Below are 144,179 nucleotides of genomic sequence, written 5' to 3'. Positions count from 1 at the left end.
AAGTTGAAATGGAAACTCAGAATAAGGCTAATCTGATTAAGCAAAACACTGGCTCTTATACTTCCACCAGACGTGAATCTAGAATTGAATTTTGAGTCATTTACGGTGGGTAACTTCAAAGTCTGTTGATTGTAAGACTAAATTAAGAGCCCTTTTGCCCCTGGCTGTGCTGAAAGATTGTTTTGTTTATCAACTAAATCTTTCTGAGAGGGAGAATAGACTGAAGCTACTTTCCTACTCGTTGGTGATGAATTTTGCAGTAAGATCTTTCAACTAATTACAGACTCTTAATTCCTCCCCATCCTTGGGCATTTTCTCCTGCAATCTGTATCAGTCACCACCATCCAGGGATTCTCATGCAGGGTAAAGTTTCACATTCACCTCCTCCAATCATGTCCGTGCCCTCTGTGGAAGGAAACCCAATGCAGAGTAAATGACAGATTGGCTGAGCACCTGCACTTTGATCACAATGGCCATCTGGGTCATGGTCACAAGGAATTTTAAATTCCCCCCACTGACCTTTGTCTTCTGCCTCCTCCATTGTCAGGGTGAGGTCAAATCCAGAGGACCATCTCTTATTGCACTTGTGTATTCTATGACTCAATGGTATGAATATGGAATTTTCCAAGTTCATGGAACCTGCCGACCACCCACCGTCCCCTCCAAGTTTCACTCTCTCTCCTGCTGATTCACCCAGTTGCCCTCGTATTCTCCCTTCCAAACCAGATGACATAAATTTGGGCAGAGAAATGGCAGATGGATTTTAATCTGGACAAGTGTCTTGCACTTTGTGAAGAGTTATAGTAGTGTTGCAAAGAGGGATCTCGGGGTCCAAGCGCGAGCTGTTAAAGAAAGTATTCTTCATTGAGCAAGGCATGAAGTATAAATGTGGTCAGGCCACATTTCGAGTGTTTTCTGCAATTCTAGTTGCTCCAAGACAAAAGGAGTTTATCAGGGGGTTGCTTGGGTTAGAGTAATGGCTCTGAGGAGAGATTGGACAAATTTGGATAGTTTTCAATGGAGCATTTGAGGCTGAGAGATGACCTGGTTGAAATCTATCCAATTATTGTAGTCCTGGAGAGGGTAGATTTCTTCTTCCCCCACCCCCATGGGAAATGTAAAAAATATTGAACATGAGAGGGATAAAGGAGAGAATTGAGGCAGGTTTTTACACAGTGCAGTGGGGGTCTGGCCCACGCTGCCAGGATAGTGGTGAAATCGCCACGATTAAGAGGCATTTGGTTGGGTACATGAACAAGAGGGAATGGGTGATGTGTTTGGACCATGTGCTGACAGATGGGATTAATTTAAATGAGCATCATGGTCACCACAGACATTGTTCGCCAAATGGCCTATTCCTGGGCTGCTCTGTTAGGTGATGATTCATCTCTTTTCAAAGTTTGTTGCCAATGGGCAGTAAACTTTTCACAGAGGTCTATCTCCAATGAATGTATTTAGAACATTTCCATGAGTTAATTCCCTGTAGAAACAGCAGTTTATCATTCAAGCTGTGTAGCCACAGCAATAATGCAAAGTTAAAGGCCATCATTACTGAATCCATTTTAATCAGCCTTCAGCTTGTACAATGTTCAGTTGAGACAAGAAAAACAAAATGCAACTTTTAACCTCTAAGAAAAAAATCCTCTGTACCACAGAATTATTTCTGGAAAAAAATATTTGGAAAATTTTGTGAATTCAGCTTGCAAAGAGGTGATGAAGAGGAACCACAACATGATTTTTAAAAATTAAACCCAGAACATTTATTAGAAGATGTTTATCACAATAAACATGTTCAGGTTCAGTAATGATCAATTCTGGAATGGCATGTGGCTGTAATAAAAGGAATGCAGGATAGATATATTCCAAGGAAAAAGAACTTAATGATTTGGATTGTGGTTTAAATGGTTTTGTAGCCAAATTTGCAGAGGTCCCCAAGATTGGGGACAGAGTAGGAAGTGTAGAAACCGTAAAGTTGCAGAAGGATATAAACAGATTAGGAAACTCATTTCAAGAGGAATAGTGTACAAGAGTAAAGAGGTGTTGATGAGGCTCTATGGGGCACTGGTGAGACCTCATTTCAAGTACTGTGTGCAGTTTTGGGCCCCCTATCTGAGAAAGGATGTGATGTGGTTGAAGAGGGTGCAGAGGAGAATGACTAGGATGATTCCCAGAATGCAAAGGATAATGTACGAGGAGTGTTTGATTGATCTTGGGTTGTATTCATTGGAGTTCAGGAAATTAAAGAAGAAATCTCAAGGAGGCATTTTGTATTTTGAAAGGTTTAGATAGGGTGGATGCGGGTAAGATGGTTCCCTTGGTGGGTGAATCGAGGACAAGAAAATGAGAGGTTATCCATATAAAACAGAGATTAGGAAAAACTTCTTAAGCCAGAGGGTCGTGGATCTGTGGAACTCGCTGCCTCATACAGCAGTGGAAGGCAGATCACTGGGAGTATTTAAACAAGAAATAGACAAGGGTCTTGTTAGTGAGGGCATGAAGGGATATGGGGGAAAGGTCGGAAATTGGAAGGAGTGTAGAGTAGCTTAGTGTGTGTTTATGGAGCAGATTCGATGGGCCTGGTGGCCTGGTTTTGTCCTTTGTCTTGGGATCTTGTTCTCATTTGAGAGAGATTATTGAATGCAACTGAGAAAAATGGAGGTAAAGTTCTAGGCAGTTGATAGAATAGGTTATTAGTTTGGCATCTCTATGTAAAACTCCAAAACTATCTGTCACTTTGGAGTGGTGCCAGTCCCTCCAACCCCTGAGGAACATAGACTTTCTAATATGTCATGTATTCTTTCAGCGACAAATGATTCTCTTATTCAAACATGGCCAGAGGTCACTCACATTTCATTTCAGTCTCACAATCATTTTGGGTGGGGTTTCAGTTGTAGATGTGGCAGATTCCATTTTGGGAGTGGATTTCTGGTCACATTTTTCAGTGATGTATTTGAAAAAAATGTTGTTGTGTGGACTGCAGCTCTTGAATGCAAGTGAACTGCCTTTGTTGTCCTTCCAATGCCATCTGCTGCCTGACAAGCCTTCAACCTGATTCCTGCCCTTTCCAAGCCTTCCTCAAGTCTTTCCCTCGCTTCGTGACCCCATCATAATGGTGTGCAGACATGCAATAAGCCAACAGAACAAGGCAGGGTCTATGAGACGCAGGCTCATAATACCCCTGGATTATCTTAAAATTGCAAGATTGGATTGGCAAGAGTTGGGCGTCGTCCACAGATCTGACAGCTGCTGGGCTTCACAGTTGCATATGGTTCTGAAAAAAACTAGGGATTTGCGGCCTTGCAGAGATTATTGTCGCCTGAACAATTCCACCGTGCCTGACTGATACAATATTCCAAATTTACAAGAATTCTCAGCAAATCTCCACAGCAAATATCCATTTGCCAAAATAGATCTAGTACGTGCTTACTATTAGATTCCATATGAGTCTCTGGATGTCACGAAGACAGCAGTGATGCTCCCGTTCGACATTTTTGAGTTTCTGAGAATACCATTCTGTCTATTGAATGCAGCTCAGACATTCCAGTGGTTCATGGACCACGAACTCACTGGCCTTGGGTTTGTTTGGTGCTTGTGTTGATCGAGGAGATTCTGGTTGTAAGTGTGGATGAAGAGGAGCACAAGAGCCACCTTATCTCATTGTTTCCGAGGCTTGAGGAATGTGGCATCGTGATCAATCCCAGGAAAGTGTTTCTGGAGCTGTTGATCTTGTATTTTTGGGACCTAGATTTATGCAACATGGTATTTTGGCTGATGAATGAGAAGTGAGTGAAATTTGAGAATATCCTCCCCCTTCCCCGCCCCCCCCCAATTACGTTTGGCCACTTGTGATGGTTTTTAGGCTCAAGGTATTTTTATTGCTGTTCACTGATGAATGCCGCAGCATCTCTATTACCTCTTGCTGAAAGACTCAAAGGATCTGATGTCTGTTTCCAAAAAGACCTTAACTTTGGAAGACGATATTTTCCATGATGTGAACACTGTTCTTACAAATGCCACTCAGCTTGTGCATCAAATGTTCTCGGCCTTGCTCTCTTATCACAGATGCATCTGTCAGTGGTGTTGGAGCAGTGTTCGAACAACGAGTCTGTGGGTAATTGGAACCACTGGCGTTTATTTTTCCAGCCAAGCGGTCACCGGCTTAGGCAAAGTATTGTACATTTGGGCAAGAACTCTTAGATATTCCTCTTGCAGTGAAACATTTCAGCTTTAAAAAAATTATTTATACTTTTGTACACAGAACAATATAATAATTGAATCGTATCCAAATGATACTTACAATTGTCAAAATAGAATAAAAAATAAATGGTTGTACTGTACATAAAAGTGAGAAGAGATAAAAAGTATAAAAGAAAAAAAATACAGATCTAGGTGCAAAGCTCCTGTGATAACTATTCCCTCCCAAAACAAAAGGCAGAATATTAATAAAATATTCGAATTAAACCAACGTGATAAGGTTCAACCATTAAGATTAAAGAAAAGTGGTGGTGGGGTGGAGAATTGAATACATTAGATATCCAAACCCATATCTAAATATTGAATTATGTATTATACCCAGTTCTAATATTATAAGTCACCTTTGCTAAGGGAATACAATTTTGCATTTCCCCACAATCAATTTTAAGATGGGATTCAGATTTCCATGGAATTGCTATACATCTCCTGGTAACTGCCAATACGACTTTTAAAAATAATTAATTGTTTTTTGGAGAACTTGAATTAGTCTTCCAAATCATATACATTTCCCAAAAGTAAAAGCTCAGGTGTTAATGGTAAACATTCTTATAATTTGTTCCAAAAACTTGTCCACATCTTTCCAAAATGATGTCACCTTGAGACATGACCAGAGATAATCTTTCAAGGTACCAATTTCTGTGCCACTCCAAAAACATACATTTGAAAAATTTGGAATAAATTAATTGATGTAGCATTAAATATAATTGATGAATAAATTTGTAATTAAATAATCTATCGAAAACATTAATTACTGTCCAACAAATGTCAAAACAGCAAAAAGGGTCAATTTCAGTTCCCAAATCCAATTCCCATGTTTCTTTTGATATATTCAAGTCTGAGTTTGGTGATTCCTCTTGAAATAGAAGATTCAATTTTGAAAAAAGTTTCTTTGTAATTCCCTCATGAATCCCAATCTCCAATCCAATATTTCAGATTTTTATTGGAAGTTCATCCTTTGACCATTTATACAGATTATGCATACTGCAAGTCCAAGCACACATCTCTACTTGCCCAGAGAAATTCAGCACTTGGACTTCATCCTTCAAGTTTCATCGGATACACATCACATCTGAGAGAAAGCGAATGCTGTGGTTGGTGCCCTATCCAGGCACGACATTACATACAACTACTGCCATCGATTTCAGTGCCATGGCTCCTGCACAGCACACTGATCCTGATTTCATCCGGTGTAACCAGATCAACTCTGGTCTCCATCTTCAAGATGTGACCCTGGATGAATCGGGTGAAAAGTTGGCCTGTGATTTTTTTTCCCCAACAGGAAGGACTAGGCCGTTTGTGTGGGCAGCTATGAGGCAGGAGATTTTCTCTTCACAATCTATCTCTTCCTGGTAGAAGAGCATCAATCAAACTGGTTAAGGAACATTTTACCTGGCTTTGTGTTAAACAGAATGTTGGATTATGGGCAAGGACTCTCTTGCTGGTTCAATGCCCTAAAGTCTCCAAGCAAATGTCATTAGATTTGGGGATAGTGCCGGAGGATTGGCGCATTGCGCATGTGGTTCCGTTATTTAAAAAGGGTTCAAGGAGGAAGCCTGGCAACTATCGGCCTGTAAGTTTGACGTCTGTGGGAGGTAAATTAATGGAGAAAATTCTTAGAGATAGTACTTATAAACATCTGGATAAACAGGGTCTGATCAGGAGCACTCAACATGGATTTGTGGGAGGAAGGTCATGTTTGACCAATCTGATTGAATTTTTTGAAGAGGTGACTAGGGTAGCGCAGTGGATGTTGTCTATATGGACTTCAGTAAGGCCTTCGATAAGGTACCACATGGAAGGTTAGTTAAGAAGGTGCAGTCTTTAGGTATAAATTTTGAGATAGTCAAATGGATTGAACATTGGCTGAAAGGGAGAGGCCAGAGAGTGGTAGTGGATAATTGTCTGTCAGGTTGGAGGCCGGTGACCAGTGGTGTGCCTCAAGGATCTGTATTGGGCCCATTGTTGTTTGTTATATACATTAATGATCTAGATGATGGGGTGGTAAATTGGATTAGTAAATATGCAGACGATACTATGATAGGTGGAATAGTGGATAATGAAGAAGGTTTTCAAGGATTGTAGAGGGATTTGGGATGCTTAGAAAAGTGGGCTGAAAAATGGCAGATGGAATTTAATGCTGATAAGTGTGAGGTGCTTCATTTTGGTAAGAAGAATCAGAACAGGACATACGTGGTAAATGGGAGAGCATTGATGAATACAGAAGAGCAGAAAGATTTAGGAGTAACGGTACATCATTCCCTGAAGGTAGAAACTCACGTGAATAGAGTGGTGAAGAAGGCTTTTAGTATGCTGGCCTTTATCAATCATTGCATGGAATATAGGAGTTGGGAGGTGATGTTGAGATTGTATAAGACGTTGGTGCGGCCTAATTTGGAGTTCTGTGTGCAGTTCTGGTCGCCTAATTATAGGAAGGATATAAACAGAGTGGAGAGAGTGCAGAGAAGATTTACCAGAATGTTACCTGGGTTTAAACATCTAGAGTATAGGGAGAGATTGGACAAATTAGGTCTTTATTCTTTGGAGCGTAGAAGGTTGAGAGGGGATTTGATAGAAGTATTTAAGATTATGAAAGGGATAGACAGAGTGGATGTGGATAGACTATTTCCGTTAAGAGGAGGAAAGATTAAAACAAGAGGACATGAGTTAAGAATTAAGGAAAAAAAGGGATTAAAAGAATAGAAAATTGTTTTTCAGGAAGTAGATTCTTATCCTTTGAACAAATGAGAGATAAGTACAATATAACTGGAGATACAGCGCTGGCATATTACCAACTGAGATCCTACTTGAAAGATAAACTAGGAAGCAATTTGAGTTTACCAGAGGGAAGTAACCTTGAATATGTGATTACAGATACAATGTTAATCAAAAGATTTATAACAAATATGTATATTAAACTGCAAGAAAAGGAGAATGAGGAAACAAATGGTAAAACTAAACAAAAATGGGAACAAGATTTAAATATAAAGTTAAAAAAGGAAACATGGGAGAAATTATGTTCTGGAACGATGAGAAATACAATAAATACGAGGCTACGTATGATACAATATAATTGGTTACACAGACTATACATTACACCGCAAAAGTTAAATAAATGGGACCCAACAGTATCTGATAGATGTTTTCGATGTAAAAAAGAAATGGGAACAACAATTCATGCAATCTGGACATGTGAGAGAGTAGAAAAGTTTTGGGATGATCTCAATCAGATATTAAATAAAATAACAGAAAACAATATACCAAAGAATCCAGAGATCTTTCTCCTAAGTAACATAAAAAACAAAGAATTTGGAATTGATTTGGAGGATGCACAAAAAATATTTGTTAAGATAGCTCTAGCCGTAGCAAAAAAATGTATTATGTCAACCTGGAAATTGGAAGATAATCTGAAAATACAACAATGGTATATAGAAATGAATAAATGTATTCCATTAGAAAAAATAACATATAGTTTAAGAAATAATATTGAAATATTCGAACAAGTACATTAAATACAATAGTGAAAACCTACCGGGGACAAACATTACCTAAGTTGATGGAAGGAGAAGGAAAGAAAAGAATGGACTCAGTAGAATTTCTGGTGTATTTTTGTTGAATGACAACATTGTCTGACGGGTTTAATGCAACCTAGATTGTATACCTAAAATGGATGAGAGGGGGGGGTGGGGGGGTGGCTTGGGAGGAGGGAGTGGGGGGGGGGAGAAAAAGTCACTGTATATGTGTGAAAAAGAAAAAGTGTACATCATGGCTAATGTGATTTATGGTGTGAAAAAAAAAAAAAAGAATTAAGGGGCAGATGTTTAGAGGTAACATGAGGGGAACTTCTTTACTCAGAGAGTGGTAGACGTGTGGAATGAGCTTCCGGGAGAAATAGTGCCGGCGGAGTCAATTGTATTATTTAAGAAAAGGTTGGACAGGTATATGGATGAGAAGAAGATGGAGGGTTATGGGCATTGTGCAGGGAGATGGGACTAGAGAGAGGTGTTTGGTTCGGTGCGGACTAGAAGGGCCTAATGGCCTGTTTCCGTGCTGTAAATTGTTATGTTATGTTATGAATTTTAAGATGGGGGATTTTGTTGTTTTGGATTCCCATTTCCAGCACTTGCATCTTGTGGCTTGGAAGGTCCTCTTCTGCCATCTGGACAATGTACTTATCTGCTCATGTGTGAGGACTGGATGACCAGATGTGCAGAGGATGTGGACGTTTCTTCCAGCTGCTCCCGACTTCCATGTTGAGGCTTCAGATCCATCTCTAACTGTTCCCGAGGTTCCTTGTGGAAGGTCGTCCTTGCTTCTTCTGCACTTTTCACAGGTTGAAAACCTAGGTTTTTTAAAAGTTGTTGGTAATAAAATGGTATTCTTTGTACTGACCAGTACAGGCATGGGCTGGCCCATCCTCCTGATGACATCCTCTCCTAGACTCCTCCCTGGACTCCTCCCCTGTGATCCAGGCCATAAAGGTCGAGCCAACTCTTCCTTCATTTATCTTCCCTAGCTTGCACCCGGGCCTGCCGTCTTGTGTGTAATAAAGCCTATTGTTCCCCTCAGTCTTTGTCTCTGTGATTATTGGGCCAACTGGTCGTGCCCAACACTGCTTTTATTCCTTTCTTCATTTCCAGATTCCTACAGTAGTAAATTACTGTTCAAAACATTGATAAAATCAAAAATGTCACTACAGTTTGAGTATTGAATAGTTCAGTCAGGGAGAGGTGTCTTCTCACATCTTTTTCCAACACCATCTTGCCACGACCTCCCCCCCCCCACCCTCACATGACTCTTTGAACACCATTCAATCCACAGACTCGAGGCAGTCCTGCAGCTGTCTTCACTCCCATGACCACCTTCTGGTTGTCCTGATCTCGTAAGTCTTGTGAGCAATGTTAGGCCCCATTTCTAAGAGAGGATGTGATGGCCCAGAGGTGGTTTACAAGAAGGATCCTGTGGATTAGAGGAATAATGTTTGAGGAGCATTTGAAGGCTCTGGGCCTGTACTCACTTGAGTTTAGAAAGATGAGGCAGGACCTCATTGAAATCTGATGAATAGTGGAAGGGCTGGATAGAGAGGATTTTGCCAGAACCTCAGAATAAAAGGATGTCTGTTTAAAACGGAGAAGGAGAAACATTTTCATCAAGAACAGTGATTTTCAAACTCTTCCTCCACCCCACCCCCTGGCTCATATTCCACATAATCCTTGTGCAAGAAGTGCTCTGTTAGTAAGTGATTATTTAATGTGGTATATGATTGGAAAGAAAAAGTTTAATCGTTCGTCATTGACTTGTTCTGTGCGTGGTTTCATAACTCCAGAGGAAATGGGCCAATGACTATTTTTTTCAAGTAAAATTTTTCCTTCACAATTGGGTCTACAGCAGACTTTCTCAGCCTTTTTTCCCATTCATATTCCACTTTAAGCAATCTCTTACTCATTTATCGACACGCCAAGGAATAACGTCCCAACCTGTTCAACCTTTCCCTGCAGCTCAACTCCTGAAGACCTGGCAGCGTCTTAGTAAATCTTCTCTGCACTCTTTCAATCTTACTAATACCCTTCCTGTAGCTAGGTGACCAGAAGTGCACACACTACTCCAAATGTGGCCTCACCAACATCTTATACAACCTCACCATAACTTCCCAACTCTTATTTTCAATATGTTAATTAATGAAGACCAAGATGACAAAAGCTGTCTTTAGAACCCTGTCTTCCTGTGACACCACTTTCATGGAATTATGTAAGATCTCTTGCTGCCGATTTCTATAACTTGGCTGTTCAATTTCATAATGTTGGCTTCTGGACTATTTTATTGTGCCCCTTGATCTAGAGAGTTCTGGCAGATCAAAGCAATTTTGTTTTCTTTTCTCAGGTCAAATTTTGTCACATTGATCCAAAAACAAGTATTTTTACCATTCCTTCATTTCAGATTCTCTGCAGCTGTCGTATTGAACCTCACAGTGACGGCATCATGTTCGTCTTGTTTATCCTTTCCCCCTCCATCCAGACAGATGTGTTGATCAGCGAGTCGACTCCACTCATCCAGCACCACTGCCATTTCTGCTGCTCGGGCTTTTCATCCCACGTATTCAATTTGTTATTTCCCCTCTTCTTTTTCTCAGCAAAGAGAATCAGGTTTGTTTGATCATCTTTCTGAATCCCAGTGAAAGGTTTTCAACCTGAAGGATATAACTCCGATTATTTTTCCAGTAAATGACCTGCTGAGTACTTCCAGCATTGAGTTTTTATTTTATTGCCTTGGTGTATTACTGAGTGCTTTGAATGGGAGAAGAAATATGGGTTGGGTTAAGTGGAGATGTCTAGATTATGGAGTGGGATAAGCAAAATAGACGTAAAAGGGAAGGGTGCATGGAAATAGTTAATTCATCTTTTCAAATTGTTTTTTGAGCTATGAGTGTTTTCTGATGTACGCGCAGTGTTCAGAATAAAAAAAATTATTGTGATGAACATGTCACAAAATTTGACATTTTGTGGCAGCAATACAGGTGCAAATATTGTTCTAAATTACATTTTAAAAAAGAAATCTATTTGTTCAAATTGAAGAGTAAGTGAGGAGTGACTGTGGTTCCTTGTCCATTCAGAAATCGGATGGCAGAGGGGGAGAAGCTAAGTTTGTATCATTGGGTGTTCGTCTTCACACTCCTGGACATGTTTCCCTGGTGATAGCAGTGTGAAGAAGGCCTGGCCTGGGTGGGAAGCGGGAGGATAGAGGTTGTTTTCTTGAAACTCCGCCTCTTGCAGAAGTCCTTAATACATGGGCTAAGGATGAAAGTGGAAAAGTTTAGGGGAAACATGAGGGGGAACTTCTCCACACAAGGTGGTGGGAGAGTGGAACAAGCTGCCAGCTGCATGAGGAAATGTGAGCTCAATGTTAGTATTGAAGAACTTGGACAAGTTCAGGGATACAAGGGGGATGGAGGGCTATGGACTGGATGCTGGTCAGTGAGGTGAGGCAGAATAATACTTATTCAGTGAGTGCGTGAAACCATAAGACACAGCTGGGTACTCACCCATTTAATGGACCGTGCGTGGTGCAGCGTGCCGAGGAACAGCACGTTAATTTGTGGAGTCTCCTGCCGGAAATCACAGGATATTCACGGGTCTTAATTTAATCCTGCCGGCAGGATACTCTTAATGATGTCCCACCTTGTCCTGTGGAGCCCGCCACATATAACAGATTACAGCATGGAAATAGGCCATTTTGGGCCTTAGAGTCCGTGCTAGTTCACATGAACCACTCCACTAGTTTCCCCCTCCCACACTCTGCCTATATCCCTCCAACCCCCTCATATCAATGTACACATCCAACCTTCTCTTAAATGATAGAATCAATTCTGCCATCACTCTCTGAGTGAAGAAGCATCCTCTAACATTTCTCCTTAAGCTTTGCCCCCTTACCCTTAACTAATGCCCTCTTGTTCCAACCTCCCCTGCCCTCAGGGAAAGAGTCTACTCATGACTAGGCTATCTATTCCATTCATAATTTTAAATACCTCTATCATAACCCCCTTCAACTGTCTATGTTCTAATGAATAAAGACACAGTCTCCATAATCTTTCTCTGTACTCTAGATTTTGTAAGTCAGGGAACATTTTTGTAAATCTCTGCACCTTCTCCACCTTATCTATATCCTTCCTATAAGTGGAGATCAGATCTGAACACAATTCTCCAAACCTGGCCACACCAATGTGTTAAACAGCTCTACTCGTCGATGCTATGATTTATGAAGGGCAGCATGCCATATGCCTTCTTAACTACCCTGACTACATGGGAATCCACCTTCAGTGAAATCTGTACCATAACTCCAAGATCCCTCTGTTCCTCTCCATTCCTTGACGCCCTCCCCTTAACTGTATAGGTCCTATTTTGAATATTTTTTTCTGGAATGCAGCTCCTCACACTTGTCAACATTAAATTCCATCTGTCAACTTTCAATCCACTTTTCCAAAGAAACCAAATCCTGTAATGCAAGAAAATCTTCATCACCATCCACCACTCCCCCTATTTTCATATCGTCTGCATATTTGTTTACCCAGTTAACCACCCCCTCAACCAAATCATGAATATAAATGATAAACAACAGGGGACCCAGCACCGATCCCTGATGCACACCACTTGTCAAAAGCTTCCATCATGACAGACACTAGTGCAACATGACTCTCTGCTGTCTGTTTTACAGCCAACTCTGAACCCAACTCACTATCTATTTATCCCTAGTGACTGAACCTTCCCAAATAACCTTATCAAAAGCCTTACTAAAATTCAAATAGATCTCGTCAACCACCCAACCTTCATCCACTTTTCATGTCACCTCTTCAAAAAACTCAACAAGATTTGTCAAGCATGATTTTCCCTTCACAAACCCATGCTGGGTGTCACTGATCAATCCCTACCTATCCAGATATTTGTACATGCTATCTCGAAGAATGCCCTCCATAACCTTCCCCACCACTGAAATCAAACTTACTGGCCAATAATTACTTGGCCTATACCTACTGCCTTATTTGAACAACAGAACTACATTGCAACCCTCCAATCCGGTGGCACCATATCCTCCTCCAGTGATCTTTGAAAAATTACTGTCAATGCCCCCACTATATGTTCCCTGACCTCCCTTAAAGTCCTGGGAAAAATCGCATCATGACCAGGAGACTTATCCACCTTAATTGACCCTAGATGCTCCAAAACTCTCAATTTACTTATCCTGATCCTTTCCATAACTAAGCCCTTTGCCTCTCTTATCTTGTATTGCCCAATGTCCCTTTCCCTCGTGAATACAGACGAGAAAAAATTGTTCAATATTTCTCCATCTCATACAGTTCCTGACATAGTTCACTGGTCCCATCATCCAGTGGACCTATTCTATGTTTAAATTTCCTTTGACTGTTAACATATCTGTAAAAACCCTTTGGATTCACCTTCGCCTTATTAGCTATGGACACCTCATACCTTCTTTTTGCCTTTCCAATTTCCTTCTTAAGGTTCTTCCTGCAAACTAAGTAATGACCATACATCTCCTCAATCCCTTGTTTTTTATATTTGTTATAGGCCTCCCTCTTGTCCCAAACCAACTTCTTAATTTCACCAGAAAAGCACGGCTCCCTCGAAACTTTAGTCTTCCCCTTTGTCTTGATTGGAACATAAAGATCCTGTTCTCTCAAAATCTCACCCCTAAATGACCCCACAAATTTTCTCCACATCCTTTCCGGGAAAAAGTTCAGCCCACACAACTCTCTGCAAATCTCTTCTCATTTCTCCAAATCTGCCCTTCCCTCACTCGAAGACCTTCAACCTCGGACCCGATCTATCCCTTTCCATCATAAGCTAAAGCTAATGGACCCATGATCACAGAATCTGAAGTTCTCCCTAATGCTCACCTCTGTCACCTGCCCCATTGCATTCCCAAACAACAGATCGAACACTGCTCCCCCTCAAGTTGGTGTCTCAACATATTGCTGCAAAAAGCAATCCTGAACACAATGCATAAATTCTAAGCCATCCTGCCCTTTCACTGACTGTGTTTCCCAATCGATGTTTGGAAAATTGAAATCCCCAACCAAAACCACCCTATTTCACCTGCACAGCTCACCTTTTTCGTTGCACATTTGCTCTCCTCGTTCCCTTTCCCCATTTGGAGGCCTATAATATACCCCCATAATAGTAACCTCACCCTTCTTATTTTTCAGCTCTACCCACACTGCCTCTCTTGACGAGCCCTCCAGTCTATCTTGCCTCAGCACTGCTGTAATATCCTCCCTGACATGTAATGCCACACCTCCCCTCTTAATCCACCAACTCTGTCACATCTAAAGCAGCGAAATCCTGGAACATTCAACTACCAGTCACAACATTCTTTCAAGCACGTCTCGCTAAAGGCCACAACATCATAATGCCACATATCAATCCACACCTTTAGCTCATCCCGCTTCCTTACTACAGTCCTCACATTAAATAAGTACATCTCAGGGATCTCCTACATCCTACCTTCTGCATATCCTCCTCTCTACCATTCTCACAATTTTCACTGCAACATCTGTTTACTTCTTCTTGCTTTTCCTCCCTCAAATTATTTAAACTTGTCTCTTTCCCTCTCTGACTAACCCTCACCTTGCCAAACTTGAAACCCTGTCCCCAACCATATTAGTTTAAATCCCCCCTGACAGCCCTAGCAAATGCCCCCGCCAGGTGACTGGTCTCTCTGGGATTAAGATGTACCCCATCATTATGGTATAGATCCCAGCTTCCCCAAAAAAGGTCCCAGTTGTCCAAGAACTTGAAACCCAGTCTCTTACTCTACCCCTTGAGCCACATGTTTAACCTCCACCTCATGCTATTTCTGCCCACACTGTCACGTAGCACAGGAAGCAATCCAGAGATTACAACCTCAGTGGTCCTCCTTTCAAGCTCCCTACCCAACTCCCTATACTCATTCATTCCAACATTATTGGTACCAATATGTTCCATAACCTCACGCTCCTTACCCTCCCCTTTTAGGATGTTCCAAACATACATAGTCACATCCCGGACTCTGGCACCAGGGAGGCAACCACCATCTGGTTTTCCTTATCGCATCTGTCCTCCTAACCATTGAATCCCTTATGACTATCGCCGTTTTCCTTTTATCCCTACAGAGTTTGGCACCACACCTCTGCCCATCATAGTCTGACTATCCCCCTCCTCAGTATTCAAGGTGGAGTACTGATTTCTGAAGATTACAGACGGGTGCTTGCACATGAACCTGACCCCTCCCTTTCCTCCTCCTAACAGTAACTCACTGCCTCTCCTCCTGTGGGCCCCTGTGCGACCACCTGCCTGTAGCTCTTCTCTATGATAGCCTCATTCTCCCTAACCAGAGTAAGGTCATCGAGTTGCAGCTCAAGTTCCTTGACCCGGTCCTTCAGGCCACACTCCTTGTCCATGATGGCCTCACTCTCCCTAACCAGAGAGAGGTTATCGAGCTCCAGCTCAAGTTTCCTGACTCGATCCCTTAGATGCTGTGGCTCAGCACACTTTGTGCACACGTGGATATCCGGGAGACATGAAGACGCCATTACTTCCCACATATAATACTGAGAGCAGAAAACTGCCCTGATACTCATCCTGCCTCCTTCTCCTCACACCTTACAAAGTAAAAAAAATAACAGATATGTATTAAATTAACTGTGAATGTCTTACCTTTAGTGCAGCATGCTCGTCCTCAGCCTCTTGAGCCAAAGCCTCAAGAACCCACTCCTTCACTGTGCCACTCACTCACTGGGCTGCTCCACATTGGCCGCTCCCCTATACTTATCCTCCTTTTATTGGCCCCTTGACCAATTAACCCCCTCACTCTCTCCAAGCTCCTCCTCCTCCAGATCGTTGCCCAAACTCCAGTCCCCGTCTCCTCTGACTCACAGCCTGAAACAAGTAGGTCCAAGCCCTGGTAAGCCCTGAAATTAACAGCTTACCTGCCCGTCACTCTCTCCAAGCTCCTCCTTCTCCAGATCGTCGCCCGAGCTCCAGTCGCCACCTCCCCTAACTCACAGCCCGAACCAAGTAGCATGTTAGAAAAACATTGACTTCTGGTTGAGGAATCAGATCAGGAATGGTACATGGATATGGCGAATAAAAGTCCATTGACATCTTCCACATCACCCACTCCTCTTAGTTCATGGTTAATAATTATTAGCTAGAAAATCAAATAACTCTGGGAATAATACCAACTGTATAGATTGAGGTGTTTTTTCTCTTTCTCTTTCTTTGGGGAGAAGGAGGGAGGCGGTGTGCAGAAAATAGACCAAATATTTGGGATCATTTTGGATTCTGTTGTTGTAAGATATTCTCTTTATTGACTTAATGCTTGTATTGATGTAAATGATAAACAAAAAAAGATGTGGGACTGAGATAGGAACTTTTTGACGTGTCACATGGTCGTGGCTGAAGGTGAGGCCATTTTGGCAAGACATCACCGAAAAATTAACCGGGGATAACAGGAGTGGCTTTCACGGGCAGCCCAAAGTGCTATCTACTAGGTAATGTTATGGACGTCAGCAACAAATTGAACAAATATACAATCTCATTGATAAAAATAGCATTGACTGGAGCAAAAAAAGTGGCGCAATCACTTGGACGTCAGACTGATAGCAGAATAGACGGCAGAAATGCACAGCTGAAAACCCATGGAAAAAGTCACATCTAACTTAAAGAATAAATATGACACTTTTGTAAATATCTGGCAGCCGGTCCTGGACCACATTGGGGCCCAAATATAGTCATGAAAAAAGAAAAGGGACTATAAATGCAACTATTATATTTATTTAAGCATGGTTTCCCCAGTTGGATACTATATATTTAAAAGACATATAAACTCTAATGGTGAGTCGATTCATTTGTTAGGGAGGGACGGAGGGAGGGATTTGCTTTTGTTCATGGTAAGAAAAAGTTTCATCTTATGATATTGAAAAATTTATCAAGTATATTTTTGAAGAAAAAGTAAATAAAATATTCAAAAACCATTTCCATCCAAGCAAACCTTCCTTAAGATCTCCTAGTGAGGGTCACGTGATGTAGTGAAGTGAGACGGATGCTGACAACTAATTCACAGAGATGGCGTTTGAACCCCACCTATCTTCAAAAACCAGATTTTGGAAAGGATATTAGCAACCAGATAAAGTTATTCTGCGAGTCAAACTGTGCCTCTTCGCCCAATAGTTTTATATTATGGGGATAATATCACATACAAAAGGGATGAAGAAGAAATACATGGCAAAAATAGAAGAGCTGGAAACAAATTTGGAAATTGGAAAAGGAGTTCCAACAGTTTGGTTCCAAGGAATTTAAAAAAATTGCTTTTAAACAAAAAGCTCCAATACGTCACATCCTTCGAGAGCTGAAAATGACATGAAGGGAGAAAGCCAAATGGTCTTGAAAGTTGAAGGACAACTGATGCAATTCAAACTGGAGCAAGTTAACTCTCATATAATCCAATAGAAATTAATGACACAGATTTATACAAATTCATATCAATCAGAGGCACTCAAAAAGAAATTGAAAAGGACCAAGGCTAATTACAGTCGAATATGTCATCAAGGGAAGATGGTTGATCTCCTGAATTTTACAGAGAATTTAAGGATTTACTTAAATAATACAACCCTCTCATCATGGATATTATTAACTTCGCATCTAAATTTCAAACTCTGCATCGCGGTGGCTGAGTGGAATACCCTGAGTTTGCTAATGTCCAGATGAGCTGGCTTTTTTTTTTTATTTTTTATTTTTCACACCATAAATCACATTAACCATGGTACGCACTTTTTACTTTTCACACATATACAGTGCCATTTTCTCCCCCCCACCCCTCCCTCCTCCCAAGCCACCTCCCCCACCCCCCCCCCTCCTGTCCATTTAAGGTATACATTCTAGGATATATTAAACCAGTCAGATAATGTTGTCATTCAATAAAAATACACCAGAGATTCTACTGAGTCCATTCTTTTCATTTCCTTTTCCTTCCGTTAACTTAGGTAATGACTGTCCCCGGTAGGTTTTCGCTATTGTATTTAATGTAAGGCTCCCAAATTTGTTCGAATATTTCAATATTATTTCTTAAACTATATGTTATTTTTTCCAATGGAATAAATTTATTCATTTCTATATACCATTGTTGTATTTTCAAATTATCTTCCAATTTCCAGGTTGACATAATACATTTTTTGCTACAGCTAGAGCTATCTTAACAAATCTTTTTTGTGCATCCTCCAAATCAATTCCAAATTCTTTGTTTTTTATGTTACTTAGGAGGAAGATCTCTGGATTCTTTGGTATATTGTTTTCTGTTATTTTATTTAATATCTGATTTAGATCTTCCCAAAATTTTTTCATTTCTCACATGTCCAGATTGCATGAATTGTTGTTCCCATTTCTTTTTTACATCAAAAACATCCATCAAATTATATAAGAAATTGAAGGAATATGGAGAAGTGTCGGGTTACAAGATAAACGTAAATAAAAGTGAAGCAATGCCTATGAATAATGCGGATTTCTCAAAATTTAAGAAGGAATCTCCATTCAGATGGCAAATGCAGGCAATAAGATACCTAGGTGTACAAATAAACAAAAATCTAGGCCAATTATATAAACTCAATTATAATCCACTAATGAAAAAATTACAGGACGATTTAGAGCATTGGAAAGATCTACCACTAACACTGATAGGAAGAATAAACTGTATTAAAATGAACATTTTTCCAAGGATATTATACTTATTTCAGGCATTGCCAATACAACTGACAGAAAAATTCTTCAAAGAGTTAAAGAAAATAATAAGGAAATTTTTATGGAGAGGGGGGAAACCGAGGATAGCACTAAATAAATTAACAGAATGGTATAAACAAGGAGGCTTACAATTGCCAAACTTTAAAAATTATTATAGAGCCGCACAATTAAGATACCTATCAGATTTTTATCAAACAAGGGAAAAACCAGACTGGACGAGATTAGAATTAGATAAAATAGGGGAAAAGATACCTGAACACATATTATATAAATGGGATGAAAAATTGGTACAACATAGAACTTCTCCAGTATTACTTCATCTCCTCAATATTTGGAAGAAGATTCATGTAGAAAGAAATAAAACAAATTATCAATTACCAAAAATAATATTGACGCAAAATAAGCTACTCCCTTTTACAATAGATAACCTTTCCTTTAGAGAATGGGAAAAAAAGGGATTAAAAGAATAGAAAATTGTTTTTCAGGAAGTAGATTCTTATCCTTTGAACAAATGAGAGATAAGTACAATATAACTGGAGATACAGCGCTGGCATATTACCAACTGAGATCCTACTTGAAGGATAAATTAGGAAGCAATTTGAGTTTACCAGAGGGAAGTAACCTTGAATATGTGATTACAGATACAATGTTAATCAAAAGATTTATAACAAATATGTATATTAAACTGCAAGAAAAGGAGAATGAGGAAACAAATGGTAAAACTAAACAAAAATGGGAACAAGATTTAAATATAAAGATAAGAAAGGAAACTTGAGAGAAATTATGTTCTGGAACGATGAGAAATACAATAAATACGAGGCTACGTATGATACAATATAATTGGTTACACAGACTATACATTACACCGCAAAAGTTAAATAAATGGGACCCAACAGTATCTGATAGATGTTTTCGATGTAAAAAAGAAATGGGAACAACAATTCATGCAATCTGGACATGTGAGAGAGTAGAAAAGTTTTGGGATGATCTCAATCAGATATTAAATAAAATAACAGAAAACAATATACCAAAGAATCCAGAGATCTTTCTCCTAAGTAACATAAAAAACAAAGAATTTGGAATTGATTTGGAGGATGCACAAAAAAGATTTGATAAGATAGCCCTAGCCGTAGCAAAAAAATGTATTATGTCAACCTGGAAATTGGAAGATAATTTGAAAATACAACAATGGTATATAGAAATGAATAAATGTATTCCATTAGAAAAAATTACATATTGGTTAAGAAATAATATTGAAATATTCGAACAAATATGGGAGCCTTACATTAAATACAATAGCGAAAACCTACCGGGGACAAACATTACCTAAGTTGATGGAAGGAGAAGGAAAGAAAAGAATGGACTCAGTAGAATTTCTGGTATATTTTTGTTGAATGACAACATTGTCTGACTGGTTTAATTCAACCTAGATTGTATACCTAAAATGGATGAGGGGGGTGGTGGGGGGTGGCTTGGGAGGAGGGAGGGGGGGGAGAAAAAGTCACTGTATATGTGTGAAAAAGAAAAAGTGCATATCATGGCTAATGTGATTTATGGTGTGAAAAATAAAAATTAAAAAAAAAGAAAACATCCATCAGATTCTGTTGGGTCCCATTTATTTAACTTTTGAGGTGTAATGTATAGCCTGTGTATCCAGATGAGCTGGCTTGAGGTGGTCAATGGTGAAGATATCTTCCTTCGCTCCGATATACAGCACACATGTCGACGCGTTGTGTTCAACTACTTTCTATAGCCACACTCCGATCAAAAATGTACACACAGGTCCCTGAAATTTTGGATCCAAGGATTTGGCCTGGCTGTACAGAGGAGGCTTCAGAGGGGCTTGAGTTCCCATCTTTCCTTTTGTTTTGTCATTGAGGCCATCAGGTCCTGTGGATTCTTGGCAGTAGCCAAAACATTCCTGGTATCACCATTCCGGCTGCTGAGGTGTTGAATTCTTCTTTGAGGTTTACAAGAATGATCCTGTGGATTTGAGCATGATGGGGCGGGGTTTGCCACTGGAGATGTCGCAGAGCAGCGTCTACTTACCAGGGTCGATGGCGACATCCTCCAGACTGAGCCAGGAAACTGCTGTCCCATTTGCCGGGATCTCAGTATCTTGCGGCTGTGCCCTGCCTAGGACTGCAGAGTCTATTCCTTGGGACAGACTCGATCGTTGGGTGGGACAGTGCGTCAGCCACCATGTTGGTTTTATCTACGATGTTTTGAATGTCTGTAATGAACTCAGACTCATATGAGAGGTGTTGCTGCTGCCTGGCTGACCGTGGGTCCAACACTTTATGGAAGGCAAAGGTTAATGGCTTCTGGTTCATGGACCCTGAATTGTCTATCTTCCAAGAAAATATACGAAGTGTCTGACTTCCAGGTACAGCACCAATTGCTGTCGGTCAAAGGCACTGTAGTTGAGTTTGGGTGGCCAGAGGTGCGTGCTAAAGAAAGTCATGGACAGCCATTGCCCTTCGATGAATTGCTCCAGTGCGCCCCCTACTGCTGAACTGGAAGCTTCTACTGAGAGAGTGGTTGGCGCATCTGGCCTGGTGTGTACCAGAAGGGTGGTGTGGGCCAGTGCATCCTTGGGCCTCTGGAATACCTCCAAAGCCTCGTTGTCCCAGCTAATGTCTTTTCATTTCTCCGCCATAAGTGCAAAAAGTGGGTGCATGATGCGGGCCGCTGTCAGTGTGAATCAGTGATAAAAGTTAATCACCAGTGAATTCTTACAGACCCTTCACTGTGGTGGTGGTGGGGTGGTTTGGGGAAGCACCAAACTGCCTCTACCTTTTAAAGCAGGGGTTTAGCTCCGTGCCTATTGATTCAACCCTCCAGGAAATCGAACGTTTCCAGCTTAAACTGGCACTTAGCAAGGTTAATCCTAAATCCAATTTCTGCAGACTGGCGCACACTCGCTCTTAGATGGGCCGCATGCTCTGTGTGAATGCGACTGGTGACGAGAATATCATCCAAATAGATGAACGTGAAGCTGAACTACCAGCCCACTGCATCCAAGAGACTCTGAAAAGTCTGGGCTGCATTTTTAAGTCCAAAGGACATTTACATGAATACAAAAATTCTAAGAGGGGTAACGATGGCAGTTTAAAGGATGCAATTGTGCTGGACCAGGATCAGGAGATAGCCCCTGACGGGGTCAACTTTGGAAAATAACCCCGCCCCTTGTAAGTTTGTGCAAAGTCTTGGATATGAGGCACGAGATCACATTCCAGTGTGGTGGTCCCGTTGGGGCAGGGATAGTCACCACATGGCCTCCACCCTCCTGCCTGCTTCGGTACCATGTGCAGGGGGGAGGCGCAGGGGCAGCTGTTCCAGGAAAATCTGCTCAAAGAGCAGCAAGGCCTGTGTCCCTCAGCAAGGGCAAGCATTTGGCTCAGTAGGGTAGATGGGACTCTGTCCACGGGAACCCAAAGATAGGGGTTCATCGCTCCTTGAGGGTATCGTATTTGCCTTGCTCAGGAGGCTGCTACAGGGGGGGTCAAAGACCCTTGCTTCCGTGTCCTAGTCGAGCGAGCTCACCACATAGTAGTCACGCATGTCATTGGCGGTGATCTGGTAGAATTGGGCCTCGGTCTGTTTAAACCACATGTATGGTTGTGATGCCCAGAATGTTGACAGCTTAAACTAAAGTGCGTGAAGAACCACCTGATCTGTCATCTTCAGGCCCAACTGGCGGTTGGACCTGTCGGGGTCACCAATGAAGCATGCACGATACACCAAAGTGTGGAAAGAACGACACACACCCAAGAAGTCGAAGACCGGTTTGTTAAACTGGCAGCTCTGCTTGTATACTCTCTCACTGCTGACGACAGAACTTACGAGACAGTAGCACCGGCCTTGGATTGGTGGGTGTTCCCACCATTGCTCATTCCTTCCCGCCATGTGGGTTGTCACCTGGGACGAAGTTTGTCTGTCCCTGCGGAATCTGCGCAGTCACCACGTTCGTCAGCCATCTTGTGTACTGGGTTGCGTCCCTGTTAGCGGGCAGCAACAACCATATATTTTGTAAGAATATGGAGCCCATATTTACAAAGGGTGGGTATGAATATTTCAATGAAGCTTAGACATTCCCTTTCTCCTGAAGGCCTCAGTTTATGAAAAGGAACGTTAAAGTTTTCATCACTCCTGCTGGGGGTCCCTTGTCCTCATTTTTCTTTTTCTTTTATCAAGGGAATGGAGGGGGGATGGGGTGGTTTATGGTGGGGGGGGGAATTTCTTTATTCTTTCTTTTAACTCTGACTCGTGTATTTGTGTTATTATCAATTGTGTGAATTCTTTGTAGTGTTTAATTTATCAATAAAATATATTTGTAAATGATCGGAGTTCAATCCAAGGGACCATGAGTAGCCGAGAGAAACACTGGTGACTCCCTCTGCCCACCCTGATCACAAATATCAATGTGATCTACTAGGATCATTTACAAAATTATCAAAATGTGTGTTTCCATGTTTTCCCCAAGAACCTGTTTCATCAGGTTGTACTTGTGTTATCCAATGGTACTAAATTTAACCTTGTACTTTGGAGCAGGTGCAGAGGAGATTTCCTGGATCGGACAATGTCTGCCTGAAACCCAGATGTGAGTAGCAAACACATCTGTATAAAGCAAAGGGAGGAAGGTTGAGGGGAGACCTCAGGGGTATTTTCTTTTACCCAGAGTTGTGGGTGTCAGGAATGCCTCACCAGGGGTGGTGGTGAAGGCTGAAACCTTAGGGGCCTTTAAGAGGCTCTGAGTCACGTGGATGAATGGAGGGTTGTGAGGGAGGAAGGGGTTAGTTAGTTTTATTTTGGTAGGAATACATTGGTCGGCACAACATCGAGGGCCAAAGTGCTTGTACTGTGCATCTTATAGTCAATGTTAAACCTGTCAGTCTTTTAGCATGCAGACATGTCGGGGACATTCCAATTGGCACATTCCAGGCTGCAGGAGTACCCGCTGAGGGATGCACGGAGGCTTGGCGCAGCCAACACGAGATAGATCATAATCCTCCCATAATCGGGCACTGAGGAGCTAAGACCAAGGGGAACCCCTCCAACAGGAGAGGGGGGCAGTAACTACATGGTATCTCAGTGGTGGCAATGAAGCTAAACAGAGGTGTATCCAGCAATGTGCAGTGAAGGGAATATGTAGATGCAACACGAGGAGGTGAAAAGACGTGGAACGGTCTTCCTCTTTGGAAATAATTTGTGAATAAAGTCAATGTTGCTGGGTGTGGTGGGGGGGTGGGGTGGAAAGAGAAAAGCCCTAACTCAGTCAACTTTGCTTCATGAGGTACATTCACCGATCTTGGAAAACTCCTCTGCACCCGCTCCAAAGTACAAGGTCATATTTATTACCATTGGATAGCACAAGTACAAACCGATGAAACAGCGTTCTTGGGGTAAACACATGCAAACTCACAACCAAGTCCTCACAACAACAGACAAATGATACATGTGCAGCACGTCCAGAAAAATAACTCAATATTTTTTCATAAATACATGTGGTATAGTTAAAAGAAAGAATAAAGAAATCCCCCCCATAGACCACCCCCATCCACCCTCCATCCCCTTGCTAAAAGAAAAAGAAGAACAATGAGGACAAGGGACCCCCAGCAGGAGCACCGATTACTTTAACGTCCCTTTTCATAAACTGAGGCCTTAAAGAGAAAGGGAATGTCTGAGCTTCATTCAAATATGGGCTCCATATTCTTACAAAATATATGGCTGTAGCGGCCTGCTAACCGAGACGCGAACCAGTACACAAGATGGCTGACGAACGCGGTGACTGCGCAGGTTCTGCGGGAACCAACAAACATTGTCCCAGGCTGGTGCTACCGTCTCATAAGTCCTGTCGTCAACAGCAGGAGAGTAAATAAGCAGAGCTCCAGTTCAACAAACCAGTCTTCGACTTCGACTTCTTGGGTGTGTATCGTTCATTCCACATTTCACGGTAAGTGTGCTGGATATCAGTGTGGAAAAGACTTTCACTATCAACCACCTCAAGCCAGCACATCTGGACATTAGAAAACCAGTCACCACTCAGCCCCCACGATGCAGATACAGGTGATCAAAAGCAGCAACCAGCTCTCCAATCACTGATTCTGAGGAGGTGGGGACTCATGCTAACTGGGATGCCACCCTGTACACAAGATGGCTGACGAATGTGGCAACCGCGCAGAGTGAATGGGGACCAACAACTTTTGTCCCAGGGGTCAAAATGCACGGCACAAATCAAAAAGGACGGGAACACCGACCAATTGGAGGCCAGCACGGCTGTGACATCACTCCAGTTGACAGCAGCGGGGAGAGAATAGAAGCAGAGCTTCCAGTGTAATAAAGGAGTCTTTGACTTGGATTTCTTGAGTGTGTGTCATTCTTTCCACACTTCACAGTAGCGCGAAAACTCCAATTTCACATCGAATGGTCTTGCTCATATTATATCGGGAGTCATGTTTACAGTTTCATTACCTGAAGCGTGAGAAGTGCACAAAGATCATCAGACTTGTTTCTGGGGTGCTTTAAGCCGGAGAAAGGAGGAAAGTTTGAAAATGGATCTCTTTGTTGTTGGAAAAAAGGGAGATGACCTGACAACATTATGAGAGGACACGGCAGCACGGATCGAGAGAGGATAATGTAAAGGAGCCGAACACCAAGTGTCAGAATTTCCCAATAATCGATTGGCTGGTTGGACTTTAAGAAATGTCTGCAATAAAAATGTAATATCCTTGGAATTCTCTACCCTGTTGAAGGTTCATTTGAAATTGGGATCCATGGACTTGTGATGAGTTTATTGTCCTACACATAAGTAGAGGGATCGGATGCATCTAACTTAGATGCAGATACTTTAAAAAAAGTAGCACACATTAAATTGGAAACGGTAATAAATATGTAGCAAAGATTGATAATAAATAGTCTCCCTTGCAGTTGGGGTACAATGTATTTCTTGAGATCAGAGGAATCCTGGAGCCAGGACAAAGTGATCCTATGTTTCCCAAGGGTTTGATTGAGTTGTTGGGGTAGTTGAAAGTTGAAGGGCCGAATGGTCTCCTGCTCCTTCCACTGCCTCTGTTTTCTGTATTGCGATGTTGATTGGGTGCGCTGTGTGTTCGCTCGCTCGCTAATTGGTTGATTCGGTGAGGCCGCTATTGGATTGGATGCTGAAGTAGGGGTGGATTGATGAGCGGGTTTGCAGGCTGATTGGTTCTTGCTGTGAGGAGGTGGGACGTTGGTGGTGGCATCCTCTGCTCGGGGTCCGTCGCGTCGCCTAAGACTTCAGGGCTCCTCGCACGGGGGAAAAACTCTGACTTGCAACCAATTTGGGATCTGATTGATCCTTCGGCTCCATTACGGTCACACGTCGGGGAGGACCTGTCAGGGTCATTGGGTCACTTAGGAAGGGATGGAAAACCAATCCATTGTTCATTGCTTCCCAATGCTCATAGAATGTGTCTGATTCCATCCGTTTTTCCTGTTGTAGTATCACATTCTTCATAAAGTTAGATGTTATTTTTTAAAGTTGTGTCACTTGAACAATAATGCTCCAATCCTTCTGATCCTGACGTACCATGTGTTTAAAATGTAATGTTTCTCAGTTACTTGATCGAATGCCTTGAAAAATATAGGGACTTTGGTGTTAACAATACAGAGTAAAGATTTCACCAATTCTTTTGAATTTATGATCTCTGAGATTTCTGGTCATGTTTTCTATTTAGGTTGGTGTATCTTGCAGACCTGTTTGGTTGCAGCAAGTAAGAAGTTATCACTTTGTAGCATCCGCTGCGGCAGCGCTACCAAATAAACAGACATCCACCTAAGGTGAGTGTAAAACAAAGACTGGCTTTTCTGGTTTAAATTCCCCACGTGTTCTCGCTGGTCAGCCAAATTCTGGTGACGTACCCCCCGACTTGCAGCAGTGATGTCATTATGTCATGGCGTCACTCTCCGGCCGGCTGGCTGCTACGCGGAAGCTAGGCACTAGCTCCTTCTCAGCAGTGAAGCGGAGACCATGCCAACTTGGACTGTCTGAGTGTTGCAGCGATTTGGCCTTTTTTGCTCACCCAGTCGCTTGACGCACTACAATCTCAGCATTTATAAGGGGAAAATTCTTTCAATATTTCATTCACTTTTATTACAAAATTCTTCCTAGATTATCTGTGTAACATTGAAGGTTAAGGGTTTTCATGAACAGGGATCATGATTTTATTCATAATTTGGTGAGCCAACGTATGGGGCATTTTTTGCTAATGCTCCGTGGGATTCGAAATAAAAATGAAGTGACAAAAGTAGGAAGGTTTGTTGACTCTTGTTTTTAAGCAGGATGTCAGGATGATTTTCATCTTGCTTGCTGAATTAAAATGAGATTTGTCAGTTCTTAATGGCAGCTGCCATATTGGCATTGCAAGGAGAGATGGGAAATGGGTCAGGTCCTTGGTGGTCCCAGTAATGCAATGCAGAAAGCTGTCACGGGGCTGAATGTGGTTTAGGGAGGGAGAGGGTATTAATTTTTAGGAAAGGTATGTGGCCAGCCACCTATCAATATTTCGCTCAAATAGAAACTGCTGCTGGTAGAAGCCATTTCCTACTTTGAACAGGCTCAATGTAATTATCCAAGCAGATATTGTTATGAGCCCAAAGGATTCCAAAACCCAGCAGCAATAGACATTCACCAAGACAAGTGGTTTTTAAAACCAAAGTTATTTTTAATCAAATTTAAACATGAAAATAGAATGAAACTTTAACTTAACTCTATACTTAACTAACCCAAATTAACCCCTTCTAATTCTAAGCAAACATGTTTGTAATGTGTATAAATTTAAGAAAAGTTATTTGGTTCACAGTTCGATCTCACTTCTTCTTCCAAGTTCTCTGGAGGCAGGCAATTCTTCTGCTGTGCACAGAATTGAACATGTATAAATTTCACAAGGTTTTGGTGCTTGAAAGTTAAATGTTTATTGCTCAGGACGGTTCTTGTAGGTTTTTTTTAGAAAGAGATTTGTTGGTCCAGGATTTCCACAACTGAGGTACCACCATCAGTTACCTCAATGTCTCACTGATGAAACTTGGCCCATCAGGGTTTTTCAGAGGGCAATTTCTTTCTGCAAGCTACTACAGATTTCCATTCCTCTTAATCCAAACAACAGGAGTTCTTGCTTCTGCTCAAGCTGTTGTTAGATAAATAAAACCCAGGAGTGACTTTTCTGTAAGCACCCTGCACAAAAGTACTTGTAGCCATCCTGGCTCCATTTCCAAACAATGGTCATTCATTTTATGACATCAATTCGATTAACACCTACTTGTGAATGTGAATAACATTCTCCAGAGATCTTCAATATTTCTTCAGTCTTTCAAATAAGATCTGTTTTAAAATGTGTGTGTGTTTATGTATGTAACCTACTCTAAATCTTACCAAATACCGAAATATAACCAAATTCTCCAAGTATATTTATCGATTACAATGTCACGTAAAGAGCATTTAAGAGACTCTTAGACAGGCATGCATGGGTGAAAGAAAAACAGGGTTGGAGCGGGCGCACAGTGCGGTATTACGAACCTCCACCGTCAGTTCACAGACTTACCTGACACATCGCGGGATAACAGTGCTGGGCGCCAAAGTACAGCGAGTGGATCAGATGAAGGACCCTGCCGAAAGGCGTAGGGCACTCATGGCTCGTAGCTTTAACCTGCTGGTCCTGTGAACCAGCATCTGTTCACTAACGAGCTCATTAACAGGCAGGGAACAAAAGGTCCGTGTAGTTCTGCAATAAACCAATCTTGAGTTGACTCCCTTTGTGTTTGTTTGCCTTTATTTAGTAGCATCTACTGTAGAAGCTGCTACAAATTGCTGATCCCAAAGTTAAGATTTAACGAATTTGAATCATTATGGAAAAGGAGGAAATTACAACAGCTGCAACAACTACCGCCGCCACGGCATTTAGTGCAGTTGGGGTTCCTTTCCCTGTTTTCTGGACACATCAGCCTCAAATTTGGTTTCTTCAAGCTGAAACCCAGTTTCGTCTTCGGGGTCTAATGGTGGAAGAGACAAAATGTTGGCATGTCGTGAGTAAATTGGGCACGACCACTGCATCGCAAGTAAGCAAATTTATTGCTCATCCTCCGGCAGAAGACCAGTACACCAGGTTCCAGCAGTTTCTTCTTGACACATTGGAACTTACTAGGCATGAGTGTGGCATGCGTCATTTGAACATAGAAGGCCTAACTGACAAGAATCCATCAGACCTGATGAATGAGATTCTGGCATTGTCAGATGGTCATTCCCTTTGTCTGCTTTTTGAAACCTTATTTCTGTCAAAAATTCCAGCACACTCGGCCATACCCACTGGTATCATGGATTTTCACCATCCCTATAACGTGGCTCAAGAGGCTGACAGGCTCTATCGTACTCCTACACAAGAGTCTGCCCCAATACATCCTGTTTTTGCTGCAGAAGCATCTCCCGCATCCTACCAGCCTCCAGTATCTGCAGTCCAATTCAAGAAAGAGGAACGTGCTGATGTGCATCGAGAGTGGTGATTTTACCATCGCTGCAGGGGAAAATATGCCCATAAGTGCGTCCACCCATGTTTCTACTACAAAAAGAAGTCGGGAAACGAGAGTTGACCAGGCCTATTGTATCTTCAGGGCGCTATGGGTAAGCGCAAATTTCTTGTAGACACAGGTGTTGAACTTAGTTTGCTCCCGCTGACCTATTTTGAAAGAACACATCCAAAATAACACTTGACCCTGAGAGCGGTGAATGGAACTGCCATTCCAAGTTTCGGCACTAGACGAGTCGCAATTGGAATAGATGGAACCATGTTCTATTAGAATTGTGTCTTCGCTTGTGTCGCTCGTCCCATTTGGATGTGGATTTTTTACGTTCTCACGACTTATTGATAGACATAAAATGCTGAAAATTAGTTCATGCCACCATCTTTCAGACATATCCACTGGCGAGCATCAAGGGGAGAGTTTCACAGCTCAGAGTACATACGTTACACAAGGACGCATATACTGCTCTACTCACTGAATTTTCCCATCTTCTCACCCCTTACTTCAATGCCTCAAGAATAGTCCATGGTGGGTCTCATTACATCGACACATCAGGCCCACTGGCCCATGCCAGGACTTGACATCTGGCACCTGATAAATTGTGGCAGAAATTAAAGCAATGGAAGAATTGGGTATTATCCGATGCTCAAACAGCCCTTGGGCTTCACCTTTGCATATGGTACCCAAGGAGACAGGCGGATTGAGACCCTGCGGTGACTAGTGTAGGCTTAATGATGTCACAACACCTGACAGATACTCAATTCCACACATACAGCATTTCGCCGCCCATCTGCATCATTGCCGCATATTTTCAAAGATTGATTTGGTTAACGGATAGCATCAGACACCGATTCATGAGAATGATATTCCCAAGACAGCAATTATTATGTCGTTTGGTCTTTATGAATTCCTCAGAATGCCTTTTGGCTAAAAGAATGCCGCACAAACTTTTCAGCTGCTTATGGACGCTCCAGGAAGAGATTTAGTCTTTGCGTATATTTACTTGGATGGCATCATCCGAAAAACCCAAAATGAGCAAGGTCACCGCCTGCATTTGCGCCGCCTTTTCCAATGGATCCAAGACTTTGGTCTGACAGTTAAACTTGACAAGTGTCAATTTGGCAAGTGAACCATAGAATTCTTAGGGCATATAATTACAGCAGATGGCATATCTCCAATATCAGGCAAGGGAGACGTCATCAATACAATATCCAGACCTGTCACCGTCAAAGGGATACAGAAGTTTTTGGGAATGTTAATTTTTTTTTCGCACAGTTTTATTTCTGGGATTTCTGAAATCCCGCAACCCCTGTTTGACATCATCTCTGCTCCAAACTAAAACATTACCTGGACCGCAGAGACAGAGACCGCATTTATGTCGACCAAAGAGGCATTAGCCAAAGCAGCAATGATTGCGCATCCAAATCCTGAAACTGCTTTGACGCTTCACACAGATGCCTCAGGAATAGCTGTGGGTGCAGTTCTGGAACAATACGTCAATGGCCATGATCAGCCCCTTGCCTTCTTGAGTCGTCATTTAAGACCAGTGGAAATGATGTACAGCATCTTTGATCGTGAACTATTAGCACTTTATCTGGCAATAAGGCACTTTCGTTATATCTTATAACCTGCATCTGTTAACTAACGAGCTCATTAACAGGCAGGGAAGAAAAGGTCTGTGTAGTTCTGCAATAAACCAGTCTTGAGTTGACTCCCTTTGTGTGTATTTGCCTTTATTGAGTAGCATCTACCTTAGGAGCCACTACAGGGTATTATTTTAATTATTATTTTGGTTAGAAATATCTTGATCAGCACAGCGTCGTGGGCCAAAGGGCTTGTACCGTGCTGTAATATTCTGTTATTTCTGTTATTGCTTGACTTTGAATATCTCTTGTAAACACTGTGAGACTTCAGTAATGTAGCAAATGTGCACAGCAACATTGCAGTCAGGAGTTTGTATCTCCTGGTTGACTTGAGCTTTTCTCTTTTTTAAACTATGCTTTATAGTTCTGGTCAGTAAGAAAAGGAATATTGTGCATGTTAAATATGTCATTATGTCTGAAAGTAACACTGGAAAAGAGTCAGTAACACCAAGGTAAATAGCACCCTTTAGCGGCTGGTGCAGTTTCCTGATGGGCACAAGTTATCACTCAGTGGTTACAGTGATGTGAAAATGTGGGTAAATTATTTTGTATATGATTTATACATGGAAAAATTAGCTGTTGTTTGTTCTAATTTCAGGTCAGTGTGGTTGCAAAGTGGGTAAGGATAGAAAATACTTGGGGATCAACAACTGGGGCTTGCATTTGATGGTGTGAAAGTCAAAATGGAAACTCAGAATAAGGCTAATCTGATTAGGCAAGACACTGGCTCTTATACTTCCACCAGAAGTGAATCTAGAATTTCATTTTGAGTCATTTACGGTGGGTAATTTCAAAGTCTGTTGATTGTAAGACTAAATTAAGAGCCCTTTTGCCCCTGGCTGTGCTGAAAGATTGTTTTGTTTATTAACTAAATCTTTCTGAGAGGGAAAATAGACTGAATCTGTTTTCCTACTCGTTGGTGATGAATTTTGCAGTAAGATCTTACAACTAATTACAGACTCCTAATTCCTCCCCACCCTCGGGCATTTTCTCCTGCAATCTACATCAGTCACCACCATCCAGGGATTCTCATGCTGGGTAAAGTTTCACATGCACATGCTCCAATCATGTCCATGCCCTCTATGGCAGGAAACCCAATGCAGAGTAAATGACAGACTGGCTGAACACCTGTACTTTGATCACAATGGCCATCTTGGCTTATGGTCACAAGCCATTTTATGTTCCATTCCATTCCCACACTGACCTTTGTCTTCTGCCTCCTCCATTGTCAGGGTGACGTCAAATCCAGAGGAACCATCTCTTATTGCATTTGTCGCTCGATGGTATGAATATGCAATTTTCCAAGTTCATGTAACCTGCCCACACCCCCCCAAGTTTTTCTCTCTCTCCTATTGATTCACCCAGTTCCCCACGTATTTTCTCTTCCAAACCAGATGACTGATAAATGTGGGCAGAGAAATGGCAGATGGAGTTTAATCTGGACAAGTGTCTTGCACTTTGAGAGGACTTGTAGTAGTGTTGCAATGAGGGATCTTGGGGTCCAATCGTGAGCTCCTTGAAAGTGGCAACACAAATGTAGGGTGTAAAAGAAAGTATTCTTCATTGAGCAGGGCATGAAGTATAAATGTGGTTAGGCCACATTTTGAGTGTTTTCTGCAATTCTAGTTACTGCGTGATAAAAGGAGTTTATCAGGTGTTTGCTTGGGTTAGAGCATTGGCTCTGAGGAGAGTTTGGACAAATTTGAATAGTTTTCTCTGGAGCATTTGAGGCTGAGTGATGACCTGGTTGAAATTTATACAATTATTGTAGTCCTTGAGAGGGTAGATTAGTTCTTCCCCCGCCCCCGTGGGAAATGTAAAAAATATCGAACATGAGAGGGATAAAGGAGAGAAGTGAGTCAGGTATTTCCACAGTGCGGTGGGGGTCTGGCCCACGCTGCCAGGATAGTGGTGAAATCACTACGATTTAAGAGGCCTTTGGTTGGGCACATGAACAAGAGAGAATGGGTGATGTGTATGGACCATGTGCTGACAGATGGGATTAATTTAAATGAGCATCATGGTCACCACAGACATTGTTCACCAAATGGCCTATTCCTGGGCTGCTCTGTTGGGTGATGATTCATCTCTTTTCAAGGATTGTTGCCAATGGTCAGTCAACTTTTCACAGAGGTCTATCTCCAATGAATGTATTTAGAACATTTCCATGAGTTAATTCCCTGTAGAAACAGCAGTTTATCATTCAAGCTGTGTAGCCACAGCAGTAATGTAAAATTTGAAGGCCATCATTACTGAATCCATTTTAATCAGTCTTCATCCTGTACAATGTTCAGTTGAGACAAGAAAATCAAAATGCAACATTTAACCTCGAGGAAAGATGAGTAATCCTCTGTACCACAGAATTATTTCTGAAAAAAATATTTGGAAAATTTTGTGAATTCAACTTGCAAAGAGGTGATGAAGAGGAACCACAACAACATTTTTAAAAATTAAACCCAGAACATTTATTAAAATATGTTTATCACAATAAACATGTTCAGATTCAGTAATGATCGATTCTGGATTGGCATGTGGCCGTAATAAAAGGAATGCAGGATAGATATATTCCAAGGAAAAAAGGAATTAATGATTTGGATTGTGGTTTAAATGGTTTTGTGCCCAAATTTGCGGAGGTCACCAAGATAGGGGACAGAGTAGGAAGTGTAGAAACCGTAAAGTTGCAGAAGGATATAAACAGATTAGGAAACTGGGCAAAATGATGGCAGATGAGATTTAACACCAAGAAATGTACAGTTGTACATTTTGGCAGTGGAAATAAACAGGAAGCATACAATTTGGATGGGATGAAAATTCAGACCTTGGATGTGGAAAGGGACCTGGGTGTCCTTGTGCAAGGAAACCTAAATGTTATTGACCAGGTGAAATCGGTAATGAAGAAAGCGAATGCTATGTTGGCATTCATTTCAAGAGGAATGGTGTACAAAAGTAAGGAGGTGTTGATGATGCTCTATGGGGCACTGGTGAGACCTCATTTTGAGTACTGTGTGCAGTTTTGGGCGCCCTATCTGAGAAAGGATGTGATGTTGTTGGAGAGGGTGCAGAGGAGAATGACTAGGATGATTCCCAGAATGCAAAGGATAATGTACGAGGAGTGTGTGACAGCTCTTGTGTTGTATTCATTGGAGTACAGGAAATTAAAGAAGAAATCTCATGGAGGCATTTTGTATTTTGAAAGGTTTAGAGAGGGTGGATGCGGGTAAGATGTTTCCCTTGGTGGGTGAATCGAGGACAAGAAAATTGGAGGTTATCCATGTAAAACAGGGATTGGGAAGAACTTCTTTAGCCAGAGGGTTGTGGATCTGTGGAACTCTCTGCCTCATACAGCAGTGGAAGACAGATCACTGAGAGTATTTAAACAAGAAATAGACAAGTATCTTGTTAGTGAGGGCATGAAGGGATATGGGGAAATGTCCGGAAATTGGATGGAGTGTAGAGTAGCCTAGTGTCTATTTACGGAGCAGACTCGATGGGCCTGGTGGCCTGGTTCTGTCATTTGTCTTGTGATCTTGTTCTCATTTGAGAGAGATTATTGAAGACAACTGAGAAAAATGGAGGTAAAATTCTAGGCAGTTATTAGAGTAGGTTATTAGTTTGGCATCTCTATGTAAAACACCAAAACTGACTGTCACTTTGGATCGGTGCCAGTCCCTCCAACCCCTGAGGAACATAGACTTTCTAATATGTCATGTGTTCTTTCAGCTACAAATGATTCTCTTATTCAAACATGGCCAGAGATTTACACTTGCTGCATTTCAGATTTGCAATCTTTTTGGGTGGTTTTTCAGTTATATATGCAGCAAATTCCATTTTGGGAGTGGATTTCTTGTCACATTTTTCCGTGATGTATTTGAAAAAATGCTGTTGTGTGGACTGCAGCTCTTGAATGCAAGTGAGCTTCATTTGTTGTCCTTCCAATGCCATCTGCTGCCTGACAAGCCTTCAACCTGATTCCTGACCTTTCCAAGCCTTGCTCAAGTGTTTCCCTCGCCTCGTGACCCCATTGTAACGGTGTACAGACATGCAATAAGCCACCATATAAAGGCAGGGTCTGAGACGCAGGCTCGTAATACCCCTGGATTGGCAAGAGTTGGGCGTAGTCCACAGATCTGACAGCTGCTGGGCTTCACGGTTGCATATGGTTCTGAAAAGAAATTAGGGATTGGCGGCCTTGCAGAGATGATCGTCCCCTGAACAATTCCACCGTGCCTGACTGAAACAATATTCCAAATTTACAAGACTTCTCAGCAAACCTCCATGGCAAATATGCATTTGCTAAAATAGATCTAGAACGTGCTTACTATTAGAATCCATTTGAGTCTCTGGATGTCACGAAGACAGCAGTGATGCTCCCGTTCGGCATGTTTGAGTTTCTGAGAATACCATTCGGTCTATGCAACGCAGCTCAGACATTCCAGTGGTTCATGGACCACGAACTCACTTGTCTTGTGTTTGATTGGTGCTTGTGTTAATCGAGGACATTCTGGTTGTAAGTGTGGATGAAGAGGAGCACAAGAGCCACCTTATCTCATTGTTTCCGAGGCTTGAGGAATGTGGCTTCGTGATCAATCCCAGGAAAGTGTTTCTGGTGCTTTTGATCTTGTATTTATGGGACCTAGAGTTATGCAACATGGTATTTTTCCTGATGAATGGGAAGTGCGTGAATTTTGAGAATTTCCTCCTCCTATTAAGGTTGGCCAGTTGTGATGGTTTTTAGGTATGAGGAATTTTTATTGCTGTTCCCTGGTGAATGCCACAGCATCTCTATTAGGACCGAAATGAGGAGGAATTTCTTTACCCAGAGGGTGGTGAATCTGTGGAATTCATTGCCACAGAGGGCAGTAGAGGCAGGTTCATTAAATATATTTAAGCGGGAATTAGATCTATTTCTTCAGTATAAGGGTATTAAAGGTTACGGAGAGAAGGCGGGGATGGGGTACTGAACTTTAAGATCAGCCATGATCTCGTTGAATGCCGGAGCGGGCTCGAAGGGTCGAATGACCTACTCCTGCTCCTATCTTCTATTATTCTATGCCACTGTTTATTACCACACGTTGTGCCGTCCTGATCTCCGCAGTCGTGGGATTATCTTTACGTAACATTTTCCAATCATTTTGATCTATTTTTCTGCCTAAAACATTTTCCCACTTTCATCTTGATTTATACAATTGTGTGTGAGAGTCTGTGAGACCATGTGTGAGTGCATGTGCATGTGTACGTGTGTTTGTGCACATGTTCATGAGGATGGAGGCGTAGGTGCATGTGTGTGTGTGTGTGTCTGCACGCCTGTGTGTGTATCTGTTCATTTGTGTGTGTACATGAATGTGTGTGTGCATGTTTGTATGCGGGTATATGTGTGCATGCACTTGTGTGTGTGTGTGTACATAAGTCTGCATGCCTGTGTGTGAGCGTGTGCAGGAGTGGGTTAGTGTGTATGCGTGTATGCATGTGTACATCTGTATGATTGTGTGTGTGTTTGTGTGTGCGCATTTATGCATTCACGTGTGTGTGTTATGGAGAGGCAGCATCCAACACCAGGTGGCGCTGCTGCACTCATGTTCAGAGGACACACTACCTGCCAATCAAGGTCACCCCAAGCCATCAAGGTGACCCTTGCAATTGGCCTACCTAAATCACCAGGAGCTGCATTCCAGCCATCCCAGCCAGACGCAGCCCTGACCTTCACCCAATTGGCCCACCTAAATCACCAGGAGCTGCAGTGCAGGCAGTCCAGCCAGATTTAACCCTGACCTTCACCCAATTGGCCCACCTAAATCACCAGGAGCTTCAGTGCAGGCAGCCCGGCCAGACTCACGCCTCACCTTCACCCAATTGGCCCAACTAAATCACGAGGAGTTGCAGTCCAGGCAGCCCGCCCAGACTCAGACTCAACCCTGACCTTCACCCAAATGGCCCAGGTGAATCACCTCGACTGGCCCCTGTTGAGCCCCTGGACTTGGCTTCGAGCAATTGACCACAGCAGCCAATGGGGCCCAGCCTGCCCTGAGTTACTGGCCCTCCCAGTACTGCCCCCAGAATTAATAAGGACCATGTGCCCCTTTAGTCTGCCTCTTTCGAGTCCTCGTGGCTCATAAGTAGCACCTTCCACACTGGGTTGGGGTGAGACTCGAGGTCAGGTAGCAAGAGCCGTATCTGTACCGGTCAAGGGGTGGGGGCCCGTAGTATAACCTTGATCCTGTCTGTTGAATGTGTACGTTCATGTAATTTCATCCAGTCTCTGTCAGTTTTTCCCTTGTTATTGGAAGTGTATATTTACCCCCTGCGTAATGTGTATGTTGAGGTTTGTCCCGTTTCCATCCCCGAAATAAACGTGTGCTTTGTACCTTTGCTTTGGTCTGGTTCTTAACCTGTGGGACCCACACGAACCTGACAACAATGGAGGAGGGAAGCAAAGTATTTTATCAATAAATGGAGAATCAAATCACAAGAAAAAAAAGACAGATATATCCAATCAGAACATGGCAAGAAATTAATGTAGGGAAAAAAGGTAGGGATCTCAAGAAAAGTACCAGTGTGTCAAAATATGAACAAAGGCAATAAAATATTAAATTTGGGTTATGACAGGGGTATAAGATATTTTGAAGATTGCTACACGGAAGAAATTCTTCAAACAATTAAACACAAATTTGGAGTGGCCAATGGGACCTTCTTCTGTTTTCTCCCGCTTAGATTGTTCTTAATATAAAGATGGGGACCAACATTGACCCCACTTAAAATTAGTGAAATGGAACAAAGAGTCTGGATAGGGAATACACCCAAATTTATCAGTGAAATGTAAGATGCTCTCCTGAGAGAAAATTCAAAACCAGGATTGCAGAGTTCACAGGAAAAAGATGGAAGTCGGACTTGGATTTGACGATTTCAGAAAGAAGCTGGTCAGATTGGTGTAAGGACAGCACAACATCAATTAGAAAAGCAGGATATGGACTGGTTCAGTCTAATATTTTACACCAATTTTATCTTACCCCAGAGAAATGACCTAAATATCAGAAATGTGTTTCAGATGTGGGAAGGATGTTTTCTAGACATCAAATATAATATGGGGAAAAGGATTTATATAAATTGAAACAAAGGTGGAAAGAAGATTGAAATATACAAATTCAAGAATAGGGTCAAGATTGTGTCAAGAGTGTTACAAATATGATTAATGCCAGATATAAAAATAAAAATCTCCACATCAATTCTGCTATACTCCATATAAATTAAATGGACTTATCTCCAATTATTCCGAGAAATGTTTTCAATGTAATCAGGTGATTGGGACTTTTTTTTCCATTCGGTTAGGACCTGTGTAAAAGTGGAAGAATTTTGGAAGGATTTCAGTAAATTATAAGGACAAATTATGAAGATTAAAATACAAAAGAATGCGAGAATATTTGTGCTTGGTCATATATATGAAGCAGATACAAAACTGAAGTTGGATAAATATCAAACAAACTTTCTGAGTCCAGCCATAGCAGCAGTGAAGAAATGTGCAGCACTAACGTGGAGAGCAGAGAGGTTTGTAACGAGGGATGGGACATTGAAATGCAAAACGGTGTCACATTAGAAAAAAAATAACTTCTGGTTGAACGAATCAGATCAGGATCAGTACATGGATATGGAGAATAAAAGTCCATCCACATCCTCCACATCACCCACTCTTCTTAGTTCATGGTTAATAATTATTAGCTAGAAAATCAAATAACTCTGGGAATAATACCTACTGTATAGATTGAGGTGTTTTCTCTTTCTCTTTCTTTGGGGAGGAGGAGGGAGGGGGTGGGGAGAAAATAGACCAAAGGTTTTGGATCATTTTGTATTCTGTTGTTATAAGATATTCTCTTTATTGAGTTAATGCTTGTATTGATGTAAATGATAAACAAAAATAGATGTGGGACTGAGACAGGAACCTTTTGATGGGCCAAAAGGGTGAAGGTGAGGCCATTTTGGCAAGACATCACCGAATAATTAACCATGATAACAGGAGTGGCTTTCACGGGCAGTCCAGAGTGCTATCATCTAGGTAATGTTATGGACGTCAGCAACAAATTGAACAAATATACAATCTCATTGATAAAAATAGCATTGGCTGGAGCAAAAAAAAGTGGCGCGATCTCTTGGACGTCGGACTCCCCTCTACTTATAGCAGAACGGACGGTAGAAATGGATAGCTGGAAACCCATGGAAAAAATCATATCTAACTTAAAGAACAAATATGACACTTTTGTAAAGATCTGACAGCCAGACAGTCGATGGCGGACAGAGGCATGGAGAGCATCGGCAGAGCGGCCTGGTAATTACCTGTATTGACTACGTCATTCTCATCATTATCGGGAGTCCTCCGTGTCATCCACTGCCTGACCCAATCTGGCGTCAGCACGTGGGGACCCGCTGTGTGGCTGTCCTCCTTCGCCACTCATGTTCATTGTGCCGGGAGAAGTGACGTCATTGCAGATGGTGACATCGACATCATTACATCAGCCAGAAGTGACGTCACACCATGAGCTGGAAATGACGTCGCTGTAGTTGTCGCCAAGCGGCACTGTCAGGGGCGGGGGCTGGTCCAGGTGCTCAGGGCACACACGGCAATCGTCGCTGGCGGAGCCGGATGCTGCCCCTTTGTAGTCAGGGAAGGCAGAAGTTGTAGCAGGGAGGTCATAGAGGGCCGCTGAGCTGCCGGCTGGTTTTGAGAGACATCTGCTGCAGCGACATTCTCCTCCCCAGCTCAGTCTAGGGCTGCAGCTGCAGTGTGAGAAGGCCATGAGGGAGCCTGGGGGAACCTGGAATCGAAGGCTTCGATGTGCAGGGCTGAGGTTTGCTGGGTTCGGACCACTTCCACTGTTTTAGTTAGGGTGTAAATATTATCTTCCAGCAGCTTCTGCTGGATGGCCCTCGAGTGTAGCCCTCAGATGAAGGGGTCCCGGATCAGCCTTCCCCGGGTTCAGCCAGACACGGTCAGGCCAACTCTCGCATGTGTCCCAGGTAAGACTCAGCCATCTCCCCGGGTTGCTGGGCTTGGGAGCTGAGGAGGTATCTTGCACAGAGCACATTCATGGGGGGCTTGTACAAGTTCTTGAGAGTGTCGATTGTGCTCTTGTACGTGGAGCAGCCTTTCGTGCCTGGAAGTCATGGGGACCCAGCTTTGACCGGAGTAGGTCCAGCCTCTTCTGATCTGAGTCCAGGATGCCGCCTGCGTGTGCCTCAATGATTGCCTCGACCGTGTGCTGCCAGATCTCGAAGCATGTCTGGGCTTCCGGGACGACTTCAAGGCTCCCTGCACTCAGGAGTTTTTCCATGGCAGCCATGGGAAAATTTTGTGGATTAAATTGTGGTGCGCTGTTAGCCAGAATCAGACACACACAAGACTGTACAACAAGCTTTAAGTCACAAAGACTTCCACAGAGCCAGGCTGGCTGTAGCTGTAGTAACTTTGAGTGAGCTTTGGGAGGCTGGCGCAGGCTTATATCCCATAGGGTGATTGACACCCGATTGGGTGGGGCTTGATCCATTCAGGCCGACTGATTGACAGCCGGCCAGGTGTTGTCCAGTCCCCTTACCCTCCTGCAGGTACAGAGGTTTCCCCCTGCAGTAGGCCGGTGGTGTACCTCCACAAATTTCCATCCAAGCAAACCTTCATCAAAATCTCCTCGTCAGGGTCACATGATGTAGTGAAGTGAGATGGACGCTGGCCCAGGGGCTCTCCAAACACATACATTTTACATCTTTTAAACACCCTCAACCCCACTTTTGGTCAGACAGCTGCAGTATGGACCAGAGACCAAAGTCGAAGCAACTAGATTCAGCTATTGAGCAAATTCCAACATATGTGGAGAAAACTATTCCCGGGGCTGGCTGCCAAGAAAAAGGAGTCCAAATACTTACGAATAATGAGGGAAAGAACTTCGATCAGCAGAATGACATAAAAAGTAAATCTGCAAGCAAACACTGTAAGGAATTGAAATGGAAACCTCCAGAACAGATCGAGGTGTCTCATGGTGATGAAAATGGCGGGGTCACTTCGAGGCCTGCTGGTGAAGTCAGTGGCCAGTCCACCCGATAGGAAAAAAAACCTGCAAATTGATATTGCCTTTCTATAAGAAATCCATCTTCCCACACAGGAGCATAAGAAACTGAGGAAAGAATCGGTAGGACAGGCATCATCGTCATTCTTTCACTCCAAGGCCAGGGCGATCAATAACAACACTTGGAGAGATGATGATTGATCCACAAGGTTGAGATGTATTAGTTGATGGTCAGATTTACTCAGAATCCTGGATACTTTTAAATTTCCCTCCACCTAACAGTGATGATTCTTTATTCAGGATATTTTTCTCAGGGTATCGGGGGAACGACAAAATATACTTGGAGGGGTGGCTTTAGTTTTTGCTGGATCCTGTTCTGGCAAGTCAACCTCGACAATATCCCGAATAAAAGTAGCCAAAACTACCTTGGCTTTTCTGAAAGATTGAAATTTGATAGATGTGTGGAGGCCAATCCCCCCATTATTCCTCGACTCGGATTGGCCTTTCTTTGTTATCAACACAGCAAATTCAGAGAACATTCGTCCGAATAGTAGTCAAGAGAACTTGGAATGGACCTTCCCTCTGTGGCTGGAGTCTTTCGGTTTTCCAGGTCTTGATGAGGATCCAGTCTCCTGGTTCCACCTTGTGTAGAGAGAAGTCTAAGTGCGGTGTTTGTGTCAATAGTCCCCTCTTCCGTAAATCTGTAAGAGAGCGTGACAGTGCCTGTAAATAGTTCCTAACAAAAATATCCCCTTCCCCCAAGGTGGGACACCCCTCAACTTTACTCCAGAAGGGAAGCCCAAAAATCATTTCATAAGGGGACACCCCCACATCCCTGCGTGGGGCAGTACAAATTCTCAATAAGGCCAGGGGCAGACACTTTATCCAAGGCATTTTGGTCTCCACCATTAATTTTCAAATTGCTTTTTACAGGCTCGGTCCCAGTTGGCACAGTTATTACACTACTTCGTTCCGCTCTCGTGTCCACCATAAACACCACCTCTTCTCCCTGGGGACCAATTTTCAGTTTTACCAAGGGTTCCCTCTTATACTTGGTCCCCAACACCCGGAACCCCTGATTCATCACCTTCCCCCTCCAGATTCATCACCTTCCCCCCCTCCAGCAGCAAGTTTCCCTCGGGCGCCGTGGGCTCCTGGGGAACATAAGGAGGGGGGAGGTTGTCCAAAGTTTCCCACTTCTTTTCTCCCGCTACCCCCAATTTAAAACATTTTGTTAAGGATCCTGGCCAGGGAACCCAACAAAATGCATACGCTGACTCTTCTTGATTCACCTTTGGTCTCGAGTTTACATATATGTTTAATGCTTGTCTAACCCAATCCTCGTCGGATCCGAATTTCGGCCACCAGACCGAGGAACCTTTGATAGGCTGTTTCGACCAAAGGAGACAATATTGAACCATCTTTCTCTTGTCTTTGTCTCGATATCGTCTACTATCCCAATTTTCAAACATTCTCCCCAAAGGGCTGTCAGGAGAAACCCCCGGGAAAAGTCCCGATCCCTCAGACGAGCCCTTAGACTTTCTTCCTCCCATTTTTCCCGCCTTGATCTGTTTATCGTGGCTGAGGACCCCCTTCGTTTTCGGGACCCTACTCCCTTTCGTCTCGGTCGCCTCGTCAGAGGTACTATCACTCCGTCGGTTCCCGCCGAGGTTTCCCTGGGGTCTATCCTAAGGTCCCACGACGGGGTCCTCATGCCACCCTCTTTACACCTTATTTATATTTTTACTCCATCATGACCGTTACCTGGGTGGTCTCGTCCGTCAATCCCCACACCACAATCGTAAGTCGTCACTTACCGGTGTCTTCCTGGGGATTGAACCATCACCCCTCTCCTTTTCGTCTTGTCGTGTCACCTTGTCCGGATACCACTAGCTCAAGCCGCCCGAGGTGACGAGCAAGGGACTAGGAGCCGCTGAACTGAGCGGGGTGCACCACCTCCGACGTCCCCCTTTCTCGCCTCCCCCCACGGCCGAAGTGTAGATCCCGGACGATCCCCCAAATTGTCAGAAACACAAATTCTCACAAATGAGTCTCTTTAAGATCGGTGACACGACAAGCTTTATTCACAAGTCTGCAGAGTTGGACTCAACCGGCTTCTCGCCAAGTCAAGCCCCGATACATACAGTGCATTGTTTTTTATACAATTTGCTTGTCCTTCGGCATCTCCACTACACTGCTTTAATTGGTTAGTTTTTGCAGAATCATCCTGATTACTGTTAGTCACACACACCACGATCATTCATGACCTCTGCTCACACCAAATTCTGTTTTTCACTCTTTATCAATCTTTGGCTCCTGCATGTCTCTCTGTAGTTAAATCTGTTGCAAGTCTGTTGTAACATTTTCCAGCTAAACTCTAGTGGTTAGCCCCCTTTTATGACTAATCATCACATTTTAACTTAAACCCTTTTTAACCCAAATTCTCTATCTATAACAGCTGTGACATCACTCCAGTTGACAGCAGCGGGGAGAGAATAGAAGTAGAGCTGCCAGTGTAATAAAGGAGTCTTTGACTTTGATTTCTTGAGTGTGTGTCCTGCTTTCCACACTTCACAGTAGCGCGCATGCTCCAATTACACATCAAATGGTCTTCCTCATTTACATCGTGAGTCACTTGTATGGTTTCCTTACCTAAAGCGTGAGAAGTGCAGCAAAGATCGTCAGACTTGTTTCTGGTTTGTTTTAAGCAGGTGATAGGAGGAAACTTTGAATATGGATCTCTTTGTCGTTGGGAACGAGGGAGATGACCTGACAACATTATGAGAGGACACGGCAGCACGGATCGAGAGAGGATAATGTAAAGAAGCCGAACACCAAGTGTCACAATTTCCCAATAACCGATCGGCTGCTTGGACTTGAAGAAGTGTCTTCAATGAAAATGTAATATCCTTGGAATTCTCTCCCCAGTTGAAGGTTCATTTGAAATTGGGATCCATGGACTTGTGATGAGTTTATTGCCGTACCCATACGTAGCGGGATAATATGCAACAAACTTAGATGCAGATACTTTGAAAAAAGTAACAGGCATTAAATTGTAAGTGGTAATAAATGTGAAGGAAAGATTGATAATAAATAGTCTCCCTTGCAGTTGGGGTACAATGTATTGGTTGAGATCAGAGGAATCTTGGAGCCAGGACAAAGTGATCCTGTGTTTTCCAAGGATTTGATTGAGTTGTTGGGGTAGTTGTAAGTTGACGGGCCAAATGGTCTGCTGCTCCTACCACTGGCTCTGCTTTCTGTCTTGCGATGCTGATTGGGTGCGCCTGTGTGTTCGCTCGCTCGCTCGCTGATTGGTTGCATCAGTTGCACGAGCCAATGGGTTGATTCGGTGAGGCCGCTATTGGATTGGACGCTGTGTCGGGTTGGATTGATGGGCGGGTTCGCGGGCTGATTGGCTTTTGCTGTGAGGAGGCGGGACGTTGGCGGCGGCCTCGCCTGCTCGGAGTCCGTCGCGTCGCCGCGAGCGCAAATTGGAACAAGTTAGTGGCGGCGCCGGGACCTTCCTCAGCCGCGCGGTCCAGCAGCTCGCCGGGCCCCAGAGCCGAGGCGTCGGTGCAAGGCCTGATGGCGCCGACAGGAAAGAAGGAGATTGGCGCATGCGTGGTAGGTTCGCGACTTGGTGATCGGCTCGCGCATGTGCGGCTGATGCGCATGTGCGGCTGATGCGCATGTGCCAACGGACCGCCAATGAGCGAACCTTTTGCGCAAGGGCCAACCGATGACCCGCGCAAGCGCACTGAAATTAAGATGGCTGCCCCCAGCCTATGGACCCCCCAGACGCTGAGTCACAAAGTCAATCCGCACATTTTGGGTCTGACGTGTCCTGTGTCTCTGTTCTCGTTTGTAAAATCATTTGATTTTAAAAATAGGCACTAAGACTTCAGGACTCCTCACACTTGCGACCATGGTGGGATGTGACTAATCCATCGGCGTCCATTACGGTCGCAAGTCGGGAAGGACCTGTCGGGGTCATTGAGTCGCTTCGGAAGGGATGGAAAACCAATCAATTTTTCTTTGCTTCCCAATGCTCATAGAATGTGTCTGATTCCATCCGTTGTTCCTGTTGTATTATCACATTATTCATAAAGTCAGATGTTATTTTTTTAAAGTTGTGTCTCTTGAACAATAATGCTCCAATCCTTCTGATCCTGACGTACCATGTGTTTAAAATGTAATGTTTCTCAGTTACTTGATCGAATGCCTTGAAAAATATAGGGACTTTGGTGTTAACAATACAGAGTCAAGATTTCACCAATCCTTTTGAATTTATGATCTCTGGGATTTCTGGTCATGTTTTCTATTTAGGTTGGTGTATCTTGCAGGCCTGTTTGGTTGCAGCAAGTAAGAAGTTATCGATTGGTAGCGTCCACTGCGGCAGCGCTACCAAATAAAGAGACGTCCACACAAGGTAAGTGTAAAACAAAGACTGGCTTTACTGTTTTAAATTCCCCACGTCTGCTCGCTGGCCCGGCCACTTCTGGTGACGTACCCCTGACTTCCAGCAGTGACGTTGTTGCATCACTCGCTGGCCGGCTGGCAGCTACGCAGAAGTGTAGGGCTCCTAAGCCCATACATGGTGCTAGGCATGGGGTCCTTCTCGGTAGTGAAGGGGAGTCCGTGCCAGTCTTGGACTGTCCAAGTGTTGCAGTGATTTGGCTTTTTTTCCTCGCCCGGTCACTTGGTACGCTACAATCTCAATGTTTTTAAGGGGGAAATTCTTTCAATGTTTCATTCACCTTTATTACAGAATTCTTCCTAGATTATTAGTGTAACATTGAATGTTATGGATTTTCATGAACAGGGATCATGATTTTACTCATAATTTGGTGAGCAAATGGATGGGACATCTTTTACTAATGCCCCATGGGAATCAAAATAAAAATGAAGTGATGTAATTAGGAAGGTTTGTTGACTCTTTTTTTAAGCAAGATGTCAGGATGATTTTCATCTTGCTTGCTTAATTAAAATGTGATTCGTCAGTTCTTAATGGCAGCTGCCATATTGGCATTGCAAGGAGAGATGGGAAATGGATCAGGTCCTTGGTGGTCCCAGTAATGCAATGCAGAAAGATGTCACGGGGCTGAATGTGGTTTAGGGAGGGAGAGGGTATTAATTTTTAGGAAAAGTATGTGGCCAGCCACCTATCAATATTTTCCTCAAATAGAAACTCCTGCTGGTAGAAGCCATTTCCTACTTTGAATTGGCCCAATGTCATTATCCAAGAAGATATTGTTATGGGCCCAAAGGATCCCAAAACCTAGAAGCAATAGACATTCACCAAGACAAGTGGTTTTTAAAACAGAAATTTTTAATCAAATTTAGACATGAAAATAGAATGAAATTTTAATTTAACTCTATACTTAACTAACCCAAATTAACCCCCTTCTAATTCTTAGTGCACATGTTTGTAATGTGTATAAATTTAAGAAAAGTTCTTTGGTTCACTGTTCAACCTCACTTCTCCTTCTTCCAAGTTCTCTGGATGCATGCAATTCTTCTGCTGTGCACAGAATTTAAGATGTACAAACTTCACCAGTTTTTGGTGCTTGAAAGGTAAATGTTTACCACTCAGGATGGTTCTTGTAGGGGTTTTAGAGAGAGATTTGTTGTTCCAGGATTTCCACAACTGAGGTACCACCATTAGTCACCTCAATGTCTCGCTGATGAAACTTGCCCCGTCAGGGTTTTCCAGATGGTAACTTCTTTCTTCTCGCTACCACAGAGTTCATTGCTCACAACAGGACTTCTTTCTTCTGCTCATGCTGTTATATAAACAAAACCCAGGTGTGACTTTCCTCGAAGCACCCCGCAGAAAGGTACTTGAAGTCATCCTGGCTCCATTTCCAAACAATGGTCATTCATTTTATGACATCAGTTCTATAAACACCTACTTGTGAATGTGAATAATATTCTCCAGAGATCTTCAATATTTCTTCAGTCTTTCAAATAAGATCTGTTTTAAAATGTGTGTGTGTATTTTTGTAACCTACACTCAATCTTACCAAAATCCCAAATATTACCAACTTCTCCAAATATATTTATCAATTACAATAACGTAAAGAGCATTTAAGAGACTCTTCGACAGGCATACATGGGTGAAAGAAAAACAGGGTTGAAGCGGGCGCATAGCACGGTATTACAAACTTCCACCGTCAGTGCACAGACTTATCTGACACATCGTGGGCTAACAGTGCTGGGAGGAAAAGAACAGTGAGTGGATCAGATGAAGGCCCCTGCCTAAAAGCGTGGGGCACTCATGGCTCGTAGCCTTAACCTGCTGATCCTGTGGACCGGAAGGTATTCACTAACGAGCTAATTTACAGGCAGGGAACAAAAGGTCTGTGTATGTCTGCAATAAAGCAGTATTGCGTTGACTACCTTTGTATGTGTTTGCCTTTATTTAGTAGCTTCTACCATAGTAGCTGCTACAGTGTATTATTCTTTTGTTAGAAATATCTAGATCAGTACAACATCGTGGGCCAAAGGGCTTGTACCGTGCTGTAATATTCTGTTATTTCTGTTATTGCTTGACTTTGAATATCTGTTGTAAGCTCTGTGAGATTTCAATAATGTAGCAAATTTGCACAGCATCATTGCAGTCAGGAGTTTGTATCTCCTGGTTGACTTGAGTTTTTTACCTTTTTACACAATGCTTTATAGTTCTGGTCAGTAAGAAAAGAAATATTGTGCATGTTAAATATGTCATTATGATTGAAAGTAACACTGGAAAAGAGTCAGTAACACCAAGGTAAATAGCACCCTGTTGTGACTGGTGCAATTTCCTGATGGGCAGAAGTTATCACTCAGTGGCTACAGTGATGTGAAAATGTGGGTAAATTATTTTGTATATGATTTATACATGGAAAAATTAGCTGTTGTTTGTTCCAATTTCAGGTAGGTGTGGTCGCAAAGTGGGTAAGGATAGAAAATAGTTGGGGATCAACAATTGGGGCTTGCATTTGATGGCGTGAAAGTCGATATGGATATTCAGAATAAGGCTAATCTGATTAGGCAAGCCACTGGCTCTTATACTTCCACCAGTGAATCTCGAATTGAATTTTGAGTCATTTACGGTGGGTAACTTCAAAGTCTGTTGATTGTAAGACTAAATTAAGAGCCCTTTTGCCCCTGGCTGTGCTGAAAGATTGTTTTGTTTATTAACTAAATCTTACTGAGAGGGAGAATAGACAAGCTACTTTCCTACTCATTGTTGATATATTTTGCAGTAAGATCTTTCAACTAATTACAGACTCCTAATTACCACATGCAATCCCCAGTCACTTTATCATTTCTGCCACCTACGACACGATGGAGTCACATCTTCCCCTCCCCCCTTTCTGCTTTTACCAGGGACTGCTTTCATCCTGTCATTCTGGTTTGCTAATCTCTCTCCACACATTCCTCCCTATCCTAGGGCACTTTCTCCTGCAACCTGCATCAGTCACCAAAATCCATGGTCCTAAGCAACCATGCTCATGCAGGGTAAAGTTTCACATTCACCTCCTCCAACCATGTCCGTGCCCTTGATGTATCCTCTGTGGCAGGAAACCCAATGCAGAGTAAATGACAGATTGGCTGAGCAACTCCACTTTGATCACAATGGCCATCTTGGCTCATGGTCACAAGCCATTTTAAGTTCCATTCCATCCCCACACTGTCCTTTGTCTTCTGCCTCCTCCATTTTCAGGGTGAGGTCAAATCCAGAGGAACCATCTTTTATTGCATTTGTGACTCGAAGGTATGAATATGGAATTTTCCAACTTCATGTAACCTGCCCACCACCCCTCCCCTCCCCCTTAGGTTTCACTCTCTCTCCTGTTGATTCACCCAGTTCTCCTTGTATTCTCCCTTCCAAACCAGATGACTTATAAATGTGGGCAGAGAAATGGCAGATGGAGTTTAATCTGGACAAGTGTCTTGCACTTTGAGAGGATTTGTAGTGTTGTTGCAAAGAGGGATCTTGGGGTACAAGCATGAGCTCCTTGAAAGAGGCAATACAAGTGTAGGGTGTTAAATAAAGTATTCTTCATTGAGCAGGGCATGAAGTATAAATGTGGTTAGGCCACATTTCGAGTGTTTTCTGCAATTCTAGTTGCTGCATGACAAAAGGAGTTTATCAGGGGGTTGCTTGGTTTTGAGCATTGGGTCTGAGGAGAGGTTGGACAAATTTGGAGTATTTGAGGCTGAGAGATGATCTGGTTGGAATTTATCCAATTATTTTAGTCCTGGAGAAGGTAGATTTCTTCTTCCCCCACCCCCATGGGAGATGTAAAAATACTACGATGCCTATATTGAACATGAGAGGGGAAAAGAAGAGAAGTGAGGCAGGGTTTTGCACAGTGCAGTGGAGGTTTGGCACACGCTGCCAGGATAGTGGTGAAATCACCACGATTTAAGAGGCATTTGGTTGGGCACATGAACAAGAGGGAATGGGTGATGTGTATGGACCATGTGCTGACAGATGGGATTAATTTAAATGAGCATCATGGTCACCTCAGACATTGTTCGCCAAATGGCCTATTCCTGGGCTGCTCTGTTGGGTGATGATTCATCTCTTTTCAAGAATTGTTGCCGATGGGCAGTAAACTTTTCACAGAAGTCTATCTCCAATGAATGTATTTAGAACATTTCCATGAGTTAATTCCTGGTAAAAACACCAGTTTATCATTCAAGCTGTGTAGCCACAGCAATAATGCAAAATTTGAAGGCCATCATTACTGAATCCATTTTAATCAGCCTTCACCTTGTACAATGTTCAGTTGAGACAAGAAAATCAAAATGCAACTTTTAACCTCTAGGAAAGATGAGTAATCCTCTGTACCACAGAATTATTTCTGAAAAAATATTTGGAAAATTTTGTGAATTCAGCTTCCAAAGAGGTGATGAAGAGGAACCACAACAAGATTTTAAAAGATTAAACCCAGAACATTTATTAGAAGATGTTCATCACAATAAACATGTTCAGGTTCTGTAATGATCGATTCTGGAATGGCATGTGGCAGTAATAAAAGGAATGCAGGATAGATATATTCCAAGGATAAAGAAATTAATGATTTGGATTGTGGTTTAAATGGTTTTGTGCCCAAATTTGCAGAGGTCACCAAGATAGGGGACAGAGTAGGAAGTGTAGAAACCGTAAAGTTGCAGAAGGATTTAGACAGATTAGGAAACTGGGCAAAATGATGGCAGATGAGATTTAACACCAAGAAATGTTCAGTTGTACATTTTGGCAGTGGAAATAAACAGGAAGCATACTATTTGGATGGGATGAAAATTCAGACCTTGGATGTGCAAAGGGACCTGGGTGTCCTTGTGCAAGGAAACCTAAAAGTTAATGACCAGGTGAAATTGGTCATGAAGAAAGCGAATGTTATGTTGGCATTTATTTCAAGAGGAATGGTGTACAAGAGTAAAGAGGTGTTGATGAGGCTCTATGGGGCACTGGTGAGACCTCATTTTGAATACCGGGTGCAGTTTTGGGCCCCCAATCTGAGAAAGGACATGATATTGTTTGAGAGGGTGCCGAGGAAAGTGATGAGGATGATTCCCAGAATGCAAAGGATAAAGTACGAGGAATATTTGACAGCTCTTGTGTTGTATTGATTGGAGTACAGGAAATTAAAGAAGAAAGCTCATGAAGACATTTTGCATTTTGAAAGGTTTAGATACGGTGGATGCAGGTAAGATGTTTCCCTTGGTGGGTGTATCGAGGACAAGAAAATAAGAGGTTATCCGTATAAAATAGAGATTGGGAGTAACTTCTTAGCCAGAGGGTCATGGATCTGTGGAACTCGCTGCCTGTTAACAGCAGTGGAAGGCAGATCATTGGGAGTATTTAAACAAGAAATATACAAGTATCTCGTAGTGAGAGCATGAAGGGATATGGGGAAAAGGCTGGAAATTGGAAGGAGTGTCGAGTAGCTTAGGTTTACAGAGCAGACTCAATGGGCCTGGTGGCCTGGTTCTGTTCCTTTGTCTTGGGAGCTTGTTCTCATTTGAGAGAGATTATCGAAGGCAACTGAGAAAAATGGAAACATTCGAGGCAGTTGTTGGAGTAGGTTCTTAGTTTGGCATCTCTCTGTAAAATTCCAAACCTGTCTGTCACTTTGGATCAGTGCCGGTCCCACCAACCCCTGAAGAACATAGACTTTCTAATATGTCATGTGTTCTTTCAGCTACAAATGATTCTCTTAATCAAACGTGGCCAGAGGTCACTCACATTTCATATCAGTCTTGCAATCATTTTGGGTGCGTTTTCAGTTGTAAATGTGGCAAATTCCATTTTGGGAGTGGATTTCTTGTCACATCTTTCAGTGATGTATTTGAAAAAACATTGTGTGGACTGCAGCTCTTGAATGCAAGTGAGCTGCATTTGTTGTCCTTCCAATGCCATCTGCTGCCTGACAAGCCTTCAACCTGACTCCTGCCCTTTCCGAGCCTTGCTCAAGTGTTTCGTGACCCCATTGTAACAGTGTACAGACATGCAATAAGCCACCATATAAAGGCAGGGTCGACGAAACAGGCTTGTTATACTCCCAGATTATCTTAAAATTGAAAAATTGGATTGGCAAGAGTTGGGCGTAGTCCACAGATCTGACAGCTGCTGGGCTTCACGGTTGCATATGGTTCTGAAAAACTAGGGATTGGCGGCCTTGCAGAGATGATCGTTCCCTGAACAATTCCACCGTGCCTGACTGATACAATATTCCAAATTTACAAGACTTCTCAGCAAACCTCTATGGCAAATATGCATTTGCCAAAATAGATCTAATACGTGCTTACTATTAGATTCCATTTGAGTCTTCGGATGTCACGAAGACAGCAGTGATGGTCCCGTTCGGCATGTTTGAGTTTCTGAGAATACCATTCGGTCTATGGAATGCAGCTCAGACATTCCAGTGGTTCATGGACCACGAACTCACTGGCCTTGGGTTTGTTTGGTGCTTGTGTTGATCAAGGAGATTCTGGTTGTAAGTGTGGATGAAGAGAAGCACAAGAGCCACCTTATCTCATTGTTTCCGAGGCTTGAGGAATGTGGCATCGTGATCAATCCCAGGAAAGTGTTTCTGGTGCTTTTGATCTTGTATTTTTGGGACGTAGAGTTATGGAACATGGTATTTTGGCTGATGAATGAGAAGTGCGTGAATTTTGAGAATTTCATCCCCCCATTAAGGTTGGCCAATTGTGATGGTTTTTAGGTATGAGGAATTTTATTGTTGTTCCCTGGTGAATGCCACAGCATCTCTATTACCTCTTGCTGAACGACTCAAAGGATCTGATGTCTGCTTCAAAAAGACATTATCTTTGGGAGATGATTTTTTTCCAGCCAAGCGGTCACCGGCTCAGGCAAAGTATAGTACATTTGGGCAAGAACTCGTAGCTATCTATCTCGCAGTGAAACGTTTCTGTTTTAAAAAATATATATTTATAGTTTTATATACAGTTCAATATAATAATAGAATCGTATCCAAATGATACGTTCAATGATCAAAATAGAATAAAAATTAAATGTTGTACTGTACATAAAAGTGAGAAGAGAGAAATAGTATAAAGGAAAAAATACAGATCGAGGTGCAAAGCTCCTGTGATAACTATTCCCTCCCAAAAGGAAAGGCAGGATATTAATAAAATAGTAGAATTAAACCAACTTGATAAGGTTCAACCATTAAGATTAAAGAAAAGTGGTGGTGGGGTGGAGAAGTTAAAACATTAGATATCCAAACATATCTAAATATGGTTTGCATATTTTGATGTATGTATCATAACCATTTCTAAATGACATATTAGAAAATGTCAATTTTGCTAAGGGAATACAATTTTGCATTTCCTCACAATCAATTTTAAGATGGGATTCAGATTTCCATGGAATTGCTTTTCAACTCCTGGCCACTGCCAAAGTGACTTTAAAAAATACTTAATTGATTTTTTGAGAACTTGAATTAGGCTTCTAAATCTTTTACATTTCCTAAAAGTAAAAGCTCAGGTGTTGATGGGATACATGATTATAATTTGTTCCAAAAACTTGCACACATCTTCCCAAAATGATGTCACCTTGAGACATAACCAGAGAGAATCTATAAACGTACCAATTACTGTGCCACATCTAAAACATAAATTTGAAAAATTTGGAATAAATTAATTGATGTGGCATTAAGTATAATTGATGAATAAGTTTATAATTAACTTATCTATCAAAAACATTAATTACTGTCCCAACAAATGTCAGACCAGCAAAATGGGTCAATTTCAGTTGTCAAATCCAATTTCCATCTTTCTTTTGATTTATTCAAGTCTGGATTTGGAGATACCTCTTGAAGTAGAAGATATAATTTGGAAATAATTTTATTTGTAATTCCCTCATGAATCCCAATCTCCAATTCAATATTTCAACTTTTTATTGGAAGGTCATCCTTTGACCATTTGTACAGACCACCAGCCTCTTTTGTATACTGCAAGTACAAGCACACATCTCTACTTGCCCAGATAGATTTGGCACTTGGACTTCATCCTACAATTTTCATTGGACACACAACACATCTGAGGAAAGGCGAATGCTGTGGCTGGTGCCCTATCCAGGTGTGACATTACATACAACTACTGCCATTGATTTCACTGCCATGGTTCATGCATGGCACACTGATCCCGATTTCATCCGGTGAAACCAGATCAACTCTGGTCTCCATCTTCAAGATGTGACCCTGGATGAATTGGGTGAAGAGTTGGTCTGTGATTTTTTTCCCCAACAGGAAGGACTATGCCATTTGTGTGGGTGGCTATGAGGCAGGAGATTTCTCTTCACAATCTATCTCTTCCTGGTAGAAGAGCATCTATCAAACTGGTTAAGGAACATCTTACCTGGCTTTGTGTTAAACAGAATGTTGGATTATGGGCAAGGACTCACTTGCTGGGTCAACGACCGAAAGTCTCCAGGCACATGAAATTCAAGCTGGGCGAATTTGTTGTTTTGGATTCCAATTTCCAGCACGTGCACCTTGTGGCTTGGAAGGTCCACTTCTGCCATCTTTGCAATGTACTTCTCTGCTAATGGGTGAGGACAGGACAACCAGGTGGAAGGATGAAATTTCTATCATTGGCATCTCTGCAGAGACAATTGCTTGGGCTTTTGTGGATCATTGGATTCCATCTTTTGGTGTTCAGGGGACAATGACAACAGATTGAGGGTTTCAGTTCGAGTCAGCATTGGTTTGAGTTCTCACAGAGCCTCTGGGCACTACATGAATTACGGCTAAGTATTTCAGGCTAACAGCCTCTTTAAGCACTTCCATCGTGGGGTGGGGGAGGGGGCTCCGGCTTTTTCCCACTGTTCAAAAAGTATGGGGGTGTTGAAGGTAAATTGGGAGGCACAGGTTTGTGGGCCTAAAGGGTCTGTTACTGTGCTGTAACTAATCTTAAAGTATCGCATTGACTCTGATATGTCACTAATGTAAATCTTGGCAGTAATGGTGTGTATGATTCAGCTTTGTCTTGATCTCTGTGGCTATTGGCCTCGTCTCTCATGTGGAACCCTATAACTTGGGTGTTTTGGAATTACCTTGTTGTGAGCAATATATCTGAATGAATAGCTTCACTAATTACTCACCATGATCATGTTTAAAGTCCATCTATCCTTGTTTGCCAAGTCTGGACTGGAAAATTGTAAATGTTACTCCACTCTTTAAGAAGGAAGAGAGGCAAAAGACTGTAAATTTTAGACCACATAAAAAAAATTATTATGAAAATTATGTTATCTTTTCCAAACAAATACAAGCTTTCTTTATGCCAATGATTCATATTTAAATCCACATCATTTATCCACGTAATCGCAATACATTCCCCAACCAATGCTAATGTGAACCGAATAAATTCAATATGAGATTTATCCATTCTTAAACCCATTGTTAAAGTTGTAATATACACCATTTTAAAAAAGCAGTGGATCTAACATTAAAGTAGTCTCAAATAAATCCACCAGAAACTCATTAATTTTTTTCTCCTAAAAGACTTACTTTATCACACAACCAGACAGAATTGAAAAAGAAAAGTACCAATTTGAGTCCCACAATGAATACATAAATCCAAATGACTAAATCCATATCTTTTTAACTTTTCCGACGTTTAATACAACTGATGTTGAAAATTATAGTTCACCAAATGTAGTCACACTATCTTCACACATAGTAGTCCATTCTTCTTCGGATAATTTTAAGGATAAATCTTTGATTTATCTAAATCCAGTTTAGCCATTTTCTCTTGCAACAAAGAATACATTTCTGAAATAAATCCCTTTCTGCCCCATTTACAATTAATTTTTAAATTTAGTTAACTTAGGCATGTTCGATTCCCGCCCAAAATTCTTCACTACTGGAGCACGTACTTTAAAATATGCAAACAAAGAATTTAATGGTACCTCAAATTTTCCCCAAGCCTATCAAAAGAAATAAATATCCCATCTTCAAAACAATCTGCAAACACTTGAATACCTTTCAAATGGCACATCTTTAAATACTGAGATGATTCATCAAGAAGGGTATGAATTTATCCTGATATAATGGAATTTATAATGAAACCTTATCTCCAGTTCCTATTTCCTGATTTCTTTTATACCAAATATCACATAAATGTCATAATACTGGCACATTATAATAATGCAAAAGACGAGGAGTCCATCAAAATATACATTGATGTATAATAGAATGAGAAATCTGTGCAACTGCCTCTTTAGCCCAGCGAGGAGGTTGATTAACATCAAACATCATATTAATAAATTTTAACTGATAATTAACTAATAGTTTAATGAATAATTCTGAAAATGAGACCATTGTAGTCTCGAAAGCATATTTCCCTGTCAATGTTTGCAATAATACTCTAGTCAATATACTTTTCTATAAAAATATTCTGATTGCTGCATAACTCTTTAAAAAAATATGTTTGGAAGTGAACATGGAATTGATTGAAAAAGACATTGAATACAAAGAAAAATATTCATTTTAGCACAATTCACATGTGTCATTTATGTCAAAGGAAGACCTTTCCATTTAATTAAATCAGCTTTAATTTTTGTCTTTAGTAAAACATAGTTCAATGTACACAAATATTGATAAGCCGCATCAACCAATACCCATAAATATTTAATTTTCTTAGTCCATCTCAGCTGTATAATCTACAAGCAGGATAATCTTCCTCTGTAATTGGTAATATCTTCCTCTTATCCCAATTAACCTTATAAGCAGACATTTTTCCATATTGTACCAAACAGATTTGTAGATGTCATAATGATTGCTGAGGATTTGTTAAATATATTAGTACATCATCTGCAAACAAATGAATCTTATATCCTCTTCATTTATTTTAATCCCACTAATTTTATAATTTTGTCTTTTAGCCTGGGCTACCGGTTCTATCATCAATGGCGACAAAGGACAACATTGCCTTGTGGAGCGTGTTAAATTAAATGTATCTGAAATTTGTCCATTCGTCACCATACTCGCCAAAGGATTTTTATACAAGGCTTTAACCCAAAAAAGGTAAAAATTGTCCAAACTTATACCTTTCAAGTATTTTAAATAATAAAGTACCTTACAACTCGATCAAAGGCTTTTCCCACATCTAATGCCACTATTGATTCAAACAATGTCTTGACACATTAATCAACGTCAACAGTCAAACAATATTTTCAGAAGAAAATCTATTCTTAATGAAACCTGCTTGATCAACGTATTAAACGTGTCAAATACTTTGCAAGTCTATTAGCTCATGCTACCACTTTTCAAACATACCCACTGGTCTGCAGCAAAGGGAGAGTTTGCCATCTCGGGGTACATACCCTGCACAAAGATGCTCTGCTCAATGAATTTCCCGGTATTATCTCTCCGAATTTCAGTATCTCCAAAACAGTACATCGAGGGCCATTGCCAACATTTCACATTCTTTAGCCGTCCTTTATGGCCATTGGAGATGAAATAGCATGCATTGTTTCGAGCCACACGGCACTTCCAATTTGTTTTGGAGGGTCGGCATTTCACTGTGTTCACAGACCACCAGCCACTCATTTTTGCCTTCAGCAAAATAACGAATCCATAGTCAGCAAGACAGCGGGTGTTTTAGTTTCTGGTGACGGTTCTGGAGGGGGGGGGGGGTTATGTAGCAGTTGTCTTGTGGGCCGAGTGGGCAAGGTTCTTTGGCAGGCGCGTGAAGTCATAAGACAGACAGCTGGGAGCTCATTCATTTAATTGACTGCCCACGTGTGGTGCTGTGTGATGAGGAATGGCACATTGATCTGTGGATTCTCCTGCCGAAAGGCATGGGACACTCTCAGGGCTTAATTTAAACCTGTGGTCCTGTGGATTGGCAGCAAACTCATAATGATGTTCCACCTTGACCCATGGAGCCTGGGACATGCAGTAAATTAAAGAAGCCTGTAAAGTCTGAATAAAGCAGTCTTGTGTCGACTAGCCTGGTGTGTGTGTGTGTGTGTGTGTGTGTGTGTGTGTGTGTGTGTGTGTGTGTGTGTGTGTGTGTGTGTGTGTGTGTGCTGCTTTAGTAGCCCTATCGAAGTAGCCGCTACATACATGAATATTTGGGGTGATTATCACACTTAGGATACTTTTCATCCATCTCACAGCCTGTGGGAAGAAGCTATTCTCCAGCCTGTAAGTCCTGATTTTGATGATGGACGTGGTTAAAGATGCTGTTCACAAGATCAAAATGGTCTTTTTACAGTTCCTGGTGCCCTATTTGAACAACACTCCCAGTAAATGTCATCTACAGAAGAAAGAGAGACCCCAGTGATCCTCACAACTCTGCATCATTGCTGTCTGATGCTTTACAGCAACTAGACCATCCAATGATGCAGCCAGACTCAACTGCGCTCCTGTAAAATCTCAGGATGAGAGGCATTGGCCTTGACCTCCTCAGCCTCCTTGGGAAGTGTAGACCCTTCCTGACCGATATGGAGGAGTGATTGTTTTGTGATTTAATATGTGTGCGGTATGGATAAGAATTTTACGTGATTGTATTGTCTATTCTTGCTCTTTCACAATCTTTAGTGGATAGAAGTAGTCATTGTACTTTAGGATGTACAATCATGTACAGATGGTCCTTAAATAGCCATTTGGCCCAGATGTCTATTCAGTCCAAGAATACTTTCGACCACAGGCAGATTTTGAACAATAACCCCATTCATTCTGCAACAACTGCCACTTAATTTTGCCAGTTGTTCAAAGGTAAACTATATGGGGAAAACACCACTTTCAACTCTTCTACCTTAAAGGAGTAAATATATTCAAATGGGTAGTAGATCAAGAGGTGGAAACAGTGAAATCAGACAGAGGTGAGTGGCTGCTTAAAATTGGAAACATTCGTGTTCATGCTATAGAGTTTAAGGCTGCCCAGGAGGAATATAATGTGTTTTCTATAAGTTTGTTTGCCCTCACCCTGGCGAAGGATGGGGCTAACGGACATGTTGCAGGAAGGGTTCGAGAATTAACATAGTGGGTCACAGGAAGCTCAACTTTAGATCCACAGAGCCCAAGTGTTTAGCACAATGGCCACCCAGTCTGTATTTAGTCTTGCTGATATTGAGGTCAACTGAGTCATCCAAATGTAGGAGATTAGGATGGATGGGGTTCATGTGAAACTCTGCCTCAAATGGAAGGTCTGATTGTGGACTTGGATGGAGGTGAGAGGAGATGTAGGGACAAGTTTGGCAATTTCTGCAGTTCCAATGGGGAGTGCATCAGGTGGTGGTGGGTGGAGAGGGTAGTGCCGTCATGGGAGTCACAGAAAGATGTGCCCCTGTGAAAAGAGGATATGAGTGGAGCGGGTTAGATGTTGCAGGTTAGATGATGGTGCTGAAGTTGGAAGTTTCCAAGGATAACGTGTCAGATGTGGCAGCTGATGGGTGGTAAGTGAGAAACCTGTGGGATTCTGTCCTTGTTGTGCCGGAGAGGAGATGGGGTAAGGGCAGAAAGAGAATTGGAGATATGGGTGCAGGCTTTTTCAATGACAGTATGGGGGAATCTACATTTATTGAAGAAATAAGACATTTTGGGTGTCCTGGAGTAGAAGACCTCATCTTGGGACTGTTACAGGCCCAGAGGACCCCAAAACCTAGCAGCAATAGAAAATCACCAAGACAAATGCATACTTAAGCAAACGTAATTTTTAATTTTCTTTAAACAAAAAATAATCAACCTTTAACTTATCACTATTAATGTAACTCCTAATTCTAAACGCAGGTGTATTTAAAGTGTATAAAGTTCTTTGACACTCCTACAAGTTCACCGGTATCTATCAATTCTTATACTGTGTACAGAATTCAACATTTATGACTTTTCACCAAGATTTGGTGCTTAAAAGTAAATGGTTACCCTCCAGGAAGGCTCTTGTTGGTTTCAGAGATGGATTTCTTGCTCATTGCACACACAAAACTGATTCCCTCTGATCAGCCACTTTGGTGTCTTGCCAAAGAAACTTTCCCCATCAGGGTTTTCCAAATGATAACCTCTTCTGCAGGTCACCATTGAGTTCCTTTTGTTTCCCTTATTTCAAGTGAAACGCCATTTCTAGCCAGCCATTTCCTCTTGTATGGACAACAAGGTTTTTCAACAGGCTGAACTGAGAACTCACAATCCTTCTTCAAAATGGGGTTTCAACAACATGCCAGCTTGCCATCTCACTCTCTCTCTCTTTTAGAAAAAAACCTATTTGGTGTCTCCTCTCTGCTTGCAAAAGCACATGACCTTCTTAGAACAGAAAACTTCTGAGTCCATGTATTTGTTGCTTTAAAAACAATAATCCATTTACACCTGCTTTTTAAATTATTTAGCAAAACACACAGTCTCCTTGTTTTGTTTTTGCAAAGGCTCTCGGCGCCTGCATGACTCACTCTCAACAAAGCTCTTGCATTTTAAGTAAGAGATGTTTTGCGAATTGTTAGTGTTTGTTTGTGACCTACACGACTCCTACAATCTATCCATCAAAAACATATCTATATACAATATAAAATATATAATCTGTCACAGGACAGATGCAGTAGAAGAGTTGTGATAAAATCAATGGTGTCCTTGCAAAAACAAAAGTGGGAAGAGATATAATCCAGGTAGCTCTGGTGAGTGGAGTTTGTAATAGTTTGAAACTTGAACCTCTCTATTTCAGGAGACAATTTACTGTCATGTAATTAAAAAGTGTCATATCACACAAAATTGCTTTTTTTCTGCTGTAAGACAGACAGATTAGCCATTGGCAGAAGTTGCCTGAAATGCCTCTTGCACTCAGAGAAGGAAGCAAAACAGAGTCGTGCTCCCCGGCCCCCCCCACCACCACCCCAAACCCTGGGCCAAGTCACTGAGGGTCTGTGGATTCTCTTTCAATGCTCACAGACCAATCCAAGTCATTGGCAATGTGAGCTCCAGTTTTTAAACTCTGGCATGATTAGGAACCATTTAGCACCCACTTGTATCCCAAGTCTGATACCTGACACCCTTTTAGCCAGTTTTGAACCAGTCTCTAGAAGTCCACGACCTGGTGTTAGTTCCTTGACTGCTTTGTACAGAGGCCCACAGCCTGCGTGGGTTCCTCTCCTCAAGACACCAACAGCCTGCCACCTATGTGGGTCCTTCAGCTGCAGAACCCCTCATCGGTCTGCTTCCTTGGTCACTGACCTGTGGATTGAATTCTCTGCTCCTCAGATGTTGGTGGGGTGTGGTCTTTCTGTTTTCTGGTGCCCCGCACTAGTCCTCCGATTTCCCAGCGTTCGCGGTGGCGAAGAAATCTAACAAATCTAAATAACAAATTTTCAATGTAGAGGAGAATCTCACATGTATGGAGGGATGGAAAGGGCATTATTACACTCTTATCCCAGGTCTGATACCTGACACCCTTTTAGCCAATTTCCAACCAGTATTTAGCAATGCACGGTGTAGTGTAAGTTCCTTGATTTCTTTGTCCAGAAGCCCACAGCCTGCGTAGATTCTTTTCCTCAAGTTACCAACAGCCTGTCACCTATGTTGGTCCTTCAGCTGCAGAACCCCTCACTGGTCTGCTTCCATGGTCACTGATCCGTGTATTGAATCCTGTGCTTCTCAGATGTTGATGGGGTGTGGTCTTCATGTTTTCTTGTGCCCTGTGCTAGTCCTTTACTTCCCCAGAGTTCGCGGTGGTGAGGAAATCTAACACACCTAATTAAAATTTTACATCTTAGAGGAGAATCTCAGATGTGTGGAGGCATGGAAAGGACATTATTACAAATTGAAGCCTAATATTTGAATATTCATGCGCCAAATTTGCAAAAGCATAGAGTATATATTTCTCAAGCTATATGTAATTTTTTATAAAGAAAGACAATTTTGAAATTTTGCATGTCATCTTGGCAACCCTAAAATTTTATCTGATTTCTGAGTACGTGCAATACAATTCCACATCTCTGCTAATGCTAATTTAACAAATTTCAATTGATATATTAATAGTTTTAATTTGGGCCTTATTCCCTCAATATTTACTAATAAAAATAAAGTTGGATTTTGTGGATAAACAACTGTAACTTGTTCCAAAAAATTTGTAATTCTCCCCAAAAAGACCTTGCATTAGGACAAAGCTATGTTGAGTGCAAGAAAGTTGCTACATGTTCACCACACCTCAAACATCGATCTGATAATTCTGATTTTATTCTGTTCAATTTCTCTGGTGTAAGAAGTAACTGAAGAAGAAAAACGAGTTGTGAATTCGTTCCTCACTGCTGCAGTGTGGAACTCTGGTCAATAGTTCAAGTCTGCTGAGTTGAAGTGAATTAATACAACTCCCCTGGATCACGTGATCTCTGTTGCCAAATCAGCTTCCTGTCGAACTTTTCAAATCCAACTGCCTGAGTCACCTGACTCCAGATGCAGCTTTCAGATAAAATCCTTGCTGACATCTGCTACATTACTAATGTAAAAACAATTATGCTGAACTAATTTGTATCATACGTTGAGAAACTTATATGGATCTGCCCATATTTGCCAATCAATTACAATATTCAGATCCATTTCCCACGTTTGTCTAGACTTATGAACTCCGCATTTAAAAGTTCCTACTTGTAATCAAGAGGACATCATGGAAGTAAACTTTTTAACAATTCCTCTTTATAAGGAATTTCTATTTCAGTACAACATGGTTGGTCCTAACTTATCCTTCAAATATGCTCTTAGTTGGAAATACCAAAAAATATTGCAATGAGTTATACAATATTTATTTCCCAGTTGCTCAAATAACATTAATTGACTCCTTTCATAACAATCTTCAACATTTATAATCCCCTCACGAAACCCACTATCCAGAAATTGATGATCCTTTGAAAAAGAGACGAAGATTTTAAATCAAATACACTCTGGATGATGTACATCCACTTATACCAATTCTATCATTTATTTTATTCCATATATTAATCAAATGTTTAAACAATTGTGTATCTTTATTACCAACCATTAATTTAAATTCCCACTTGTATATAAATTCTTCTGCTTTTCTCTCTCCTATTTTATACATTTTAAAGGCAATTTTTCCCCTTCACAAAAAGAAGCAAGAAATCTCATTTGAGCTGCTCGATAACAATGTTTAAAATGAGGAAGCTGCAATCCTCTGAATGCAGAATTTGTTTTGGGTCACATGTAACATGGGATTCAATCAGAAATGGGTTCACGTGACATAAACTCATGATGCAGACTGTTTTCTGAAAATGGAATACAAGAGGAGGGTTGTCTAGGTCTTTCGCAGGATATAGATTACAAGATATAGGGGAAAAGTAGGCATATTGAGTCTGCTCGACCATTCTTCCACTCACCCCCACTCCCCAGCTCTCTCCCCATTACCCTTGATTCCTTGACTAATCAACTACCTGTCAATCTCTGCCTTAAATGCACCCAATGACCTCAGTTCCACAGATTCATGACCCACTGACAAAATCAATTTTGCCACATCTGTTTTAAATTGACACCCTTTTATCCTGAAATTATGCTCTCCTGTCCTAGAATCCCCGACCATCGGAAACATCTTTGCCATATGTACTCTGTCCAGGCCTTCCAGCATTTGAAATGCCTCTGAGGTCCCCCTTATCCTTCTGTACTCCAACTAGTACAGTCGAAGAGTCGACAATTGTTCCACGTACACTAACCCTTTCATTCCTGATATCATTCCAGTAAATCATCTCTGACCTTCTCCAACACCAGCACATCTTTTCTCAAATACAGCACCCAAAACTCTAATTCTGATTGAATGTTTACATCCGGTACCGCACGGATGGCAGTCTCTTCAATCTAAGGCGCCTGCAAGCTCACACCAAGACACAAGAGAAACTTGTCCGTGAACTACTCTTTGCAGACGATGCCGCTTTAGTTGCCCATTCAGAGCCAGCTCTTCAGCGCTTGACGTCCTGCTTTGCGGAAACTGCCAAAATGTTTGGCCTGGAAGTCAGCCTGAAGAAAACTGAGGTCCTCCATCAGCCAGCTCCCCACCATGTCTACCAGCCCCCCCACATCTCCATCGGGCACACAAAACTCAAAACGGTCAACCAGTTTACCTATCTCGGCTGCACCATTTCATCAGATGCAAGGGTCGACAATGAGATAGACAACAGACTCGCCAAGGCAAATAGCGCCTTTGGAAGACTACACAAAAGAGTCTGGAAAAACAACCAACTGAAAAACCTCACAAAGATAAGCGTATACAGAGCCGTTGTCATACCCACACTCCTGTTCGGCTCCGAATCATGGGTCCTCTACCGGCACCACCTACGGCTCCTAGAACGCTTCCACCAGCGTTGTCTCCGCTCCATCCTCAACATCCATTGGAGCGCTTACATCCCTAACGTCGAAGTACTCGAGATGGCAGAGGTCGACAGCATCGAGTCCACGCTGCTGAAGATCCAGCTGCGCTGGATGGGTCACGTCTCCAGAATGGAGGACCGTCGCCTTCCCAAGATCGTGTTATATGACGAGCTCTCCACTGACCACCGTGACAGAGGTGCACCAAAGAAAAGGTACAAGGACTGCCTAAAGAAATCTCTTGGTGCCTGCCACATTGACCACCGCCAGTGAGCTGATAACGCCTCAAACCGTGCATCTTGGCGCCTCACAGTTTGGCGGGCAGCAACCTCCTTTGAAGAAGACCGCAGAGCCCACCTCACTGACAAAAGGCAAAGGAGGAAAAACCCAACACCCAACCCCAACCAACTAATTTTCCCCTGCAGCCGCTGCAATCGTGTCTGCCTGTCCCGCATCGGACTTGTCAGCCACAAACGAGCCTGCAGCTGACGTGGACTTTTTACCCCCTCCATAAATCTTCGTCCGCAAAGCCAAGCCAAAAAGAAACAATAAATTCTGGCCTATAATTCTAGCCCATTAATGGACTATTATCATAACCTAAAGAATGTGGGTTGTTCTGAAGCTTGGTGCTGTGTTACGAGACCAGAGGATCCCAAAACCCAGCAGCAATAGATATTCACCAAGACAAATGCTTACTTAAACAAAAGCTGATTTTAATTATCTTTAAACATAAAAACAGATAACACTTTAACTTATCACTATTTTACTGCTTTAACTTACTTTACCTAACTTACCCCCCTTCTAATTCTAAGTGCACGTGTGTGTAATGTGTGTGTAAGTTCAAAAAAGTTCTTTGGTTCACAGTCCAATCTCACTTCTCATTCCTCCAAGTCCACTGTTTGCAGGCCATTCTTATACTGTGCACAGAATTTAACATATATCAAGTTCACCAGATTTTGGTGCTCAAAAGGTGAATAATACCACTCGGGAAGGTTTTTGTTGGTTTTCAGAGAGAGGTGTGTTGTTCAGGGAAGCATTAGTGTTTTTGTGACACAACGTACCAGCATCTGAAGTCCGCTATCTCTTCAGAAAAGCTCTGATAGCTTTAGCATGGAGCAGAGCTGAACCAGGACTTTGCAGGTATTTAAGGGAGTGTGTGGGCAGGGTTTGTTCTAGACCAACAATCTCACCAAATGACTCTGCTTGAAATCAAGATTCAAACCATTTTGAGGAATACAACAGGAATTGTTCAACAAGAGCCTGGTGTTCCCTGAGGAGTTTTCTTTCAATAGTGGAAATGATTTTTTTTTTTAAAAAAGCCCATTAATCTTCCTGATACAGGTCTTTGTATTTAACTTTCAGGTTGCTATCTGTTGTTAACTTGGAGGCCTTTAATGGGGTGACTGGGTGGAATCTTTGCTTTAACCAAGCAGTTCTCTTGCAATTTTCCAGCTGTAGGATGCGATGCAGTTGCTTGCAAGTTTAGCAAGTGGGATTATGACGTGAAACTGCAAGTCACAGCGTCATTTTTGTGTTTGAAAATGCCAATGTGAACATTTTAACTTATGTCTCTTTGGTTTGTTTAAGTTTATAGAGGAGACGTTGGGTCAAGCTGGGAAGACAGAGGTTGGATGCCCATTTGGCGAATCGGCTGGGCAAAGCAGAAAGCACAAAACGAGGGACTGAAAAAATAATGAAGGAGACTGAAGTGACATTGAACCAAACCCAGGTAAAGAATTTAATTTTGTGCAGCGTACTTAAGAGACCAAACGATTTGGGCTTTTAGTGGTGACCTATTTAAATGAACACAATCTGACTAGAATAGAAATTTATGGAATGTTTGGAAGTTGCCACAAAAAAATGGAGCATATAAATTAGATGTTGTAATTAAGATAAATGAACAATACAATGAGTCTGGTCTCACAGTATCTGCCTCCCTCTACCGTATATCACCGTTAAACCTTCTCCCCAATATGAACCTGATGTCACAGTATAGGCCAGAATTTATTGTATATCACTGTTAAACATTCTCACGACAGTGAATCCGGTGTCAGCAGTATCTGTCCCAGTCTACTGTACATCACCATTAAACGTTCTTCGCACTGTGAACTTGTTATCACAGAATCTGCCACAGTTTAATGTACATCTCGTTAAACATTCTCCCCACTGTGAACCTGGTGTCAAAGTATCTGCCACAGTTTATTGTACATCACGTTAAACATTCTCCCCACTGTGAACCTGGTGCCACAGTTTATCGTACATCACTTTTAAACCTTCTCAGTACTGTAAACCTGGGGTCACAGTACCTGCCACAGTTCATTGAACCTGACTGTTAAACCTTCTCACGAATCTGAATCCTGTCTCATAGTTTCTGTCTCTGTCTATCGGACATCAGCGTTAAACTTTCTCCCCCCTGTGAACCTGGTGTAATAGTATTTGCCTCAGTCTACCGTCCATCACCGTTTAACATTCTCCCCACTGTAAACCTGGTGTCACAGCATCTACCTCAGTCTCCCATACATCACCCTTAAATCTCCTCCCTACTGTGAACCTGGTGTAAATGTATCTGCAATAGTGTTATATGCATCACTTTTAAACATTCTTCCCACTGTGAACCTGGTTTCACAATATCTGCCACAGTTTATCGTACATCACTTTTAAACCTTCTCAGTACTGTAAACCGGGTGTTACAGTACCTGCCACAGTTCATTGAACCTGACTGTTAAACCTTCTCACTAATGTAAAACGGTGTCACATTATCCTTGTCACACCTCCATACATCACCGTTAAAACTTCAACCCACTGTGAACCCGTTGTCCACAGTATCTACCACAGTTTATCGTACATCACTGACACAACTCCCCACTGTGAACATAGTGTCACAGTATATGCCTCTGTCTACCGAACATCACCATTAAACCTTCTCTCAACTGAGAAACTGGTGTCACCCGATCTGCCACAATTTATCCTCCATCAATGTTAAACATTCTCCCCACTTTGAACGCAGTGTCACAGTATCTGCCTCAGTCTCCCGTACAGGACACTTAAACCTTCTCCCCACTGTGAACCTGGAGTCACAATATCCGCCTCAATAGACCTTACATCACCCATAGACTTTCTCCCCAATGTGAACCTAATGTAACAGTATCTGCCTCAGTCTCCCATATATCACCATTAAACATACTCTCCACTGTGATCCTGTATATGCCAGAGTTTTTTTATACATCACTGTTAAACCTTCTCACTGCTCTGAACCCGGTGTCACAGTTTCTGTCCCAGTCTACTGTACATCAGCATTAAACGTTCTCCACACTGTGAACTCGGTGTCACATTATATGCCACAGTTTATTGTACATCTCGTTAAACATTCTCCTCACTGTTAACCTGGTGTCACAGTATCTGACACAGTTTATTGTACATTAATGTTGAACGTTTTCACTCCCATGAACCCATTGTCTCAGTATCTATCTCAGTCCACCGTACATCACCGATAAACATACTCCCCCCTGTGAAGCTGATGTCAGAGTATCTGCATATGTCTATCGCACATCACCATTAAACATTCTCCCAACAGTGAAACCAGTGTCACTTTCTCTGCCACAGTTTATCATACAGAACTGTTAAACGTTCTCCCCACCGTCAACCCGGTCCATGTCACAGCATCTGCCTCAGTTTCTCGTACATCACCAGTAAACCTGTGAGGCTGGTTTTACTGTACCTACCACAGTTTATTGTACATCACATTAAACCTTCTCCTCACTGTGCACTTAGAGTCATGGTATCTACCTCAATTCACCGTATATCATCATTAAATCTTCTCCCCACTGTGAACACAGTGTCACAGTATCTGTCTCAGTCTACCGTACATCATTGTTAAACCTTATTCCCCATTGTGCACCTGGTGTCACAGTATTTATCTCAATTTACCATACATCACCGTTAAACCTTATCCCCAATGTGAACCATTTGTCAAAGTTTCTGCCAGCGTTTATCGTACATCACAGTTAAACCTTCTCCCCACTGTGAACATGATATCATAGTATCTGCCTCAGTTTACCGTACATCACTTTTAAAACTTATCCCTACTGTGTACCTGGAGTCATGGTATCTACCTCAATTTACCATACATCACCGTTAAACCTTCTCCTCACTGTGAACACCGTGTCACAGTATCTGCCTCAGTCTACCGTATATCTCCTGTATATCTCAATTAACCATTTTCCCATTGTGAACCTGGTTTCACAGTATCTGACACAATTTATCGTACACTGTTAAACATTCTCAAAACTGCTAACCTGGCATCAAAGAATCTGCCTTACTCTATCGAACATCACTGACAAAACTTCTGCCCACTACAAACCCAGTGTCACCGTATCTGCATCAGTCTACAGTATATCACCATTAAAACTTGTCTCCACTGTTAATCTAGTGCCACAGCATCTGCTATATTGTTCATCAATGTTAAACCTTCTCACGACTGCTGGAAACCAGGTGTCACAGTATCTGCCTCAGTCTGCTGTACCTCACCGTTAAACCATCTCACTACTGTGATCTCGGTATCTGATTACATGCCTCAATCTTCTGTACATCACCATTAAACATTCTCCTCACTGTGAACCTGGTGTCACATTATCCACCACAGTTTATTGTCCATCACTGATAAACTTTCTCATTGCTGTGAACCTGGTGTTACAGTATCTTCCACAGTCTACCGTACATCACTGTTGATCTATCTCTCAACTGTTAATCCAGTGTCACAGTATTTACCACATTATATTGTACATCACTGTTAAACCTTTTCCCCACTGATGACCTGATGCCACAGCATCTGCTGTAATTTATTGTACATCACTGTTAATCCTACTAACTACTGCTGTGAAACCGGTCACACAGTATCTTCCTCATTCTTCCGTATAGCACCGTTTATCGCACATCTGTTTTGAACCTTCTCTCTTCTGTGAACTAATTTTCATGGTATCTGTCAAAGTTTACCATACATCACTGTTAATCCATCTCACTACTGTGAACGCGGTGTCACTTTATCTGACCCAGTTTAATGTACGTCACTTTTAGACCTTCTCCCTACTGTGAACCCAGTGTCACAGTATCCGCCTCAGTCTCCCGTGTATCACCATTAAACCTTCTCACCTCTGGGAACCTGTGTCACAATTTTTGCCAAAGTTCGTTTTACATCACTGATAAACCTCCCCACTGTGAACCGGGTGTTATAACAACTGTCTCCATGCACTGTACATCACCATTAAAGCTTATCCCCACTGTGAACCTAGTGAAACATTTTCTGACACATTTTATCATACAACACTGTTAAACCTCTCATTGCTATATAACCATATAACCATATACAGCACAGAACAGGCCAGTTTGGCCCCATTAGTTCATGCTGGAACAAATCCCCACCCTCCAAGTTCCATGGAGCAGCATCTGGTCCATACCCCTCCAATCCTCTCTCCTCCATGTCATTATCCAGTCTTTCCTTAAATGTAAATAACGTCCCTGCTTCACCCACCTCCGCCGAAAGCTTATTCCACATCCCAACCACCCTTTGCGTGAAGAAGTTTCCCCCTCATATTCCCCATAAAATTTTCCCCATTCAACTCAAACTATGGCCTCTGGTTCGAAAACCCCCACTCTTAATTGAAAAAGCCTAACCACGTTGACTCTGTCCCTTTTAAAATCTTGAACACCTCCATCAAATCCCCCCTCAATCTTCTACGCTCCAGAGAAAAAAGCCCCAGGCTGCTCAACCTTTCTCTGGAACTCAAACCCTGACATCCTGTCAACATTCTCGTGATCCTTCTCTGCACTCTCTCTATTTTGTTTAAATCCTTCCAATAATTTGGTGACCAAAACTGCACACAGTATTCCAAACTTGGCCTCACCAATGCTTTGTACAATTTCATCATAACATCCCAACTCTCGAATTCAATACTCCAATTTATGAAGGCCAACATTCCAAATGCCTTCTTCACCACTCTATCTACCCGAGTATCAACTTTGAGGGTACTATTTACCATAACTCCTAAATCCCTTTGTTGCTCTGCTCTCCTCAATTGTCTACCATTCAATGTATATGACCTATTTAGATTTGCCTTTCCAAAATGCAACACTTCACACTTATTCGTATTAAATGGCATCAGCCATTTCTCAGCTCACTCCTCTAGCTTTCCTATATCTCTTTTTAAGCTATGGTAATCTTCCTCACTGTCCACAATACCACCAATATTTGTATCATCTGCAAACTTACTTATCCAATTCACCACCCCTTCTTCCAGATCATTAATATATATAACAAACAACAGTGGACCCAGGACCGATCCCTGAGGAACTCCACTAGTCACCGGCCTCCAATTTCACAAACAATTTTCTACCACTACTCTCTGACACCTCCCATCCAACCATTGCTGAATCCATTTCACTACCTCCTTATTTATATCTAATGCCTCTACCTTTTTACCTAACCTCCTGTGGGCAACTTTGTCAAAAGCTTTACTCATCTAAATAGACAACATCCACAGTCTTCCCTCAATCAATCTTTTTTGTGAGCCCCTAGAAAAACTCCATAATGTTTGTTAAGCATGATCTACCCCTGACAAAACCATGCTGACTACTACCTATCAATCCCTGTTCTTCCAAATATTTGTAAATGCCATCCCTCAGAACACTTACCATTAACTTACCCACCACAGACGTCAGACTCACAGGTCTATAATTTCCAGGCTTACATTTGGACTCTTTCTTAAACAGCGGAACAACATGAGCCACCCACCCTCCAATCCTCTGGCATTACCCCCATGACCAGTGACATCCTAAATATCTCTGTTAATGGCCCCACTATCTGTACACTAGCCTCCCTGAGTGTCCTTGGGAATACTTTGTCCAGACCCAGAGATTTGTCCACCTTTATCTTTTTTAACACTGCCATCACTGCCTCCTCGGTTATCCTTATATGATTCATGACCTCCCCACTATTTTTCTTTATTTCAACTGGTACAATATTTTTTTCCCTAGTGAATACCGAGGAAAATAAATCATTTAAAATTTCCCTCATCTCCTCTGAATTCTCACTCAGCCTACCCTCCCTATCTACAAGGGGTCCAATTCTATCCCTCACTAATCTTTTACTTTTAACGTACCTATAGAAACCCTTTGAATTTATTCTTACTCTGCCTGCCAAAGCCTCTTTGTGCCTCTTTTTGGCCTTTCTAATTTCTTTCTTAAGATTTTTTCTCCACTCCTTGTCGTCCTCTTTCAATTTCTCATCACCCTGCTGTTTATACCTCTTGTACACCTTCCTCTTTCTCCTAACCAAATTTCTAATATTCCTCGAAAACCAAAGCTCCCTATGACTTCCAGCCTTTCCTTTGATCCTCACTGAGACACATCTACTCTGTACTCTCAAAATTTCTTCTTTGAATATTCTCCATTTTTCATTTACATCCTTTCCTGAAAGAATCATGTCCCACTCAATACTCCCCAAATCCATTCTTATTCCTTTGAAATTTGCTTTTCTCCTATCCAGAACCTCAACTTTAGGCCCTTCTTTGCTCTTCCCTAAAACTACCCTAAAACTAATAGAGTTGTGATCACTAGACCCAATTTGTTCTCCAACATTAACCTCAGACACCTGACCTATCTCGTTGCCTAACAGGAGAACCGTCCTGAGTCAGTTCCTCTACGTATTGATAAAGAAATCTATCTTGTACACATTTGACAAACTCAAGCCCATCTAGCCCTCTTACTGTATGGGTATCCCAATCAATGTGAGGGAAGTTAAAAGGTCCCATGATCACTTTCTTTCTTTGGCTTGGCTTCACGGATGAAGATTTATGGAGGGGTATGTCCACGTCTGCTGCAGGCTTGTTGGTGACTGACAAGTCTGATGAGGGACAGGCAGGGACAGTGTATTGGCAATGCCTGAAATAGGTATTGTATCCTTGGGAAAATGTTCATTTTAATACAGTTTATCCTTCCTATTAGTGTTAGTGGTAAGTCTTTCCAATGCTCTAAGTCGTCCTGTAATTTTTTCATTAGTGGATAATAATTGAGTTTATATAGATGGCCGAGGTTTTTATTTATTTGTATACCTAGGTATCATATTGTTTGCATTTGCCATCTGAATGGTGATTCTTTCTTAAATTTTGAGAAATCCGCATTATTCATTGGCATTGCTTCACTTTTATTTGCGTTAATCTTGTAACCTGACACTTCTCCATATTCCTTCAATTTCTTATGTAATTCTTTTATTGATATTTCTGGTTCTGTTAAGTATACTATAACGTCATCTGCAAATAAACTGATTTTATATTCCTTATCTTTTATTTTTATCCCTTTTATTTTATTTTCTGTTCTTATCAATTCTGCTAGTGGTTCTATAGCTAACGCGAACAATAAGGGTGATAATGGGCATCCCTGCCTCATTGATCTGCTTATGTTAAATTGCTTTGATATATATCCATTTACTGTCACTTTCGCCAATGGCCCCTTATATAGTGCTTTAATCCAATTAATATACTTCTCTGGTAAACTGAATTTTTGTAGTACTTTGAATAAATAATTCCATTCTACTCTGTCAAAGGCCTTCTTTGCGTCTAAAGCAACTGCTACTTTTGGAGCTTTATTCCCTTCTACTGCATGAATTAAGTTAATAAATTTACAAATATTGTCTGTTGTTCGTCTTTTTTTAATAAATCCAGTTTGGTCTAGATTTACTATTTTTGGTACATAGTCGGCTAATCTGTTTGCTAATAGCTTAGCTATTATCTTATAATCTGTGTTAAGTAAAGATATTGGTCTATATGACGCTGGTGCGAGTGGATCTTTCCCTGTCTTTGGTATTACTGTAATTATTGCTGTTTTGCATGAATCTGGTAAGCTTTGTGTTTTATCAATCTGGTTGATTACTTTCAGGAGGGGAGGAATTAATAAATTTTTAAATGTTTTGTAGAATTCTATTGGGAATCCATCCTCTCCTGGTGTTTTATTATTCGGTAGTTTTTTTTATTATCTCTTGTATTTCTCCTATTTCAAATGGTTCTGTTAATTTATTTTTTTTACTTGATGCCAATACCATTCTCTTAGTTTGTTCTGTCTTAAGCTGCCATGGTAGAATTTTGTGCGTTTTTTTCTCCTAGTTCATAATATTTCTGTTTTGTCTTCATTATGTTCTTCTCCACCTTATATGTTTGAGTGTTTCATATTTTATTTTTTTATATGCCAATTCTCTTCTTTTAGTTGTGTCTTCCTTCATTGCTAATTCTTTTTCTATATTTACTATTTCCCTTTCCAACTGCTCTGTTTCCTGATTGTAGTCCTTCTTCAACTTGGTTACATAACTTATTATTTGCCCTCTAATGAACGCTTTCTTTGTGTCCCATAGTATAAACTATCTTTCACTGATTCTGTATTTATTTCAAAGTACATTTTAATTGGTCTTTCAATGAATTCTCTAAAATCCTGCCTTTTAAGTAGCATGGAGTTTAAACTCCATCTATTCATTCTTGGAGGGATGTCCTCTAACTCTATTGTCAATATCAAGGGTGAATGATCCGATAATATTCTAGCTTTATATTCTGTTTTTCTAACTCTGTCTTGCATGTGAACTGATAACAGGAATAGGTCTATTCTTGAGTATGTTTTACGTCTACCCGAATAATATGAATATTCCTTTTCCTTTGGGTGTTGTTTCCTCCATATATCCAAAAGTTGCATTTTTGCATCGATTTAATTATAAATTTGGTTACTTTGTTCTTTCTGGTAATTTTTTTTTCCCAGTTTTATCCATGTTTGAATCTAAATTAAGGTTGAAATCCCCTCCTATTAATATGTTCCCTTGCGTGTCTGCTATCTTCAAAAAATATCTTGCATAAATTTTTGATCTTCTTCGTTAGGTGAATATTCATTGAGTAAATTCCAAAACTCCGAATATATCTGACATTTTATCATTACATATCTCCCTGCTGGATCTATTATTTCCTCTTCTATTTTAATTGGTACATTTTTACTGATTAATATAGCTACTCCTCTAGCTTTTGAATTATATGACGCTGCTGTTACATGTCCTACCCAATCTCTCTTTTTCTTGTGCTCCATTTCAGTTAAATGTGTTTCTTGCACAAATGCTATATCAATTTTTTCTTTTTTCAGTAAATTTAGCAGTTTCTTCCTTTTGATTTGGTTATGTATTCCGTTAATATTTAAAATCTTATAGTTTAACGTAGCCATTTCATACTTTGTTTATCTTTCCTTTCCATTTCCTCATCATCACCTTTCCTTCTTATCCATTTCTGCTTTCTTGTTTTGAACACTTTATAAGACAACATTTCTAAAACATCAAACATTTCCCTTATTCTCCTATCTAAAATTTCTTTAACCCCACTATCTCCTCTCCTTCCTGAGTTGCCCTTTATCCCTTGTCGGGCAACCACATCTCCCCTCTCCATTTGGATTTGCGAATTTACTCGCAAGCATCAACTGATTTTGCAGTGACCTTAACTCCTCCCCACCCAGCCCCCCCGAAAAGATTTTAATTTTCATATATAACAAAGGTCACTCTCTTAATTCCCTCCTTACTTCCTCTCTTCCCTTTCTTTCTACATGTCTTCATCTCTCTGTCTTGTAGTTGTTCTGCAAATTTTTGTGCTTCCTCCGGATCCAAGAATACTCTGTTTTGCTGCCCTGGAATAACTATTTTAAGAACCGCTGGGTACTTTAGCATAAATTTATATCCTTTTTTCCATAGGATCGCTTTTGCTGTATTAAACTCTTTTCTCTACTTCAGGAGTTCAAAACTTATGTCTGGATAGAAAAAAAAAATTTTGACCTTTGAATTCCAGTGGCTTTTTGTCTTCTCTTATTTTCTTCATTGCTTTCTCCAATATATTTTCTCTTGTTGTATATCTTAGGAATTTTACTAAAATGGATCTTGGTTTTTGTTGTGGTTGTGGTTTAGGGGCTAGTGTTCTATGTGCCCTCTCTATTTCCATTTCTTCCTGTAATTCTGGTCTTCCTAGGACCCTGGGGATCCAATCTTTTATAAATTCTTTCATATTCTTGCCTTCTTCATCTTCCTTAAGGCCCACTATCTTTATATTATTTCTTCTATTATAATTTTCCATTATATCTATCTTCTGAGCTAACAGCTCTTGTGTCTCTTTAACTTTTTTATTAGATTCTTCTAATTTACTCCATTTCCACGGCTGTTTCTCGTTCTTCCACCTTGTCCACACTTTTTCCTATATCTGACATGACCATCTCTATTCTATTCATTTTTTCTTCTGCACTTTTAATTCTTATTTTTATTTCACTAAATTCTTGTAATTGCCATTTTTTTACTGATACCATATATTCTTTAAAAAATATATATATCCATTGTCTTGCCTTTCCCTTCTTCTTCCATTTCTCTGTGTTCTTCTTCTTCTTCTTCCTCTGGGTTGGTCATCTGTTGTTTTCTTGTTTTCTTTTTACCCACTTCTTTCTTGTTCTCGTTGTTTTCTGTGTTCTCTTCCTGTTGCTGTGTTGCAGCTGTCATCCTCAGCTGTGGAGATCGACTCTTCAGCTGGTCCCCCCTCCCTTCAGTGTGTTTTTTTACATGCGCAGTTGCGCACTTTTACTTGGCTCCGCGAGGCATTTTTGTAGTCCCGAGCTCGGGACTTCCACCGACCTGATGGTGCGGGCTTCTCTCTCCGCGGCGGGCCTCCTCGGACAGGTAAGGCCTTCACCTTCTTCTTCTGAAGTCTTTTCTTCTTCTCTTCTTCCCGTTGCTTTCGACTTTTCTTTCTTCGCTGCCATTTTCTTCCCAACTTTGCTTTCACTTTGTTTTAATTTTTATGTTTGTGCCTTTGTGTTTTGTGTGTTTTTTTAAAACTTTTCCGGAGAGGGCTGGAGTTCCCTGACCAGCCACTACTCCATCACATGACTCCTCCCAAGTGATTTCTTTAAGCAGTCCTTATACCTCTTCTTTGGTGCACCTCTGTCTCGGTGGCCAGTGAAGAGCTCACCATAGAACACGATCTTGGGAAGGCGATGGTCTTCCATTCTGGATCACTACCTTATGTTTATTACACAATTATGCTATCTCCTTACAAATTTGTTCCTCCAATTTTCTTGACCCATTTGGTGGTCTATAATATGCTCCTATTAGTGCCCTCATGCCTCCTCCACCCCTCAATTCTACCCAAACAGCCTCACTGGACGATCCCTCCAAACCATCCTGCCTCATCACGGCAGTAATGTCCTCCCTCACAAGCAGAGCAACTCCTCCCCCTTTTTTTTACCCCCTGTTCTTCACATCTAAAACATTTGTATTCTGGAATATTGAGTTGCCAGGCCTGTCCCTCCCGTAACCAGGTCTCACTAATTGCCCCCACATCATAATTCCAAGTGCCAATCCAGGCTCTAAGCTCATCTACCTGTCACTCTGCTTTTTGCATTGAAGAACATGCATTTCAGTATCTGTCTCAGCCCACTGGACAACAACATTAAACCTTCTCCCCACTGTCAAACTGATGTCACAGTATCTGACACATTTATTGGACATCAGTATTAAACATTCTCACTACTGTGAAACAGGTATCACTGGATCTGCAACATTGAATCATGTATCACTGTTTAACCTCCTTCCCACTGTGAACCTGGAGTCAAATTATCTGTCTCAGTCTACCATACATCACTGTTGATCTATCTCTCAACTCTGAATCCATTGTCACAGTATTTGCCACATTATAACATATATCACCATGAAACCTTTTCCCCATTGTTGACCTGATGCCACACCATCTGCTGTAGTTTATTGTACATCACTGTTAAACCTTATCTCCACTGGAAACCTGTTTTCAGAGTTCCTGCCCCAGTTTAACATACATCACTGATAAACCTTCTCCCCACTGAGAACCCGGTGTAACTGTGTCTGCTTTAGTCTGCCGTACATCACCATTAAACCTTCTCCCAAATGATAACCTGGTGTCACAGTATCAGCCAGAGTTAATCGTACATCAATATTAAACCTTCTCATTTCGGTGAACTCATTTTCATGGTATCTGCCAACATTTACCGGACATCACTGTTAAACCTTCTCACTACTGTGAACCCTGTGTCATAGTATCAGTCTCAATCTACCGAAAATCACCGTTAAACCTTCTCCCTAATGTGAACCCACTGTCACAAAATCTGCCTAATTCTACTGTACATTAATGTTAAACCTTCTACCTACTGTGAAACCGGTATCACTGTATCTGCAACATTGAATCGTATATCACCATTAAACCTCTTTTCCACTGTGAACCTGGTGTCACAGTATCTTCCCCAGTTTATCTGACTTCACTGATAAACCTTCTCCCAACTATGAACCCGGTGTCACAATATCTACCTCCGTCTACCATATATCACCGCAAAATCCTCTCCCCACTGTTTACCCAGTTTCACAGTATCTATCTCAGTCAACCGTACATCAGCATTAAACCTTCTCCCAACTATGAACCCGGTGTCACAATATCTACCTCCGTCTACCATATATCACCGCAAAATCCTCTCCCCACTGTTTACCCAGTTTCACAGTATCTATCTCAGTCAACCGTACATCAGCATTAAACCTTCTCCCCACTGTGAACCCAGTGAAATAGTATCTGTCTCAGTCTCCCGAAAATCACCATTAAAATTTCTCCCCACTGTTAAATCTGTGTCTCTGTATCTGCAACAATGTATCACATGTCACCTTTACACCTCCTCCACACTGTGAACCCGGTGTCACAGTACCTGCCACAGTTCAATGAACCTCACTATTAAACTGTCTCACTAATGTGTACCCGGTTTCACAGTATCCATCACAGTCCACCGTACATCTCCGTTAAACCTCCTCACTACTGTGATCTCATTGTCACAATATCTGCCATATCTACCGTACATTACGTTAAACGTTCTCCCCAATGTGAACCATTTGTCACTGCTTCTACCATAGTTTATCGTACATCACTGTTAAACCTTTTCATTGATGTGAACCTATTGTCTCAGTATCTATCTCATTATCATTAAACCTTCTCCCGACTGTGAACCTGGTGTCACATTATCTGACACAGTTTATCGTACATTAGTGTTAAACCTTCTCACTGCTGTTAACCCAGTGTCACAGTGTTTGTGACAGTTTTTCGTACATCTCCGTGAAACATTCTCCCCACTGTGAAGCTGAGGTCAGATTACCTGCCTCAGTCTGCCAGATACAGCACCGATTGCTCTCAGCTAAAGGTGCTGTAGTTGAGTTCGGGTAAGCATAGGTGTCTGCTCAAGGAGACTAGCGGTTGCCTTTGCCGTTCAATGAATTGCTCCAGTGCGCCCCCTACTGCTGTGCTGGAAGCATCTATTGTGAGAGTGGTGGGTGTCTCTGGCCTGATGTGTGTCAAAAGGGTGGTGTTGGTCAGTGCGTCCTTGGCCCTCTGGAACACCTCCAAATCCTCATTGTCCCAGGTAATGTCTTTACCTTTCTCCGCATGATGTGAGCCACTACCAGTATGAATTGGTTATAAAAATTAATTGTTCTGGTGAATTCTTGCAGCTCCTTCATTATGGGGGGTTTGGGGAAGCGCTGAACAGCCTCTACCTTTTCAAGCAGGGGCTTAGTTCTGTGCCTGTTGATTTGATGCCCAGGAAGTCAAACGTTTCCAGCCTGAACAGGCACTAAGTAAGGTTTATAGTAAGTCCAAATTCTTGCAGCCGGGCACACAGTCGCCTTAGGTGGCCTCTGTTTAGCTTCAATGCCACCACTTTGATATCTTGTGGTTACTGCCACCCTCTGCTGTTGGAGAATATATTCCTTGGTCTCAGCCCCTCAATGTGACTAAGAGCCCCTTAAATGCTCCTAATGTTTTGGCCTTCACCCCTGGCAAGGCATTCCTGACACCCACAACTCTGTGTAGAAACAAGTACCTCTCATATTGCCCAAATCCTTCCTCCCTTTGCTTTTGTCAGATGCCTTCTAGTGTTTGCTACTCCCATCTGGGTTTCAGGCAGACCGAAGGACATCTTTCACTGAGTTTCTGGTTTTCCAGCAGTTCTGGATGTCTGTCTCTGGATGCTCTGCTCCGTGGACCACCCCGCAGTATCCCATCAAGTCCTGGAGTCTCTGTGTCAGCAATTCTCTACTGACCACTGCCTGACAGACTTGTGGTCAAAAGTGTTTGTCTATGAAACCATTCCCAGGAAGGTGATGGGGTAAAGTCCTGCTGACTGGGTCATTGAGCGGCACCAGGGCCAGACCACTCTTTCGCAATACCTGAGCCAGGTAGAACCTCAGCACATAGCGCCATTTGGTGCCCTTGCACTTTGGTTCCACGCACAGCCACACACAATGATGGCCATGCTGGTTACACCCTTGTCCACATTGATTGAACATACATGGTCCTTCTCCAGACTCTATCCATTTTGGACCCCCACATGAATAGGAAATCTGCTTTGGGAATTGCTAGGGTGGAGGTGTGGGGATGGGCCACACCTGACCCACGTGCAGCAGTACCGAGAGTTCCTTGCACCTTGCAACTGATGATCAGATTTTATCCGATTGACAGAGTTGGGCATCTCTGTGGTTCTCCCTGTCTCCTGGAGCTGGGGGTCTCTGTACTGCTCCCCATCTCCTTGAGTTGGTGCTTTGTTCTCCACCAGCCCCACAAGACAACCAAGATCTTTGGATGGAGGGCAGAGGTGCAGAAAGATCAGTGAGAACACGGGTAGTTTCAACAGTGTGGGGTCCATCCAGGTGCCTGATAACAGGAGGAAACCATGGGGGAAGGAGAATGCAGGACATTCATTAGCAAGACATTGTGAGAGAGTGGATTCCTCGAACTTTTGAGGGGAGAAGGTGCTGATCGATCCATTGGTTTAGGTGGGGCAGGGTATAGACATGGCAGCTGACTGGAATTGTCAGCGGGATACTGAGACTTGGGAGAGGAGGGGAAGGAGGGTGCAGGAGTGTTCTGACGAGAGAGTGCTGAGGGAGAGGCAACATGGGTGGAACCGCAAGGCAAGGGACCCCTGATTGTTTGCAGGGATGGGGGTTTGTAAATAGATATCTAGCACAGAGCCTCTTTGTCCCCCTGCCATCAGGAAGAAGATATAGAGGAATAAAAGCAGGACAGCCAGGCAGCTTCTTCCCACAGGCCATGAGATTGACAAGGCAACATGAGCTGGTTGGGAGCAAAGAATGAAAAGGGGGAGAGCAGGAGCCTGTTTCAGTATTGTCTATCTGGACCAGCCTTTTGAGTTCAAGCTTAAAAAAACCCAACCATTTTTTAATTTAATCATAACGGTACAGAATGAATCAAGAGACAAGATGTCTGTCCAGCAGCGAGCATCGAAGGCTCTTCCTGAAACGGAGGTTCTGAAACCACAGGGAGGTTCTGGCCGGAATGAGGCCCGACTACTGCTAGAAGGAGGAGAGAAGAAACAGGGATAATGTAGGGGAAGGGGTGGGGAAGGGAGGGGGTAGAGATACCTTCCTCCATTCACCTCCCCTTTCCTCCACCCCTTTCCCTGTCCTGGGTAAACTTGTACCTCTCACTTTGTTCGTTTTAGATTGGTCACAGTGTTCGAGCTACCGAAAGAAAACAGACATCCACACCGAGAGCATTTCAGTTTAAATAAATGTTTATTACAAATTCAAAAGCTGATTTCAAACTAAATTATGCAAGCCCTTCCCAATTATACTCATCAATGCCTGGACTGGTCCCAACTGCCGAAGCAAGGCAATGACTGCACACTTGTAATAGGTTGTCGGGGCGCTGGTTGCAGCTTCTCCACCTCCCTCGACCGGGACGTTAGCTGGACTCTAGAAGTTCTTCTTGCTGAAAGATGTTGTCACCTCTCGGAGAGTCTCAAACTTCAGCAGCGGGACCATGGCTTATATTACCCAAAAACTGCTTACCCAAGCATCAATTCCCAGCGCAGTAAGAAAGATAAGCAAGCAAGCTTGCAAGTTAGGCTTCTAACAAATAACATAATTTTCAGCTTATCACTTTGAATACAATGGTTTATTTTGCATCAAAGCTAGGCCTCTGACAGTCTGTGACCAAAACAAGCAGGAAGATTAAATGTTCTTGGTACACAGATGTCCTTTTGTCAGATAACTGCATCTCTGGCCCCTTGGTGGAATTTAGCTTAAGTCTGCTGATTCTAAAAAAACAAGCAGGTTCTCAGTCTTGCAGAAGCAATGGTTGCAAAAGTAAAAAAAAAACACGGTTTTAATCTTCCATTACATTCCCCTCCCCATTCCCCTGCCCATTATCCTCCCCATTTCCTTCCCCCACTCGCCTCCCGCTTCCCCTCCCCCTTCCCATTCCTCTACTCCTATCTCTAACCCCTAACAAACCCTAATCCTAATCCCAGCACATGTCTCATAACCCTAACCATGATGTTAACTCAATCCCGGCCCTAACCCTTACTCTCACCCAACCCAAGCCTAAACCCTACCCCTATCCCCTACACCTATCTCTTTCCCCAAACCATACCCCTTACCACTATCCCATACCCACACCTCCAAGCCTACCCCTTACTCCTACCGTTACCCCCTTCCATTACCCCCTTTCTCCTACCCCCTTCCCCTACCACTCCTTCCCCTAGGTTAGGGTAGGAAGGGGAAAGGGGGAGGGGAAGGGGAGGTGAAGGGAGGAGGGCTGGGGTTAGGGCATAGGTGTGAGGGAAGGGGAAGATAAGCAGGAGGGGTTTGGGATGGATAAGGGGTAGGGGAGAAAGGGGGCGTGGGTGAAGGGACATGGAAGATGCAGGGAATGGGGTTGGCAGGGCCAGAGGGAGAAGAAGGGGAGAGATTCAGGCCATCATGATGTTGTCCGTCCTCTATTCAGCTGGGATGCGAGGTTCTTCTGGACTCGTGTCTTGTCTCTGAGATCGCTCCTTCTCCTGGGAAGAGAAATACGAGTGATAGAGATGCTGTCTCCGAGGCCTGATCATAATGATTTTGGAGGGTCCCAACTCTTCCCACATCACCCCCTCCCTACCCCTACATACTAGGGCCTTTCCACTTCCCCTGCTTTACCTGAGGAAGTGTGTTTTGGAGAAAACCACGATCTATCTCTGCAGAGCTCAGAGCACCGTGTCCCCATCAGGCAACACCCTGGTTCACACTACATGGCACCAAGATCCTGGACAAATCATGGATGGATCAGTCGAGTCCCTTCAGCTGACCCATCTGAACCTACCCCACAACAATATTACCCTTCCCTCCCTCACACCAGTACCCTCTGTTTTTCTTTTATTCCTGTCCCCATATTAAAATCTTTTTTATGCCTTTTTAGACCAGCCTCCTTTAAATCAAATATTATAACAATTAATATCAAATCACAATGTTCCAGTGTTTACAAATATATGTTGATAACATATAAAAAAGAAAAGAAAGGAAAAGAAACTAAAATACAACTGTAGCTCTGTTACTGAATGACCTCACAACCAGACGGGTTGAGTTTAGTGAGCAAAAACTCCTTTATTCAGGTCTGCCTGGCTGGTCTTATGCTCCCAGCCCGGACCTGGCTGAGAAGCACACCGGGGGCCGCAGGTTGAGGGCTTCTGAGTCTGGTGCCGAGGTCGGGGAGAAACCCCCGACAGTGCCATTTTGGCTGGATGCTGCACTACGTGCGTAACATGAGGGGCTGGATCGTCTGCCTCAAGGCTTGCTGCCTCACATCCCCCACAGAACCAGCGCCAACAGCCTTTTTTGCCGGGAGGCCTCGCTTCTTGGGTTGAGCCGCGACCACTGGCTCGTTGGGGTCGAGGTGTGCTGTCTTTAATCTGTCCACAGTAAACAGTTCCCTCTTATCACTGATGTCTGGTGTGAAAGTGGATCCCGAATGCTGCATGACTCTGTACGGCCCTTCATATGGTCTTTGAAGGAGTCACTGGGGATGTAAGAGGCCTGTGTGTTATGTCTGGGCAGTGGTGGGGGTGTGAAGGAGTCCAATTGGGCCCATAGGCGGAGAAGTAAACTGTGTGGTAAGTGTTGCAGGTTGTGAGGTTCATTGAAAAAACTCACCAGGCAGGGCTAGTGGTTTACCGTAGACCAGATCAGCAGATGACAACTGCAGGTCTTCTTTGGGTGTCGAGCGTTCTGCCACCATATGAACCTTGGACCTGATGGAAGGATGGAAAAGGTCGTGGATATGGTGAAGACTTGCCTGCACCACTGCTGGGGAACCACTGGTCGCAGGGTGCTCATCACTGAGAGGATTCGGGAGGATCCCTGTACCTCCAAATATCGCAGGCCCATGATGGTAGTCCTGAAGGCCTGCATCTCCTCGTCAGACTTCTGATCCGGGAAAAGCTGGTTGTAGTCTAGTCTGGGTATCAGCGAGCAAATGGCCGGTTGGGAGAGCGCTTCAGTCACCACATTGTCTTTCCCTGCCTTGTGCTGAATGTGGGTGGTGAACTCCAATACAAAGGACAGGTGACGGTGTAAGTGGGCCGACCAGGGATCTCTAGCTATAGTGAGAGCCTGAGTGAGGGGTTTGTGGTCGGTATAAATTGTGAAAGGCCTCCCCTCCAAGAAATAGCGAAAATGAGGCACACCAAGGTACATGCCCAGCAACTCAAGGTTGAAAGCACTATACTTGCGGTCTAGCGGATGAAGAAGTTGGCTAAAGAATTCCAGTGGTTTCCACTGTCCATTAACCTGCTGCTCCAAGACAGCACCAATGGTAGTGGCAGAGGCATCGATGGAGAGCACCATTGGAAGGTCGGTACGTGGGTGGAGGAGCAGGGTAGCCTTCATGAAGGCAACCTTCGTGGCTTTGAATGCCCTGGAGTCCAGGCGAGTATCTTGTCCTTGGCGAAGAGTGGCTGCATGATGTGTGCAGCTCCAGGAATGAATCGGTTATAGAAGCTGACCATACCTGCAAACTCTTGTAGCCCCTTGAGGTTGTCCGGGCATGGAAAATCTCTGATTGCAGTGACCTTCATAGCAGCTGGTGTAGCTCCTTCGGCCATGATGATGTGGGCCAGAAACTGCATGGACTCTTTCCGGAACTGGCATTTGGCCAGGTTGATTGTTTGGCCAAATTCAGCCAGTCGGGAGAAGAGGGTTTGCAGGTGAGACTTGATTTGTGCCCAGTCTCTGCTGGCGACAAGAATGTCATCCAGATAAATGAACATGAAATTCAAATCCCTGCGCACCGTATCCATGAAGTGCTGGAAGGTCTGGGTGATGTTTTTGAGCTCCAAAGGCATGCATAGAAATTCGAACAAGCCGAAGGGGGTGATGATAGCCATTTTGGGGATGTCCTCAGGCTACAATGGGATTTGATGATACACGCGCACAAGATCGACCTTGGAGAATAACCTCGCGCCATGCAGATTGGGCGTAAAATCCTGAATGAGAGGGATGGGGTAACGGTCAGGTACTGTCGTGTCATTAAGCCATCGCTAATCTCTGCAGGGGCGCAAGCCACCGGAGGCTCTGGACCAGGTGGAGCGGCGAGGCCCCAGTTCCTGCAGATGCGAGAACACCTCTTTCGCTATCTGGAGCTTATCTGGCAGGTTTAACAGTAATGTACAATAAACTGTGTTAGTTACTGTTACACGAGGTTCACAATGGGGAGAATATTTAACAGTGATATACGGTAGCGTTTGGCAGATACTGTGACATCAAGTTCACAGTAGTGAGAAGGTTTAACAGTAATGCATGATAAGCTGTGGTAGATACCGTGATACCAGGTACACAGTTGGAACAAGGTTTTATGGTGATGTAATATTAACTGTGGCAGATAAAGTGACACCAAGTTCACATTGGGGAGAGGTTTATGGTGATGTACGGAAGACTGACGCAGATACGGTGACACCACATTCACAATGAGGAGAAGTTATATCAGTGATGTACAATAAACTGTGGAATATACTGTGACTCCAAGTTTACAGTGTGGAGAAGGTTGAACTGTGATGTATGATAAATGGTGGGAAAAACAGAGAAAAATGGGTCAACGTGGGGACAATGTTTAACGGTGATGTACAGTCGACTTTGGCAGAAACTGTGACACCGTCTTCACGGTATTGAGAAGGGTTAACAGAGATGTGCGTTAGAATAAGGCAGATTATATGACTCCTGGTTTACAGTCATGAGAAGATTTTAAAATGATGTACAATAAACTGTGGCAGATACTGTGAAATTTGGTTCACAATGGGGAGGAGGTTAATGGTGATGTACAGGAGACTATGTAGATATGTTGATACTGGGCTCAGAGAAGGAAAGAAAAGCTTTATTGGTGATGTATGGGAAACTGAGGCAGTTACTGTGACACTGGGTTCATAGTGGGGAAAATGTTTAACAGAGCTGTCCGATAACCTTTGGCGAACACAGTGACACCAGGTTCACATGGAGGAGAATGTTTAACGGTGATGAACAATAAATTGTGGCAGATACAATAACACCAGGCTCACATTGGGGAGAAGGTTTACTGATGATATACGGTAGACTTTGGCAGACTCTGTAACACCAAGTTCACAGTAGTGAGAAGGTATAATGGTGATTTACGATAAACTATGGCAGATACAGTAAAACCGGTCTCACACTGGGAAGAAGGTTTAATGGTGATGTGTGGTAAACTTAGGCTGATACTTTAACACCAAGTTAACAGGGGGAGAATATTTAATCTTGATTAAAGGTAGACTGAGGCAGAAACTAAGAGACAGGATTCAGAGGAATGTGAAGGTTTAACAGTGATTTACTATAAACTGTGTCAGATACTGTGACAAGATGGCGCAGAGGGTAGACGTGTGGTTCGACCCTTCCCCAGTTAGACTATTAAATGCTCAATTTTAAAAGTTGTAAAAGTGATTAAAAATACTGTTTTTAGACTTTGGAATAGTGGAGGAATGAAATAGCTGCAAATGTGAAAAAAAGTGAAAACTCAGTTACACAAAAAATAACCTTAGAAAAGTATTGAAGAATCGAGGCCTAGTTCAAGTTGAAGCAACGGAGTAGTTGACTGGAGTCCCCAAGCCTCAGAAGACTCCTGCCCGGCTTAGTATTACAGCGCCGCCATCTTGTGCAATCACAAGATGGTGCAGGCTCAGCGATGAGTTCAGTCGGTTTCAACTCACGTGCTCGTTAACTCAGGCGCGAGGGCGGGCCAGCTGAGTGAGGACAGGCCTGCGTGCCTGCAGCATTGCCTGGTGGTCTGGGGGTGTACAGTGTAGCGTTGGAATACGCACCTGCGCGGTGGGTGGCCCTACCAGGCATGCGCCACGCATCGAGGGTCCACGAACCTTTGGAGAAGGTGTGGGCTATGGGGAAGCCCGAGCGATGGCCAGCTGACGAGGTAGGCATGCTGTTGTCGGGTGTCCAGACCCGCAGCCGCACTGGAAGAGGACCTACTGCTTTGGAGGAAGAAGAGAGCTCAACTTCATTTGAGTTTGAAGAACTGGGGACTGAGGCAAAAGACGGTCGGTCTCAAAGGGAGGTGATGGATCATGGACTGGATCCTGTGTTTCCAATTCTGGAAGGGATTGCTCAGCTCATGGAAGATATGGCAAATATATCAGTGCAGATGACTCATCAGATGACTCAAGGATTTTTGGAAATGAAAACTCAAATGAACACTGTGTGTGAAGAAATAACTTTTATGAAGCAAGATATTAATGTAGTTAAGAGTGATGTTACGAGATGGACACGATCAGTGGATACTGTGCAAGATCATTTTAAAAAGATTGAGGAGGCTTTCTTGAATGCAAGAGTCAAGTGGAGCATAATAGAGATAAAATGGAAATAGTGGAAGATCCTTTTGTAGATTGGTGGATTCAGAAGAATGAATTATTGAAGAAGTTTGGCTCATTAGAAAACCAAATTCGTAGAAATAATGTTAAGATAGTAGGTCTTCCGGAAGATATGCAAGGTTCGGATTTGCTGAAGGTTTTGAAGAAATGGATCCCAGAAGTGTAGGGCAGGTAATTCATTCCAGATGGACTGGAATTAGATCGAGCGAACAGAGCGTTAAGGAAGAAACCGTTTCCAGGCCAACTACCACGAGCAGTTTTGATTCGCTGTTTTAAATATCAAGACAGAGAGGTGATACTCCGATTGGAGGTGCAGAAAACACGGCAAAATCAGGCTCCACTGATGGTTCAAAATAATAGGGTTTTTTTAATTGCAGATCTGAGTCAAGAAATTATCAGAAGAGACTGAGAATTTAATTCAGCCTAAGAAGTATTGTGGCGAAAGGGATATAAATTTGCTTTTCGTTATTCGGCAGTATTGAAAGATTTTTATGGGAATTTTCAATCTCAGTTTTTTGAGAATGACCATGATGCTTTAATATTTGCTAATTCATTGCCAGAAGTACGAGGAAATGGGCAATCGTCACCATTGTCACTGAAGGGAAGGGTCAATGGGAATGGAAATGGGAAGATTGGAAAATATGGAAAGAATGGGAAAAAAGTTGAATTGACGCAAAGTCTTCTCGATATTGAAGATCCGGAACAATCAGTGGGACTGGAATCACTGGGTTGAATGTTTTGTTTCAGGATTTTGTGAAAGTCCGACTGGGGGTGGGTGACACTGAGTCCTTTAGTCACCTGCCACTTGTGGACTTTACCACACCCAGATTTTTAGGGGGCTACTACTTTTGAGTAGTTTATTTTGGGATTGATTTTTCTCTTTTTTTTTGAATTTTTAAAATAGGTGGGGATTAGAATACTGCGAGACTTAGAAGGGGAGTATTATTTTATAGTAGGATTCACATTTGTGATTATGTTTAACAGTGATATACTATGAACTGCGTCAGATACTGTGACACCAGGTTCACAGGGGGATCAGATTTAACGGTGATGAACGGTATGTTGAGGGAGATAATGTGACACCAGGTGCACAGTGGGGATAAGGTTTAATGGTGATGTACTGTAGACTGAGACAGATACTGTGACACTGGGTTCAAAGCAGTGAAAATGTTGAATAGTAATGTCCGATATATTCTGTCAGATACTGTAACACCAGGTTCGCAGTGGGGAGAAAGTTTAACGGTCATGTACGGTAGACTGAGGTAGATATTGTGACATCATTGGGTTTATTTAAGGCAGAGATTGACAGGTATTTGATTAGTCAAGGAATCAAGGGTAATGGGGAGAGAGCTGGGCAGTGGGGCTGAGTGGAAGAATAATGGAATAGACTCAAAGGGCGTACCTCTACTCCTATATCTTGTGATCTATATCCTGCTGGAGACCTAGACAACCTTCCTCTTGTATTCCATTCTTAGAAAACAGTCTGCGTCATGAGTTTATGCCATGTGAATCCATTTCCGATTGAATCGCATGTTACAAGTGACCCACACTCCTCCGGGACGTTTGCTCTCATGTTATGCCATTTTAGCCAATTCAATAAGATAGCTAAAGACAGATGCGTTTCTCTCAATGCAAATTCTACATTGACAGGACTACAGCTTCCTCATTTTGAAAATTAGCATCGAGCAGCTCAAATGAGATTTCTTGCTTCTTTTTTCTAAAGGGAAAAAATTTCCATGGGTTAAAATTGAATCAAATAAAATAGGAGAGAGGAAAAGCAGAAGAATTTATATCCAAGTGGGAATCAAAATTAATGGTTGGTGATATAGATAAACCATTGTTGAAACATTTGATTAATATATGGAATCAAATAAATGATGAAATTGGTGTAAGTGGATATACAAATCCTCGTCTCTTTTTCGAAGGATAATCAATTTCTGAATAGCTGGTTTCGTAAGGGGATTATAAATGTTGAAAATTGTTATGAAAGGGGTCAATTAATGTCATTTGAGCAACTGAGAAATACATATCGTATAACTCATCGCAATCTTTTTTGCTATTTCCAACTAAGGACATATTTGAAGGACAAGTTAGGACCAACCATGTTGTACTGAAATAAAAATTCCTTATAAAGAGGTATTGTTAAAATGTTTACTTCGATAATGTATTCTTTATTACCAGTAGGAACTTTTAAATGAGGAGTTCATAAGTCTTGACAAACGTGGGAAATGGATCTGAATATTGTAATAATGTATGATATAAATTAGTTCAGTATAATTCTTTTTACATCAGTCATGTCAGCAAGGATTTTATCTGAAAGCTACACCTGGAATCAGGTGACTCAGGCAGTTGGATATGAAAAGCACGACAGGAAGCTGATTTGGCAATAGAGATCACGTGATCCAGGGGAGTTGTATGAATTCACTTCAACTGCAGCAGTGAGGAAGGAATTCACAACTAGTGTTTCTTCTACAGTCATGAAGCATATAAGGATAACCGAAGAGGTAGTGATGGCTGTGTTGAAACAGATAAAGGTGGATAAATCTCCGGGACCAGACAAAATATTCCCAAGGACACTCAGGGAGGCTTGTGTACAGATAGTGGGGCCATTACCAGAGATAATTAGGATGTCACTGGACACAGGGGTAGTGCCAAAGGATTGGAGGATTGCGCATGGGGTTCCGCTGTTTAAGAAAGGGTCCAAATGTAAACCTGGGAATTATAGGCCTGTGAGTCTGACGTCTGTGGTGGGTAAGTTGACGGAAAGTGTTCTGAGAGATGGTATTTACAAATATTTGGAGGTACAGGGATTGATAGGGAGTAATCAGCATGGTTTTGTCAGGGGTAGATCATGCTTGACAAAACTTATTGAATTTTTCGAGGGGGTTACAAAAAAGGTTGATGAAGGGAAAGCTGTGGATGTTGTCTATTTAGACTTTAGTAAAGCTTTTGACAAAGTTCCCCACAGGAGGTTAGGAAAAAAGGTGGAAGCATTAGGTATAAATAAGGAGGTAGTGAAATGGATTCAGCAATGGTTGGATGGGAGGTGTCAGAGAGTAGTGGTAGAAAATTGTTTGTCCAATTGGAGGCCGGTGACTAGTGGAGTTCCTCAGGGATCAGTCCTGGGTCCACTATTGTTTGTTATATATATTAACGATCTGGAAATAGGGGTGGAGAATTGGATAAGCAAGTTTGCGGATGATTCAAAGATTGGTGGTGTTGTGGACAGTGAGGAAGATTACCGTAGATTAAAAGGTGATTTCGGAAGGCTGGAGGTGTGGGCTGAGAAATGGCTGATGGAATTTAATACAGATTAGTGTGAGGTGTTACATTTTGGAAAGGCAAATCTAAATAGGTCATATGCATTAAATGGTAGGCTATTGAGATGTGAAGAGCAACAAAGGGATTTAGGAGTGATGGTAAATAGTACCCTCAAGGCTGATACTCAGGTAGATGGTGTGGTGAAGAAGGCATTTGCAATGTTGGCCTTCATAAATCAGAGTATTGAATTCAAGAGTAGGGAGGTTATGATGAAATTGTACAAGGCATTGGTGAGGCCAAATTTGGAGTTCTGTGTACAGTTTTGGTCACCAAATTATAGGAAAGATATAAACAAAATAGAGAGAGTGCAGAGAAGGTTCACGAGATTGTTGACAGGATTTCAAGGTTTGAGTTACAGGGAAAGGTTGTGCAGACTGGGGCTTTTTTCTCTGGAGCGTAGAAGATTGAGAGGGGACTTGATAGAGGAGTTTTAAGATTTTAAAAGGGACAGACAGAGTAGATGTGGATAGGCTTTTTCAATTAAGAGTGGGGGAGATTGAAACTAGAGGGTATGGTTTAAGGGGTATTGAAGGGGTAAAATTATAAAGGGAATATGAGGGGAAATTTCTTTACGCAAAGGGTAGTAGGGATGTGGAATGAGCTTCCGGCAGACGTAGTTGAGGCGGGATCATTGGTTACATTTAAGGAAAGACTGGATAGTTACATGGAGAGGAGAGGACTGGAGGGGTATGGACCAGGGGCTGGTCAGTGGGACTAGGAGGGTGGGGATTTGTTACGGCATGGACTAATAGGGCCGAACTGGCCTGTTCTGTGCTCTAAGTGGTTATATTGTACCTTAGGATGTACAATCATGTACAGATTGTCTTTAAATAGTCATTTGGCCCAGATGTCTATTCAGTCCAAGAATACTTTCGATTACAGGCAGATTTTGAACAATAATGCCATTGATTCTTAAACAAACATCGTTTTTAATTTTCTTTAAACAAAGAAAAACAGGATCAAACTTTAACTTATCACTATTAACAGCCTTCCATTACCCCATTCTAATTCTAAGCACAGGTGTATTTAATGTACATAAAGTTCTTTGACACAACTCCAAGTTCACCGGTGTCTATCAATTCTTATACTGTGCACAGAATTCAAAATTTATGAATTTGCACCAAACTCTGGTACTTAAAAGTAAATGTGTACCCTCCAGGAAGGCTCTTATTGGTTTCAGAGAGGGATTGCTTGCTCATTGGACACACATAAACTGATTCCCACTGATCAGCCACTTTGGTATCTTGCCAAAGAAACTTGACCCATCAGGGTTTTCCAAATGATTACCTCGTCTGCAGGTCACCATAGAGTTCCTTTTGTTTCCCTTTTTTCAAGTGAAACATCATTTCTATCCAGCTATTTCCTCTTATATGGACAACAAAGTTTTTCAACACGCTGAACTGAGAACTCACACCCCGTCTTCAAAACAAGATGCCAGCTTGCCATCTCTCTCTCTCTCTCTCTCTATCTCTCTCTATCTCTCTCTCTCTCTCTCTCTATCTCTCTCTATCTCTCTCTCTCTCTCTCTCTTTTAGAAAAAGCCTATTTGGTCTCTCCTCTCTGCTTGCAAAACCACATGAACTTCTTAGAACAGCAAACTGGAACCAGCCAGATTACTGCACCGGACCCAAACTTCTGAGTCCATTCATCTGTTCCTTTAAAAGCAATAATCAATTTACACCTGCTTTTGAAATTCTTTAGTAAAACAGTCTCCTTGTTTTGTCTTTGCAAAGGCTCTTGGTGCCTGAATGACTCACTCTCAGCCAAGCTCTTGCATTTTAAATAAGAGCTGTATTGTGAAGTGTATGTCTTTGTTTGTGACCTAAACGACTCCTCCAATCCATCTCTTTCAAAAACATCTCTATATACAATATAAAATATATAATCTGTCACAGGACAGACGCAGCAGAGGAGTTGTGATAAAATCAACGGTGTCCTTGCAAAAATAAAAAGTGGGAAGAGGTATAATCTGGTGAGTAGAGTTTGTAATAGTTTGAAACTTGAACCTCTCTCTATTTCAGGAGACAATTTATTGTCATGTAATTAAAAAGTGTCATATCACAAAAAATTGCTTTTTTCCTGCTGTAAGACAGACAGACTCACCTCTGGCAGAAATTGCCTGAAATGCCTCTTGCACCCACCATTCCCTGCCACCCTGAACCCTGGGCCAAGTCACTGAGGGTCTGTGGATTCTCTTTCAATGCTCACAGACCATCCAAGTCATTGGCAATGTGAGCTCCAGTTTTGAACCTCTGACATAATTAGGAACTATTTAGCACTCACTCATATCCTAGGTCTGATACCTGACACCCTTTTAGCCAGTTCTGACCCACTCTAGCATCCACAGCCTGGTGTGAGTTCCTTGACTGCTTTGTCCAGAAGCCTGCAGCCTGCGTGGGTTCCTCTCCTCAAGTCACCAACAGCCTGCCACCTATGTGGGTCTTTCAGCTGCAGAACCCCTCACTGGTCTGCTTCCTTGGTCACTAACCCATGGATTGAATCCTCTGCTTCTGATATGTTGGAGGGGTGTGGTCTTCATGTTTTCTGTTGCCCTGCACTAGTCCTCCACTTCCACAGAGTTCGCGGTGGTGAGGAAATCTAACAAATCTAAATAAAAAATTTTGAACTTAGAGGAGAATCTCACATGTCTAGAGGGATGGAAAGGGCATTATTACAAATTGAAGCCTAATATTTAAATATTCAGTTGCCAAATTTGCAAAAGCATAGAGTATATATTTCTCAAGCTATATGTAATTCTTTCCAAAGGAATACAATTTTGAATATTTGCATGTCACCTTGGCATCCCTAAAAAAAAATCTATATATCTGATTTCCAAGTAAATGCAATACATGTCCTCATCACCGCTAACGTTAATTTAACAAATTTCAATAGGTATATTAATAGATTTAATTTGGGCCTTGTTCCTTCAATATTTCCTAATAAAATTAAGGTCAGATTCTGCAGAAAATCATATCCTATAACTTGTTCCATTAATATTGTAATTCTCCCCAAAAAGATCTCACATTAGGACAAAGATAAGTTGAATGCAAGAAAGTTGCAACATCTTCAACACACCTAAAACATTGATCTGATAATTCTGATTTTATTCTATTCAATTTCACTGGTGTAAGAAGTAACTGTAGAAGAAAAACTAGTTGTGAATTCCTTCCTCACTGCTGCAGTGTGGAACTCTGGTCAATAGTTCCAGACTGCTGAGTTGAAGTGAATTAATACATCTCCCCTGGATCACGTGATCTCTATTGCCAAATCATCTTCCTGTAGAGCTTTTCAAATCCAACAGCCTGAGTCACCTGACTCCAGGGGCAGCTTTCAGATAAAATCCTTTCTGACATCTGCTACATGACTGATGTCAAAACAATTATACTGAACTAATTTGTATCTTACATTGAGATCCTTATATGGATCTGCCCATATTTGCCAATCAATGACAATATTCAGATCCATTTCCCACCTTTGTCTCAACTTATGAACTCCTCATTTAAAAGTTCCTACTTGTAATAATGAGGACATCATCAAATAATTTTTTTTAACAATTCCTCTTATAAGGAATTTCTATTTCAGTACAACATAGTTGGTCCTAACTTATCCTTCAAATATGCACTAAGTTGGAAATAGCAAAAAGATTGTAATGAGTTGTACGATATTTATTTCTCAGTTGCTCAAATGACATTAATTGACACCTTTCATAACAATCTTCAACATTTATTATCCCCTTACGAAACCCGCTATCCAGGAATTGATGATCCTTTAAAAAAGATACGAGGATTTTGAATCAAAGCCATTCTGGGTGATGTACATCCACTTACACCAATTTCATCATTTATTTTATTCCATATATTAATCAAATGTTTCAACAATTGTGTATCTTTATAACCAACCATTAATTTTGATTCCCACTTGTACATAAATTCTTCTGCTTTTCCCTCTCCTATTTTATTTGATTCTATTTTAACCCTTTCAAAAAAAGAAGCAAGAAATCTCATTTGAGCTGCTCCATAACAATTTTTAAAATGAGGAAGCTGCAGTCCTCTCAATGCAGAATTTGCATTGGATTATTTGTAACATGGGATTCAATCGGAAATGGGTTCACGTGACATAAAACCACGATGCAGAATGTTTTCTAAGAATGGAATACAAGAGGAGGGTTGTCTCGGTCTCCAGCAGGATATAGATCACAAGATATAGGAGCAGAAGTAGGCCCGTCGAGTCTGTTCCACCATTCTTCCACTCACCCCCACTCCTCATCTTTCTCCCCATAACCCTTGATTCCTTGTCAATCTCTGCCTTTAATACACCCAATGACCTCACGTGGGTTTCACGACCCACTGACACAATCAATTTTTCCACATTTGTTTTAAATTCACACACTTTTATCCTGAAATTATGCTCTCCTGTCCTAGAATCCCCTACCATGGGAATCATCTTTGCCATATTTACTCTGCCCAAGCCTTCCAGCATTTGAAATGCCTCTGAGGTCCCCCTTATCCTTCTGTACTCCAACTAGTACAATCGAAGAGTTGACAATTATTCCTCATACACTAACCCTTTCATTCTTGATATCATTCCAGTAAACCATCTCTGACCTTCTCCAACACCAGCACATCTTTTCTCAAATACGGCACCCAAAATTCTAATTCTGATTGAGTGGAAAGGGAATTCTCCAACGACACAAACACAACAGTGAAATGATATTATGTCTTGTTGATATTTAGCACTCGAGAAGGTTCTTGTTGTGTTGTTCAGAGAAACATTAATGTTTTTGTGACTCAACGTCCCAGCATCTGAAGTCCATTATCTCTTCAGAAAAGCTTTATAGCTTTAGCATGGAGCAGAGCTGAGCCACGACTTTGCAGGTATTTAAGGGAGTGTGTGGGCAGGGTTTGTTCTGGACCAACAATTTCACCAAATGACTGCTTGAAATCAAGATTCAAACCATTTTGAGGAATACAACAGGAATTGTTCAACAAGAGCCTGGTGTTCCCTGAGGAGTTTTCTTTCAATAGTGGAAATTGTTTTTTTTAAAGCCCGTTAATCTTCCTGATACAGATCTTTGTATTTAACTTTCCGGTTGCTATCTGTTGTTAACTTGGAGGCCTTTAATGGGGTGACTGGGTGGAATCTTTGCTTTAACCAAGCAGTTCTCTTGCAATTTTCCAGCTGTAGGATGCGGTGCAGTTGCTTGCAAGTTTAGCAAGTGGGATTATGATATGAAATTGCAAGTCACAGCGTGATTTTTGTTTTTGAAAATGCCAAGGTGAAAATTTTAACTTTAGTCTTCTTGGTTTGCTTAAGTTTACAGAGGAGATGTTGGGTCAAGCTGAGAAGACAGCGTTGGATGCCCATTTGGCGAATCGGCTGGGCAAAGCAGAAAGCACAAAACGAGGGGCTGAAAAATTAATGAAGCAAACTGAAGTGCCGTTGAACCCAAACCCAGGTAAAGAATTTAATTTGAGCAGCAATACTTAAGAGATCAAACGATTTGGGCTTTTAGTGGTGTCCTATTTAAATGAACAACATCTGATTAGAATAGAAGTTTATCTAATGTTTGGAAGTTGCCACAAAAAAATGGAGCATATAAATTAGATGTTGTAATTAAGATAAATTAACAATACAATGAGCCTGGTGTCACAGTATCTGCTTTAGTCTACAGTACATCACCATTAAACCTGATCCCCACTTTACTCCTGGTGTCAAATTATCTACCTCAACATACCGTAAATCACTGTTAAATCTGATCCCCCTGTGAACCTGGTGTCACAGTATCTGACACAGTTCATAGTATATCACTGCTAAACCACACAAATGTGAATCCTACTATAAAATAATGCACCCCTTCTAAGTCTCGCTGTATTCTAATCCCCGACCTATTTTAAAAATTCCAAAAAAGAGAGAAAAATCAATCCCAAAACAAGCTACTCAAAAGTAGCAGCCCCCTAAAAATTTGGGTGTGGTAAAGTCCACAAGTGGCAGGTGACTAAAGGACTCAGTGTCACTCACCCCCAGTCAGACTTTCACAAAGGACTGAAACAAAAACATTCAACCCAGTGATTCCATTCCCACTGATTGTTCCGGATTTTCAATATCGAGAAGACTGCGTCAATTCAATTTTTCCCATTCTTTCCATATTTTCCAATCTTCCCATTTCCATTCCCATTGAACCTTCCCTTCGGTGACAATGGTGACGATCACCCATTTCCTCGTCCATCTGGCAATGAATTAGCAAATATTAAAGCATCATGGTCATTCTCAAAAAACTGAGATTGAAAATTCCCATAAAAATCTTTCAATACTGCCGCATGACGAAAAGCAAATTTATATCCCTTTCGCCACAATACTTCTTAGGCTGAATTAAATTCTCAGTCTCTTCTGATAATTTCTTGACTCAGATCTGCATTAAAAAAAACCCTATTATTTTGAACCATCAGTGGATCCTGATTTTGCCGTGTTTTCTGCACCACCAATCGGAGGATCATCTCTCTGTCTTGATATTTAAAAGAGTGAATCAAAACTGCTTGTGGTAGTTGGCCTGGAAACCGTTTCTTCCTTAACGCTCTGTTCGCTCAATCTAATTCCAGTCCATCTGGAATGAATTACCTGCCCTACACTTCTGGGATCCATTTCTTCAAAACCTTCACCGGATCCGAACCTTCCATATCTTCCGGAAGACCTACTATCTTAACATTATTTCTATGACTTTGGTTTTCTAATGAGTCAAACTTCATCAATAATTCCTTCTTCTGAATCCCCCAATCTACAAAAGGATCTTCCACTATTTCCATTTTTTCTCTATTACGCTCCACTTGACTCTTGCATTCAAGAAAGCCTCCTCAATCTTTTTAAAATGATCTTGCACAGTATCCACTGATCGTGTCCATCTCGTAACTTCACTCTTAACTACATTAATATCTTGCTTCATAAAAGTTATTTCTTCACACACAGTGTTCATTTTAGATTTCATTTCGAAAATCCTTGAGTCATCTGATGAGTCGTCTGCATTGATATATTTGCCATATCTTCCATGAATTGAGCAATCCCTTCCAGAATTGGAAACACAGAATCCAGTCCAGGATCCATCACCTCCCTTTGAGGCCGACCTTCTTTTGCTGCAGTCCCCGGTTCTTCAAAGTCTAATGAAGTTGAGCATCCTCTTCCTCCATAGCAATAGGTCCTCTACCGGTGCTGCTGCGGGTCTGGACACCCGACAAAAGTGTGCCGACCTCGTCAGTTCATCGTCGCTCAGGCTCCCCCACAGCCCACACCTTCTCCAAAGGTTTGTGGACCCTCGACACAATGCGCATGCCCGGTAGGGCCACCGACTGTGCAGGTGCGTCATCTGATGCTACACTGCGCCTCCCCGGACCACCAGGCAATGCTGCAGGCTACCGTGCCTGTCCTCGCTCAGCTGGCCCACCCTCACGCCTGTGTTCATGAGTGCACGAGTCGAAACCGCTGAACACATCACTGAACTGGCGCCATCTTGCGATAGCGCAAGTGATACCGACGAAATACTTCGCCGGGCAGGAGTCCTCTGAGGCTTGGAGACTCCAGTCGACGACTCCGTTGCTTCAACTTGAACTCGGCCACAATTCTTCAACACTTTTGTAAGGTAATTTCTTCTGGAACTAAGTTTTCAATTTTTTCACATTTGTAGCTATTTTGATCCTCCACAATTCCAAAGTCTATAAACAGTATTTTTAATCACTTTTACAACTTTTAAAATCGAGCATTTAATAGTCTAACTGGGGAAGGGTGGAACCACATGTCTACCCTCTGCACCATCTTGTCACAGTATCTGACACAGTTTATAGTAAACCACTGTTAAACCTTCACATTACTGTGAATGCTGACTCTCAGTTTCTGCCTCAATATACCGTTCATCAACGTTAAACCTTCTCCCCCTGTTAACTTGATGTTAAAGTATCAGCCTAAGTTTACCACACATCACCATTAAACCTTCTCCCCATTGGGAGACCGGTTTTACTGTATCTGCCACAATTTATCGTACATCACTATTATACCTTCTCACTACTGTGAACTCGGTGTTACAGAGCCTGCCACTCTACTGTACATCACCAGTAAACCTTCTCCTCAATGTGAGCCTGGTGTTACTGTATCTGCCACAGTTTAGTGTACATCATCATTAAAAATTCTCCCCAATATGAAGCTGGTGTCACTTTATTTGCCAAAGGTTATCGTATAGCTCTGTTAAACATTTTCCCCACTATGAACCCGGTGTCACAGTAACTGCCTCATTTTCCCATACAACACCAATAAAGCTTTTTTTCCCCACTCTGAGCCCAGTATCAATGTATCTACATAGTCTCCTGTACATCACCATTAACCCCCTCTCCACAGTGAACCAGATTTCATAGTATCTGCCTCAGTTTATTGTACATCATTTTAAAACCTTCTTACTACTGTAAACCTGGAGTCACAGATTCTGCCTTATTCTACCATACTTCTCTGTTAAACCTTCTCAGTACTGTGAGCACAGTGTCACAGTATCTGCCAAAGTCGTCGACTGTACATCACCGTTAAATATTCTCCCAACTGTGAACCTGGGGTCACAGTGTCTGATACAATTTATCATACATTACTGTTAAACCCGCCAGATAAGCTCCAGATAACGAAAGAGGAGTTCTCGCATCTGCAGGAACTGGGGATCATTCGTCGCTCTGACAGCCCTGGGGCTCACCGCTCCAGCTGGTCCCAAAAGCCTCCGATGGCTGGCACCCCTGCGGAGATTATCTACGGCTTAATGACATGACAGTATCTGACTGTTACCCCATCCCTCACATTCAGGACTTTATGGCCAATCTGCATGATATGAGCGTATTCTCCAAGGTCAATCTGGTGTGCGTGTATCATCAGGTCCCATTGCACCCCAAGGACATCCCCAAAACGGCCATCATCACCCCCTTCGTCTTGTTCGAATTTTTATGCATGCCTTTCAGGCTCAAGAACACCGCCCAGACCTTCCAGCACCTCATGGATACAGTGCGCAGGGATTTGAATTTCGTGTTCATTTATCTGGATGACATTCTTGTCGCCAGCAGAGACTGGGCACAACACAAGTCTCACCTGCACACCCTCTTCTCCCGACTGGCCGAATTCAGCCTAATGATCAGCCCGGCCAAATACCAGTTTTGTGCAGAAGAAATTTGGATGGGATGAAACTAATCCAGAATCCATTGCACAAGATTGGAAAACTTAGATTGAGCGTCTTCAAATACTTGGAAGTTTTGACGTCAACAGACTTTGGAGTGGCCACATTTGCTCAGTTACACCATTTTTCTGATGTAAGTGAAGGTGGTTTTGATCCTGTCAGTTACTGAGTCCTGTGAAATAACCAAGTGCGAGTAGATGGTGGATTTGTATTGGGAAAAGCCAGAGTGGCTCCATTAAAGTCAGTCACCAGACCTTGAATGGAATTGACTGCTGCTATTATGGCGAGCAAAATGGACGCTATGTTAAGAAGAGAATTCCAGATGGAGTTAGCAGATCCTGTGTTTTGGACTGATAGAACATCAGTGCTTAAATATATTAATAATGAAATCATGAGGTTTCATCTCTTTGTGACTGACAGAGAGAATGAAAACCTGGACAACAACAAATGGCAGATTTACCACAGGACAGAGTTTCACCTGATGAATTCCAATTTACATCCGTGGAAGTTGATTATTTTGGTCCTTTGCAATTAAAGTGAGGACGAAGTGTTGAAAAACGATATGGAGTTATTTTCACTTGTTTGACTATGAGAGCAATTCATATTGAAGCAGCGTCATTGCTTGATACAGACTCTTTTATTAATGTTCTTTAGCGTTTTATTCCTAGACCTGGTCAAGTAAAAGAATTATGTTCTGATAATGGATCTAACTTTAAAGGAGCTGAACGAGAATTATGAAAAGTTATTCAAAATTGGAATCAACATCAAATTCCTGATACATTACTTCAGAAAGAAGTTAATTGGATATTTAATCCACCCATAGTTATGGGTGTGGTACGGGTAAGGGTTAGTTGGTTGTGGAGAACGTTTACAAAGGTCTGTACTGGGCAGGACTGGGCAGCAATGCTTAATGTTGTAATGGATGCGGAAGCTCTGGGAAGGGGTAAGGGAGTTACTGGCCAGGAAGTCTGCAGATGCTGGGGCCGAGGGCAATGCACAAACATGCTGGGGAAACTCATGGATAGTTTTGTGAGGAGCAGGTCCTGCATCACGAGTCAAATTGAGTATTTCGAGGAGGTGTCAAAGGAAATAGATGAAGGTCAAGGTCTGTATGTGCTGCACGTGGATTTTAGTAAGGTGCTTGACAAGGTCCCCACGGTGGCCTCATTCAGAATGTCGGGAGGCATGGGATCCATGGAGCCTTGGCTGTGTGAATTCAGAATTGGCTTGTCTGCAGTAAACAGAGGGTAGTAGTAGATGGAACAATGACTTGTGACTCTCCAAAGGGATCTGCTCTGGGACACCTTCTCTTTGTGATTTTTATGAATGATGATGGGAGTGGAAGGGTGGGTACGTCAGGGGATGACACAGAGGTAGAAATGTTGTAGACAGTGTAGAAGGTTGTCATAGGTCATCCAGTTTGCAGAGAAGTGACAGATGGAGTTGAATCCTGTAAATACAGATGTACTTAAACAAGCCACTGGTACAGGTTTATTTCCAGAGTAATTTTCAAGGGCACCAATAACAGTTATTTCAAAGAAGGTTGGAGACCCATTAAAATTAGCTTCATATAGACCAATATCTTTATTGAATGTGGATTACAAGAACGTGAGGGCAGTGCACTTGGTTAATGGCAGGATGATGAACAGTGTGCAGGACAGAGATATATTTAGATCCTGCTCCATAAATCGCTCAAGGTTGCTGGGCAAATTGAGAGGGAATTTAAGATGGTGTATTGTGTGCTGGCCTTCAGGAGTCAGGGATTGAGTTCAAGAACTGAGAGGTAACGTTGCAGATGTATAAAATTCTAGTCAAACCACACTTGGAATATTGTGTGCATTCCTGGGGCGAGAATACCAGTGGACGTCTAAATAAGATGAGATGAGGGAACTTTAGACAAGATGTGAGGGGGATATTTTGTTGACACAGAATGTAGTGGGTGGCTGGAATGCATTGCCAGGGGTAGTAGTGGAGGCTGGTCCAAAAAAGGCATGAAAAAGATTTTAATTTCGGGACAGAAATAAAAGAAAAGCAGAAGGTACTGGTGAGAGGGAGGGAAGAGTAATATTGTTGTGGAGTACGTTCAGATGGGTCAGATGAAGGGACTTGACTGATTCATCCATGATTTGTCCAGCATCTTGCTGCCATGTCGTGGTGAACCAGGGTGTTGCCTGATGGAGACATGGTACTCTGAGCTCTGCAGATATAGATTGTGTTTTTCTCCATAACACACTTCCTCAGGTAAAGCAGAGGAAGGGAAAGGCCCTAGTCTGCAGGGTTAGGGAGGGGGGTGATGGGGGAAGAGTTGGGGCCCTCCAAAGTCATCGTGATCAGGCCTCGAAGACGGCATCTCTATCACTCGTATTTCTCTTCCCAGGAGAAGGAGCGATCTCAGAGACAAGACACGAGTCCAGAAGAACATTGCAGCCCAGCTGAACAGAGGACGGACAACATCATGATGGCCTCAACCCCTCCCCTTCTCCCTCTGGCCCTGCCAACTCCATTCCCCACTTCTTCCATATCCCTTCACCCACTTCCCCCACCCATTTCTCCCCTACCTCTCCTCCATTCCAACCCCCTCCCACTCACCTTCCCCTTCACCTACCCTCACACCTATGCCCTAAACTCAGCCCTCCTCCCTTCACCTCCCCTTCCCCTCTCCTTTGCCCCTCCCCTTCTCCTCCTACCCTTCCCCTCCTTCCATTCCCCTCCCCTTCCTACCCCTAACTTAGGGGAAGGAGGGATAGGGGAAGGGGGTAGGAGAAAGGAGGTAGTGAGAGGGTAGGGGTAGGTAATGGGGTAGTGGTAGGGGGTGCAGGTATGGGGTAGGATTAGGGGAAGGGGGTAGGTGTAGAGGATAGGGGTAGGGTTTAGGTTAGGGTTGGGGAAGGTGGGTAGAATTAAGATAAGGATCAGGGACGGGTAGAGGTACAGTTAGGTTTAGGGTTAGGAGATGTGGGCTCGGGTTAGGTCGAGGTTTAGGGTTAGGTTTAGAGTTCGGGGAAGTGGGCTTGTGATATGTTTAGGGGAAGTGGGTAGGAGTAGGAGGTAGAGGTGGGGTGTGAGTTGGGGTTTGGGGAAGGTGGGTAGGATTAGGGTTGGGTTTAGAGGACACCATAGGGATAGGGTTAGGGGACAGAGTAGAAATAAGAGTTAGGGTTGGGGACGTGGTGTAGTATTTAAGGGTATTGGTAGTGTTAACGTTAAGGATAGAGTTTGTTAGGGTTTAGGGTTAGGTTGGGGAGGGGAGCGGGGGATTGGAGCAGGGCACGGGAAATGGGGCGGTGATGGGGGAGGGGAATGGGCATGGGAATGAGGAGGGGTACGGTGTAGAGTAAATGGGAGATGAATGGAGGAAGGCATCGCTACCCCATCCCCTCCCCACCCCTTCCCCCACATTATCCCTGCCTCCTCTCCTCCTTCCAGAGGAAGCCGGGCCTCATACAGGCCAGAACCTCCCTGTAATTTCAGAGCCTCCGTTTCAGGAAGTGCCTTCGACGCTTGCCGCTGGACAGACATCTTGTCTCTTGATTCATTCTATACCACTGATATTAAATTTAAAAATGGTTTGGTCTTTTAAAGCTTGAACTCAAAAGGCTGGTCCAGATAGACAACACAGAAACAGGCCCTTAGGCCCCACTCTCCTGCTGGCTGTGCTGTTGTAATCAGTCCATATTCCTCTCCACCTTTTCATTCTTAGCTCCCATCCAGCTCATGTTGCCTTGTCAATCTCACGGTCTGTGGGAAGAAGCTATTTTCCTCCCTGGCTTCTCTGCTTTTATTCCTCCATATCTCCTTCCTGATGGCAGGGGGACAAAGATGCTCTTTGCTGGATATCTGGGAGTCTATTTACAGAGCCCATGCCTGCAAAAAATTCAGGGGTCCTTTGCCTTGAGGTTCCACCCATGTTGCCTCTCCCTCAGCACTCTCTCGTCAGAACACAACTGCACCTTCCTTCCCCTCCTCTATCAGGTCTCAGTATCCCCCTGACAATTCCAGTCAGCTGCTATGTCTACACCCTGCCCCACCTGCTATCGAATGACCTGCATCCTCCTTCCCCGTTGGTTTCCTCCTGTTATCAAGCATCAGAATGGACCCCACCCTGTTGAAACTACCCGTATTCTCACTGATCTCTCTGCACCACTGCCCTCCATCCAGGGGTCTTGGTTGTCTTGTGGTGATGGTGGAGAACAAAGTACCAACTCAAGGAGATGGGGGGCAGTAAGGAGACCCCCAGTTCCAGGAGACAGGGAGAACCACAGAGATGACCAACTCTGTCAATCTGGTAGAACCTGGTCATCAGGTGCAAGGAGCTCTCGGCTACTGCTGCACGTCAGGCAGGTGTGGCCCATCCCCACACCTCCACCCTGTCAATTCCCAAAACACATTTCCTATTCATGTGGGGGTCCAAAATGGATAGAGTCTGGAGGACCATGTACATCGTCAATCAATGGGGGTATAACCCTAACCAGCATGGTTATTGTGTATGGCTGTGCTTGGAAACAAAGTGCAAGGGCACCAAAAGCCGCTATGTGCTGAAGTTCTACCTGGCTCAGGTGTTGCGAAAGATTGGTCTGGCACTGATGCCACACAATGTCCTAGTCAGCAGGACTTTGCCCCATCACCTTCATGGGAAAGGTTGCATAGACAAACACTGTTGACCACAGGGCCATCAGGCAGTGGTCAGCATGGAATTCCTGCTGACACAGAGACTAGGACTTGATGAGATACTGTGGGGTGGTCCCCTGAGCAGAGGATCCAGAGACAGACATCCAGAACTGCTGGAAGACAAGAATCTCAGTGAAAGATGCCCTTTGGTCTGCCTGAAACCCAGATAAGAGAAGCAAACACTAGAAGCCCAAAGCAAAGGGAGGAAGGTTTAGGGGCAATATCAGGGGTACTTGTTTTTACACAGAGTTGTGGGTGCCAGGAATGTCTTGCCAGGTGTGGTGATGAAGGCTGAAATATTAGCGGCATTTAAGGGCTTCTTGGACACATGAATGAAGGAAACATAGAAGATAGGAGCAGGAGTAGGTCATTCGACCCTTCGAGCCTGCTCCGCCATTCAACGAGATCATGGCTGATCTTAAAGTTCAGTACCGCATCCCCACCTTCTCTCCGTAACCTTTAATATCCTTATACTGAAGAAATAGATCTAATTCCCTCTTAAATAAATTTAATGAACCTGCCTCTACTGCCCTCTGTGGCAATGAATTCCACAGATTCACCACCCTCTGGGTAAAGAAATTCCTCCTCCTCTTGGTCCTAAATGGTTTGCCTATTATCCTTAAACCATGGCTCCGGGTTCTGGACTCCCCCACCATTGGAAACATCCCATCTGCATCCATTCTGTCCAGTCCTGCCAGAATTTTATGTCTCTATGAGATTCCCTCTCAATCTTCTAAACTCCAGCGAGTACAATCCCAATTTGCGCAATCTTTCCTCATAAGTCATTCCTGCCATTCCAGGTATCAGCCTGGTGAATCACCTCTGCACTCCCTCCATTGCAAGAATGGAGGGTTATGAAGGAGGAAGGGTCTAGTTTTTATTTTGCTTGGAATTGATAGGTCAGCACAACATCGAGGTCCGAAGGGCATAACTGTTCGACGTTAACCTGCTGGTCTTTTAGCACACGGAGATGTGCGTGAGGGAACGCTGCCCACCGGCCTATTCCAGGTTGCTGAGAGATGCACTGAGGCTTGGTGCAGCCAACACGAGGGCGCTGTGGGGAAGGACTCTAATCCTCCGGGTCTTGAGGGGTGGAGACTAAGGGGAACCCCTTCAACCACAGAGTGCAGGGAGTAACCACGAGGTGTCAAAGTGGTGGAATGATGTTAAACAGAGAACGTGTGCAGTGAAGGGAATATAGGCATGCAACACGAGGATGAGAAAAGACATGGAACAGTTGTCCTCTTGGTCAATAATTTTAGAATAAAGTTAATTTTGGGGTGAAAAAGAGAAAAGCCCGAACTCATTTAACTTTGTTTCATGAGATACATTCTCCAATCCAGGAAAGCTCCTCTGTACCCGTTCAAATTGAACCCGAGGAAACTGTGTTCATGGTGGAAACCTCTGCAAACACACAACCGGACCTACGCACAGAGAGACAAATGATACACGTGCAGTCCCTCCCAAAAAAGAAATAAATTCTGTTGAATCAAGAGCAGAGTCATGGAGTCTTTGTCTGAGCCGGTCATCCATCATTCTCCATTCTCACTGCTCGCAGGAAGAATCTGTTTCTGGGCCTGGTGCTACTGGCTCCGATATTCCTCGACCTCTTTCCTGATGAGAAGAGCTGCCAAATGCTGTGGGCAGGTGGAAGGGATCCTCGACGACATTGACAATAAACCTGGTTTATCCCATTGATATTTGGGGTGGGTGGGTTGGGGGTGAGAGTCCCCATGATCCTATCTGCCACTCGTGGTCCTGCCGATAATTAAAAAAAAATATTTATATACTTAAATCCACAACAAATTCACACAATTAATAATAATGCTCATCTAATGTGTGGCATCTATAAAAGAAAGAATTAAGAAACCACCTCCCACCTTCATCCCCAATATCCTAACCTCTCCCCTTCTCGCCTCAACAGAAGTGTCTGTTACTTTAAAGTTTCATTGAATAAACGGAGGCCTTCAGGTGAAAGGGAGTGTCAGGGTTTCATGTAAATATCCACACCCACCCTTGGTAAATATGGGCTCCATATTCTTCTGACATATCGAGTTGGAGTGGCCTGTTAACCGAGACACGAGTCACTACACTAGAGAGCCGACAAACACGCTGACAGCGCAGACCCCGTTGGGGCCAATGCCCTTCATCCCAGGGGATGACCCACATCTTGGGAATCAATGAGCAACGGGAGGATCGCCTTCCAACCGGAGGCTGGAGCTGCCTGTTCAAGCAACTTATCTTCCACTTCCACTTCTTGGGTGCATGTCATTCTTTCCAGACTTCGCGGGAGCGCGCCTGCTACAGTGGTGACCTCAGCAGGACCCAGCCCTTCAATTGGATGTGAAGATCACGGTCCAGGCGGCGCTTCAGATGGTTTGGTTGAAGCTGTCAACGTTCTGGATGTCGCAGCCACGCGTGGGGTTCAAACAGGTCAAGGACCAGTTCCACCTCCAAGAGATCACCGCTGATGACATCCATTACTCCTCCATGATGTTCTTGCTCATCAGGACATGGCAGCAAGGCTCATTGACTTCCGACATCAGCCTCCCGAGCAAGGCAAATAGGATGCCCTCAAGGAGCTCTTTACCCGCACCTTCAGGCCACGCCTTTATCCTCCACCTCATTCTGTTCCTGCTCTCACTGTCGCATGGCCCAGACAGTCATCCCAACATGACTCCCTTCATGCTATTTCTTTTCAGCTCTCACCAAACGCCCTGGACCCACTTTTCAGGAACTCTTCCCTCTATGTCATTGGTATCTCCATGTACCACAACCTCTGGCCCACTTTAGGATGTCTTGGACACCAGCAGCAACACCCCAGATACTGGCACCAGGGAGGCACCACCTGGAAAAGGTCCAGGGTCCTAGTCCAACAGTCCTTTTCCTGAGAATCCAGGCAGCATTGAAATATCAATGGTTGCTCAAAGCAAAATCCTCATTGCGGTGCCCACCAACAAGTTGAGGCACAAAGGTTTGTGGGTCTTTTGGGTTACTGGTGCCAAAATATTCCCCATCTCACCCTGCCCCTCCATCTACTGTACAATGTTGCCCAGAAAAAAAAACTCTCCGCTTCATTGATGACCTGAACAACAAATGGCTTCTTTAATGGCAAAACACGCTGTTGAACACCACTGCCACTGACCACAAGTATCCCCAACCCCTCAAAAGTGGAAGACACTTTGAATGACTTGTCTCTGCCATGAAGACAATGGCCAAGTGGAGCGTCAAGCAAAAGAGGCAAGGTCGCCGAGACCCACACAGCTTCTGGTTCAATTCCCTCCTGGAAGCTGCCTCCCGCGACTCCCCATCTGAGTGTCAGATGCTCGCCTGCTCACCACAGAGAACCAGATGGCAGCAGAGACAGTCACACTCCAGCCACACCTCCCCAACATGTGATGGGTTAAATCTGCGGATGCCACTCACAGCGGACCGAAGAAGTGGTACATGGCAGACCACACAGAGACCGGGATCGAAGGCCTGAGCCACTTGCAAGAACAAATCATGTCCTGCCCGAAGGTGACAGCCTCCCACCTGAATGACCCCGAGAAGAGCTTGGCACCATGGCCTGGGGCAAACCGTTCAACACCCTCGATGCTGGACAGCAGAGAAAAAGCTTGGTTTACTGACGGCTCCGGCTGGTGGAGGTGCGAAAAACAGTGGTGTAAGGTGGGAGCGCTCCAGCCCACCACAGATAAAGTACTGACACAAGAGGGTGAGGTGGAGGGGAGAGCCAACTGTCCAAGCTGGCAGCTGTGGCACTGATCCGAAAAGGGACAACCAGGCGGGCCCAGGAGCCTCTTTTCCGATCAGTGCAACTGGATTTCTGGGCTGTGCCAAACAGGACGTCAGTGTGGATGGGTCGGCGTCAGGAGACAGGGAGGCAGATCCATGGCTGCCTGCTCTGAGGACAACAGCACTGGCAGATCTTCTGAGAGGTGGAACAACAAAAGAATAGTCAGGGTCCACCACGTGGATGGACACACCTCCAGGAAAACCGCTGAAGCTGACGCGATGCCACTGTGGACTGAGCTGCTCAAATATGCTCTGCCACTTTTTTCCCCAAGCAGAGAGACCCCGGAGCCTTGGCAGCATTGGTGCATCATAAATGTGGGCATATGGGGGCACTATGATGGACAGAGGATCTGGGGGTCTCATGATGTTGCAAGAACTGTGATGGCCAAATGCCCTATTTGTCAGCAATTAAAACCAAGGGCCGCATTCGCTGGGGTTCGGGAGCTGGCCAAGTCTGATAAATTGACCATATCAGGCCTCTCCCCTGCCAAAATAAAAAGTGATATGTTCTCACGATGGTCAGCACATACTCAGATGTCCTGCCAGCGGGCCGACCAAGCACCATTTTAGCGTGCTCCATATGTGGAATACCCTATCGGATAACGTCCGACCAGCAATGGGTGGTGATGCCAAGTATTTGGGGCCACCTGCATATCCCCTACCACCCACAGGCATCCAAGATCAATGAGTGAATGAATGACCTGTTCAAGGTATCATATGTGACAAGTTGATTGTCAAGTCTTCTATCCACGAGTGGTTGCAAGTGTATCGATTAATCCGGCGAGTTTGTGTCTGTATGTGTCTTTTACTCCTCATGCGACTTCACTACATGTGTCAATAAAAGACAACTGTGTTCAAATTCGCCACCCTTGGGACCCCTCGAATCAGTTTCACACACATAATAATTGGTGCAGTGAGCAGGGTCCTTCGAGTTCCGACTGAACACAGCTGCAGTGGAGATGCTTTGGAATTGGGGCAGGAAATCGAGTGCAGGCAGGGAGAACAAGATCTGCGGGTGGACTGACGAGAGTGCAGGGTTCGGGAGCTTGGCAAGCATGCTGGCGGACCACGGCAAACTGGTAGACTGGTCCAAGCTCCTGGATCCACATCTTGAGAAAATAGGTCACCACGTGTGGTCCCACTTCAAGAAGTCGGGGTTCCCAAAATCTAAGGGGAATCAGAGGGTGCCTTTTGGCTGCCAGTGTTTCTCCTGAGAAACCAATGTGAGATCATAGAAAGGAAAGATTTGCAGAGGGCCCAGGAAAATAAGGAGATAAAGGTGGTCCAGCAGTGCTGCTCTGCACTGCAGGAGCCAGCACAGACTCCCCCAACCTGAGCCACTGATGTCGAGATGAGAGGGACAGAGGAAGCCAACAGACATGCCAATCAAGGTCTGACTCCTCCCCCACACTCCCAGTGAGTGAGTTTGTACTGGCCATGGAGCGATTAGCCGAGGCCATTTGCCAGGATTCAGGCATTAAAGGTTTCAGAACAGGCCAGGAAGAGCATGAAATCAATTTATTTTCAGAAGTTGTTCTGATATATCTGACAGACCCAACACACTCATTGCCCAAGTTGTGCTCCTCCCTGGAGGACTATGGGGACATCTCTGGGTATAAGTTCTTTTGGGATATGTGCAAAATCATGTCACTTAGGAAGGGGGATTAGAGCCAATGTCAAGAAAATAGTCAACAAATGTGGCGGCAAAATGGGATCAAATATCTAGGAGTTAGAATAGATAACAACGAGTAATTTAGACCAGCTGAATTATTCTCCCCTTGCTTGGGGAAATTGAGGAGGATTTAAATGGTTGGATGTCCCTACCCATTACACTAGTGGTGTCACAGAGAGGGGAGGTGTCACAGAGGGGGGAGATGATGACACAGAGGGGGTGATGATGTCACTGCATGGGGCAGCCATAGCTGAGTCGTGTCATGGCACAGCAACACGAGAAAGATGCCTCTCCTGGAAGGGGATTCTGGTCCACGTGTCGGAGTAGGACGCTGTCTCATCCCAGGGACCCTCTGATCAACAGGGTTGTGTTTGGAAGCACCCTGCACCCATGGGTGAGATAAAGAGCCTGTTACAGGCTCCCCTACTGGGACAGAGACTCCTCTGGCACGATCCTTTACCCAGTGTGGGCGGAGAGAATGGAGGCTACATTTAATCCCCTCTCCCCATCCTGAGTGCAGGGCACTTTATGAGGCAGCTGGAGGGGACTGGGGAGGGGAGAACAATGGCATGTGAGGGGATAAAGGGATGGGGTCTGTAGGACAGGAGGGGAGAACAAAGGAACGGGGTAGCACCACAGGCTAATGTCAAGGGAGTTTGGATCAGAGATAGGGGACATAGGGTTGAGCTGGGGGGATGGGGTGCGAGGGGACGGAAAGCACTGGGGAAACCATGGGGGTGGTGTTGGGTGGGGGATGAGAGTGTGGTAGAGGATTCGGGGCAGGGGAGAGTGTGAGGTGTCTGAGGGAGAAGAGAAGTTGCGAGGGGGATGGAAGGCAGACCTTTCAACAGAAATGGGACAGAGCTCCCCCTCCACATGGAATGGGATCTGTCCACTGAGAGACACGACCGCTCCTCCACCCGCCACGCCCCCCCCCCCCCGTGGTTACAAGATCCCTTCCACCCTTGCATACACCCCCACACACCCCCAACCGGGATAGGATTCTTTCCCCCAGTGGACCTGGATCAAGGTGCTAGAAAGTGTTTCTGCTGCGGCAGACCCAACAGAGTTGAGCGATGAAGCGTGGGGCTCTCTCCGCACCACCTGCTCCCTCAGGCGACGAGGTCTCGCTTGCATCAAGGAAGATCACGGTGTTGCTGAGCTTCTGGGAATGTGGAGGGCTTCTGCTAAACCCGTGGTAGGGTTCAGAGTGGTTCATCTCCCCGGGACGTGCTGAAGGTCAAGGATGACCCGATCCTCTCATGGAGGGAGGGTTGTAAATAAAGTGAACGGCTGCGGAACTGGCCTCAGTCTGAGGAGAGTGATCAAAGAGGGACCTGGGGTGGCAATATTTCTACTGAGAGGCTGGAACGAACCACCAGAGGATCAATTCTGACATTTTGGAGACCCTTGGAAGGGAGGTAGAGGGAGGGGTAGAGACTAACTCGGACAACAAGGCTGGGCTGGGATAAATGACCTGTTGTGTACCCTCTGGGTGTGTAAATGCTGATGCTTCTGCCCCAGAGGACATGGCAATAAGGCCACAACAGAGGTGGCCACACCGTGTCATGGACCCAACGTCCCCAAGGTGGTGTCCTGCACAGATGTTAAAATCATCGACAATGGATCTTTCGGTGTGGTGTACCAGGCAAGGCTGGTGGACTCCGGAGAGCTGATTGCCATCAAGAAGATCTTGCAAGACAAGAGATTCAAGGTGAGGGGGAGGAGCAGTTGTGTGGAAATGAAAAACCCTGATATTTAAATTTAGGGCCTACAGCACGTTCACAGGCCCTTGCGACACATGAGCCCGTTTCACACAATTACACCCAATTGACAAACAACACCCCAAACACATTTTTGAAGGGGGGTGGAAAGAGGAGCATCTGACAGAGACCAAAGCAGCCATGGGGTTTGGAAACAGAGAAAGTCACACAAACCCACAACAGCAGCCCCCCTCCCCACACACAACCCCCCACCCCACACACACACACACACACACACACACACACACACACACACACACACACACACACACACACACACACACACACACACACACACACACACACACACACACACACACACACACCTGGCAAATATCAAAGATTTTCTGCAAATTCATTGTTTAGTAGAAGCTGGGAAAACAATCATAAAAACTGAAATGATACTTCATTGAACCCCCTGACGAGTCCCCACTCCAGCGACACGAAAAGTCCCCCCCACTGACTCTCGAAAAGTCCCCCACTTCGGCCTCCCTTGGAGTTCCCCACCTCTGACCTCTTGACAAATCTCCTCCCCGCCTCCCCCCTCAACTTGGACAAGTTGCCCCTCAGGGCCCCGACCCATCGCCCAGCCTTGCTGATGTTCTTCTCTCGCCATAGAACCGCAAACTGCAGATCGTGCGAAAGTTGGATCACACCATCATTGTCCCTCTTCTCAACTTCTCCTCTGTAGTCAAGGTAAGATCCACCTGCACCCACCCCACCCTCACTCTGATGCATATCATTTGCTGCTACCTTCCCCATTCCTTCAATCGATCTGTCTCGCTGCAGCCTCTCTGTTGCCTCCATCCTGCCCCTCTGACCAGTGCTGACTCTTTGACGTTGGCTGCCCTGCTCCTCACCCATTAACTCATGACCTCTTGCCATTTCAACTCCAGACAGCAGCAGCCAAGACCACAAGACAAGGTCGCCAAATTCGGCCACTCAGCCCCTCCAGTCTGTTTCCCCAATTCATTTCACGAATGTACTTTCCCCCATAACTCACTTTTGGCACCTTTTGGTGCGCTTCCAAATCAACGCCTGCTCTGAATCGTCCCAACAACTCAGCCTCCACATGTTCGACCCCAGCCAACACCCGGCTGCAAACATTTCTCATCTCGAAACGTCAATGGTTTTTCTCCCCCGGTGAATCCTTGCCTCACGAGGGAGGGCGGTCAGAGCTGCACATTTTGTGCAGTCTCACCAGAAGCCGAATGATGGGGCAGCGGACGGGTCCATTACGGCCTGTTGACGCTCTGCTCGCTGAGCCGTTGGATTCATGCCATGTTGTGTTGAGCAGTGGGGGCATCAGGTCTACAGAGAGCAGGAGGGGCTGGCACTCCTGTTGGGAGAGGCACGGGGTTTTTGAGGGTAAATCCAGCTGACATGTTTGTATTGTGTCCAAGAGGAAGAGCAGGTTTATTTGAATCTGGGTCTGGACTATGTTCCCAAGACGGTTCACTGCATGGTCCAGCACTTCAACAAGGCCAAGCAGCCCATTCCCATGATCTACATCAAGGTGGTTGTGGGTCTGGGTGGTCAAGTTGTCCACTGGGGCAAGCTTGGATGGTGGGGTTGGAGGATATGAAGGAGTTTACTGGCTGAGTCTCGCTGGGGACTGGATATCGATGAAGGGTGCATGAGGGTCTCAATGGGTATTGGTGAGGAGAGAAAGGGTAGTGAGGGGAGAGGGGTGGAGAGGATGATGAGGATGGATGTTGATTGGCAGGGAGGGGCCCTTCACCCACCTCCCCTTACCCTCAGGATCCAGACCCGGCCAGTGTGGAGGCAGAGTGGGTCATGTTATATCGTTGTGTTGCCAGATGTTCATGTACCAGCTGTAGCAGAGCATGGCCTACTTCCATCCTCAGGGGGTTTTCCATTGAGACATCAAGCCCCAGAAGATGCTGGTAGATCCCGAGATGGCCTTCTTATTGCTCCTTTATTTCGGCAGGTAGATCCACCCATGTCTGTCCGTTCACCACCTCAACGCCATCCTGATCCCTCTCCACAACACGGCCTTGTCCCCTCCCCACCAGCTCTCACCCCTCCCCCACCAGCTCTCTCCCCTCCTCCCTCTCCCAACTTGCCCCTTCCACAGCTTAATAACTTATTCTAAATAAGATTGTGGGGGCCTTAGATGGAATGAACAGCCAGAAACCTTTCCTAAAGTGTCAGGTGCAAATCTCAGAGAGCATCCGCTTCAGGTGAGGGGAGATTTTTTTTATGCAGAGAGTTGTGAGAGCTTTGAATGCGTCACCAGAGAAAGTGGTAGCGGTTGGTAGAATAGGTACATATAAAAGTCTCTGAGACGAGCATGTGGATGTAAGGGAACAGAATTTTTACATGATAGAGGAATTTGGGGATATGGCGAGAAGGCAGGGTAGGTCGAGTTTGGTCATAAATTAGATCAGCCATGATCATATTGAATGGCGGAGCAGGCTCGATAGGCCATTTTTGTCCTATTCCTGTTCCCACTTCCTATGTTCCTATGGGTGTGGTACAGGTAAAGGTTGTGGAGAACATTTACAAAGGTCAGTACAGCCTTTGTGGGCCAAAGGGCCTGTACTGGGCAGCAATGCTTGATGTTCTAATGGATGCGGAAGCTCTGGGAAGGGGTAAGGGAGGGACTCGCCAGAAAGTCTGCAGATTCTGGGGCCGAGGGCAATGCCCAAACATGCTGGGGAAACTCATGGATAGTTTTGTGAGGAGCAGGTCCTGCTTCACGAGTCAAATTGAGTTTTTAGAGGAGGTGTCAAAGGAGATAGATGAAGGTCAAGGTCTGTATGTGCTGCACGAGGATTTTAGTAAGGTGCTTGACAAGATCCCCACGGAGGCCTCATTCAGAATGTCTGGAGGCATGGGATCCATGGAGCCTTGGCTGTGTGGATTCAGAATTGGCTTGTCTGCAGTAAACAGAGGGTAGTAGTAGATGGAACAATGACTAGTGGCTCTCCAAAGGGATCTGCTCTGGGACCCCTGCTCTTTGTGATTTTTATGAATGATGATGGGAGTGGAAGGGTGGGTACGTCAGGGGATCACACAGAGGTAGAGATGTTGTAGACAGTGTAGAAGGTTGTCATAGGTCATCCAGTTTGCAGAGAAGTGACAGATGGAGTTCAATCCTGTAAATCAGATGTACTTAAATAAGCAACTGGTCCAGGTTTATTTCCAGAGTAATTTTCAAGGGCACGAATAACAGTTATTCCAAAGAAGGTTGGAGCCCCATTAAAAGTAGCTTCATATAGACCAATATCTTCATTGAATGCGGATTACAAGAATGTGTGGGCAGAGCACTTGGTTAATGGCAGGATTATGAACAGTGTGCAGGACAGAGAAATATTTAGATCCTGCTCCATATATCACTCAAGGTTGCTGTGCAAATTGAGAGGGAGTTTAAGATGGTGTATTGTGTGCTGGCCTTCAGGAGCCAGGGGATTGAGTTCAAAAACCGAGAGGTATCGTTGCAGATGTATAAAATTCTCGTCAGACCACACTTGGAATATTGTGTGCATTCCTGGGGCGAGAATACCAGAGGACGTCTAAATAAGGTGAGCTGAGGGAAATTTAGGCAAGACGTGAGGGGTACATTTTATACACACAGAATGTAGTGGGTGGCTGGAATGCATTGTCGGGGTAGTAGCGGAGGCTTGTCCAAAAAAGGCATGAAAAGGATTTTAATATGGACAGGAATTCAAGAAAAATGGAGAGTACTGGTGTGAGGGAGGGGAGGGTTCAGGGGTAGGGAGGATGATGGGGGAAGTGTTGGGACCCTCCAAAGTCATTGTGTTCAGGCCTCAGAGACAGTATCTCTATCACTCGTATTTCTCTTCCCAGGAGAAGGAGCGATCTCAGAGACAAGACACGAGTCCAGAAGAACCTCGCATCCCAGCTGAACAGAGGACGGACAACATCATGATGGCCTGAACCCCTCCCCGTCGTATCCCTCTGGCCCTGCCAACCCCATTCCCTGCCTCTTCCATGTCCCTTCACCCACTTCCCCTCTTCTCCTCTACCCCTCCTCCATCCCAACCCCCTCCCGCTCATCTTCCCCTTCCCCTGCCCTCACACCTATGCCCTAACCCCAGCCCTCCACTCTTCACCTCCCTCTTCCCCTCCGCCCTTCCCTTCCCCTTTCCCCCTCCCCTTCCCCTCCCCCATCCCCTCCCCTAACCCTCCCCCTTCCCCTCCCTTTCTCCTCCTCCCCTTCCCCTCCCTCTTCCCTTTCCCCTTCCTACCCCTAACCTAGGGGAAGGAGGGGGAGGGGAAGGGGGTAGGAGAAAGGGGGTAGTGGAAGGGGGTAAGGGTAGGGGTTGTGGTAAGGGGCAGGGTAGGGGGTAGTGGTAGGGGGTGCGGGGATGGGGAAGGGGTAGGGTTAGGGGAAGGGGGTAGGTTGTAAGGGATAGGGTAGGGGGTAGTTGTAGGGGGTGTGGGTATGGGGAAGGTGTAGGAGGTATGGTTAGGGGAATGGGATAGTTGTAGGGGGTGCGGGTATGGGGAAGGGGTAGGAGGGAGGGTTAGGGGAAGGAGGTAGGTTGTAAGGGATAGGGATAGGGTTTAGTTTAGGGTTGGGGAAGTTGGGTAGAGTTAGGGTTAGTGTTAGGAGACATGGGGTAGGGCTATATCTTGGTTTATGGTTAGGTCTATAGTTCGGGGAAGTGGGCTTGTGTTAGGTATAGGGGAAGGGGGTAGGAGCAGGGGGGTAGAGGAGGAGTGAGGTTTGGGGTTAGGGGATGGTGGGTAGCATTAGGGTTGGGGTTAGGGGGTGGCATAGGCGTAGGAATAAAGTTAGGGTTAGTGGATGGGGTGGGGGTAGAGTTAGGGGACGTGGAGTGGTGGTAGGGGGTATCGGTAGTGTTAAGGTTAGGTTTAGGATTTTGTTAGGGGTTAGGGTTAGGAGTAGGAGGAAGGGAAGGGGGAGGGGAATGGGGGAGGCGAGCGGGGGACGGGAACTGGGGACTGGAAGGGGGAGGGGATGTGGGAGGGGAACGGGCAGTGGAAAGGGGAGGGGAACGGGGTAGAGGAAAGGGGAGGTGAACGGTGGACGGCATCCCTAGCCCCTCCCCTCCCCTTCCCTTCCCCTGCATTTCCCCTGCCTCTCCTCTCCTCCTTCCAGAAGAAGCTGGGCCTCTTTCCGTCCAGAACCTCCCTGTGGTTTCAGAGCCTCCGTTTCAGGAAGTGCCTTCGACGCTTGCTGCTGGACAGACATCTTGTCTCTTGATTCATTCTGTACCATTGATATTAAATTTAAAAATGATTGGGTTTTTTAAAGCTTGAACTCAAAAGCTGGTCCAGATAGAGAAAACATAAACAGGCCCTTCAGCACCTCTCTCCTGCTAGCTGAGCTGTTGTAATTAGTCCATATTCCTCTCACCCTTTTCATTCTTAGCTCCCATCCAGCTCATGTTCCCTTGTTAATCTCATGGCCTGTGGGAAGATGCTATTTCCCTCCCTGGCTGCTCTGCTTTTATTCCTCCATATCTCCTTCCTGATGGCAGGGCGACAAAGATGCTCTGTGCTGGATATCTATGAGTCTATTTACAGAGCCCATCCCTGCAATCAATCAGGGGACCGTTGCCTTGAGGTGGCCCCCATGTTGCCTCTCCCTCAGCACTCTCAGAACACTACTGCACCCTCCTTCCCCTCCTTTCCCAGGTCTCAGTAACCCGCTGACAATTCCAGTCAGCTGCTATGTCTATACCCTGCCCCACCTAAACCGATGGATCGACCAGCGCCTCCTCCCCTGAAGAGTTCGAGGAATCCACTCTCTTGCAATGTCCTGCTATCGAATGCCCTGCATCCTCCTTCCCACTTGGTTCCTCCTGTTATCAGGCGCCTGGATGGACCCCACCCTGTTGAAACTACCCATGTTCTCACTGATCTCTCTGCGCCTCTGCCCTCCATCCAGGGGTCTTGGATTTCTTGTGGGGGTGGTGGAGAACAAAGCACCAACTTAAGGAGATGGGGAGCAGTACAAAGACCCCCAGGTCCAGGAGACAGGGAGAACCACACAGATACCCATCTCTGTCATTCGGGTAAAACCTGATTATCAGGTGCAATGTGCAAGGAACTTTCGGTCCTGCTGCACGTGGGCCAGGTTTGGCCCATCCCCACACCACCACCCTGTCAATTCCCAAAACAAATTTCAATTCATGTGGGGGTCCAAAATGGATAGAGTCTGGAGAAGGACCGTGTACATCATCAATCAATGGGGACAAGGGTGTAACCAGCATGACCATAATTGTGTGTGGCTGTGCTTGTAACCAAAGTGCAAGGGCACCAAATGCTGCTCTGTGCTGAGGTTCTACCTGGCTCAGGTGTTGCGAAAGATTGGCCTGGCCCTGGTGCTGCACAATGTTCCAGTCAGCAGGACTTTGCCCCTTTACCTTCCTGGGAACGGTTTCATAGACAAACACATTTGACCACAAAGCCATCAGGCAGTGGTCAGCAGAGCATTGCTGACACAGAGACTCCAGGACTAGATGGGATACTGCGGGGTGGTCCACGGAGCAGAGCATCCAGAGATAGACATCCAGAACTGCTGGAAAACCAGAAACTCGGTGAAAGATGCCCTTCAGTTTGCCTGAAACCCAGATGGGAGTAGCAAACACTAGAAGACATCTGTCTAAAGCAAAGGGAGGAAGATTTAGGGGAGATATCAGGGGTATTTTCTTTTACCCAGAGTTGTGGGTGTCAAGAATGCCTTGCCAGGAGTAGTGATGAAGGCCAAAACATTAGGGACATTTTAGGGGTTCTTAGTTACATTGAGGGGCTGAGATCAAGGAGGATATTCTCCAACAGCAGAGGGTGGCAGTAACCGCAAGATGTCAAAGTGGTGGCAATGAAGCTAAACAGAGACCGTCTAATGTGACTGTGCGCCTGGCTGCGGGAATTTGGACTTACGATATAAACCTTGCTAAGTGCTAGTTCAGGTTGGAAACGTTCGACTTCCTTGGGGGTCAAATCAACAGGCACGGAACTAAACCCTGCTTGAAAAGATAGAGTTTGTTAAGTGCTTCCTCAAACCCCACATAATGAAGGGGCTGCAAGAATTCACTGGTACGTTTAATTTTTATCACCGATTCATACCGGTTGTGGCCGACATCAAATTTTTGTTTTTAAACTTTATTTAAGATTTTATAACATGAATAACATATAGAATTACATTTAAAAATTAAGAACAAAATAATAAAATTACAATACAGTATCAGTAATCTAAATAAACTATACCCTCCCCAATAATTATTACACATTAATAACCCAACTCAAATTAGTCCAACCCCCCCTTCCCCCCCAAAATAAAGAGTGAAGAATTAATAAAGTTAATAATATATGTGAGAAAAAAACCCACTTACAAAAAAAACAAAAACATAACCAATTAAAATACTAACAAAAAGAAAAGTAATTAATACTAAGATATCAGACTTAAAAAACATATTTAAATCAAACTTAAATGCATATATTTAACAGAGTTAAGATGAAACATATAATTAACAAACTTAATATAAAAAATTAGTAAAATCAGTAACATTGTCTATCAAAAATTCTGAAACAATAATCAATTCTTTAAAAAAAATTGTAGCATGAGAAAAAAAAAGATGAAAAATAAAATTTCTCAATAGAGATAAACCTTCACCAAATATCAACTAACTTCACATCTATCATCATATTAGTCACATAAACTGCCATCTTAAAACAAAATTCCAACCTCATTAAACATTGTACAATTCAAATTTGGTACTCTTCCACCATTTTTCCCTTTTAACCTTGAATAATTACCCAATAAAAGCTCCAAAACCACATTTAAATATCCCCAATCATTACGTTAAAATTCAGATATCCAAATATAAAAATACATCTGCAACGAAATCTATATCTTCAACAAATGGAGCATAAGCCAAAAACAAAATTCAAGCCTCATTAAGAATTGTACAATTCAATTTATAACTTTCACCTTTATTCCCTTCGTTCTATAACTAAAATAGCAAAATAATATACACCAGAATTACCACTCCTTTCACCTTAAAGTTAAAGAAAAAATATTAAAAAAAAACTTATCCATCCCATTCACATTTAAATTTCAAATATTCCTTATCTACTGAATAAACTTTACAAAAAAAACCACATGAATTTTTAGTTTTTTAAACAATCAAATACTTTCTTATGCTTTTTTTTATAAACACAAAAGAAAACCCTTAACTCTTTAATCTAATAATACAAAAAAAGGAAAAAAAAACAGGTAGGAGGTTAAAAATACCCCCTCCCGTCTAAACCGCGCAATGCAGTAACTCCCAAAAAAATTGGTGTGAGATAACTCACACGTAGCAGATGACTTTCAGGAAATAGTGCCCATCCAGTTCTCTCCCCCAACTCTCACTTCATCTTAAACTAACATCATCATTATTTAATATTCCTTTTTTTAAAAAAAACATTAAAAAAAAGAACAACTCTTCTTTTAATCAGCTCCAACTGCCGAGTCACCATTACAACCATTCCTTCTTGGAGCACGGCTCTTTTGTTCCATCTCTTGTCTCCTTAGAGATCGCGGCGGACTACGTCTCTGTTGAAACCGAGTAATTGGCAGCTCTTGAGCAAATGCTATAGCTTCCTTTGGAGAATCAAAGAACTTTGGTTGGCAACCATCTTGAAAAACCTTCAAAACAGCTGGATATCTAAAGGTTGCCTTATAACCTTTCTTCCACAACAACTCTTTAGCAGAATTGAATTCCCGTCATTGGAACATAACTTCTTGACTCAAATCCGCATAGAAGAAAACTCGATTATTTTGAATCATCAAGGGTGATTTTCTCTGTTGTGCATTTCTAATAGCCACTCGTAAAATTATTTCTTGTCGTAATAATTCAAGCAACGAACCAAAACAGGTCTTGGACTTTGACCTGAAATAGGTCTTCTACGCAAGCCTCTGTGAGCACGTTCCAGTATTATACCTTCCAGGAAATGTTCTTGACCCAGCACCTGCAGAATCCATTCAGTAAAAAATTTTCTTGGGTCTGGTCCCTCCATTCCTTCCGGCAAACCAATAATCTTTATATTGTTCCGTCTGGATTGGTTTTCCAAATAATCAATCTTTTTCACCAAATTTTTATTTTGAGTTTGTAAGTCTTTGACCATTTTGGTCACATCTGAAACATGATCTCGTATTTCGTCTATATCTTCTTCACACGAATTAAATTTATCTCTCACTTCAAGCTTAAAAGCTCCAAACTCAGCCATCTGTTGAGAATGTATTTTCACCACAGAGTATTAAACCTAGTACCAAGTTCAATCATAATCTTGGATAATCCCTGCATTGTATAAGATCATTTAGATTCAAGATTCACAAGAATCTTTTCAATTGGAAGAGATTCTGGCTCAACAGATTCCTGCTTCTTCTGCATAACCAATGGGTCTTCTTTTGCTTCCTTCATTCTGGTTGCCTTCCTTGTAGTATAGCTGCGTGTGGAAACCCCAGCCACAGCCTCTCCAGCAATGACTGGAGGACGCTGGCCGGGGTTTTCCCCAGTCCATCAAGTTGTATAGGTTCTTTTATCTCAAAGGTGCAGTTTGCAGTGCCACCGCTACAGTTGACAAATGCCTTTCCCCAGCCGGTACTTCAACTGATGTTACTACAAGTGGTTCATTCATAACATTGCCATCAGATGGTACTGCACATGTGCGAACCTGAGTAACTCTTTCTTCTAAAGGCTGTTTGGCGACCACTTTAGAGGGCTCTACCGATGTAATATTGGACTCTACATCCGAAAGCTGTACCTTTCTCCTGGGATCCATTTCAGGCTGAGTCTCGATGTCTTTCCTGTAGGTAGGCTCCAAAACTTGAACTTTTGGAAAATGTAGTTTTTTGATAATCTGTTGTCGTTTTTTTTGCTCTTTTCCACCAATTTTACCATCATAAGTTAAATTAACAGCACTGAAGTTATCTAAACTTTTAAAGAATTTTAACAGGCATTTCTAGACAAAACATTAAGATAGAGTCAGGAGAGGACTGGAAGGCACGTCTGATCCTTACACCATCTTGCCACGTCCCCCCGTGGCCCACATCATGTGGAGAAAGGTAAAGACATTACCTGGGACAAAAGGATTTGGAGGCGTTCCAGAAGGCCAAGGACGCACTGGCCAACACAACCCTTGTGGTACACGCCAGGCCAGAGACACCCACCACTCTCACAGTAGATGCTTCCTGCACAGCAGTAGGGGGTGCACTGGAGCAATTCATCAAAGGGGAATGGCAGCCCCTGTCCTTCTTTAGCAGACATCTCTGGCCACCTGAACTCAAATACAGCGTCTTTGACTGAGAGCAATTGGTGCTGTACCTGGCAGTCAGGCACTTAAGGTATTTTTGGAAGGTAGACAATTCAGTGTCTTCATGGACCAGAAGCCATTAACTTTTGCCTTCCATAAAGTGTTGGACCTGTGGTCGGCCAAGCAGCAGCGACTCCTCTCATATGAGTCTGAGTTCACTACCGACATTCAACACATCATGGGTGACGCACTGCCCCATCCCCGCAATCAAGTCTATCCAGGCCCTGTCCCAGTGAATAGACCACTTAGCCCTCGGCAGGGGACAGCAGGATGACCCTGAGATCCTTGCAAGCAAGACAGCAATGTCCAGGCTCAGGCTGGAGGATGTTAACATCGATCCTGGTAAGTAGACGCTCCTCTGCGACATTCCAACGGCAAACCCCACCTCATCGTGCCGACAGCATTGAGATGGCAGTTTTATGATGAGGTGCACAATCTGACGCACCCAGCCATCAGTACTGTCAAAATGGTGGTCAATCGGTTGGTCTTGCTGAGCCTTCAAAAACAGGTTGTCAGTGGGCCAAGGCCTGCACACTCTGCCAGATGACCAAAATACAGACATACGTGAAGGCACCATGCCAGACATTCGAGCCAGCACCACATAGGTTCAGCCACATCTACAATGACATTGTAGGGTCACTACCGGCCTCCCGCGGGATGAGTTACCTTCTCACCAAGATTGCCTGCTCCATGAGGTTCCCCGAGGCGGTCCAGCTGGCTAACACAACCACTTGTGTCCTCCATTAAATTGGAAGCGGTAATAAATATAAAGGAAAGTTTGATAATAAATAGTCTCCCTTGCAGTTGGGGTACAATGTATTTCTTGAGATCAGAGGAATCCTGGAGCCAAGACAAAGTGATCCTGTGTTTCCCAAGGATTAGATTGAGTTGTTGGGGTAGTTGTAAGTGGAAGGGCCGAAAGGTCTCCTGCTCCTTCCACTGCCTTTGATTTCTGTCTTGCGATGCTGATTGGGTTCACCTGTGTGTTCGCTCGCTCGCTGATTGGTTGCTTCAGTTGCGCGAACCAATGGGTTGATTGGGTGAGGCCGCTATGGGATTGGACGCTAAAGTCGGGTTGGATTGATGGGCGGTTTCGCGGGCTGATTGGCTCTTGCTGTGAGGAGGCGGGACGTTGGTGGCGGCGTCATCTGCTCGGGGTCCGTCGCGTCGCCGCGGGCGCGAATGGGATGAAGTTGGCGGCAGCGCCGGGACCTTCCTCAGCCACGCAAGCGGGCGACCCGCAGCCCGCCGGGCCCCACCCAGGAGTGGCCGGTACCAGCGGGGTGTTTGGGTGGAGCCGAGGGGTCGGTGCAGGGGGCGGGGAGGGGATGGGGATGAGGGAGAGGGAGGGGGATGGGAGGGGCGGGAGCCCCGAGGGGGCGGGGCAGGTGAATGAGGGGAGGGGGCGGGGGCGGTGAATGAGGGGAGGGGGCAGGGCCAGGCAGGGGTAAGGGGGAGGGTGAAGGGGGAGTTGTAGGGCGAGGGGGAGGCTGGGCATCCAGAGAACTTGGAAGAAGGAGAAGTGAGATTGAACCTTGAACCAAAGAACTTTTCTTAAATTTATACACATTACAAACATGTGCGCTTAGAATTAGAAGGGGGTTCATTTGGATTAGTTAAGTATAGAGTTAATTTAAAGTTTCATTCTAATTTCATGTTTAAATTTGATTAAAAATAACTTCTGTTTTAAAAACCACTTGTCTTGGTGAATGTCTCTTGCTGCTGGGTTTTGGGATCCTATGGGCTCTTAACAATATGTGCTTGGATATTGACATTGGGCCTGTTCAAAGTAGGAAATGGCTTCTACCAGCAGCAGTTTCTGTTTGACAAAAAATATTGATAGGTGGCTGGCCACATACGTTTCCTAAAAATTAATACCCTCATCCTCCCTAAACCACATTCAGCCCCGTGACATCTTTCTACGTTGCATTACTGGGACCACCAAGGACCTGACCCATTTCCCATCTCTCCTTGCAATGCCAATATGGCAGCTGCCATTAAGAACTGACAAATCACATTTTAATTCAGCAAGTAACATGAAGGTTATCCTGACATCCTGCTTAAAAACAAGGGTCAACAAACCTTCCAAATTTTGTCACTTCATTTTTATTTCGATTCCCATGGGGCATTAGTAAAAATGTCCCATCTATTTGCTCACCAAATTATGAGTAAAATCATGATCCCTGTTCATGAAAACCCATAACATTCAATGTTACACAGATAATCTAGGAAGAATTCTGTAATAAAAGTGAATGAAACATTGAAAGAATTTCCCCCTTATAAATGCTGAGATTATGGTGCGTCAAGAGACCAGGTGAGCAAAAAGAGGCCAAATCGCTGCAACACTTGGATAATCCAAGATGGCACAGACTCCCCTTCACTGCCGAGAAGGAGCCCACTCCTAGCACCATGTATGGGCTGAGGAGCCCTACACTTCCACATAGCGGCAGCCAGCTGGAGAGTGACTCCACGACACAATGACGTAAAGATGGAAGTCAGGGAGTACGTCACCAGAAGTGGGTTGGCCAGCGAGCACACGTGGGGAATTTAAAACAGTATGTGGTAGCGCTGCCACAGCGGATGCTACAAGGCGATAACTTCTTACTTGCTGCAACCAAACAGGTCTGCAAGATACATCAACCTAAATAGAAAACTTGACGAGAAATCCCAGAGATCATAAATTCAAAAGGATTAGTGAAATATTGACTCTGTATTGTTAACACCAAAGTCCCTATATTTTTAAGGCATTTGGACAAGTAACTGAGAAACATTGCATTTTAAACACTTGGTACATCAGGATCAGAAGGATTGGAGCAATTATTGTTCAAGTGACACTACTTTAAAAAATAACATCTAACTTTATGAAGAATGTGATACAACAACAGGAAAAACGGATGGAATCAGACACATTCTATAAGCATTGGGAAGCAAAGAAAAATGGATTTGTGAGAAGTGGCTTCACGTTCACAAAATCTGCTCGAGACAAAAGTTGAGAACAAAGAACATTTATTTACATTTACAACATTGCAAGGTTGGGTACTCTCCCCCTACCTCGGGAAAGTACACCGAGGGCGGGAAGCTTCTTTGTTTTTATACATTTTTCAATTCACCTCCCCTTACATTGTTCCTACATTTATCCTTCTTGGATTGGTTTGGCACTTTTCCCTATTCGCCTGACTCTTGACTGAGTCCGACTTTCTCCTATCCCGTACTCACACCTCCTTTCCCCACCCCCTATTAAACAAGCTCTTTGTGTGTGTACGTGCATATTTCTTAAATTCCTCTGTTATCTTGTTTACTCTGTTCTGCTGTTTTTCATGCGCCATTTTACACAAAGAACATTTTAGCTTTTTTCTTGCTTTTTCTTTCTACCTTCTATAACTGTTTCAGAACTCCTAACATTAAAATAATAACTGTTTCTAAACTCCTGCAATTAAAATAATAACTATTTCTAAACTCCTTCAGATTTGTTTTCCATCCTTTCCTAAGCGACCCAATGACCCCCGACAGGTCCTCCCCGACTTGCGATCGTAATGAAACCCGAAAGGTCCCACAATGGACGCAAGTCGGAGATTTGCCCCTGTGTGAGGAGCCCTGAAGTCTTAGAGACTATTTTTAAAATCAAACGAGAACAGAGACACAGGGCACGTACGACCCAAAATGTGCAGATTGATTTTGTGACTCAGTTTCTCAGGGTCCATCGGCTGGGGGCAGCCACCTTAATTTCAGTGCGCATGCGCGACTTGTTAGTTGGCGCTTCCACAAAGACTTTGCTGAGTGGCCCTCAGTCGGCACGTGCGTATCAGCCGCACAGGCGCGACCCCAACTCCAAGTCGCAAATCCACAGTGCATGCGCCAACCAGACTTCCAAAACTTCACCATTATGGAGGAACATAATCAGGTTGCCAGGCAGGGAAATAACTTATTCCCACAGGCCCACAGGTTGAAAATGTAATGTCAGTTGAATGGGTCCGTGGAATGAAAAGGTTGAGAGGGATATAGTTTGTTTGCAAGCAGCTTGGCCAGCAGAAAAGAAGGAGCGAAAGGACTGTTTCAGAGTTGTTTATATGGACCAGTCATTTGAGTTGAATCTTTAAAAAATTCATGACAGGCTGGACTATCATTTTAGATGGAGATTTTATATTGACACATGCAGCCCGGGAACAGGCCCTTTCAGCCTATGAGCCACAACCACTCAATTACACTAATGACCTACAACCCCCGGTACGTTTTAAATGGTGGAAGGACCAGGAGCAACTGGTGGAAACCCACGCAGACACGGGAAAAATGCACAACTCCCCACTGACAGTGTCAAATTTGAACCCGGCTCGCTGGCCCCTTAACAGCGTTGTTCTAACCGCGACGCTAACCTCGCCAATCTCAATGGTTCCCAGAGTTCTTCCTCCTACTTTCCATGAGCTGTGATTGCTTCAAATTCCAGTGCCCTTGTTTCCCTGAGGCTCTGACCCCTGCCCAGTGACTCTGTCCCCAATGCTTCTCCCTGGCCAGATGATCATCGCTCTCTTTCCCGGCTCTCACCCAAACTTTCTTACCCCATTTCCACCATCTACAACCCCCCTGTCATGTCCCACCCATTCACCCACAGGGCCAAGGGTAATGAGGTGGGGGCAGGTCCAGGCTGTAGTCACACAGCTTGTCGAAGGACAAGTGAGAGCAGGAGTCCTGGGGCAAATGGTGAAGGGTAGTGTGTACTGTAGCAGCCAGCTACAGGGGCACAGCCTCTAGTGTGGGGGTGGGGGTGGAGAGAGGACTGGCTCAGATGGGACAGATGTCCCGGTGCCAGGGGTCAGGGAATTCCCCAGCTCAGTGAAGGTCTGGGATGCAGCCACCGGCAAGGAGACTGGACCACTGCTCTCCCCACATCTCCACCATCTGGGGGTCCCTGCAGCAGCACGTTCCAAGTCCTGTCAGTGGGGGAAGGGGGAGGTTCAGTAACTGGGGTGGGGCAGTTCCGATGCGTGATCGATTGGAGATGGGCCTAGTGAGAGGATCGGTCCAGTGGGAGGTCAGACATGATGGGGAATGGGCCTTTGGGGGAGGCCTAGTGGAGGGCTGGGGCTTCAGGATGGGTCTAGTGGGGAGGTGGGGGCTTTGGACACCAGCCAGTGGGGGACAATGGCTTTGGGAATGGACCTGGTGGGGGTCAGGGGCTTTGGGGAGGGACCAGTGGGGTATTGTGTTTGTGGGAGGACCTGTCGGGCAAAATAATTAGTGACAGGCCGAGTTGGGAACTGTATTGGGGACGGAATCGGTAGGAGTTGGGAGGTCCCGGTGGGGATGCGATTGGGAATGGATCCAGTGGGGGATGGTATTGGGGTCTGATCTGGCGGGGGATGGTATTGGGGTTGGATCCAGTGGGGGAATGGATTGGGGATGGACGCAGCAGATGACGGGATTGGGGACGGACTCATCGGGAGACGGGATTTTGGATGGAACCGGCGGGGACAGGATTGGGGATGGACCCGGCGGGGGTTGGGATTGGGGATGGACTCGTCTGGAGACGGGATTTTGGATTGAACCGGCGGGGACAGGATTGGGGATGGACCCGGCGGGGGGTGGGATTGGGGACGGACTCGTCAGGAGACAGGAATTTGGATGGAACCAGCGGAGACAGGATTGGGGATGGAACCGGTGGGGGATGGTATTCAGGTTGGACCCAGTGGGGATGTGATTGGAGATGGACCCGGCGAGGGATAATATTGAGTATGGATCTGGTGGAGGAGAATTTTGGAGATGGACCCGGTCGGGGATGGACCCAGCAGGGGACTGCCCATTAACTCACTCTTCAATGCCTCACACCATCTTTGCCGAATGATCACAGCCGGATGATCACCGCTCTCTTTCCCAGGTTTCACCCAAACTTTCCTACCCCAATTCCACCACCTACAACCCCATCGTCATGTCCAACCCACTCACCCACAGGGTAATGAGGATGGGGCAACTCCTGGCTGTGGTCACATAGCTCGATGAAGGACAAGTGGGAGCAGGAGTCCTGGGGCAAAAGGTGAAGGGCAGCGTGTACTGTAGCAGCCAGCGGAACTGGGCCACATTCTCCAAGGTGGAGGGAGAGAAAGGACTGGCTCAGATGGGACAGATATCCCTGTGCAAAGGGTCAGGGGATTCCCCAGCTTGGTGAAGGTATGGGACGCTGCCACCGGGAAGGAGATGGACCACCACCCTCCCCACATCTCCATTGTTTGAGGGTCCCAGGAACAGATCATATTCCAAGGCCTGTGGGTGGCAGAAGGGGGAGGTTCAAGAACTGGGGTGGGGAAGTTGTGATGGGTGATTGATTGGAGAGGGTTCCAGTGAGGGAACGGGTCTGGTGGGTGGACAGACCTGAAGGGGATGGGCTTTTGGTACAGGCAAATAGGTGAGGGGGGATGGGATGGGGACTTTGGGCTGGGCATGTTGGGGGACAGGGGCTGGGTGAAGGCCCTGGTGGGAGTCAGGAGCTCTGGGAACAGTCCAAGCAATGGGTGGAGCATTGGGGACAGGTCCAGTGGGGGACAGAGGCTTTGGGGATGATCTCAGCAGGGGGAGGGGTTTGGGGACGGGCCTGGTGGGAGATGGGGGCTTTGGGGATGGGCCTGGTGGGTGACAGGGGACAGTATTGGGGATGGAGCCAGAGGAAGGAGACCACCCCTGGAGCTCCAGTTCACCATTGGGTCACTCACCTTGGCCCACGGACGTACTTTGATCTGCGGGGACTTGAATTCGGTGCACTTGGGGTTCATCTCTCGGATCTGCTCCCTGGTTGAGGTCCCCAACACCTATTGGAACAGAAACCACCTTCACTACTGGCTCAAGGTGAGGGGAGCAGGAGGGTGACAAGGGGAGGGGATGCAGTGTATGCGTACCAGGTCAGGGACATGGGACGAGCCCAAGAACTGGGGTGGTGGTGAAGGCTGAAATCTTAGGGGCATTTATGAGGCTCTGAGTCACATGTATGAAAGAAGAATGGAGGGTTATGAGGGAGGAAGGGGTTAGTTATTTTTATTTTGGTAGGAATATATCAGTCGGCACAACATCGAGGGCTGAACTGCTTGTACTGTGCTCTCGTGCTCTATGTTAAAACCTGTCAGTCTTTCAGCAAGCGGAGATGTTGGGTAGGGAACGCTGCCGACTGGCACATTCCAGGCTGCAGGAGTACATGATGAGGAATGGACGGAGACTTGGCGCTGCCAATACGAAGGCACAAAAGGGATGGATCATAACCCTCCCATTACTGGGCACTGAGAGGCTGAGACCAAGGGGAACTCCTCCAACAGCAGAGGGGGCAGTAACCACACGGTATCAAAATGGTGGCAATGAAGATAAACAGAGACGTATACAGCAATGTGCAGTGAAGGGAATATCTGGATTCAACAGGAGGAGGAGAAATGACTTGCAACGGTCTTCCTCTTTGGAAATAATTTCTGAATAATGTCAATTTTGTGGGGTGGGCGGTTAGGGAAGAAAAAAGCCCTACTCAGTCAACTTTGCTTCATGAGATACATTCTCCGATCCAGGAAATCTCTTCTTCACCTGCTCCAAATTACAAGGTCAAATTTATTACCATTGGATAACACAAGTACGACCTGATGAAACAGCGTTCTTGGGATAAACACATGTAAACACACAACCAAGCCCTCACACTAACAGACAAATGATACATGTGCAGCATGTCCAGAAAAATAACTCCATATTGTTGAATAAATAGCAGAGTCGAGGAGTATTTGTATGAGCAGCTCATCAATCGTTCCACGTTCTCCCTGCTTGGAGGAAGAGGCTGTTCCTGGGCCTGGTGGTACAGGCTCTGAAATTCCTGGATCTCTTTCCCAATGGGAATAGCTGGATGATGCTGTTGGCCTGGTGAAGGGGTCCTCGATGATTTAGTCAATGATCATAGTGGATCACATTGATATTTTGGGTGGTGGGGGGCAAGAGGGTGTCCCCAGTGTTGCTCTAGGCCTCTTCAGGTCCCGTGGATTGACCTCTGATCATTTAAAAAATATATTATTTATACATTAAATACACAAACAATTAACACAATTAATAATAATACAAATGAAATACAAATATATGTGGTATATATAAAAGAAAGAATAAAGAAATCCCCCCGTAAACCACCTCATGCCCCCTCCATCTGGACATTAGCAAACTGGCCTCTACTCAGCCCCCACGACACAGATATAGGCGACTGAAAGCAGCAAAAGGTGCTCCAATCACTGGTTCTGGGGAGGTGGGGGATCATGCTAACTGGGAATCCACCCTATACACAAAATGGCTGACGAACGTGGTGACCGCACAGAGTCCATGAGGACCAACAACTTTCAACCCAGGGGACAACCCGCACGGAAGGAATCAACAAGGACAGGAATACTGATCAATCGGAGGCCGGCGCAAATGTGACATCACTCCTGTCGACAGCAGCGGGGAGAGAATAGAAGTAGAGCTATCAGTGTAATGAAGCATCTTTAACTTTGATTGCTTGAGTGTGTGTCCTCCTTTCCACCCTTCAAAGTAGCGCGAACTCTCCAATTTCACATCGGGAGTCACGTGTCCAGTTTCCTGATATGAAGAATGAGAAGTGCACACATATTGTCAAATTTGTTTCTGGGATGTTTTAACCGGGTGATAGGAGGAAAGTTTGAATATGGATCTCTTTGTCATTGGAAAAAAGGGAGATGACCTTACAACATTATGAGAGGACACAGCAGCAGGGATCGAGAGACGATAATGGAAAGGAGCTGAACACCAAGTGTCACAATTTTCCAATAACCGATCGGCTGCTTAGACTTTAAGAAATGTCTTAAATGAAAATGAAATTTCCTTGGAATTCTCTACCCTATTGAAGGTTCATTTGAAATTGGGATCCATGGACTTGTGATGAGTTTATTGGCGGACACATTCATAGAGGGATCATATGCATTTAACTTAGATGCAGATACTTTGAAAAAATTAACAGACATTAAATTGGAAGCAGTAATAAATTTGGAGAAAAGATTGAGAATAAATAGTCTCCCTTGTAGTTGGGGTACAATGTATTTCTTGAGATCAGAGGGATCTTGGAGCCAAGACAAAATGATCCTATGAAATCTAAGGATTTGATTGAGTTGTTGGGGTAGTTGAAAATGGAAGGGCCGAAGGGTCTCCTGCTCCTTCAACTGCCCTTCTTCTGTCTTGTGATGCTGATTGGGTGCGCCTTTGTGTTCGCTCACTGATTGGTTGCTTCAGTTGCGCGAGCCAATGGGCTGATTCGGTGAGGCTGCTATTGGATTGGACGCTGAAGTTAGGTTGGATTGATAGGCAGATTCATGGACTGATTGGCTCGTGCTGTGGGGAGGCAGGATGTTTGCGGTGGCATCGTCTGCTCAGGGTCCGTCGCGTCCCCGCTGGCTCAATGGGAAGAAGTTGGCGGCGGTGCCGGGATCCTCTGCCGCACGGTCCAGGGAAAACGGGTGACCAGCAGCCCGCTGGGCCCCACCGGGAGTGGCCGGTAATGGCGGGGTGTTTGGGTGGAACCGAGGCGTCGGTGCGAGGCCTGATGGCGCCAACAGGGCGAGGCTGGAGGCCGCGGGGTAACTTGCAGCGAGAAGGGGTGGAGGGAGGCGATTGGCAAGTCTGGTTGGTGCATGCGTGGTGAGTTCGCGCGTATGTTGCAGATACGCCTGTGCTGATTATGGGCCAACTGACGATTGGCGCATGCGCACATAAATTAAGATGGCTGCCCCCAGCCAATGGATCCTGAATCACAAAGTCAATCCGTACATTTTGGGTCTTTTGTGCCCTGTGTCTCTGTTCTCGTTTGTCAAATCATTGGATTCTAAAAATAGGCTCTAAGACTTCAGGGCTCCTCGCACAGGGTCAAAATCTTGACTTGCGACCATCGTGGACCCCCTCCCCTCCCCCGACGCGATCATTATGGGACCTTTGAACTCCACTCCGGTTGCAAGTCGGGGAGGACCTGTCGGGGTCATTGGGTCACTTAGGAAGGGATGGAAAACCAATCCATTTTTATTTGCTTCCCAATGCTCATAGAATGTGTCTGATTTCATCTGTTTTTCCTGTCGTAGCATCACATTCTTCATAAAGTTAGATGTTATTTTTTAAAGTTGTGTCACTTGAACAATAATGCTCCAACCCTTCTGATCCTGACCTACCATGTGTTTAAAATGTCATGTTTCTCAGTTACTTGTCCGAATGCCTTAAAAATATAGGGACTTTGGTGTTAACAAAACAGAGTAAAGATTTCACCAATCTTTTGAATTTATGATCTCTGGTATTTCCGGTCATGTTTTCTATTTAGGTTGGTGTATCTTGCAGACCTGTTTGGTTGCAGCAAATAAGAAGTTATCGCCTTGTAGAGTCCGCTGCGGCAGTGCTACCAAATAAAGAGATGTCGCCACAAGGTGAGTGTAAAACAAAGACTGGCTTTACTGGTTTAAATTCCCCATGTGTGCTCACTGGCCCACCCACTTCTGGTGACGTACCCCTGACTTCCAGCAGTGATGTCATTGCATTGTGGCATCACTCTCCAGCTGGCTGGCCGCTACGCGGAAGTCAAGGGCATCTCAGCCCGCACATGGTGCTAGGCCCAGGCTCCTTCTCAGTGGTAAAGGGGACTCTGTGCCATCTTGGACTGTCCAAGTGTTGCAGTGATTTGGCCTTTTTTGCTTGCCCAGTTGCCTGGTGCGCTACAGTCTCAGCGTTGATAAGGGGGAAATTCTTTCAATGTTTCATTCACTTTTATTGCAGAATTATTCCTAGATTATCTGTGTAACATTGAACGTTATGGGTTTTCATGAACAGGGATCATGATTTTACTCATAATTTGGTGAGCAAATGGATGGGACAGTTTTTGCTAATGCCCCATGGGAATCAAAATAAAAATGAAGTGACAAAATTAGGAAGGTTTGTTGACCCTTCCTTTTAAGCAGGATGTCAGGATAACCTTCATGTTACTTGCTGAATTAAAATGTGATTTGTCAGTTCTTATGGCAGCTGCCATATTGGCATTGCAAGGAGAGATGGGAAATGGGTCAGGTCCTTGGTGGTCCCAGTAATGCAACGTAGAAAGATGTCACAGGGCTGAATGTGGTTTAGGGAGGGAGAGGGTATTAATTTTTAGGAAACGTATGTGGCCAGCCACCTATCAATATTTTTTAATCAAATAGAAACTCCTGCTGGTAGAAGCCATTTCCTACTTTGAATAGGCCCAATGTCATTATCCAAGCAAATATTGTTAAGAGCCCAAAGGATCCCAAAACCCAGCAGCAAGAGACCTTCACCAAGACAAGTGGTTTTTAAAACAGAAGTTATTTTTAATCAAATTTAATCATGAAAATAGAATCAAACTTTAACTCTATACTTAACAAACCCAAAATAACCCCCATTTAATTCTAAGTGAACATGTTTGTAATGTGTTTAAAGTTAAGAAAAGTTATTTGGTTCACAGTTCAATCTTACTTCGCCTTCTTCCAAGTTCTCCGGATGCAGGCAATTCTGCTGTGCACAGAGTGGAATATGTATAAATTTCACCAGGATTTGGTGCTCAAAAGGTAAATGTTTACCGCTCAGGATAGTTCTTGTTGGGTTTTTAGAGAGAGATTTGTTGTTCCAGGATTTCCACAACTGAGGTACCACCATTAGTCACCTCAATGTCTCACTGATGAACCTTGCCCCGTTAGGGTTTTCCAGATGGTAACTTCTTTCTACAAGCTACTACAGAGTTCCATTACTCTTATTCCAAACAACAGGAGTTCTTTCTTCTGCTTAACCTAGTGTTAGATAAACAAAACCGAGAAGTGACTTTCCTGGAAGCACCCTGCAGAAAGGTACTTGAAGCAATCCTGGCTCCATTTCCAAACAATGTTCATTCATTCTATGACATCAGTTTGATTAACACCTACTTGTGAATGTGCAGAACATTCTCCAGAGATCTTCAATATTTCTTCAGTTTTTCAAATAAGATGTTTTAAAATGTATGTAACCTACTCTAAATCTTACCAAAATCCCAAATATTACCAAATTCTTCAAATATATTTATCCATTACAATATCACGTAAGGAGCATTTAAGAGACTCTTAGACAGGCATACATGGGTGAAAGAAAAACAGGGTTGTAGCGGACGCACAGCGCGATATTACAAAATACCACCATCAGTTCACAGAGTTACCTGACACGTCGTGGGCTAACAGTGCTGGGCACCAAAGTACAGTGAGTGGATCAGATGAAGCCCCTGCCTAAAGGCACTGGGCACTAATGGCTCGTAGCTTTAACCTGCTGGTCCTGTGGACCGGAAGGTGTTCACTAATATTTTCATTGACAGGCAAGAAACACAAGTTCTGTGTATGTCTGCAATAAACCAGTCTTGAGTTGACAACCTTTGTATGTGTTTGCCTTTATTTAGTAGCATCTACCGCAGTAGCCGCTACAGGGTTTTTTTTTTTGTTAGAAATATCTAGATCAGCACATCGTGGGCCAAAGGGCTTGTACCGTGCTGTAATATTCTGTTATTTCTGTTATTGCTTGACTTTGAATATCTGTTGTAAGCTCTGTGAGACTTCAATAATGTAGCAAATTTGCACAACAACATTGCAGTCAGGAGTTTGTATCTCCTGGTTGACGAGATTTTCTCTTTTTTACACAATGCTTTATAGTTCTGGTCAGTAAGAAAAGAAATATTGTGTATGTTGAATATGTCTTTATGTCTGAAAGTAACACTGGAAAAGAGTCAGTAACACCAAGGTAAATAGCACCCTTTAGCGGCTGGTGAAGTTTCCTGATGGGCACAAGTTATCACTCAGTGGCAACAGTGATGTGAAAATGTGGGTAAATTATTTTGTATATGATTTATACATGTTAAAATTAGCTGTTTTCTGTTCCAATTTCAGGTAGGTGTGGTTGCAAAGTGGGTAAGGATAGAAAATACTTGGGGATCAAAAACTGGGGCTTGCATTTGATGGTGTGAAAGTCAAAATGGAAACTCAGAATAAGGCTAATCTGATTAAGCAAGTGAATGGCTCTCATACTTCCACCAGAAGTTAATCTCGAATTGAATTTTGAGTCTTTTACGGTGGGTATCTTCAAAGTCTGTTGATTGCAAGACTAAATTAAGAGCCCTTTTGCCCTTGGCTGTGCTGAAAGATTGTTTTGTTTATTAACTAAATCTTTCTGAGAGGGAGAATAGAGTGAAGCTGCTTTCCTACTCATTGGTGATGAATCTTACAGTAAGGTCTTTCAAATAATTACAGATTTCTAATTCCTCCCTGTCCTCGGGCATTTTCTCCTGCAATCTAGATCAGTTACCACCATCCAGGGATTCTCATGCAGGGTGATGTTTCACGATCACCTCCTCCAACCATGTCCTTGCACTCTGTGGCAGGAAACCCAATGCAGAGTAAATGACAGATAGGCTGAGCACCTCCACTTGGATCACAATGGCCATCGTGGATCATGGTCACAAGATGTTTTAAGTTCCATTCCATTCCCACACTGACCTTTGTCTTCTGCCTCCTCCATTGTCAGGGTGAGGTCAAATCCAGAGGAACCATCTCTTATTGCATTTGTGAATCGATGGTATGAATATGGAATTTTCCAAGTTCATGTAACCTGCCTACACCCCCACCCCCAAATGTTTCTCTCTCTCCTGTTGATTCACCCAGTTCCCCTCGTATTTTCCTTTCCAAACCAGATGACTTATAAATGTGGGCAGAGGAATGGCAGATGGAGTTTAATCTGGACAAGTGTCTTGCACTTTGAGAGGACTTTTAGTAGTGTTGCAATGAGGGATCTTGGGGTGCAAGCGCGAGCTCCTTGAAAGTGGCAACACAAGTGTAGGGTGTTAAAGAAATTATTCTTCATTGAGCAGGACATGATGTATAAATGTGATTAGGCCACATTTTGAGTGTTTTCTGCAATTCTAGTTGCTGCATGACAAAAGGAGTTTATCAGGGGGTTGCTTGGGATAGAGCATTGGCTCTGAGGAGAGATTGGACAAATTTGGATAGTTTTCTCTGTAGGATTGGAAGCTGAGTGATGGCCTGGTTGAAATTTATCCAATTATTGTAGTCCTGGAGAAGATAGATTTCTTCTTCCCCCGACCCCGTGGGAGATGTAAAAATACTACGATGCCTATATTGAACATGAGAGGGGAAAAAGGAGAGAAGTGAGGCAGGTTTTTGCACAGTGCCATGGGGGTCTGGCCCACGCTGCCAGGATAGTGGTGAAATCGCCACGATTTAAGAAGCATTTGGTTGGGCACATGAACAAGAGGGAATGGGCGATGTGTTTGGACCATGTGCTGACAGATGGGATTAATTTAAATGAGCATCATGGTCACCACAGACATTGTTCACCAAATGTCCTATTCCTGGGCTGCTCTGTTGGGTGATGATTCATCTCTCTTCAAGGATTGTTGCCAATGGGCAGTAAACTTTTCACAGAGGTCTATCTCCAATGAATATATTTAGAACATTTCCGTGAGTTAATTCCCTGTAGAAACAGCAGTTTATCATTCAAGCTGTGTAGCCACAGCAATAATGCAAAGTTTGAAGGCCATCATTACTGAATCCATTTTAATCAGCCTTCACCTTGTACAATGTTCAGTTGAGACAACAAAATCAAAATGCAACTTTTAACCTCTAAGAAAGATGAGTAATCCTCTGTACCACAGAATTATTGCTGAAAAAATATTTTGAAACTTTTGTGAATTCAGCTTCCAAAGAGGTGATGAAAAGGAACCACAACAACATTTTTAAAAATTAAACCCAGAACATTTATTAGAAGATGTTTATCACAATAAACATGTTCAGATTCAGTGATGATCGATTCTAGAATGGCATGTGGCAGTAATAAAAGGAATGCAGGATAGATATATTCCAAGGAAAAATAAATTAATTATTTGAATTGTGGTTTAAATGGTTTTGTGGCCAAATTTGCAGAGGTCACCAAGATAGGGGACAGAGTAGGAAATGTAGAAACCGTAAATTTGCAGAAGGATATAAACAGATTAGAAAACTGGGCAAAATGATGGCAGATGAGATTTAACACCGAGAAATGTACAGTTGTACATTTTGGCAGTGGAAATAAACAGGAAGCATACTATTTGGATGGGATGAAAATTCAGACTTGGATGTGGAAAGGGACCTGGGTGTCCTTGTGCAAGGACACCTAAAAGTTAATGACCAGGTGAAATTGGTTATGAAGAAAGCGAATGCTATGTTGGCATTCATTTCACGAGAAATGGTGTACAAGCGTAAAGAGGTGTTAATGAGGCTCTATGAGGCACTGGTGAGACCTCATTTCAAGCACTTGGTGCAGTTTTGGGCCCCCTATCTGAGAAAGGATGTGATGTTTTTGGAGAGGGCGCAGAGGAGAATGACGAGGATGATTCCCAGAATGCAAAATATAATGTACGAGGAGTGTTTGACAGCTCTTGGGTTGTAATCATTGGGGTATCGGAAATTAAAGAAGAAAGCTCATGGAGACATTTTGTATTTTGAAAGATTTAGATAGGGTGGATGCGGGTAAGATGTTTCCCTTGGTGGGTGAATTGAGGACAAGAAAATTAGAGGTTATCCATCCAAAATAGAGATTGGGAAGAAATTCTTTCACCAGAGTGTCTTGGAGCTGTGGAACTTACTGCCTAATGCAGCAGTGGAAGCCAGATCACTGGGAGTATTTAAACAAGAAATAGACAAGTATCTCGTTAGTGAGGGCATGAAGGGATATGGGGAAAAGGCTGGAAATTGGAAGTAGTGAAGAGTAGGTCAGTGTGTATTTAGGGAGCAGACTTAATGGGCCTGGTGGCCTGGTTCTGTTCTTTTGTCTTGTGATGTTGTTCTCATTTGAGAGAGATTATCGAAGGCAACTGAGAAAAATGGAAACATTCGAGGCAATTGTTGGACTAGGTTATTTGTTTGCCATCTCTATGTAAAACTCCAAAATTATCTGTCACTTTGGATCAGTGCCGTTTCCTCCAATCCCTGAGGAACATAGTCTTTCTAATATGTCATGTGTTCTTTCAACCACAAATGATTCTCTTTTTCAAACATGGGCACAGGTTACTCATGCTTCATTTCAGTCTTGCAATCTTTTTGGGTGGTTTTTCATTTGTAAATGTGGCAAATTCCATTTTGGGAGTGGATTTCTTGTCACATTTTTCTATGATGTATTTGAAAAAAACGTTGTGTGGACTGCAGCTCTTGAATGCAAGTGAGCTGCATTTGTTATCCTTCCAATGCCATCTGCTGCCTGACAAGCCTTCAACCTGATTCCTGCCCTTTCCAAGCCTTGCTCGTATTTTCCTCGCCTTGTGACCCCATCGTAATGGTGTACAGACATGCAATAAGCCACCATATAGAGGCAGGGTCTGAGACGCAGGCTTCTAATACCCCCAGATTATCTTAAAATCGCAAGATTGGATTGGCAAGAGTTGGGTGTAGCCCACAGATCTGACAGCTGCTGGGCTTCACGGTTGCATATGGTTCTGAAAAAAACTAGGGATTGGCGGCCTTGCAGAGATGATCGTCCCCTGAACAATTCCACCGTGCCTGACTGATACAATATTCCAAATTTACAAGCCTTCTCAGCAAACCTACACGGCAAATATGCATTTGCTAAAATAGATCTAGAACGTGCTTACTATTAGATTCCATTTGAGTCTCTGGATGTCACGAAGACAGCTGTGCTGCTCCCGTTCGGCATGTTTGAGTTTCTGAGAATACCATTCGGTCTATGGAATGCAGCTCAGACATTCCAGCGGTTCATGGACCACAAACTCACTGGCCTTGGGTTTGTTTGGTGCTTGTGTTGATCGAGGAGATTCTGGTTGTAAGTGTGGATGAAGAGGAGCACAAGAGCCACCTTATCTCATTGTTTCCGAGGCTTGAGGAATGTGGCATCGTGATCAATCCCAAGAAAGTGTTTCTGGTGTTTCTGATCTTGTATTTTTGAGACCTAGAGTTATGCAACATGGTATTTTGCCTGATGAATGGGAAGTGCGTGAATTTTGAGAATTTCCTCCCCCCTTTAAGGTTGGCCAGTTGTGATGGGTTTTAGGTGTGAGGAATTTTTATTGCTGTTCCCTGGTGAATGCCACAGCATCTCTATACCTCTTGCTGAATGACTCAAAGGATCTGATGTCTGTTTCAAAAAGACCTTAACTTTGAAAGACGATGCCGTGTGTGCTTTCCATGATGTGAACACTGTTCTTACAAATGCCACTAAAGTTGTACATCAAATGCCCAAGGCCTTGCTCTCTTACCACAGATGCATCGGTCAGTGCTGTGGGACCAGTGTTCGAACAACGAGTCTGTGGGCAATTGGAAACTTTGGCATTTTTTGTTCCAGCCAAGTGGTCACCAGCTCAGGACATTTGGCAATAACTCTTATCTATCTATCTCGCAGTGAAACATTTCAGTTTAAAAAAATATATTTATAGTTTTATATACAGTTCAATATAATAATAGAATCATATCCAAATGATACTTACAATGATCAAAATAGAATAAAAAAATAAATGTTGTACTATACATAAAAGTGAGAAGAGAAAAAAGTATAAAAGATAACAAATGCAGATCTAGGTGCAAAGCTCCTGTGATAACTATTCCCTCCCAAAAGGAAAGGCAGGATATTAATAAAATAGTAGAATTAAACCAACATGATAAGGTTCAACCATTAAGATTAAAGAAAAGTGGTGGTGGGGTGGAGAAGTGAATACATTAGATATCCAAACCCATATCTAAATCTGGTTTCCATATTTTGAAGTATGTATCATACCCAGTTCTAATATTATAAGTCACATTTGCTAAGGGAATACAATTTTGCATTTCCCCACAATCAATTTTAAGCTGGGATTCAGATCTAAAACATGAATTTGAAAAATTAGGAATAAATTAATTGATGTGGCATTAAATATAATTGATGAATAAATTTGTAATTAACTAATCTATCAAAAACATTAATTACTGTGCCAATAAATGTCAGACCAGCAAAAAGGGACAATTTCAGTTCCCAAATCCAATTCCCATCTTTCTTTTAATTTATTCAAGTCTGGGTTTGGAGATAACTGTTGAAGTAGAAGATATAATTTGGAAATGTTTCTTTGTAATTCCCTCATGAATCCCAATTTCCAATCCAATATTTCAGCTTTTTTACTGGAAGGTCATCCTTTGACCATTTGTACAGACCACCAGCCTCTTATGCATACTGTATCTCTACTTGCCAAGGGAGATTTGGCACTTGCACTTCATCCTTCAATTTTCATCGGACACACATGACATCTGAGAGAAAGCGAATGCTGTGATTGGTGCCCAATCCAGGTGCGACATTACATACAACTACTGACATCAATTTCAATGCCATGGCTCATGCATGGTGCACTGATCCCGATTTCATCCGGTGTAACCAAATCTGGTCTCCATCTTCAAGATGTGACCCTGGATGAATCGGCTGAAAAGTTGGTCTGATTTTTTTTTTCCCCAACAGGAAGGACTAGGCTGTTTGTGTGGGCGGCTATGAGGCAGGAGATTTTCTCTTCACAATCTATCTCTTCCTGGTAGAAGAGCATCAATCAAACTGGTGAAGGAACATCTTACCTGGCTTCGTGTTAAACAGAATGTTGGATTATGGGCAAGGATTTGCTTGCTGGGTCAACGCCCTAAAGTCTCCAGGCACATGAAATTCAAGCTGGGGCATTTTGTTGTTTTGGATTCCTATTTCCAGCACGTGCACCTTGTGGCTTGGAAGGTCCACTTCCGCCATCTCGGCAATGTACTTCTCTGCTCACGGGTGAGGACAGGACTACCAGGTGGAAGGATGAAATTCCTATCATCGGCATCTCTGCAGAGACAATTGCTAGGGCTTTTGTGGATCATTGGATTCCACCTTTTGGTGTTCTGGGCACTATTACAACAGATCGAGGGTCTCAGTTCGAGTCAGCATTGGTCCGAGCTCTCATTGATCCTCTGGGCACTACCTGAATTATGGCTAAGCATTTCAGGGCCAACAGCGTCTTTGAGCATTTTCATTGACAATCGAAAGCACCATTGACAGCAGGTGGCAAATCATCGATATGGAGCGAACGTTTGCCCATGGTTCTCCTTTGCGTGACTACAGCTCTTAGGGCAGATCATGGATGTTTAGTGGCTCTATGCTGATCTTGCCAGGTGAGTTTGTGAATCTGAGTCCAGACACAGTGCTCCATGAACAGGTCAGTTATCTTGACCGTCTTCGAGAAAATGATAAAACTCTGACGTTCTCCTATGTGGCAGCATCATCTCCAGTGGATGTGCCAAATGATTGACAACAGTGTTCTCGTGTATTTCTTTGACATGATGTTGTTCGTAAACCACTTTAGCCCATTAACAATGGTTCTTTCCAGGTCTTATGGCACCATCCATAGTGTTTTGTTATTGACAGGAATGGAAAAGGTAACACTGTTTCCATCAACAGGTTGAAGCCAGTGTATTTCGAATGTCCACATTCTGCATCAGGGCCAGAGCGAAAGGACCAGTCATACCCCTGCACCGCCTGTCTTGCAGTATCATACGAGATCAGGCTGAACTGTCAACCTTCCAGACCGCTACACTGGGGACAGTTCCATTCAGTCGCCTCCTTGCATGGCTCGGAGGCTGGAGGTGGGGGTGGGGGGAGGGGTTTGTCACGGTGATGCATCTGCCTGCTTTGGGAACGGTGCCAGTTGCCGCTGATGATGTAATTGAAGCATCACGCTGGAGGATTAGCCCATGTGCGCGGGTGTGTTAAACATCAGTATATGGGTGATGGATCTCGGATGCAGGAGGAGTAGAGAGAGAGTGTCAGGATCACCATGTGGCCCTGATCCAATGAGAGGTTTGGCTGGGTGGTGTTTGGGGAGTTGAAGAATGCAATGTTGTGTCTAAGGAGGATTGCCTTCTGGAAGAAACAAGTGAGGGTATTCTTTAATTGTTTGTAAATGGTGGTGTATCAGTGCCGTTACAAATCTAACCTTTCCCTACTTCACACTCATTACCCTCTATTATTTTTCCATCCATGTATCTTAGAGTGTTTTGAATGTCCTTATTGCTCCATCCCCCACCTCCACCCCAGCAATGCATCCCAGACCCTCACTGCTCTGTAATTTTTTTTAAGCTTGTTTAGACGATCAAATCAAAAGATGAATGAAGTTCTACTGCAACATCTTGTGATCTCATCATCATTTCTTTGCAGATTATGGGCAAATTGAGAGAAAAAATGTTTGTCTTAAATAGACACTATGAAGGAGAGGGAGAAGGGTGGATCCCTTATTATATCTGCTGTGCAAATACTGCGAGCTGCATTGTTACACCTCTTAACAACACATGTAACACCTCCTCATCAGATGTTGAATAATACTGGGGAATATTAATGATCTAAAATGCCCAAAGTGGAGAAGCAGGTCGAGATGAATGCGTTGTATTCCCAAATCGGAATGCACTTTGGAAGGCATCATTGGGTTTTAGTGACTTGCTCGTGAACCGGAATTTCTCTCACATGGATTCGTGCTCCTGAGACCATTCTCTTGCTTCCATTTCAATAAAGTGGCTACTTTCCCTTCCTGGCTCCCATGCAAGCTCGCTGTGGCTTCTTTTGTATTGACTGTCATTATGTTGTTGCAAAGTACTGTCCATCCATATTTTCTCAAAATCTGGACGAATCCGTACCAATTCACAAAATATTGATGCTCTCCATTTATTGACTTTCTTGATTTGAGTTTCTTCCCATCCAACGTGGTTCGACAGTGGATGGCACAATCGCAACTCTGTTGCGCTGCCATTGATAGGGATGGGGTTCAAATCCTGCTCTCTCTGTGAGGAGTTTCTATGTTCTCCCTGTGTGTGCTTAGGTTTTCCCTGGGGTGGGGGAGGGGGCTCCAGATTTTTCCCACTGTTCAAAAAGTATGAGCGTGTTGAAGGTGAATTGGGAGGCACAGGTTTGTGGGCCTAAAGGGTCTGTTACTGTGCTGTAACTAATCTTAAAGTATCGCATTGACTCTGATATGTCACTAATGTAAATCTTGGTAGTAATGGTGTGTATGATTCTGCTTTGTCTTGATCATTGTGGCTATTGGCCTCGTCTCTCATGTGGAACCCTATAACTTGGGTGTTTTGGAATTACCTTGTTGTGAGCAGAATATCTGAATGAATAGCTTCACTAATTGCTCACCATGTTCATGTTTAATGTCCATCTATCCTTGTCTGCTAAGTCTGGACTGGAAAATTGTAAATGTTACTCCACTCTTTAAGAAGGAAGAGAGGCAAAAGACTGTAAATTTTAGACCATGTCTTCACATAAAAAAATTATGAAAATTATGTTATCTTTTCCAAACAAATACAAGCTTTCATTTTGCCAACAATTCATATTTAAATCCACATCACTTTTCCACGTAATACAAATACATTCCCCAACCAATGCTAATGCGAACCGAATAAACTCAATTAGAGATTTATCCATTCTTAAACCCATTGTTAAAGTTGGAATATACCACATTTAAAAAAAGCAGTAGATCTAACATTAAAGTAGTCTCTAATAAATCCACCTTAAACTGTTTCATTTTTATCCAAAAAGATTTACTTTATCACACAACCAGACAGAATTGAAAAAAAAAAGTACCAATTTGAGTCCCACAATGAATACATAAATCTGAATGACTAAATCCATATCTTTTTAACTTTTCTGGTGTTTAATTCAACTGATGTAGAAAATTGTAGTTCACCAAATTTAGTCACACTATCTTCACACATAGTAGTCCATCCTTCTTGGGACAATTCTAAGGATAAATCTTTCTCCCCTTTAAGCTTTGATTTATCTCAATCCAGTTTAGCCATTTTCTCTTGCAACAAAGAATACATTTCTGAAATAAATCCCTTTTAAATTTAGTTAACTTAGGCATGTTCGATTCCCGCCCAAAACTCTTCACTACTGGAGAATGTACTTGAAAATATGCAAGCAAAGAATTTAACAGTACCTCAATTTTTTCCTGAAGCCTAACATAGGAAAAAAATATCCCATCTTCAAAACAATCTGCTAACACTTGAATACATTTCATCTGGCAAATCTTTAAATACTGAGATTATTCATCGAGAAGGAGATGTATTTATCCTGATATCATGGAATTTGTAATGAAACCTTATCTCCAGTTCCTATTGACAGATTTCTTTTATACCAAGTATCACATAAATGTCATAATACTGGCACATTATAATAAAGCAAAAGACGAGGAGTCCATCTAAATATAAATTGATGTATAATAGAATGAGAAATCTGTGCTAATAACATTTTAGCCCAGTGTGGAGGTTAATTAACATTGAACATCCTATTAATAAATTTTAACTGATAATAAACTAATAATTTAATGAATAATTCTGAAAATGAGGCCATTGTCGTCCCTAATGCATATTTCCATGTTAATGTTTTCAACAATACTCTAGCCAATTAACCTTTCTATAAAAAATATTCTGATTGCTGCATAACTCTTTAAAAAATATGTTTGGACACGAACATGGAATTGATTGAAAAAGATATTGAATTCAAGGAAAAATATTCATTTTTAATACAATTCACATGTGCCATTCATGTCAAAGGAAGATCTTTCCATTTAATTAAATCAGCTTTAATTTTATCAATAGACAAACATAGTTAAACTTACACAAATGTTGATAATCTGCATCAAACATTACCCCTAAATATTTAATTTTCTTCGTCCATCTAAGCTGTGTAATCTGTTTACAAGCAGGATAATCTTCCTCTGTCATTGGTAATATGTTCCTCTTATCCCAATTAACCTTGCAACCAGACATTTCTCCATATTGTACCAAACAGGTTTGCAGATGTCATAACGATTACTGAGGATTTGTTAAATATATTGGTACAAAGGAACCTTATATTCTCTTCATTTATTTTAATCCCACTAATTTTATCATTTTGTCTTATAGCTTGGGCTAGCAGTTCTATCACCAAGGTTGACAAAGGACAAACTTCCCTTGTGGAGCATGTTAAATTAAACGTATCTGAAATTTGTCCATTTGTCACCATCCTCGCCAAAGGATTTTTATACAAGGGTTTAA

At 43.4% G+C, this 144,179-nt stretch overlaps 1 protein-coding gene and 2 long non-coding RNA genes across 4 annotated transcripts; 2 read left to right on the top strand and 1 right to left on the bottom strand.

Moving 5' to 3' along the window:
- Positions 1 to 35,004: 35,004 nt before the first annotated feature.
- Positions 35,005 to 44,409, bottom strand: LOC138745769 (uncharacterized). Its single transcript, XR_011346497.1, has 3 exons — positions 42,591 to 44,409; positions 39,053 to 41,474; positions 35,005 to 38,056 (listed from the first exon to the last, which is right to left on the bottom strand). It is a non-coding gene; the product is annotated as an uncharacterized lncRNA (long non-coding RNA).
- On the top strand, positions 44,148 to 101,664 carry LOC138745768 (endophilin-B1-like). Of its 2 annotated transcripts, none has more exons than XM_069903070.1 (6): positions 44,148 to 44,273; positions 45,100 to 45,202; positions 56,177 to 56,318; positions 65,178 to 65,319; positions 94,998 to 95,139; positions 101,249 to 101,664. In XM_069903070.1, the coding sequence occupies exons 4-6, from the start codon at positions 65,284 to 65,286 to the stop codon at positions 101,305 to 101,307; spliced, it is 237 nt and encodes a 78-aa protein (XP_069759171.1). In that variant the 5' UTR covers positions 44,148 to 44,273; positions 45,100 to 45,202; positions 56,177 to 56,318; positions 65,178 to 65,283; the 3' UTR covers positions 101,308 to 101,664. The 2 variants fall into 2 exon arrangements, 1 of the variants encoding a protein (XP_069759171.1); XR_011346496.1 differs by lacking the exon at positions 44,148 to 44,273 and adding an exon at positions 44,552 to 44,605.
- Positions 101,665 to 110,465: 8,801 nt separating this feature from the next.
- LOC138745373 (uncharacterized) lies at positions 110,466 to 115,097 on the top strand. The gene is made up of 3 exons (XR_011346226.1): positions 110,466 to 110,720; positions 111,388 to 111,465; positions 114,604 to 115,097. It is a non-coding gene; the product is annotated as an uncharacterized lncRNA (long non-coding RNA).
- Positions 115,098 to 144,179: the final 29,082 nt, after the last annotated feature.

The sequence above is a fragment of the Narcine bancroftii genome, chromosome 11 (genome assembly GCF_036971445.1).
Source record: "Narcine bancroftii isolate sNarBan1 chromosome 11, sNarBan1.hap1, whole genome shotgun sequence".
NCBI lineage: Eukaryota > Metazoa > Chordata > Chondrichthyes > Torpediniformes > Narcinidae > Narcine > Narcine bancroftii.
Note: the sequence above shows the minus strand (reverse complement) of the source record. Positions and strands in the feature narration are given on the sequence as shown.

What these genes read in the sequence shown, in the direction of transcription:
- LOC138745768 (XM_069903070.1), top strand. Translation starts at nt 65,284, where the DNA reads ATGAAGGAGACTGAAGTGACATTGAACCAAACCCAG. An exon ending in TGACATTGAACCAAACCCAG is followed by an intron (nt 65,320 to 94,997) that starts GTAAAGAATTTA and finishes GGTTTGCTTAAG; the next exon opens with TTTACAGAGGAGATGTTGGG. An exon ending in GCCGTTGAACCCAAACCCAG is followed by an intron (nt 95,140 to 101,248) that starts GTAAAGAATTTA and finishes TTCTCTTCCCAG; the next exon opens with GAGAAGGAGCGATCTCAGAG.